General features: G+C 40.1%; 1 protein-coding gene and 1 pseudogene across 1 annotated transcript; both read left to right on the plus strand.

Moving 5' to 3' along the window:
• Positions 1-58387: 58387 nt before the first annotated feature.
• On the plus strand, positions 58388-107909 carry LOC124777567 (dihydrodiol dehydrogenase 3-like). Its single transcript, XM_047253023.1, has 7 exons — positions 58388-58546; positions 68208-68399; positions 74022-74219; positions 74298-74533; positions 90618-90777; positions 90872-90969; positions 107713-107909. The coding sequence occupies exons 1-7, from the start codon at positions 58472-58474 to the stop codon at positions 107753-107755; spliced, it is 1002 nt and encodes a 333-aa protein (XP_047108979.1). The 5' UTR covers positions 58388-58471; the 3' UTR covers positions 107756-107909.
• Positions 107910-129164: 21255 nt separating this feature from the next.
• On the plus strand, positions 129165-129282 carry LOC124778268 (annotated as a pseudogene).
• The last annotated feature ends 14897 nt before the right edge of the window (positions 129283-144179 follow it).

Genomic DNA, 144179 nt, shown 5'->3' on the forward strand with positions numbered 1-144179 from the left:
CAGCTAGAGCAGCACAAATTATTTGCAAAAATATAACAGATAACGAAACACACTATTACTTTCAGGGCTTATTCAAACTGAATGGTCTTTATAACGTTACTATTAATATTCACTGCAGAATCAGTAATTGGACATAGGTTCAGTATTATTGTTCAAACATTTTGCTAGCTGACATAAAATTATAAATGTAGTTCACTGAAAAATTATGAACTGATCACAGGGTAAGTCTCTCTCAACTAAATACTTTTCTATTAAGAATGAAGGTTATATGGAATTCATCAACAGTTACTTCTCACTGTCTTTTGAATAAAGAAATTAATGTTTTCATAGATAGTGGTCTTTCCATTACTTGTTACCTAGCATTAACACAATAGACAAACTGTGGAACCTGCTATACTATCAATATGCACTTCCAATACACAAGAGGGCCAAACACTTAGCAAACGAGTATATAACCTTCCATAAATCCAATTCACGACTTTTACTACAGTAAGACACAATGTTGACAAATTTTCAAGATACTGACTCACCTTCTGCGATTTACAACAGGCAGCAATGTGATCATTTACTAAGCAAAACTTTATAAGCCTCAGTCTTTTAATTTAGGAAAATTATTTTCAGTAAGCATTATTTACTTTAACTCACTCTCTTGCCACATTAACTTTAACTTTCTTTTTACTATGTTCAAGAGGTATTAATTAGCAAAACACTGGTCTTTAATGTTCTTTCAGTAGGGACACTCGGTAATCACTTTAGTTCAAACGGAGAGGAACCTGAGAGGTGTTATGATAGGGAAAAAATTAAGGTAGGTACATAAAGGTAGGGACATCTAATGATGTGGTTTTCGAATGGGAACCGCAAACGTTTGATGACAGGACGACAAGGTAACCGAATCCTCCACCGGAAAACACGTCTGTGTGTTTTACACGGCAATAGTGATATCACATGTGTCATATGATAGGAATCTCTTATCGATGCACTTCATTTGTACGCCTGGTAAGTGAGTGATATATGCCTCTTTGCACGATATAGGTTTTCGTATCAATGTGAATGTGATCATTCCCAAGGAAATTATGAAAACATAGTATTTGTCACATAAGCTGCAACAACTGAAGGCAACAAATTCACAGTCATACAGTTTCTCGGTGCTCTGTCAAAACATGCTTTTAACGTTTTTGAAGATGCGTTCCGTTTTGGAAGTCTTGACTCTTGAATACCTTTGTTGTAACATATTTCACACCCGTTTATTCGTTGTTTACATTTCTGTGAGGCGTCTATGTGGTATCTCGCATGTGGTGTCTCGCCATGTTTCATCACATTTACTTGCGACGGTAACGTATTCTTACCACATGACTCATATTCTGTAACCAATGTTTAGTATGAAGCTGCCAAGACTACAGAAAGAGAACAAACATTTCAGTGACCAGACGGACAGTTCATAGCGTTGTGAAAAATAAATAAATAAATGGCACCAGCGAGTTTTCAGCACGGCTCGCTTGCTTGGCAGCCGAACAGCATGACCGCTTACCAAATGGTTCAAATGGCTCTGAGCACTATGGGACTTAACTTCTGAGGTCATCAGTCCCCTAGAACTTCGAACTACTTAAACCTAACTAACCTAAGGACATCACACACATCCATGGCCGAGGCAGGATTCGAACCTGCGATCGTAGCGGTCGCGCGGTTCCAGACTGAAGCGCCTAGAACCGCTCAGCCACACCGGCCGGCGATCGCTTACCCACGACGCCTTTGCTGTTACAGGCTGTTCTTTATTACACTTCTTGTTCTTGGACAGTACACTATTTTGCTCTTTTTCACAGTTCAGCACACCTTCTTCCCGTTTTCATGCCTGCCTGATCTGTGTACAGTTTTTGACGGACTGTTCACTGGGCCATCTCACCACTAAATCAGAGGAGGGTGCGATGGGGAGTTTCCCTTGTTAGTTGATTCGTTCATATTTCTACTGTCATTTTCTTTATTGAAAATCACTGTTTTTCATTTATGGTTTACTTAACTGATAATTATTTGATCTCAAAGCATGTTTCTGAACGTTGTTGAAACATCTACCACCTTCTGCAACTCTTGTAGAAACAGGCTAAGCGGCGTCACTGCGCGACAGGACTGTGTTTTAATCATTCGACGGAAACGGGAACTGGGAGAAGGACGAAGGTTTATGCTACTGCACTGTGGTGTGTCCCCAAACTACATACAAGTACTACAGATCCGCATCCCTTAGGGCCCATTCACATCAATCATCCCAACATGCTATCTTCGTTGCTCTGTACTATCCAACAGAGAAAAATTACGAACTATGAAAGCTCCATTAACTTCGTCCGATAGAGAACACGATAACCTTTACCACATCTTTCTCCTCCCATATATCGTAAACAAATACCACATGCGTGCTAACATCGAGCACATGTGACCATCCTGTTAAACATCAGGTATTGATCAACTGCACAGACCAGATTAAAGTTTCTTCGCCTGTACTGTAGGAGGATGATCGTATCACGCCTACTATACAGTAAGTCGCAAGATACGCTCCTTGTGACCCTGTCTCGTAGTTTGAAACATTGTTTTTTCTGCTGTAACTAGCTTTGTACATTACCATGCATTTTGTTTTTCTGCCACAACTTCGAGGTCTGTGTCAGGTTCTAAACCGACATTAACAAGTTCTGATCCATGGCCTCTCGCAGAAAACCATTCGTTGCATGGTGTAAATCGTTGTTACTGCTGTTACCATAACACCCCAGTCAGTTACAACGTAAGGAAACTGGAAGGGTTTTCCGCCGTTGTGGAGAGTTTCCAAACTACAGTCCAAAAGTGATTGACGACCTCTACATTTAAACTCATCTGTCACAGTGACGGAATAGCTGATGGCTCTGTGTTCCGTTTCGACTGATTCCTTATATTGCAATCATGTATGCGATCACTGTTTCGGTGCTAGCCATCCCGGGAAGGTGTTACCCCTACACAAAACTCTTTCTCCAACTCAAACAAGCGTTGTCAGTCAATCATTATGTGGTAACCGACAGCATGAAAGTGGATGGATGGGATAGAAAAGACACCGTTGATGTACTCAAATAATCAGCATCACAGTTGCTAGTGAGAACAATTTTAGCAATTTTACAGTAATTTCAACACCGACCAATGATGCGACAGCAATTTTCCCAATTTCAGTATCATAGCTAAACAAACCCTTCTCCACTTTGCGAGTGTCATTGCGAATGGAAATACTCATAGATAACTGTGCAGTACGTCCATTCATTGTTACTTTTCGAACACATACATCATCAAAGTATACCAGACAGCGCTCTACATGTTTCTAACACCTCGATCATAGTGCTAAATTTACGATCTGCCTTAAAGGATACCAGAGTGTTGACGGGTGATCGATTGAGATGGAGCCGTAACGAGCTACGATGTAATGGTAGACTGATGATGCATTCTAGTGAGGGAGAAGGTGCTGCAGGTCAATTTTTCCGCTGTTCTGTCAGGATGCATCAGTCGTGTGACATAGCCTGCATTCGATTCGTATACAACCACGTGTTCTGTATGTGATTTAGAGCACCGTCTACTTTCGATCGTTAACGGCAAACCTGTTGGTCACCAGAGGACTGTGATGAAACGTGACACATTCCTCTAAACGAACTATGATTTACGTGATGTACCCTGTCGCATCTTGGGTGTAAATTCGAGACTTCAGCTTCATAACCAAGATGATTCTAAGTTAGCGATAGGTGAAACTTCGTGGCAGATTAAAATTGTGTGCCGGACCGAGACTCGAACTCGGTACCTTTGCCTTTCGCAGTCAAGTGCTCTACCACATGAGCTACCCAAGCACGACTCACCCTCCGTCCTCACAGCTTTACTTCTGCCAGTACCTTGTCTCGCACCTTCCAAACTTTATAGAAGCTCTCCTGCGAACCTTGCAGAATTAGCACTCCTGAAAGAAAAGATATTGCGAAGACATGACTTAGCCACAGCCTGGGGGAAGTTTCCAGAACGAGATTTTCACTCTGCAGCGGCGTGTGCGCTGATATGAAACTCCCTGGCAGATTAAAACTGTGTGCCGGACCGAGACTCGAACTCAGGACCTTTGTCTTTCGCGGGCAAGTGCTCTACCATTTAGCGATAGGTGTTTGTGAGGCACTGCAGTCCCTGTGTATACATTTGCCTGACAGATATGTTGTTTACAGAGTTAGTGGAGGAATGACGAGTAATTTCACATGTCAGATGCTGTTGCTGCTATGCGTTTATTTGCTTTCTTGTAAGAGGTATTCTCCATTACTAACGATCATTTTATATAGGACTGATGCGGGCATAGTACAATTTCTGAACCATGACTGGATGTGAACAGTGGACGCTATACATCTCTGGAAAGCTATATTGTGCTCGTATCACACAGATCCAATGTTTGAAGGAAGTAGTTTTTTCCTTTTACGATGTGATAAAGTTTATCGTAGAGAAACCGGGAAGAAGGATGTATGACATGCGCTTGAGAGATATTTCTTACATTGGAATATTAACAGTGCTGCATTCCATATGACTGATAGGTCGGAAACTCAAGCGATCTAACATTATAGCCTGCTTTAAGTGCGGAACGTTATAGCCTTAGGAGTGCGTCTGTTTGTATTCTCTCTTACTAATGCCTTCCAGGTACTAATCTTAGACTCTAGAACAATACTTTAAAATTGATAGTGTGGTTGATTTACGTAAATATGCTTCGAACTCCATCTGTCTGGAGCTCCATTATGCATAAAATCACCCGTTTCTTGTTCTTCTAAACTGTCAGCTAATACATCACAACACATTCGAATCTGTTACTATACACTTAAAAGGATTGTTAATCTCCTTGACTTGGGGGCATCTCGAGAAATCTTGTGTACATGGATGGGTGATGACTCGGCAGGCTCCATTCATTCGCAAGACGTGAAATATAACGGTCTACTTGCAATGGTACTGCAGGGCGGGTTTGTAAATGACTGTGTGAGGAGTATTTCAATCTCTAATTTTATCCTAAGACTGCGAGAATGCTCTGGGACTCCCATGAGCATAGAGACAGATCGTAAATTAAGCACTATGCTCGAGGTATAAGAAATATGTAGAGTGCTGTCTGGTATACTTTGATGATGTATGTGCTCGAGAATTAACTATGAATGAAAGTACTACACAGTCATCTATTTACATTCGCAATGATACTCGCAAAGTGGAGAGGGGTTTGTTTGACTATCATACTGAAACTGGGAAAATTGCTGTCGCATCATTAGTCGGTGTTGAAATTACTGTAAAATTGCTAAAACTGTTCGCACTATCAACTGTGATGCTTATTATTTGAGTACATCGATGGCGTCTTTACCATCTGTACACTGGCATGCTGTTGGTTACCACATAATGATTGACTGACATCGCTTGTTTGAGTTGGAGAAAGAGTTTTGTGGAGGAGCAACACCTTCCCGCGATGGCTAGCACCGAAACAGTGATCGTGTACATGACTGCAATATGAGGAATCCGAATAGAAAATCGTAATGTTAGTATCACATCTCTGCTCTAGGTCTTAGCATATACTGATGATTCGCCACATTATCCTGTCTCTTTTGCTTTGGTTTTCCCTTTTTCTCCTTCCCCTCCGCCGTTCCTCCCGCCCCTTCTACGGAAACTTGAGGACACTTATGGCAGATTATCTGTAACCCCCTTAAACGGCCTAATTCGGCTTACGTGAACTATCGAAGGGCGCGTGGGAGCTGCAGTTTAACGTTAACCGGCGACGTCGTCTCTATTACCTGGTAAGGGCAATCATACCGTGACACAAACTTCGTTTTCCCCTTCGGCACATAAGGATTCGTTAGCATAACCCACTGGTCCACATGGTACTTAGGTAACACTGCCTTTTCTGCTTCCCTAAAGCCTTCGTAATCGTTTTTTGTACTTGCCACCAAATAAGTTTCACTCTCCTCGCGAAATCCTTCACTGATGAGATGTCTCCTTGCGGCGGGGCTTTGCAAGACTCAAACGGCGATGGCGTCTTGCGCCCAAAAATTACTTCATATGGGGTTAATCCTGTGCTCTGGTGAACTTTAGAGGTGTATGCAGCGACGACGTAAGCCAGTAGGATGTCCGAATTGTAATGCTGGGAGTTTATGTAAAAACTCAACATTCTCACAATTGTCCTGTGGACTCGTTCCGTGCGACTGTTAGCTTGAGGATGCAGAGCGCTCGTCCGTAATTTTTTAATGCGCAGGAGTCTGCATAGCTGCTGCATTAATTCCGACATAAAATTTGCGCCCTGATCCGTGATAATGGTTGAGGTGACCCAAATTTAAGTATCCACTGGCTGACTATTGCCTGAGCCACCGTCGTGGCTTGGCGGCCCGCTAAAGCCATCATGGAAACGTACCGAAAAAAATCGTTAATACGTAATGATTCAATGTTCGTGCAAGGGATGCTAGGATGACTAGTCCTACCATTTGGAAGGGTTTATCGGCTTCCAGTAACCTCTGCAGTTTAATTTTGTGGTGGTTAAGCTCTGCTCTTTGAGTGCAAGGAACACAATTTTTCACGTAACAGGCCACGTCCTGCCAACGTGTCATCCACCAATAATCCTGCGCTACCCTTGTCTCCATTGCTCTTCGACACGAGTGTCCCGCTAAAATCAAATCATGCGTTTGCCTCAACACATCGTCACGCAAGCCCCGTGGTACTATTAATCGCGGCCCATTCCGCGTTGTGCGATGCAGTATTCCATCCTCCGTGCAAAACTGCTGTTGTTTAGCAAATCGCTGACAGTTCGGGTCAGCACTTTGTGCTGCCCTCCATTCACTTACATCAATGCCTTCACATTACATAGCGCGTACTTTATGGCTGAGTCCGTCTGCGTTAGCTTGCGACCATCCCGGCCGATGTACTACATCATAATCGAAGTTAACAGCTAGGCCCATCTCGACAGTCTACTCGTTGGACCTTTAAGTCCTAAAAGCCACTTAAGTGCTGCGTGACCAGTCACCACTTGAAGTAGTCTACCATAGAGGTAACAATGAAAGTACCCAATTCCAAAAAATTAGTGCGAGCATTTCCTTCTATATAGTGGAATAATTGCGTTCAGCATTATTGGGCTGCCGTGAAGCGTATGAAGTAAGGTGCGTAGTGTACACCTGTCCATGTACTTCATGACTCAAAATAACTCCTGGCGCAAAATTACTCGAATCACAAGAAAGAATAAACGGTTCTTCAAAATCCGGATAGACCAAGACGGGACTAGAGGTCAACAGATCTTTTAACTTCTGGAACGCTGTCTCACACTCAGCTTACCAATGAAATTTCACTCCCTTCCATAACAACTGCGTGCGAGATCTTGCAGTTTCTGCAAATTTCGGAACACACCTACAGTAAAAATTCGGGAGCCCCAAATAAGAATGCAATTGCTTTGCAGTGATGGATGTTGAAAATTTTGAATGACCTCAGCTAGCTTTAGATCGGTGCGAATTCCATCCTGTCCTACAATGTGACCCAAATACCGAACTTCTTGCAATACACAATGACATTTCTCTAAACTCAGCGTTAACCGTGCTGCGCGCAAACGGTCAAATACTTCGTGCAACCGTCCCAGATGTTCAGGAATATCCTTTGAACACACAATTATGTCATCTAAGAACACCATGCACTGTTCTGGTTTTAGTCCATGTAACACACTATCCAACAACCACTGAAAAGTTGCCAGCGCTTTTTTTAAGTCCAAAAGGCATGCTGCGAAACTGGAAATGCCCAGTGGGCTATGAGAATGTAGTTTTCGCTCGGTCCTCCGGTATTACTTCCAGCTGATGGTAACCACTACACAAATCCAGTGTTGTAAGATACGGACGCTGACCCAAGTTGTCCAACGTCTCTGTTATATTCAGCGTAGGATACGCAACCGACACCGTTTTCTGGTTGAGGAATTGGTAGTCACTACAGATACAATATGCTTTGTCACGTTCTGGTGATATTTTGCTTCCAGTTACAATGGGAGTAGATCAGAGACTAAACTTATGTTCTATGGTGCCATCTATAAGTTGCTCATCTATAAACTTTCCATAATCGGCTGTAAATGCCTTGGAACTCGATACGGTCGTTTGTAGATGATTGCTTCACTTCCAGTAGGAATTTGGTGCTGATCAAGAGGTGTTGCGGGTAATGGACCTGACGGATTAAATAATTCCACGTTTTCACTCAATAGTTTTTCCATTAATGTTCTATCTTACGCTTCCAGGCGTGCTACCTTATTCCTTAGCGCTGACCAGTCGACAGACCCTGCCGGAATTCTGTAATTTGCTGCCTAAGTGCACCCCCTAACAAATGGAAACTGTCCAGATGCGAGAGAGGAAGGTTATCTTAGTGTACTTTATTTATTTTGGTCGGGAAACAGACTCAAGTATCGATCCTAATTACGTAGTCAATCACAAAGATCGGTCCTAATTACAAAGCTACGGAAGGAAGGCTTAAAATCGCAAGATACCACAAAAACTGACCATACCATACAACTGGTCTTAACCTGCTGGGAAAAAATTTCGCAATACCACTCCAAACTGACACAAATATTGATCCTAATTACGTAATTAATCACAAAGATCGGTCCTAATTACATTACTAAATGCATATCGCTACGCAAGGACAGCAATACTCCGCAAAAACTGATGATACCATACAACTGGTGTCGTCCTGCAGGGAAAAAACTTCGCTATACCACACGAAACCTGCGACAGAAACAGTCAAACTCTACCATAAGCTAAGGGGGAAAAGGCTGGGGAGTAAGGTACAATCTTTATTCTTTTTGGTGCGAAATATGTTTAACTGACTAGATGCTGCTGTTGGACAGAGAGGAGTTTAAAAAGTATATTAACTGCAAGCATATAGCATCTATCGCTGTTTAACATCATAGTGCACTATACACGCCTACTAAAAATCACCCTACAGCCCAGCTAACCGAAGCCAATACACGCTATCACAGCTGATCGAAAAATACGTCACAGTTCTAATTACGCCTCGAACTTGTCGTGAGAAAAACCAGCACTCGTATTGAATGGGTCATAATACAACACATATACTGGGGGAAAATCGTCGTCCTAAAAGACTGCAGTTGAACTTGCATTCTCCTCAACGTACAATCACAAACTGCCGAACATTCACCTACGGGATGGAAGGACTGAGGGAGATACTACACTAGCAGCCTCAAGACATGTGCTGGCCACCGCCCATCTTGCTACGATCCCCATTTGCCAACACAAAAGAGGCATAGTTAACTAGGAGATAAAGGGGTAGCTTTCCCAAATGCCTTTTTGGTCGTCACAGACTAGACAGGTCTCCAAAGCCTCTCGTTCTGGGATGGAAAACACTTTTGTTTAATGGCACGCAGGACGTTCCAGCAGCGACCAGACGAGAGTCACAATCTCATAGAGAACTCACCCGCCGTTCTGCGATTTATTATTTAACATCAACTTGGATCCTATATAAAGCAACTATTAACAAAAAGGGAAAAAAACATTTGCGATGATAATAAATGTTTTCTTTCCACGAAAATAGACAAAGTCCAGTATCATTTAGTTTTATGAGCAAAATCGGTATAGTTTTTTACGTTCAACTGGGAAGCTTAGTCCTTCTGCGAACACCTTTACGTGGAAACTCGAAAAAGAAAATAGAGGAAACTCATGTTTCCACTCGTGAATACTGATGTCGGTAATGTACCAGATTCCTAATCACCCCTATAATTTACAGGGTCAAATAAGGTGTTCCTCATATCTAGAGAACCAGCTGCTAGATGCACACACGACAATCGATGTTCTCTCAACTAGATAAAGACGTGAAATGTGAACATGCAGTCAACAGAACAATTTACATTGGAGGGAATAATGGCCCAGCGCAAACACACGTCCATATTGAATCATCTCAAATTTCCACTTGATCACGAAACCTGTCCAACACATACTAAGTATTACATCGCTATTCGGGCGTCTAGAACCTGCCAAAGGCCACCGGCACTGCACGCCAAGCACGCATAGGGAGATTCATCATCCAAAGAAATCTGTCACATATATATTTGATGGCTATACTTATAATTAAATGTTACCATTACAGTCTCAGTTGAACGACATTCGACAATGAGCCAAGTATCAGAAATACACCCTGCTGACGGCTGTGGCTCTGGAAATAGAAATATCTGTACCATTCTTACGACTTCACATACTCTCCCCTTTCTTATCACAGTATTTCACAGTCATTTCCTTTCCACATGTCAGACCACAAACACGTACTTTATAAGCCTGATGCTCATGGTGAACCTATCATGCATCCCCTACTACTAAGTATAATACTTTGTCAATAACTGATTGCTGGCGATACGAAATAATACTGACCGAAAATCAACGATGGGTGGACATGTCTCATAAGTTTTTCTTGCGAGTGGTACCACTGTGTCTTAGAAAGAGAGGCGTTATCTTCTTACAAACCGTCAGATGTTAGAAAAACACAACCATATTACCATCACAAACGGTCTTTGTTCTACAGGTGCATACAAATATTCATGTTAAAAGCTATACTGGCTTTATAAATCGAGGTATGGCATTACCTCTGAATGAAGTGGTTTTTTTCCAGACAAATACCATGACACTGAATATAGACGGTGATCGCCGGAGTCAATAATATCAGACCAACAGTGCGGTTACACATCGCCGACGGTGCAACCACGTGATAAAATTACCGTATTTAGAAATTGATTCGGCTAAGGAATATGGTATGAAACCGGTATTTGCAACTCCCTCACACCACCGCCGCTAGATATTTCTCCAGTATTTGTAACGCACTCTATCTCAGTGCCATGCCAGAGGTTCAGTGATATATGACTGGTTTATAAGTGATGGTTACACATGTGATCGTTCCGATTTAAGTTGTTGGAACTCGGCAGCAGTCGGAGAAAACTACGTCTACCACCTCCTGCAACCCATGTAGAAACAGGCTAAGCTGTGCTTCGATTCTCTTCTATTCCAGTTTCCCCACAGTCCATGTCTCACTACTATAGAATTCTATGCTCCAAACGTACATTCTCATAAATTTCTTTCCCAAATTAAGGCCAGTGTTTTTTTCTAGTAGATTTCTCTTGGCCAGGAATCCCCTTTTTGCCATTGCTAGTCTGCTTTTGATGTCTGGTCCGTGCGTCATCTGCGACGTCACCATCAATACTGATGTTAAGTTTCTTGCATTTCTTATATCTGCTACTTCTCATGACTTTCGTCTTTCTTCGGTTTACTTTCAGTCCATATTCGGTACTCAGTAGATTGTCCATTCTATTCAGTAGATCCAGTAATCCTTCATCACATTCACTGAGTATAGCTATGTCATCAGCGAATCTTATCACTGATATCCTTTCACTATGAATTTTAATTCTACTCTTGAACCGTTCTCTTATTTCCATCATTGCTTCTTCGATGTACAGGGTGAGTAGTAGGAGCGATGACGACATCCTTGTCTTACACTCTTTTTAACCCGAGCACTTCGGTATTGGTCTTCCACTGTTATTATTCTCTCTTGGTCCTTGTACAAGTTGTATATTACCCTTAGATTACCCCTATTATACTCATAATTTCGAACATCTTGCACCATTTGGCACTGTCGAATGTTTTTTCCAAGTGGACAAATCGCATTAATGTGTCATGATGTTTCTTTAGTGTTGCTTCCATTGTCAACTGCAACGTCAGAACTGCCGTCTTGGTGCCTTTACCTTTCCTAAAGCCAATCTGATCGTCGTCTAGCACATCCTCACTTTTCTTTTCCATTATTCTGTGCGTTATTCTTGTTAGAAACTTGTCTGCGTGAGCTGTTAAGCTGATTGTGCGATAATTCTCGCGTTTTTCAACTCTTATAGTCTTCAGATTTGTGTGGACGATACTTTTTCAAAAGTCAGATGGTATATCAACTGTGTTCATGGGTACCTAAGGTGCGATTCATATTCCATTGTCGGGAAGAGTGCTAATATGCGAGATGTTAAAATTGTCCAGAAACATCTTTAGTAATAAAGCAATCTAAATCATAATAAACAATTAGAAGCAGTGGCGGAAGTTGACTACAAACTGAAAATTTATCTGATCGTAAGACTGGCATCATAATAAAAAATGTTCTTCCGGAAGTATCGAGGAAACGAGCAGTAGGGAGGACCAAACAAGAACCTCCTCAGATTCTAAAAGTCCTCCCATTTTCAGTCTCCATAGCCTCGTAAGAGGGCATAGCAATAGAGCTGCCATGCCAGCAAAATATCTGTAATTCTTGACGTGTGCCACTGCGAGGTGGAGGCTAAGCATCAGAAACAATCGAAAAAAATACAGTTTCGTTTCTGACTTACAGTATAGTTGTGTAGTGCTGTGCTGTCTGGTTTCTTGTAGAACAGAACTATAAATTTCAGAATCTATAGTTCAGCAGTGGGAAGAAGGAAGGAAGATTAGGGTTTAACGTCCCGTCGACATCGAGGTCATTAGCGACGGAGAACAAAAACCGACTGTGTCAAGAATGGGGAAGAAAATCGGCCGCGGTCTGTCAAAGAAACCGTCCCAGTATTTGCCTGGAGCGATGTAGTGATATCACGAAGAACCTTAATCTGGATAGCCGAATGCGGATCTGAACAATCGTCCTGCCGAATGCGTGTCCAGTGTGCAGTGCGCCACCTCATTCCGTTTTAGCAATAGGTAGAGTACAGTAGAGCGTCATCTGGATTCTCGATGAGCACATACCTGCGCGCCAGAGAGACAAACGGTAATAAGTAGCTTTCTTTTCTTCTTTTCTCTGTTTCTCTCGTTTCCTCTTCTCTCCTACTTAATACAATATCTGGTTAAAGATATACAGACGCCCATTAGTGGACATCATTACGGTGTGTGCCCACCCTTCACCTTTATGGTGGCTTGAATCTGCTGGGGACACTTTCAATGATATGTCTGAGTATCTGTAGAGGAATAGAAGCCTATTCTTCTTCAAGAGCCGAAACCAGTCATGTTAGATGCTGGGGTTTGGAATGAAGTCTACCTGACTTATGGTAAAGGTGTAGCATTGGGTTCACATTGAGATTCTGGGCAAGCACGTCCATTTCAAGAATGTTGTTGTCCACAGACCATTGTCTCACAGATGTCGCTTTATGACAGGATGCACTGTCATACTGATACAATTACTATCATCCCGAACTGTTCCTCCACTGAACGCAGTACACAATGCTGTAAAATGTATTCATATCCTTCCATATTTAGCGTTTTCTTGACAGCAACTACAGGACCACACCGGAACCATGGAACACTCCTCTGCAAGAACACCATCTCCCCTGCTCTTCACTGTTGGCAGGTAACGTTTCCAGATATTTGCCAAACCCAAATCATTCCTCCGATTGCCACAGGGTATAAAGTGATTCGTCTTTCAAAATCAATCGTTTCTGATCAACCACTGTCGACTGGCATAGCTCTTTACACCATTTCGAGTGTAGCTTAGCGCTGACTACAGCTGGTTGACCACTGTACCCCGTTCTTTTTAACGCCCTAAGCACAGTCATTGTGCTAGCTGTATCGATAGTAGCACTTTGACTCACGAGTAATTCCTTCATCCTATTTCGTGAGAGTTTTCTTACAACCACCATCTACTGCTAGACAGTCCTTTTCCCCAGTGCATGATATCTGCCTGGTCTTGTTTAACTGTGGCTGTTCTTTCGCATTTCCAATTCACGGTCACATCACCACAGTGTATCTGGGCCGCCTTTGAAAGGCTGAAATGTCCCTGATCGATTTGTTACTCAGGCGACTTCCAACGAGTAGTCCATGTTCAAAGTCTCTGTGCTCTCCTAACTGACCCATTCTGCTGTTACTGCTGCTGTACTGACAACACAATGCTCCCCGCCTCCTTCTCTATCGGTGGTTCAAAAATGGCTCTGGGCACTATGGGACTCAACATCTGAGGTCATCAGTCCCCTGGAACTTAGAACTACTTAAACCCAACTAACCTAAGGACATCACATACATCCATGCCCGAGGCAGGATTCGAACCTGCGACCGTAGCAGTCGCGCGGCTCCGGACTGAAGTGCCTAGAACCGCTCGGCCACCGCGGCCGGCTCTCTATCGGTGGGTCCGCCTCTCGTGACTCTAGTGGTAACTTCCACATTACATAGAGGTGTATTTTTGATCAGCTAGCGTGTACTTGCATTTGTATAACACCATAATGTAAAAATGTATTAGTATGTATTAAACTATACAGGGTGAAAAGTATTTAAACCGACAAACTTTGGGAGATTGTGGGGACATCAAAACAAATATTTTCCCTAATGTCATTTTTTCCTATGAGGATTATTTAAACCGGTGGAGGCCGTATTACGCTCTTCAGTTGTTAGAGGTCGTATTACAACCTTCAGTTGTTAGAGGGCGTATTGCGCTCTTCAGTTGTAGGAAACTGCTGTCCACCAGTGCAGAAGTCCATTGTCTCTGTTTACTAATCGAGCGATACACTTGGAGTGAGTACACTGGTACGGTTGGTGCGTACTACGTAGCGCACCACAACGGACGAGCTGCACAGCCGGTTTATCAACAACAATATCCTAATCGCCGTATCCCGCATCATACGACATTCGCTGCTGTGTACCAATGTCTGCGTGAGGCCGGATCATTTAGAAGATTACCTGGACAGGGTCGCCGTCGCACGGTAAGAACGCTGCAATTTGAGGAGGCTGTCTTGCAGCATGTGCAGCGGGATCCTTCAGTCAGCACTCGTGCAGTTGCACGTAAAATGGGGACGAATCAGACGAGTGTAAGAACAGTCCTTCGAGACCAATTGTTACCTCCATTTCACTTACAGCGTGTCCACAACCTGGAACCAGTTGAGTATCCATCCAGAGCACAGTTTTCGAGTGGTACCAGGAACAGTGTGAAATGAGTCCTACATTTCCATCCTCTGTGTTGTTTACCGATGAAGCAACGTTCGAGCGTGATGGAATCTTCAACATGCACAGTTCGCATGTTTGGAGTGAGGATAACCCGCATGCCACAATTACTAGAGCTCATCAAGTGCGGTTATTCGTTAATGTGTGGGTCGGTGTTGTTGGGGACAGTTTAATTGGGCTGTACCTGCTATCTAGGCCATTACATGGCAGGCACTATTACAATTTTCTCGCTACAGCATTGCCAGAATTGCTGGAAGACATCCAGCTCCTTACAACACAACGCATGTGGTTCCAACATGACGGGGCGCCGCCACATTTCAGTCGTCGTGTGCGTCGATTCGTGGACCGACGGTTCCCAGACACGTGGATTGGCAGAGGTGGCCCTGTACCATGGCCTGCTCGATCCCCAATTTTTTGTGTGGGGAACAATTCAGGACACTTCTGATGTTTTTGCCCGTGTCAGACAGAACATTATCTGGCAGTGTAATCTTTGTTTTCGTGTCAATGGAGACATTTTTGAAAATCTGCTGTAATTGAAATTGGGTTGTGTTAATGTGTTGTCTCTTGGTTATAAAAGATGGAAAAGTGTTTGTTGGTTTAATTAATTTGCCGCCAGAGAAATCTTCCTCTACCGGTTTAAATACTCCTCATAGGAAAAATGACATTAGGGAAAAATATTTGTTTTGATGTCCCCTACAACCTCCGAGAGTTTGTCGGTTTAAATACTTTTCACCCTGTATAAATCTAGAAAGCAGACTAAAATTAAACAGCAAATAAATAAATAAATGTCCTCGTCTGCATCAAGTTAATTCTCTGTTACTAGTACAATTTACTTTTTTTTAATAATCAGTATTGTACTACAGTCAATAATATTTATGTTTCACACAGCTTTCACAGCTTTACTCGTTTTTTATTTTCGAAGATATTTTCAGTTAAGTTATGATGGAGGTGTTAAGTCAAATCTTGAAAATAAATTGCCTACACAAGGCTTCGCAATAACTGTTTATCTTGAGAGATGGCACTCCACTCTCTTACTTTAACAACATTGTCAATCAGATTAATACTCGCATTTCAGGGCATGATCTCGGTGTTGCCCGGTACTACATTTGCTATGTGTGATTGATGACTTTTTCTATGCGAGGAAATTGTGGGCAAAATTGTCTTGTGACGGCATGCGTACCCGTTAAAGAGCTTGCACCCAGGGGGCCATAGCTGAAGCGACTGAGAACAGGGAACAAGATGAATTAGGGGCCATAAACGCTGAGAGCAGCGACCTGGCCGCACAAGTGATTCTGTGAAACAGTGCTCTGTGGTTCTTACCTTCAGAGGGACTTCTGGTCGAAGCACTCTCCTCCTCGGATAGAAGGATGCAGTTCACAAAACATTTCACCTGGGCCAGGCGCCAGCCTGTCAAGGAAGATGGCCAGACGGCTGAAAGTAGGTGAAGAAAGCCATTTAAGAGAGACTGCTGTAAACTGAGCTTTTATGCAGCCAGTGGGGAGGTCATAAATCTCCGTGCATTCTCATGTTAAAGGAGGGAAAGTCGCCAAGTTCTTTTAGTGAGCGTCAAAAACATATATTTCACTGGCACCACTGTTTGGGAAGCTTAATAGCCTTCTTTCAGGAATTGGAAATGGTTGGCCTGGAAAGATTAAATCACTATGTAAATGAGGGACTGTGGTCCCATTTAGGTAGATGTTTTTTGTCTAAACATGGTCATGCTTACCATGAGAACGACGCCTCCCTGGCCTAAAATGTTCTTTTTTCAGACAAGAGGGATTTGGAGTCGATGATTTGTTCCTCTCGAGATATGCAAAATAGAGGCCACCTCCCCAGCGTGGGAATCCCGGTTCTGTGACTGGATTGGCTACCAGGCCAACAGAAGAGTCATGAAGGGAGATTCAATGTGAAGAGGATACTTCGGGCCGGCCGGGGGGTGTCCGAGCGGTTCTAGGCGCTACAGTCTGGAACCGCGTGACCGCTACGGTCGCAGGTTCGAATCCTGCCTCGGGCATGGATGTCTGTGATGTCTTTAGGTTAGTTAGGTTTAAGTAGTTCTAAGATCTAGGGACTGATGACCTTAGAAGTTTAGAGCTCAGAGCCATTTGAACCATTTAGGATACTTCGATTGATTTGTGCAATGTGGATGTGGGGACGGTTTTATTCTGCTAATTCGGCTGCCGTACCGAGTCTTGGTGAAAAATGGTTGTGATTCTTTGGCTTCTTCGTCTTCTGGTCCTTCCCTGGTGGAGAATTTCAGGTCTTTCCGTAGTGGGTGAGACTTGTGGTCTGTATCTTGTGGTGGACTAAGAACTGTACCGACAGTGGAACTGAGTAGCATCTCGGACATGTCGTGTCTCATGGAGGTGAACTTATCCGTCCTGAGTTGGCAGCGTGACGTTTGACAATTCCAATACATACCGTCATGCCTGTGATTCAACTTTTTTTTTTTTTTTTTTTTTTTTTGCCAGTCTAGTGAACGGGTGAACCTCACACCGAAATCTGCTAGGATGTCAGGGCTCTGAAAGGGAAGTTACCCGCTTTCTGATAATCAGAACGCCAGACAACGTAGTTCGCAGTTTTTCGTGGACGCGTCAAAACATTACATCTGCCGCTGCGACCGCTCCTCGCCCTCAGCGCGCCATTTTCTGCTGCCGCCTGAATCAGGGTGAAAGGGTGAAGTCCTGCTGCACTGGCGTATAGTTTTTAAATGATATTCACTGTTCCCTTTCTCGGGTGAACCATAGTTTGTAGTGTAATTGATCGTAGTTTATTCCATGTGAACAGAGTTGGGCCTCACATTGTATTCATGTAGGCAAAAAAAATGGCTCTGAGCACTATGGGACTTAACTTCTGAGGTCATCAGTCCCCTAGAACTTAGAACTACTTAAACCTAACTAACCAAAGGACACCACACACATCCATGCCCGAGGCAGGATTCGAACCTGCGACCGTAGCGGTCGCGCGATTCCAGACTGTAGCGCCTAGAACCGCTCGGCCACCTCGGCCGGCCATGTAGGCAAAGTCAGATTGCGTTATAAAATGGATTAATTCAGGAAAGAATTTGTATAGCTTCCACCCCAATGCATGCTTTGCCTATCAAACACAATTCCTTATCTGATTTTGGTTTTTCATTTTTTGTGTAAGATTTATGAGCTAATTGCAGTTACTGGAGGTTTAAAAACTTATCATTATTTTGTAAACTTAAATACGGCACTGTTCTCATTCTTACTCCCTCTATCATTCACTGTTTTTATTTGATTGTGGGGGCACTGGGTAGCTGCACTCAGACATATATTTAAGATTAAAGTGAGCGATGGCTTGCAGTCTAGGAGCGTCTATAGACCGGGATTCAAGGAGAGCGGGGAATGAAACAAAAAGCAATAGCTTTACGAGTACTGTGAAATGCAAACGAAACACTAAGCAAAATAAAGGTTTTCTGTGAAAATTGCACGTCTTTGACCATCCGTGGAACCAGAATCACATACTTTGCAGTTTCTAATACGGAGTTCCTCTACCTCGCGCGTTGTGTTACGCTTGCACCAACTAGTGGGCACCTACAGGTGTCTGGATTTCCACAGTCACGCCGGCCGGAGTGGCCGAGCGGTTCTAGGCGCTACAATCTGGAACCGCGCGACCGCTACGGTCGCAGGTTCGAATCCTGCCTTGGGCATGGATGTGTGCGATGTCCTTAGGTTGGTTAGGTTTAAGTAGTTCTAAGTTCTAGGGGACTGACGACCTCAGAAGTTAAGTCCCATAGTGCTCAGAGCCATTTCCACAGTCCTTCCAGTTGTCTTCAAAAACGCACTGCGCAGCTCCGTTACATTCTCCTTGGAGTACCCACGAATCATAATTTGCAAGATGCAATGATCAGGCGGTGTTGTTGTTCACGGGTGACTAGTACAAGGAAGATTCTCAATATTTTCCGTCTCAATTACACCTCTGTGGTGCAGCTCAGCAGGCAATTTCCCATGCTGACAACCGTTCTCGCCGTAAAGCGACAATGCGCGCACAGTTTGATTCCGAAAGGACCCTATGGGGCATGTTGACAGAATAAACAGTACACACAAGTCGCATTGTCTCGTTCATGACTGGAGATACAAAGTGCTCTACTGAACTGCACCTGCGCTACACAAGTGGCTGTACAGTGGGTCCGGAAAGTTCTGTGCCCCTGGGTAAAACAGTATATTGTATAATGGAGTGCTGCAGCGGATCTGCACGTGCACCATCGAGCCACACTCATAGATTAATGCGTCTCCGTGTCCTCTTCGACATGTTTGCTTCCTAAGCAATTCTTCCCTATTCATTTCCACCTCTCGAACATGATGAGAATTTTTCTATCAGAAAATCACATCCCTCCTGTATCAACTGCTATACATCGCACATTCACCATAAAATACTTTAAAAAAACCTTAGCAACTTCTGCATGTTTGCGACTGCGTGTAGGCTTATATTATCTCTTGAGCAAGCGTGACATTTGAAAAATTGTCAAAAAACCACGGCGGGCTCCTACTCTCCTCTCCATATCGTTCTCAGACAATTCAGAAACGTTGGTCTAAATCCCTTTATTTCCAAAATGTATTCATGTGGTCATGCATTGTCGACCACGATACAAGTTGAGCTATTCTTTTGCAAACTGATGTCACTGGAGACAGCTCAGCTGATTGAGCATCGGCGGCACATATTCGCTTCGCGTTTTCTTAAGTCAACTTTGTGGCTTGTCTTTGACTGTAGGCTAACTGAAACAAAACCACATTTCTCTATATCAAGGTTTGTTGCTTTCCGAGGTGGAGCCTTACAAGAGCGATCTCTGATCTCCTTCATTATTTCTGTCATTGTTTTCCCGGACTGTGCATGTTAAATCACTCACTTACAATCCACTATTCGCCCCTCAGCAGTGAGACTGTGTCCACACACATCCTCTAGGCTTCACTACCGAAACAATACAATACCGAAACGAAAAACCCAATACCGCGAAAAATACTTTTCGTCGATCTGGAAGCGAAGGTAAAAACAGTTTATTTCGCCAGTTGTGAAGATAAGCCTTAAAAGGTGCGCTTACACCAGTACGCCTTGCGCCAAGTTGCCGTGCGACTACTTGCCGCAGACACAAGCGGAGGCGCGCCTGTAGTTTGTATGCCTTTTCCTCGTCATTTGCGTACTTAGTGTGAGCCCGAACCTCTCGAACTTTACCTTCGTGGTCTTGCCATGATATACTCGCATAAGTAGGAAGCAACATATTGGCTGACTCTTCTAGGAACGTATGCTCTTGGAATTTTAACAGTAATCTACACAATGATGTACAACGCCTCTCTTTTAGCGTCTCCCACCGAGCTGGTTGTGCATCTAGGTGACAATTCCAAGCTTACGAAATGAAACAGTAACGAAACGTGCTGTTTTCGTATCTTCTCTAATTCCTCTATCAGTCCTATCTGGTATGACTTTGTAACCTCCCAACAGTAAAAATAATATGTATAGCATTCACATTTAGTATAACCTACCACAGATAAATTCCGTAACCTACCAATAATAAAATGTGACTAATCTCTCAGTAAAATTGTGGCTCACTTATAACCTTTCAATAATTAACTGTGAATTTAAACTGGTAAATTTTGGCCGTCAGCAGTGCTGCGTCATGGCCCTGAAAATTCATTCTGAATAAATTGAAAAATCTTACCTCAATGAAGTCGCCGGATAATGCGTTTATATCTGCTCCTATAAGAAATTTTTCTGGCACAGCCCAGTGCAATGCTGGCCGCTAGATTTGTCATGTATAAAAAAAGAAACAACTGATTTTTCTTTGCGATAATCGGGATGACCATGGATTGCAGAAATTAGTAAATTCTTTATATTCAAATGAATGATTGTCAAAAAAGTTAATTTTATAAAAAAATTATTATTATAAGATTTTTTAAATTCCTTAGTCATGGACCTCTTACAACTTCTCTGCATAAAACAGCATCGTCCGCGAAAATCCTCGTGGAACGTGTGGCTTTTTTACTAAGCATTTATATGTATCGTCAAAAGTAAAGGCCCTGTAACACTCCCTTGGGACGCGTCACAAGTTACTAATATATGTGAAGATTTCTCTCTGTTAATAACGACGTGCAAGGAACTCTTAAATCTGGTGTGATATTCCGTACCCTCGTATTTTTTTAATTAGGGGGCAGTGTCCAACTGTATCCGGAAGTTAAGGAACGTGGCATAGTGGGCACCGATATCTACTGCTTTCTGGGTCTCATGGACGAACAGAGCGAGCGCGATCTCTCGCGATCATTATTTCCGGAATCCATGTTGATTTATAACAAGAAGATTTGCAGGCTCCAGAAAGGTCATAATATGCGAGCATAAAACTTGTTCCAAAAATCTACAACAGACTGACGTCAGAGATATAGGTATATACAGTAGTTTGTGCTTTAGTTTGATGACCTTTAGTGCAAACGGCAATGGCTTATGCGTTATTGCGGTCATTAGGGACCCTTCGCTCCTCCAGCGACCTATGACAACCAAATCAAGATGGAAATTTCTCCAGAAAATATTCGTCTAATACATTTGCTTATGCTTAAGCATGTTTAGATAGTGGAACATTGTCAGAATGAAGTACAGCAGCAACATAGACTTCTTACTAATCAGTAAAAAGGAGAATACAATAACGAAATACAGATCACTGTTTACATAAATATAGTTAAACATCTAAAAGTAAAGACAGGATATTTAGGATCCAAAATAAGTATTCGTTTGCAATAGTGAAAACGGCACTGAACACAGCATGTCATGGCTAGTATGAGGGCTATTTGGAAGTAAGAAATGGTCACGAAATGGAAACCACAGTGAGAATGTTGGGCAGTGTCTCTAGTATGCCTGCTGAAAAAATGGTTCAAATGGCTCAGAGCACTATTGGACTTAACATCTGAGGTCATCAGTCCCCTAGAACTTAGAACTACTTAAACCTAACTAACCTAAGGACATCACACACATCCATGCCCGAGGCAGGATTCGAACCTGCGACCGTAGCAGTGCACAGTTCCAGACTGAAGCGCCTAGAACGACTCGGCCACACCGGCCGGCATGCCTATAGACAGCATCACATTGCTCCTCTCAGTTTTGAGTGCACAGTGAGTGCATACAGATGTCAAGAAAATAATGTCTCCCGCCAAGCATTGGCGCCTTCCGCAAGATTTCGCCTGATTTCATGCAACCCCACACAACGTAACTGTCGCGCATTTCTTTCTTCATGACAGTTCTCAGCCGCACTCCACAGGACCAGCAAGGACGCTCCTGTAGCATCTTCAGTGGGAAGTCAGAATGAGATTTTCACTCTGCAGCGGAGTGTGCGCTGATATGAAACTTCCTGGCAGATTAAAACTGTGTGCCCGACCGAGACTCGAACTCGGGACCTTTGCCTTTCGCGGGCAAGTGCTCTACCATCTGAGCTACCGAAGCACGACTCACGCCCAGTCCTCACAGCTTTACTTCTGCCAGTATCTCGTCTCCTACCTTCCAAACTTTACAGAAGCTCTCCTGTGAACCTTGCAGAACTAGCACTCCTGAAAGAGCTTCTGTAAACTTTGGAAGGTAGGAGACGAGATACTGGCAGAAGTAAAGCTGTGAGGACCGGGCGTGAGTCATGCTTCGGTAGCTCAGATGGTAGAGCACTTGCCCGCAAAAGGCAAAGGTCCCGAGTTCGAGTCTCGGTCGGGCACACAGTTTTAATCTGCCAGGAAGTTTCCTATCAGCGCACACTCCGCTGCAGAGTGAAAATCTCATTCTGGAAACATCCCACAGGCTGTGGCTAGGCCATGTCTCCTGCGAAACCTTTCAGAGCTTCTGTAAACTTTGGAAGGTAGGAGACGAGATACTGGCAGAAGTAAAGCTGTGAGGACCGGGCGTGAGTCGTGCTTCGGTAGCTCAGATGGTAGAGCACTTGCCCGCGAAAGGCAAAGGTCCCGAGTTCGAGTCTCGGTCGGGCACACAGTTTTAATCTGCCAGGAAGCTTCAGTGGGAAGTGTTTGAGCACCCACCATTCAGCCCAGATCTGGCTGCCTCTGGTTTCCATCTCTGCTCAGATGAACCGCTGGTTATGAAGACAAACTGGCACAGACAACAAGATGGAGTTCAATGTAGAAACTGTCGGGAAGCACAGTAGGCTGCCTTCTATGATGAGGGTATTGGAAAGTTGGTACAACGCTACGACAGAGGCCTAAGTCGTAGCGGCGACTATGTAGAAACTTCGTGTGAAAGTGTAACTAACTGTTGCAAATAAAACAGATTTGATTTTCATTGTGGTTTCCACTTCGCGACCTATCGTTACTTACTTTCCGACTAGCCCTCGTACTTAGTAGGGCCTTTATTCCTCTTTATAATCGATTGCATTTTCCTTTGCATGGGTTTCTCCAAATATTCTGTTGTTTGTACTGTAATTTTACGTCATTCGTTTAGTAGAGCGTTCTTTAGACCATTTCTATTAGGCATCTGTTGATTCCTCATATTTTTGTCGAGTATATTCCACAAATCCTCAATTAGATTAATGTCTTACGATGGTGTCGGCATCCAGAGGGGAGTGTTAAACAACAGGCACAGCCTTGCATCTTGTGTGGAAATCCCAGAAAGGCCCATTTTATTCACACTTTTGGATAGAGATGTTTTTACGATGCTCATATAAACCTTATGGTACATAATTCAATCAATAAAACATACATCCCTCACACCAGTTCCCCCATGCAGCCTGGGACAAGTACTGAACCTCCTCCATGTTTAATTGAGGCTGTTATATTTCTCTCTTCATGTTCACAATTCCTTTTTCTTCATACTGTTACTTGCCCATTTGACTTCGACGGCTTAAATCGACTCTCGTCATTACATACAACTTTCTTCCAGAAATCAAACCCATCAGATCTTTGTTCTCTCGCAAATGCAACTCGCTTCCTTCTGTTGATTTTATTGATGTATAGTCGTCTACAGGTTGATAGGTCTCCATACGTAGCTAAAGCAAATTTTTTACCAACCGAGCTGAAACAGATTTTCCTGTATGCATCTGAACTGCAGCAGAAAGTTATGGAACGCTTAGATTTTGATTTTGCTTGACTTCTCAACGTAGCTGTCTTTTTCGATCTCAGAGAGAACAGCATGAAGACCGCTTCGTGACTGATTTCCGTACGTTTTGTTCTGATTAAATCTGTGTATCATAATATCAAAGTCTCCGATTTCTTTAAAAAATTTACCTTTTCGAAACAACTTGATGCGACGTTTTCGACTCATATTACTTAAATGTCACTCAACGGCTATGAAAATAGAGAGGGAACTATTCGTAACACAACTTTTTAAGGAAAGGAAGAGAAATGTGTGTCAGTGCGGCACCATATCTAGGATCCTGTTTACTAGACGAATACTTATTTGACATCAACTGAACAACGATTTTAAATAACGTGCATTTGATCACATGTTAAGCAACATATGAACCCAAATGTAGGTTTTAATCAAGATAAAGAAGTATAAGAGACAGTCAGATGACAACAGAACACCCGCCTCAATAGGAGCATGGAATGGTTCCATCCAAAAGTAATCACCACATGAGTTAAGAAATTTATCCACTGGGAGACGAGACGATCAGTTCCTGTTTCGAAGAACGCCGTTGGCTGCTGACGGATCCACAACCGTACCACTTCTTGCACTTCCTCGTCGAACTGAAACTGACCGTTCATGTATGTCTTTCTTCACGTCACCAAAGATGTGAAGATCACACGGCGAAGGATCTGGGCTGTATGGAGGATGCTGAAACGTTTCCCATCAAATCGCTGAAGCCTAGCCTTCGCCCAATTGGCGGTGTGGGGACGGGCATTGTCGTGTAACAGAATGGTTCCGTCTGACGTTTTGACTTAATGGCGCGTCGCAATTTGTGCAACGCGTCTTCACGGTGGTGCGCATTGACTGTGGTTCCACGATCAAGGAACTCGACGATCAGAGGGCCCCTGCAGAAGAAGAAATAGGCTATCATTACCTTACCGGAACTTCTGTGAACAACTTTGAATTAGCAAGGGAGGTGTGGGATGTTTCCACTGTTGGCTTTGCCATTTGCTCTCGGGCTGTCGGATAACTGTCGGTCGGAATCATCCTGTTGCGCGATAATGCCCTACCCCACACTGGTAGTCGAGCGAAGGCTACACTTCATCGATTTGGTTTGGAAACGGTGCAACCTCCGTACAGCCCAGATTATTCACAATGTGATCTTACATCTTCGGTGACCTGAAGAAAGACATGCGTGGACGTCGGTTTCAGTTGGACAATGAAGTACACGAGTGGGTGCGGTTATGGATCTGTCAGTGGTCGACCGCTTTCTACGAAACAGGAACTGATCGTCTCGTCTCCCAATGGCGTAAATGTCTTAAAGCCTGTCGTGATTACTTTTGAACGGAAACATTCCATGGTCCCGATGTGGTGGGTCTTCGGTTTGATTTGACTGCCACTCATAGCTATTGATCGTTTCTTAGCTATTTTTTATGTTGTGCTTGTTTTGTTGTATGCGCTGTGGTCGGACGAATACTTTTTGGAGTCACTGTAGGCCTATAGTTTCGTGTGTCTGTTCGACGACCCCTCTTGAAGACGAGAATGACCTCTCCTCTTTTACAATCACTAGGGACGCTTCGTTTCTCCAGCCAATCACGAAAGGTACATGGCCACTCGTACACCCTGTCCGTAGTCATTTTACGTGGTCAAAAGACTACTGAGAAAGAGGTTTCCGCGGAAAAAAAAAAAGCTACGCAATTCATGAGGGTGGTAGCTAGATGACCTTCAGGTAGGTCACGATGACAGTAATTCACGCCCGTGCGAGCGGATAGCGACTTCTGAAACTAATTACATATCGAGTTCCATGCGGCTTTTCGCAGATGATGCTGTAGTATACAGAGAAGTTGCAGCATTAGAAAACTGCAGCGAAATGCAGGAAGATCTGCAGCGGATAGGCACTTGGTGCAGGGAGTGGCAACTGACCCTTAACATAGACAAATGTAATGTATTGCGAATACATAAAAAGAAGGATCCTTTATTGTATGATTATGTAATAGCGGAACAAACACTGGTAGCAGTTACTTCTGTAAAATATCTGGGAGTATGCATACAGAACGATTTGAAGTGGAATGATCATATAAAATTAATTGTTGGTAAGGCGTGTGCCAGGTTGAGATTCATTGGGAGAGCCCTTAGAAAATGTAGTCCATCAACAAAGGAGGTGGCTTACAAAACACTCGTTCGACCTATACTTCAGTATTGCTCATCAGTGTGGGATCCGTACCAGGTCGGGTTGACAGACGAGATAGAGAAGATCCAAAGAAGAGCGGCGCGTTTCGTCACAGGGTTATTTGGTAAGCGTGATAGCATTACGGAGATGTTTAGTGGCAGACTCTGCAAGAGAGGCGCTCTGCATCGCGGTGTAGCTTGCTGTCCAGGTTTCGAGAGGGTGCGTTTCTGGATGAGGTATTGAATATATTGCTCCCCCCTGCTTATACCTCCCGAGGAGATCACGAATGTAAAATTAGAGAGATTCGAGCGCGCACGGAGGCTTTCCGGCAGTCGTTCTTCCCGCGAACCTTACGCGACTGGAACAGGAAAGGGGGGTAATGACAGTGGCAGGTGAAATGCCCTCCGCCACACACCGTTGGGTGGCTTGCGGAATATAATTGTAGATGTAGACTGCAGCGGAGCTCCAACAACCAAGTGGCGCTCGGCTGGCGGCCGCAGGGATGAAGGGGAGGCGGCGGCCGCTGCTGCCACGCCACCACTTTCGCTGCCTGCTCCCCACCCCTCCCCCCATCCCCCTCCCCAATTCCCTTACCAACCAGCCCCTAATTGCATTTGCCAGCGTCAAATTGTCCTGGCGTTTCGGCAAAGGCAGGGCAGGACACGAGCTGACCTGCTCTCTTCCTGATGGAACTCTGAAGCGGGCGAGACGGCAGTGGGGCCAGGGCTTGTCTTCCTTGTTAAGAGAATAATGCGACCCGAGTGCTGGCAAGCGGAGAGCAGCCAGATCCGAACGCCGGAAAAACTGCGCCGACTTCGATAGGCGCTGCTCGGATATCCTCGGGAGTCGCCTCCGAGGAAGGGTCGGTAAGACGCTGGGCGAACTGGCACCGCAGCCGTCGTTCAGGGACTGACAAGGGAACCTCCCCATCGCACCCCCCTCAGATTTAGTTATAAGTTGGCACAGTGGATAGGCCTTGAAAAACTGAACACAGACCAATCGAGAAAACAGGAAGAAGTTGTGTGGAACTATGAAAAAATAAGCAAAATATACAAACTGAGTAGTCCATGCGAAGATAGGCAACATCAAGGATAATCTCGGCTCGGGAGCGCCGTGGTCCCGTGATTAGCGTGAGCAACTGCGGAACGAGAGGTCCTTGGTTCAAGTCTCCCCTCGAGCAAGAAGTTTTTCTTTATTTTCGCAAAGTTATGATCTGTCCATTCGTTCATTGACGTCTCTGTTCACTGTAATAAGTTCAGTGTCTGTGTTTTGCGACCGCACCGCAAAACCGTGCGATTAGTAGTCGAAAGGACGTGCCTCTCCAATGGGAACCGAAAACATTTGATCGCAAGGTCATAGATCAACCGATTCCTCCGCACGAAAACACGTCTGATATATTCTATACGACACTGGTGACGGCATGTGCGTCACATGACAGGAATATGTTGTCGACCCACCTAACTTGTACACTTGGCGAATGGGTAAAAACATTCTTCTACGTTGCCCGATTTAGGTTTTCTTGTGGATGTGATAATTACTCCCAAAAAAGTGATGAAAACATAAGAGTTTGTCACATAAACTGCAACAAATGAATCCAACAGTTTCACAGTCGCTCACTTTTCTCGGTGCTCTGTCAAAACATATGTTTTTAACGTTTTCAAAAATTTCCGTGTGTAGACCGTCAAATCCTGCCTATGTCCAAGCAAATCTGAACATGTCCTGGAATTTTGGAGAGCGAAGTTGATTATGTGTGAGTGCCTGAACTTTGATAATTGTCTGAAAATAAAAGATTAAACTTTTCACTCGAAGGGAGACTTGAACCTAGGACCTCTCGTTCCGCAGCTGCTCACGCTAACCACTTTTTTTCATTTTCATTTTTTTACCACTTTTTCCATCTTTTTTTGTTTTTTTTTCTCTATCCACTTTTTTTATCCATCCTTTTTTTCAGCAATCCAATTTTTATTAACCACTTTTATTTTCTTTTTATTTATTTTTTTAATTTTATATTTATTTATTTGTATTTTTAGGATGGTCAGGGCGTGGTACACGCCGCACTAGCAGTGGGGTCTGTTCACGGCACTGCCAGTGCGTCGAGGCCCAAACCCCTCCCACCCCTTTTTCATGTTCCCTGTTGGGTCATAGCACTAAGTGTGCAGAAATCTTAACACAATATTCCCATTCTCCGACGTAAGAAAGACAAAGAAACCTCTTCTCTGAGTAGAAACTGAACACTGATAAAAAAAAACTTAACAATTCTTCTCGAATCACACAAATACTTTGGAAGCCGAACACGAGTAATTTTGAACAAAATGTTTCGAAAAAAAAAAAGGTTCCGGAAGCAAGGTAATAGTAAATAATAATAAGAAACCAAGTGACTTTTAATTTTCTTCTGTTTGTTCTCGTTCAAGGTGTTGTAGTGTTTCCACATTTTTAACCAACACCCATTCTTTCAAAAATGATCTTCAGCAAGTTGCCGTAGTGCTTCTTGTGGTTGCGATACGTGCTGATTTTTGCATATTCACACTTCATGTAAACGCGGAATTCTATCTCGTTGTCCGACCCAAGTGTGTGGATGACACAACTAACACATTTTCCCAGTAACCAGCTAATGGCGTTGGTTTTTAATTTCGGAAAGTATGTCATGTCTGGTCTCAGGAGGAGCGATGGCGTTATATATTCCGTAGAGGATCTGGTGAGAAAGGCGATTTGTTGCCTGATCCAATTCCAGTTATGCACATTGCCACCACAGGTGAATCTGTGGCTGAGTGTATCCACCAGATTGCATTTTCCACAAAGGTGTGTCTGGTTTAAACCGATCCCATATAGTCTCTCGTTGGTGCTGATGACATTATTAACTGTTTTGTACCATGCGGAAATAGCGTCTGTAGATAGCCCTGCATAGTTGATGTTCCGCCATACAGCTTTCCAGTCACAATTTGGGAATTTCGTTTCAATTTTGTTTCTACCCTCATTTAACTTCCTTTCAAGTATGATGTCGCGCGCTGTGATACGTGTATTGCTTTTGATGTCTTCACTAAGATAACTTGCTTCGAGGAAAAAGTTCCTCACATACTGCAGACGGGCATTAATCCTTCGCATATCAGTCGGTGCTTGCAGGCTATGGGGTGTCACAGCCTCAAAGAGCTTTGCGGTCATACATTGTGGAAGTTCTCTGAGTATATGGAACGTCCGTTTGAGGAACAGAGCAGACGCTTTATTGCGAATATCCACCAAACCGAGGCCCCCGTTTCTGACATCCAGTATAACGGTAGTCGCACCAACCCTGAATATGTCTCCTCGCCATAAATAATTGGTAACAGTGGACATGATCCCTTTCGCTACTAGGTTAGAGGTTGGAAATACCTGCGCAGTGAAATACGCTTTAGACAAAACGCAGGAGTTGATGAATCTGACTTTTTGCACCAGGTCCATAGTTCTATGGATGTTCTCCATTACAGCACCATGAACTTTCCTCCTAGTTTCCGTCCAGTTAAAAGCAGCCATCCGCATCGGACATGCCATTAAGGTTATTCCCAAAGTTTTATGTTTGTTGTCTTGTTTTGCCCATGCCAGTCGAAGGTAATCTAGGCCCCGTAGATTCAATATTTGACTTTTGTTTTCATTTGCTGTTGCTCCCGACGCTAGACAATACCTTTGGATTTCTCTTTCCAGTGTAACTGTTTCCTCCTTATTCCTTATTACAACGCCCACGTCATCAGCATAAGCTCGTATGACAGTTTTCTCACCACTCAATGTTATGCCTGTTAATCTTGCGTGGACAGTGCGGAGGAAGGGCTCTAAAGATACAGAAAATAAAAACATAGATAAGGGACTGCCCTGTGGAACCCCTCGCCTTATCTGTATGGGTTTAGATGTTTGGCCATTGATTGCTATTTTCGCATTTATACCTGTTGCAATATTCCTTAGCATGTTCACAATCTGGGGGTGGAAAGCCATTCTTGACAGCGTCGCAAAGAGGTATCTATGACTAACGCGGTCAAAAGCTTTGTTGAAATCTATGAAGATTGACGCACATTTTATACTTGTCACTGAGGTAATTGCAATGACGTCTCTGTATGCAGATAGACTTTCGAATATCGTTCTGGTCGGAGAACAAGATTGATGATGACTCAATATTTTGTTGGAAAAGGTAGAGAGTCTTTTGTTGATAATATGTGAAATTATTTTGTAATCAGAATTTAGTAGCGAAAGAGGCCTAAAATTGTTTAAGTTGGTTTTGCCTTTACTCTTAGGAATCAGTACTATTTTACTTTCCTTAAACTCTGCAGGGACCGGTTTTCTGTTCAGGACCTCATTTGCCATGGAAGTGATCTTGTCCCCAATTATAGACCAGTAGCGGGCATAAAACTCCACAGGGAGGCCATCAAGTCCCGGAGATTTTTTGAGAGGTGAGTTACGCACTGCCTCATGCACTTCATCTTTAGTAATAGGTGACAGGATGTCAGCGTTGTCTGTTCCCGACAATTGTGGACCTAAAATAGTGAGAAAGTCCTCGAGAGCTGCATCTTCCACTGTGGTAGGGGCATATAAGGTTTCATAGTACCTGTGGACTTCGTCCAATATTTGTTTCTGGCATGTGAGCCTCATACCAGTATGCGTCTGGACTTCATCAATTAAAGTTAGACGTCTGTTTTTAGCATGCCGCACCAAGTGATACAGAGAAGCTGTTTCATCTGCTACAACTGAGGTGGCTTTCGGTTTAATTTTGAGTCCCTCCATCTATTGCCGTTTAATGCTTATTTTTTTAATATCATTCAGACGAATTACGTCATCATGGGCCTGTTGATATAAGTCTATTAAAACTTTATAATAAAACTCCATTGTATTCCTCAACTCCCTGTGCCTCGCTGCACTATACTACATGACAACTTTCCGCAGTCTTGGTTTAGCCCTCCTAGTCCACCAGTCAATGACTGTTGGGTGCTTGTCTACTGTGCGGAGGCACATAGTCCACGCTACTCTTATTTCCTGTTCCAGTTCTTCGTCAGTTAAAACAGAGATATTTAAATTCCATTGGCCTCTGAATCGACGGGTTGGCTGTACACTTAAATTAAAGCAAGTTAAAAGTGTACTGTGATCGCTAAAATACACGGGAATAGTTTCAACGTTTAATAAATAATTTTGCAAATTTGGTGACACGTAAATTCTATCTAGTCTGCTGCGGGAGTGGCTGGTTATATACTGAACCCGACTGACGTCGGGTGCTGAAGTTCCCGCACATCCTTAAGGTGTAGATCACTTACTAACTTTTTTAACTGTGGCGGGTAGTTGAAGTTGGGTTGTTGATCTTTCTGGTTTAAAATACAGTTAAAATCTCCACCTAGTATAAGAGAACACGGATTTTTTCTCAATAAATAAATCAGTTCATCTTGAAAAAACTTCGCACGATCCAATTTGTGGGAATTTCCTGATGGGGCGTAAAGGTTAAGCACTGTCACATCGAAAATTTTTATGCCTATGGCTCTTCCTGATTCTAGTCGTTCGATTTCAGTCACCGGAATGCCTTCCCTTATAAGAATGGCTGTACCGATATTGGCTTCCGTAGAAACATTAACAATTTCAAAAAAGCCTGGGATCCGAAATTCCGTTATCGCAACTTCTTGTAGCAACGCGATATCTGTCCCGGAATCGTACAAGAATTCTTTTAGTGCTGCCAATTTCAAGGGTGACTGTCTTTTATTAATGTTAATAGTAGTAATGCTATAAGCTTGCATCACAGACATACCAGAAGAAGCTATTTGGGATGAGGATCAGTATGATTATAGCAGCAACGTGCTTCCCTACAAGGCACGATCTTTACAAGCAGTGTGCCCATTACATGTACTAACTTCCTAGAAAAATTTGCACTGCTTTCAAACAAAGAGCTTGAGAAGAAAAGTATCCTGAAATCCTGACAATGCATTGCTATAAGTCACTGTAACCATTCTCTTTCTCCTCGTCAGTGTTGGCCGTGATGACTTCATATTTAATATTCTTTTTCTTGATGTATTTCTTCTCTGGTGTGGCTTTCGCTTGATGACGCGTGGCAGCAAGACCCGGTGTCGGTCGCAGCCGCCGGCGGTGGCTGAATGGGGCAACGGCCGTGGCTTGCGAGTCGTCAATATTTGGTTCCGGCGTGGTGTCTGTTGTGTTGTCTTGCTGGCGAGGCGGTGATGTTTGTTTATTTCCTCCTTCGGCGCGGCGTTGCGCTTCGGAGTCAGCAGGTTGTTTACTTGGTACTTCCTTGTACTGTTCGCACTGTATGGGTTGTGCACTTGATGCGGTTATTTCAGCCGTGACCTCAGGCTCAGGGTCACATTTCCGTGAAAGGTCACTGCCAGCTGCGTCACTATCTGTTGGTGGCGGTATAAGTCCTTGTGCGGAAGTGGGAGCCACATCGACCTGCATTCCATCTCCTTTTTCCACTTCCAACAGATCTTCAGGACTGGGCTTCGGCCTCCTGGCAACGGGTGTTTCACAGGAAGAGTCCTCATCAACATTTTTTTCAGTGTTCTCTAGAGAACACTTTTTAGTGGGAATCTCGTTGTCACGGGACGGAATTTCAGCAGTTAATGCAGGTTTTAAAGACGGAAAGTCATTAACATTAAGTGCAACATTTTCAGAGGTAGTAACAGGAACCACGACAGCCGCCGGCTCTGTTGTATTACTGGCTGGCAACAAATCGTTGAGTGTTAATTTCCGGCGTTGCGTAAGGCTATTTGTTAGCACAAAAACACTGCGAGGGCAGTCCTGACGGAGGTGACCAGACTCGTTACATACATGACATGTAGGGGTTTGCCCTGAGTACATAACATGCGCCTTGCGCCCGTCAACAAAGATGTGGGAGGGAATGTTTGCCTTCACTTCCATCTCCACGGAGCGAATGCCGTTAAAGCACTGCAGCTTGAAATGCGAAGCCCACCTTTCGTTGATTATTTGCCTGACAACCCCATACTTTGAAAGGACATCTTTAATTTTCGAGTTGTCTACTTCTATGGGAATATTCAAAACCCTAACATTCCTAATTACAGACTCGGAATTCCGGAGTTTGACAGTACTTTTAGTACCATCACGGTGTATAAATTCCGTTTCATAACCAAATTTTGCCAGAAAGCGGTCTACACTCACGGAATCGTTAAACTTTACAAAAATGCAGTATTCATCAGAGTCTAGTTGCATGGTATGAACAGATTCAGAATGAAGGCCAATTACCTCGGTAATCCAGTCGTGTATTTTAAGTGCAGAGGGCTGTACTCGACGGGTGTACTTGTCGAAGGTGAAAATCACGGTGTTTTTTCTCACGGAGTTTGCCATGGTGTTCTGCAGCGAAGAAATCTCGGACAACGCCGAAATCCCAACGGCACTACGTAGAAAGATGACACGAACGAAGACCAAATGCTCAATTGATAACGCTTAATCCACGTGCAAAACGTCAATAAACGAGCACGAAACACGAAAACACTGGTGTAAGCACTGAACGTTCACGGAGCAAACTTGAGGAGCGTACGACCGCTGCGACAGCTAAAGCCAGACTAACCACGGGACGACGGCGCTCCCGCGTTCAGTTTATCCTTGCACATGGACTACTCAGTTTGTATATTTTGCTTATTTTTTCATAGTTCCACACAACTTCTTCCTGTTTTCTCGATTGATCTGTGTTCAGTTTTTCAAGGCCTATCCACTGTGCCAACTTATAACTAAATCTGAGGGGGGGTGCGATGGGGAGGTTCCCTTGTGAGTCGAAACGACAGTTAATTCGAAGCGAAGGAGTGCGGTTGTTTTGTCTTTTTTTTTACCAGGCAGATAATGGTTAGCATAAAAGTTCTCTCATATTTGCAGCTCTAAGTTTCAAGCAACAGTATTAAGAGCACAGCAGACTAAAAATGTGGCCTATACTGTAAAGTTTGATACAGAGACAGACGAGCAAAAAAATTTTTTTTAAGATGCGCTTTTTTAAGAGAACTGTCAAGGATGGGACCAGTTAAAAGACGCAATGCCAGACAGTGCAAATGAAACCGTTTGCTTGGAGAAAAGGAGAATTAGATTAAATTGTATTTGCTTCTCGTTCCATTAGATCCATACTGTTGGAACCTCCAGGACGTAGAACATTAGAAAAGAAATACACATAACAAATATTTACAAATAAAAACAAATATACTAATGTACCTTCCATGGATATCAAGTGAACTGGTCCTCATGGTGTAAAATAAGTCACAAAATCTTAAACTTTTTCCATTTACAAAGTAACAGCAAACTTGTCACAAAACGTGTAAATGTTCGACAGACTATTGTAGCCTCGCATTCTCAATTAGAAAAACCATTTTACATAATGCTCGGATTATTTGATATTATTAGTAACATATACATATCAGTTGGTTCTGCTAAGAAATTCACCAACGGAGTACAGGAGTAGAAAGGGTTGACCACCACTAAATCCTTTAGGCTCCTGTTTAACTGGAATTCATTGTAACAAAACTGTCTATGGTTAGTAGAATGTTATTTAAAATGTGTTTTCCCTTAACAATGGACAGATTTCTTGACTTGAGTAAGTGCCTTTAAAAATTTATGAATATGTTTTTGTTCTACGAACTGAGCTGTTGATTTGAAAAGAGATATATTTTTAATGATAAATTTCATTAAGGAATAAATATATTGGGGAACAGCTATTAATATTCTTAATTCCCTTAACAGTCCTCTGCAGGATGTTCCTGGGTTCATACCACAAATAGTTTTTATTACTCATTTTTGTGTTTGGAAAACTTTAGCTTGGCTTGATGTGTTTCTGCCCAAAAAATGATTACATATGACATTAGAGAATGAGAGTAAGTGGAATATGTCACCGTATTTATTTTTATATTTTCTATGTCTGACAGCATTTGCATTGCAAATTCAGATTTGTGTAGATGTTTCACCAGTTCTGTGGTATGCTCCTCCGAGATGTATTTATTGTCAAAATGTAATCCCATGAACTTAGCTCTGTCAAATTCTTCTATCTGTTAGCCATGTATTTTATTTCTTTTATTTTATTGCTTATTTAACCAGAACAGATTACGACCTTAAGGCCATGTCTTACATCTGTCCGGGCACTCCACATAGCAAACATCTTACAAAACATTCCCAATAATAGTGATGATAGTAATCATAACTGAGACTAATAACAACAATAATAGTAAAGGGCATTTAGAATTATATAGATTAGCTTAGCACATTTGAGCCCACAATTACTATTATCAGAAATGGAATGGATCAAGGAAGAGGAGAAGATTGAAATGACAAATAAGGGGGAGTGCAGAGACTGAGAAGAGATATAGTAAACATACAGTATGGTAGTATCTATGTTTATTGGCATGTAGCCATGATAATTGTTCATAGGATGGTGTGATATCGTCGAAAAAGTGTACGTGACAAATTTATCACACACACAAGCATTCGCCACCAGTTCCAGCTTGCGTGAACTTTTATGCAAGAATTCTTGGTGAAAGTCATCACCATAGCCTATTACAAAGAGTATTGGTATCCCTACGAGCTTCTTTATAAGCTCGGGAGGAAATACTTTTTTATATTTCTGTAGTGAATGAAGAAATGCTGACACATTCTTACGGATCGCAGTTGTGTGTTTCGTACAGTCTAAGTGATGGTCCAAAATTTCCCCAGAGTTCTTTACAGAAGCAGAAAAGGTTATTTTCGTGCCATTTGAGATTAATGGTGGAAGAGATTCTCTCAACTCAGAGGCGGTGGTGGTGGTGGTGGTTAGTGTTTAACGTCCGTCGACAACGAGGTCATTAGAGACGGAGCGCAAGCTCGGGTTAGGGAAGGAGTGGGAAGGAAATCGGCCGTGCCCTGTCAAAGGAACCATCCCGGCATTTGCCTGAAACGATTTAGGGAAATCACGGAAAACCTAAATCAGGATGGCCGGAGACGGGATTGAACCGTCGTCCTCCCGAATGCGAGTCCAGTGTGCTAACCACTGCGAACTCAGAGGCAATAAGCCTTTTGTGAGCGATTAAGATTGCTTGCGTTTTATTTGGGTTAAGTTTCAAAGCCTTTCTCTGTGTCAATTAAATCGACATTTACTAGGTGGATAGTTGTGCACCAGTTTGTTGGACTTGCATTTACGTGTAACTGTATGTCACCAGCTCATAGGTGATGTTTGAATGGGAGTGAACGGTTGACACATCATTAACATATAATGAGAAGAGTAATTGACTCAATACTGATCCTTATGGGGCCCCTAATGCCACAGCCCTCCGTTGTTCCAAGCATTAGACACTGTTGGCGGTATGTAAGAACTTAATCGAACCACTGTACAACACTTGAGAAAAAATTTTGATTTGTGAGTTCAGCAAGTAGAATGTCAAAGTCGACACTGTCGAAAGTTTTACTGAAATCCAAAAAAACACTTAACAGTCGCCGCTTTTTGTTCACAGCTTGTTTCAGTTCGTCAGTCATTTTTATAAGAGCTGTTGTCGTCCTGTGATTTTGACAGGAACTGAGCTGATATTCATCTAAAAGTTTATTTGATGTTAAACATTTAGTAAACTGTTGGTGAACTATGTACTCTAAATCCTTAAATAATGGTGGTAGAATGTACATGGGCCTGTAGCCAGAAGGCTGTTTGTTAGTTCCTACTTGGGTAATGGTTTTACGATTCCCTGCTTCCTGGCTGTATGGAATACGCTAGAGGCCAGAGAATGATTAAAAGTGTCCGTTTTTTGGGCAGTAGGAGATCGATGTGTAAACTGACCATTTGCGCTGTCATATTATCCTCCCCTGCAGCTTCCAAATGAATTAGCACAATTGATTTCCGGACAATGTTAGGGCTTACCAGCTGCAAAAAAACAGTTTTGTTTCTACCAACCACTGATATTTTAAGGAACTGAATGGTTTCCGCCCTTGCGCGTTGATCAAGTAAAGATTAAGCATGGTAAATTACTCATTTAGACCCTCAATTGGAACTAGAGGTTCAGCTATGAATTTTGGTTTGCCCATTCCTAGACCACATAGATTTTTCCACAGGACGGCAGACCTGTGAAAATTCTCAGCTAGTGGATATACCTGAGCGTTGTATACCTCCCAGATTGACTAACTCGTTTCTGTAGTTGCTTGTAGGTGTGATGATTACATGTACTCATCTGGTAATACTCATCTGCGGCATGGGATTTATTAATCAATTTCAGGTAATTTTGGTCTTCTGAATAAGAAAATAATAATATTTTTATCGATTGACTCTACTTTTTTAGATAAAGTCAATCCATTTATACTGGAAATAAAACTATGAAAAAAAGAGGGCAATATTTTTTAAAACGTTTTAGAGTTATCTGATGGTTTCAAACAAACAAAGTCCTATAAATGACACAAAGAATAATAAAATTAATCATAACAACAAAAGCATATCAATAAGAATTAAGAAAAACGTTTTGTATGAGATTTTCTTCGGTGTTTTTGGTCTGGACAATCTCTCTGCAAGTTCCAGCTGTAGTCTGCTACGAGATGGCGATCCCAAAGGCCTTGGTATTTTCCTCCATAATCTTGATGTCCTGGTGGAACGGTTCCCCTTGTTCTTCGCTGTAATGACTCCAGGAAATTTATCTAAATGATTGTGCAAAAAATGCAATTTGACGCTCATATTAGCTCCTAGTTTTTGGAAATTCCAAAGTTACTGAGATCAGGAAATGATTGGCAAATATATTTGAAGCAATTGGCATTTCTATCCAAAGCTTTAACAAATTGCGTGAGCGAATGATAATTGATAAGTGTTGTCATCATTAGTGAAATCCATACATTCACACTACCAGGGTGGAAATAAACGACTAACAGATAAGAAAGATTACATGTCATCTTCTCGATGTATCCATGAAAATTTAATTTTGAAAGAAAATGTTTGCCAGATCGCTACACTCCTAAGGGCCAGTTGTACAGTCCCCGATTAGCATCCACTTAAGTTCTATTCTCGGAATAGCGTAGACCCAGAAGAAGGCCTCTGCAACTGTGGCCGAAACGGTTTTTCTCCGGCAGCACTAGTTATATACATTTTGACGTGGTACCATACCCAGAAAACTTTTATGTCGACTGACTCCGGCCACGGAAGCCTACGCAATTATATGTTATTTGGTATTAAGTGTGAAAAAGTGCAGTGCCACGCCTCTTCGCATGGCATTCTTCAATCGCACGTCACTATATTTCGCTCTGTGGAATTCAAGCGTTTATGTTTGGCAGCGAAAGTCATCAAGCCTACGTTCAGGACAGTGGAAATTAAAATGTCGTGTGGTGCTTCTCCTGCTCCCAGTCCGCCAGTTTGACATCCTACGCCCCTTAAAAAGAAACTTTCAATTAATACTGGGTGCGATTATTTGTGACCGGGAGAATAAGAACTCTTCAGAAAATTTGCACTCGTTATTGCCTATTAGCTAATAACTTTCTCATTTGTGTGACATGTGCCGACTCCATGGGGCCTGTGGGGGGCCGAGCCCCCTCAAAAATTCGAAAAATTCGTTTGGTGGGGGGCGGAGGCCCCCCCCCCCATAATTTAATAAAATTATTCGTTATATTATGCTTTGTAAAATCACAAAATTATGGTGGAATTTTTTATTTTCCTTGTTTGACGATAGTTACCTTTTAAAATACATCAGTAATGACTTAAACCAAATAATTATTACGGTAGCAAGCAGGTTCACTGAAAACGAGTGGTGTGAATCATGATAGTGTTACGGTGCTGCGGGCACACTTCTGTGGAATGTCCCCGGTGCGTGAACCTTCAGGTAAAACCTGGCGCCGGCGGGCCAGCGCTGCGGCCGCGGCGACATCAAAAGGACTGGAGCAGATGCGCCTGGAACCCTCCGCCTCGAGTCGCCTTAACGCTTCCAGACATGACGACGCCGCAGCTATTTTAAAGCCCACCTGCTGCTGCAGTCATTCAGTGTGGATAGTTTCGTTCAGTACATGCTGCAGACGTGTTTAATGACTTTAGTGTCTGGTCGACATACATACATTAATCCTTGTTCCATAGATCATGAATACGACATTTCGTAATAATGTGGATCGTGTCACTTTAACATAAGTTTTCTTTGCACAAAATAATTATTTAGTTAATTTTTTTACAGTTACTACTTCATATCTAAGAATTCATCTAATGAGTAAAAGGAGTTGTTATTCAGAAATTCTTTTAATTTGCTTTTAAATGTTAGTTGGCTATCTGTCAGACTTTTAATACTATTTGGCAAATGACCAAAGATTTTTGTGGCAGCATAATTCATCCCTTTCTGTGCCAAAGTGAGATTTAATCCAGAATAGTGAATATCATCCTTTCTTCTAGTGTTGTGGCTATGCACTTCGCTGTTATTTTTGAATTGGGATGGGTTATTAACAAAAAATTTCATAAGTGAATATATGTATTGCGAAGGTACTGCGAATATCCCGAGTTCATTAAATAAGTCTCTGCAAGGTGATCTTGGGTGGGCTCCAGCTATTATTTTGATTAACGCTTTTGTGCAATGAATACTTCCTCTCTTAATGACGAATTGCCCCAAAATATGATGCCATATGAAAGTAATGAATGAAAATAGGCATAGTAGGCTAATTTGCTGATATGTTATTCACTAAAATTTGCAATAACCCTAATAGCATAAGTAGCTGAACCTAACCGTTTCAGCAGATCACCGATGTGTTTCTTCCAATTCAATTTGTCATCAATTCACACAACCACAAATTTTGAGTATTCTACCTCAGGAACAGACTTCCATTCATTGTCTATATTTATCAATGGTGTTATGCCATTTACTCTACAGAATTGTATAAACTGTGTTTTCTCAAAATTTAGTGAGAGTGCATTTGCAGAGAACCACTTAATAATTTTCTGAAAGACATTATTTGCAATTTCCTTAGCTGATTCTTGCTTCTTTTATATGATTATATTTTATTCGTTTACTTTAGTCTCGTAGTGTATTGTGAATTAAGTTTGCAATGGATAAATTTGTTACCAAAAAGGCGCGCTTGGAAGCTGATGATACTGCAAGTCAACCTCCAACAATTATTGCGTCGTCAACTGCTTCGTCGTCTTCAGGCGAGAAACGTTCACAGCCGAAACCTGGACAATCCGGTAAGGGAAGATCATTTCAGAAGTCTTGGTTGATCAAATATACATGGCTACAATATGAAGCATCTACCGAAAAAGCTTTTTGCAAAACCTGCAAAGAGGCAGATGCTAAAAACCTATTACAATTTTCTTCAAAAAAAAAAAAAGAAGATGCATTTACTTCGGTAGGGTTTTCTAAGTGTAAAAAGGCTTTGGAAAAGTTCCGTCTTCATGAAAATACGTTTAGGCTACGCATAAAGAAAGTTTCCTAAAACCAAATTCTATCAACAACCGAAGTGTGGCCTCCCAATTGAATGAACAGTTAGATAGTGATATGAAGAAAGCCCGTTTAGTTCTTTAGACAATATTTACTACTGTGCAATATCTATGTCGACAAGGACTAGCAATTACAGGACACGAAGATGTAAACTCAATTTTTTTTCAATTGTTGGAACTCTGAAAGAATGACATACCTGAATTTAAAGATTGGATGGGGCGTTCGGGGTATAGTGGGCGTCGCACGATGTTTAAAATGAGATCATTGATCTACTGGGAAAGTCTGTGTTGAAAAAGGTATTCGCTTCAATAAAGAAGATTGAACATTTTTCTGTTGAACAAAATGACAAAACAAGTGATTCTTCGATTCACGAACAAGTGTCATTTTGTATTCGTACTCTCAATGATTCCTTAATCATCAACGAGGACTTTTTTGGGTTATATGAGACTCCAACACTGAATCACAAACTCTGTTTAGTATTTTAAAAGACGTTTTTGCTCGTCTTGATTTGTCAATGGATAAATTAGGAGGACAGTGCTAAGATGGTGCCTCGAGTATGAGAGGTACTTTCAAAGGACTAAAAAAGTTAGTTTTGGATGTACAACCAAAAGCACGTTATGTGCACTGCACTGCTCACAGTTTAGACTTGGCAGTTGTAGACAGTCTCCGCCATCTTACGTCTATGAGGGATATTATGGCTTTAGCCAAGGACTTGTAAGGGAAGCCAAAAAAAGGATGGGACTTTTCAGAAGCATACGCTGTGATAGCACCAACGAGCAAGCTGGTCTACGACCCCTTTGCCCGACTCGATGGACTATCGAGCTTCTAGTATCTTGAGAATATTGAAAAACTTTGACGAACTTCTAGAGTTTTTTGAAACATTTTATGCAGAGGACAAAACAGAGGCAGGTTACCAATGTGCAGGCTACCTTCAGTCAATGTTATAATTCAAGAATTATTTCATTTTACGTCTTTATTGTCATGCAATGAACCCAGTAGAGGATGTCAATGAAAAAATTTAATGCCTTCATCTAAGTGTTGCTGAACTGGAAAAAATATATGAGGGCTTGATTTGTATATTGAATGGAAGGCGTGACAGTTTTGAACACTTTTGGGAATTGTGTTTAAAAGAAAAACCTTCACAAGTTGTTGATCCTTCGCTTCCTCGGAATCGAAGTATACCAAAGAAGTATGAAAACAACGAAGCCAGCTCACCGCACATTTTCAAAACCCCAAAGCAATAGTACAAAGCTTACATTGAAGTTTGTGAAATGGTGCAATCTTGCATTACTCAGCGGTTTGCTTCATCTTGCGTTACTGAGCGGTTTGCTTCAACTAGACTCACAGAGGTCATTGCAGTTGAACAAGAGTGCTTGCTTTTAGTAAACAGAGGTGAAATAAATTTGGAAAAATCAACTGAGTTTTTCAAAAATGATCTAGACATTGAGAGACTGCACTTACACTTGAATATGTTAGCCGATATCGCTAATAAAAAACAACTGGTCTTAAAAAACATGCGTGATGTAAGAAAATACATCACACAAGAGCCTGCAGTTGGAGAAATGTCATGTGAAGTAGTGAAGAGCATCAAGCTTCTCCAAGTAGTTCCAATCACGACAGCAACAGCAGAACGGCCATTTAGCGCCCTTAGACGTCTGAAGTCATATCTGCGATCAACAATGGGACAGAAGCGCTTCGACATTTGCATCTTTCTAAAGACAACCTAGCCTTAATTTAGGCATTTAGAGCAATATTAAAAATCTTTATAAAATAGAGAATTAAACACATACATAAGGTTAAATTTTCTGTTTCAAAATATTAGTAATAGTTTGGTACTGTATTACTATTACAGTTGTTATTTTCAAATACTTAAATATTTTTTGGGTGTAAGACCCAATTAAAACCCGCTATTTACATTCTTTTTGACTGAAAGTATTAGGCATACTGTATTAACTTGGTAACTGTATTAAAGCATTAACTTTGAGATATTGTTTTTATTTAATGAACCCTGAGCCTTATTCAAAGTAAGCTTAAATTAGCTATTTCACTTATTAATCGAAGTGCTATTACTGTGCGACAGCAATATTTTATGTTTTATTCTTTTAATGATAGTTTAGGATTTATTGAAATATAATTTCAGTCTTTTCAGAGCAATACATTCACTGCTCTGTAATAGTCTATAAGAGTGATTATTACTGTAAATTAAATTAGCTTTATAAGAAAATACCGAGCGTGTTTATGTTTCGTTTCTTTTTTTCAAGGCCAAAAAATGTGTCAGGCTTGTCGAGTTTCCCGGAGTGTCGAGTTATCGAGAGACCAGTTTTCAGGGTTCTAATGTTGATCATATGACTCTAAAGTGCTTAAAAAAACTTTAAAACACTATTTTTCATCTAAAATTTGGAAAATTTCTCGGGACAAGACCCCTGGTATGCCCCCCCCCCCCCCCCCCCCCGCAATATTTTTTATAATATAGGAAACTAAAACCCGTAAAGACAAGAGTTAAGCAAAACAGTATACATTTCTTTAATCCTTAGGTCCTAGCATTTTTTTCTCTCGTTTCTTGCTACAGCTTTGCATGCTTTTCTTTCTGTGAAAGAATCTGTTACCTCATCAAAGTTCGTCAAACGTTTAGCTACATGAAAAATCGGAATGTCGTAGTCTGCTAGTGAAGAAGCTGTTAATACGTATACTACCCAAGACTATTTTGTCACTGAATGCTAAGGTAAAACGAAATAGGCCTTTCTCATATTCCAGTAGTTGTAACACACGCCAAATAAGAAAGACTGTTTTGGCACAAATGGTCATTTTATGTACCTCACTTACATAAATAACACGACAGAATATAATTCACTAAGTACTAAAATCAAATGCCTACTACAAGCAGAAAGTTTTATGTCAGGAAATAGTTTCACATGTCATTCACACACTCCAGTTTCTCAAGCAAGTGATTGAAAAATAGTAGCACGAAATTTTTATTTAAATTTTAAATCGTCGTATTCTTCCATATAATTTGTGTGATGTCGCCGTTTCTTCTCCTTCCTCGTTCTACCAAACAAGAAGGCCCAGAAGAAGGCCGCTGCAACCGTGACCGAAACGTTGGTTTCTCTCCAGCAGCAGTAGTTTTATACATTATAACGGGGTACCATACCCAGGAAACTTTTAACTCAGCAAATAGCATGTCTTACATTTCCTCGAACATATATGCTTTATTCGTCAAACTCTTCAGAAATACGTGCGCTATAAAAACGGTTAAGGATGATCTCCGCCTGAGAAAACATGGTATATAGAGAATATAGGCCAGACATGTCGCCCAGCACAAGAACATTGTGATGAACATCAGTGTCATACACGTCTACCCCATCCGGAGAATTTGGCAATTGCAGAACGCTGTCTGAACACAGGACATCGCATGATTTATGAAAAGACGTAAGTTTTACCCCTGGCATCACCTTTCTCGGATTGAATCATTAAGGAAACAATACATATCCATAGAGCTGATATCTCATCAACAGGGATGCGAGATTTCAATTGAGCACAGCCTGGAACCATGCATTGGCTGCTATTAAATCATGACAATAAAATCAAGATATGCCGATAACAGACCCGTCATAACATTGGTCTATGATGTATTTTTTAGCGAATAACGTCTGGCCGCACTGTTATAGCGTACAGTGCACGCACTGAAGGGCCAGGCTCTCTAAAGGGCATTTGAGTATGGCGCCATCTATCTGCAAATCATTGAGCATGCATTTTTTCCTGCACCTGTGCGTTCTTTGTGCTTTTGTTCTATATACAGGGCCGTCGAAGTGCAGATACCGTCAGTCGTACCTAACCAACAGCAAGGTTCGACCACCTGAAGATGTCGGACAGTTACTCCGAGGAAACATTGTGGAATTTGCACGTCATCCGGCGGCAAACCCGTGAAGACTATTTACAACATATCCGCCGGGGAAGCCTGAACAGTCGCATGATCATAATTCCTGCCTCCCCACGAACTAGTACCCTCTTCTACAATTCCATCAGCCAACTCTTAGTTCATAAATTCTTCCAAAATTGTTGCAGCAGTTGTGAGATTCTGCTCTGCCTCTGATGCCTGGTGCTTTGTTTCCTGTTGCAATCCTGTGTTGTGTTAGTGGCGTAGCACGCAATGGCTCTCGCAGAAGTCCTCCAGTTGTACCCTATCCACTCCCCTCAAAGTTCTCCAATTTCTCACGTAATGCACTCCCAGCAGCAGCCTCTGCCCCTTCACAGCCAGAACCCAGTGTTGCTAATAACATTCCCTTTAACAACAAAACTTCTTCGGCAGCAAAATTATCCACACTGACGGGTACTACTCTGCCTCTAACCCTCTCTTGTATGTGTACAATATTACTTTTCACCAAACAAGACACCACATCCAATATGTTACTACAGCAGCTCGATCATACATAAAATATCAACTGGTAATTCAGGCTCCACATTCATCCATAGCGGCTTTCTGATGCCTCCTGACACCCACTCATGCGAATGAAGCCTTAATGTCATTGCTCGCAGTTTAACTGGACTGTTTTGTACATTAAACATTCTTCATGACAGATCAATATTGACAACAGTTTCGCCTAGTTGGAATGTTTTCCCAGTAAGTTCTACTACACGTCATCAAAAGTCGTTATGGCATGATGTTGATGCAGAAAGTCCAACCCTAGGATCATGCTGTACCCCTCACTTACATGAGACATCGCTTTTACACATATCTTAAATCTGAATGCTTCGAAAAAAAAAAAAACATCATTAACGACCCCAATGGCCATCTATCACTTTCCTCTACCCCACACAAATTACATCATGACTGGTTCCAACCCCTCCTTCCTACTAACTCTCTTAAGGCCACTGCCATATGCACTCCTGTGTGCACCAAAATATTATATCTTTTTACCATCTATAACATAAGCTTACTGTGTGAGACACCCTTTATAGCACATTCTGCCTCTGCATTCGCCTTACTGCATTTACGTCTATGGGAAACTTCTGTCAGTGGCCCTGTGGCTTCCTCAATAGCATACAAGACGCTTTCTTGCATCTGGACCATCTCTGTTGCCACCCTTGTATCCTTGTTGGTGACCTGCTCCTTCCCCACTACCATTTGCACTAAATCACTGGACACCTTTATTAACTCCATCACTCCTTCATGGTTGGTGGGCACTGCCTCTGCATATGACCTGTTCATTCACAATTAAAACACTTGACGTTTGATGCACATACATGTTTTCAATCTCTCATCCCTGCATACCTATCAATTTTCTTGTATCTGGAGCTAACCTAACACCAACAAGGAGACCTTTAGGTGCCCCCGTACACACCCTCCTAGACATCGCTGGTGCCAAACCTCTCAGAAAAGCATTGAGTGCTTCCTTCTTGGCCTCCTGCAGCACCACATTTTTCATGTCTATGTTCTGCGATAACTCACAGGCCTAAACGTTAAACTTCCTAATCCTAGCTATGAAGTCCTCCACTGCTTCATTGTATCTTCTGGACACAGTACTCAACTGCTTCTGAAAAAATTGAACACTATTCTCTTTCCACGTCCATTGTTGCAACCCCTGTCTCAGTTGATCAAAAGTCACTGCTTTATGCAATACTTCTGTGAATCTTATGATCAGCTTCGCTTCCCCAGTCGAACTTAACCTCACAATCTGCAATGACTGGTTATCTGAACAACTCCCTAATTAAGGAAATTACTTGAGATCTTCCACACATGCTACTACAACCTCAGATGCCCTGACAGAGAAGAGAAAAACAAGGTTAGCAATAGCTAGATCCATCCCTAGAACCTGTGATCTCAAAAATTTTATTTTGTGATCTTTCGCCACAAATGCATTATTTACAACCACACTGTCTGCTCTCAGCTGAGCTATTTGATTCACTGACGATGCAAGGGTTCCCACTGGTGACACCTTGTGTCTCTGACTTCGCCTCTGCCTCTGTCTGATTCAGACAAACACAAAGACATAACAAAAATAATATAGATAGAACAGGTAGTCACAGAGTAATCGATCAAACCACTTTTCTTTTTATTTATAAGCCACTTGGACTTCCTACACTGTCTGTTTGTGTGCTCAAACCGATTACATGTAAAGCAGTTCTCTGCTACCAATTCAGCACAAGGGGCAGAGTGCCCAAGCAAATTATATTGAATACAAAACATGGGTACCAAGTACTCATTTCTAAAATTCCCCTTAAATTGCAACAAGTTAGGCGGCTCCTCAGGCTTTGTAAATGTAATCTTCATATAATTACATCTCCTAAGTGCCAGCCTCATAACTATCACCACCAAGATCAAAAACAGTCTCACTCACCCTAATGATAATACTGAGGGCTATGGCTCAGACAATGAGCTGCGGGGAAGAGGGGGGGGGGGGGGGGGAGGCACCAGGAATGGGGAATGTGGAGCCTGAATTACCAGTTGTTATGCTGTGTATGAAAGGGCCACTAGAGGGCAGTGAAATATTAAATACAGGGTGCTGTTTGGTGAAACATATTATCGTATGCATACAGGACAGGGACAAGGGCAAAGTAGTATCTGTCAGTGTGGATGATTTAGCCACAGAAGAAATTAAATTGTTAAACGGAATGTTATTAGCTACAGTGGAGATTCCAGAAAGGAAGACAGCCACCCAAGGGATGCTGATTATGATGAGGCATAGGCTGCTGCTAGGACTGCATTTCATGGGAAACTGAAGTATTTGAGGAGAATGGATAGGATGCAAATGGAAGACCTGTTGCTAGAATTTAAAGATTTGTTTTTTCCTCAAGATCAATTGTGTGCTATGCCAGTAACACAACACAGGATTGCAATTGGAAACAAAGACCCGTGTATCAGAGGCAGAGCAGAATCCCACAATTTCTGCAACAAGTTTTGGAGGAATTTATAAACAAACATTTGGTTGATGGAATTACAGAAGAGAGTACTAGTTCCTGGGGAGGCAGGAATTGTAATTATGCTGAAAAAGTCTATTGACATCTCAAAGAAGAGTCAATTTTGTTGCGATTACTGCCACCTGAATAGTAGGACTGTGACAGATGCCTGCTCATTTTCAAACATTGTGGAGATGATAGATAACATAGAGCAAAGATGGTACTTCTAGACAACAGACATAAGGAGTGAGTACCATCAGTTAGAAGTTGCTGCAAAAGACAGACAGAAAACAGTGTTTTCAACACCTTGGGGACACTACCACTACATTAGGATGCCTTTTGGATTTAAGAATGCATCAACAACATTCCAATGGCTGCTGGATGGCGTTCTGAAGGGTCTGAAACTGCATCAGTATCTCGTGTATCTTGATGATATAATTGTCTCTTTTCAAGGGATATGCACTAGCGCAGACAATGACTGAGAAACATGTTCAAAAGATTACAAGCAGCCCATTTGACACACAGCACAGAGAAATGTCACTTTGCAGTGGAAGAGGTTAGCTATCTGAGCCATATTATTAGTAAGGATGTTAATACAGTCAGTGCAAGAGTTTCTAATACTGCAAACAACCAAGAAATTACAATCTTTTCTCAGTCTCATAAATTACTGTAGAAAATTCTTCAAGGGGTTCTCAGGCATTTCCAGGTGACTTAAGCAGTTGCTAAAGAAGGAATTACATTTGTATGATCAGAAGAATGCCAGAAATGCCAGAAAGTATTCATAAAGTTGAAGAGAGTTTTACATCAAATCTGGTGTGGTGTTTCTAGACTTTCAGAAGGAGTTCTTCAGTATCATGTGAAGGTTGAATCATGCTCTGGGGTGTGTTTTTAACCAGGAGATCAGGGGGCAAGAAAATCCTGTCACCTATGCCTCAAGACAGTTGAACACAGCACAGAAAAATTATTCTACAACAGATAGGGAAATGCTTAGCTTGAAATACAGAGTGATATACTTCTGGAGTTGCCTTTAAGGAAAGTAATTCAAGGTTGTGATGGAGAAGGATACTTGGAAGTGTTTACTTGGTTTGAAGGACGAGGTGGGCTTTCAAACTCAGTTGAGTATGAAGTAGTCCACAAAGCAGGAAGGAAACATGGGAATGCAGATGGGCTTAGCAGGAAAATAGCTATAGTACAGGCACTAGGTCAAGACGTTGGGGAATGACAAACAGTGCAGAACACTGACTGAGGTGTAAACAGCTTGGCAAACAACAACGATTTAGCATGCACAGTAGATCGTTACATAGAGAGATGAAACGGGGGCCAAGCTGAAACTAGAATTGCTACATGAGATGCATGATCACATTTTATTAGCCCATGGGGGACGTCAGGCAATGAATCTGAGAGTGTGAGAAAAGTATTAATGGGAGGAAAGCAAAGGCAATGTCAATCGACATGCCAGGAACTGTGTGGATTGTGCTCAGAGAGGTGATTTGAATCAGAAGCAGTTAGTGTTACAGAGACTGCTGGAAGCAATGGAAATGTTCGGTTTCATTTGGTGGGAGGGGGGGGGGGGGGGGGGGGGGGAGTGTTAAGCCCTTTCAATCAAACACCAACAGGTAACCATTTTGTGCTGACCACTATGTTAGTGAACAGGTGGCTGTTGAAATTTGTGGTGCCAGAGATGATAATAATGGACCAGGGAACAAACTTCATGTCAGACCTGATGAAAGAGTTATGTAAGTAACTAAACGTGAAAAAATTTACCTGCAATGTAATGGAAAAGTGAAATGAGTGCATACACGATTCTGAAGACATTTAGTCATTATGTGAACTCACATAATTCAGACTGGGATGTATTTATGCTTTCCAGTGAATGCACACAACACCAAACTACACAATGTACATGGTTGTCACCATGAAAGGTGGCTTATGGGAAGAAGACGCAATTTGGTATGATTATCCAGAAAGTAGGTATGAAAGGAGAGTCAGTATGGGAGTTTGCTAGAACAGTAATGGAAGTATGAGTGAATACCAATCTATTGGAGAAGCAGGAAGAGGCAGTGAAATGAGGACAGGCATTACCTCAGAGCAAAGCGGGTCAGTGGGGTTTTTGTTGAGCACATTTACCCTGAAGGGAAAACAAAGAACTTTGTAACACAGTACCAGGGTTTGTAAAAAGTAACTGAAGCTACATCAGCAGTAAATGTGAAGCTACAGCTGCCAATGAGGGCAATAATTGTACATTTTGGGTGTCTGTGAACATTTAAGGGTGCACTGGAAGCAATTCTATGAGAGGTATTGGTGGAAGTGAGTGAAGAGACGAAAAAGAAGAAGTTGAAGGATGAGCGTCAAGGGAGAGAGGTCCAGCAACCTCAGGCTCATTACACATTAAGGATTGATATGTAGTGTGTCTTTTGTGGTTATAGAATATTTTTCTTTTATTCATAGTATTGGATATTAATTATTTATGGTAAGTATATGGAGACACGCTGTTCAGAGACAACAGGCTTCTGGGGGGAAGAGGAACTGATATTCATCCATGTCCCCAGGTTGCCATATGAGATGAAGGCTAAAGAACAAGGACGCTAGGTTTGGCAAAGCTGTACCTCTCCACTGGAGGTGGAATGGGGGCACTACAGAGTCATCACCTGGACAGAGGAGTTATGTTTTCCACACAACCAGATGTGGTGTTTTCTGGTGACAGGTGGTTATTAGGTTTAGTGCTTAATGTGTGGAATTTGTGAAATGGAATTAAGAGTTTGGAAAAAGGTTTTACCGCGATGTAGGGTTTGAGGTTTTCAGGCGCTAAACAGCGTGTTGTGCGACGTAGGCAAGTTGAACAAAACAGCACAAATTGCAAGGGGCAAATAAATTGACTGTGGAGTAGCAATCTATGCAGCTCATGAACTTGGAGAAAAGCGTACTGAACAACACAAGCATGCTATGGGAACTGACTAAGGAAGTCTTGGATTATGACAGGTCCTTGGCTATCACTCATAACTGGGATCTGGAAGAAGTATAAGGCCAAATTCAGGGTTCTGGATGCAATACTATTGTTAACAAGGCTACTGCCGACCCTGAGAGATAGTGTCCAGGATTCCAGGGTGGAGTTAATGAATCTGTATGAAGCTATCCATCAAGGGCTACATGAGCAGTTAAGTATTGTCTTTCTGTCAACTGAAATTACAGCTAGTGGTGGAGGCTAACAGCCAGAACTTTCCATTCTACTAACATAGTCCAATGGTGGTTGTAACAAAATATACCACAATACTGTACACATCAGTGAAGGCACCAGCAGCACACAAGCATGCAGGTGTTTAGGTGTATTCTGTGTACACTTATCTGGTGAAGTTAGTGGAAATTTGTGCATGTAAGGGAGAAAGGGGTGCTGCTATTTGCAGAACATGGTGGTGAACATACAATAATGACCAAGAGTGAGCTCTAGCAATACCAGAGCAGAGTACTCACCACATGCCTGACTCGCAAAATTGTGACAGTTAGGAGTACATGCATCACACAACTCTTCAGGCATAAAACAGAAGAAAGTCCTTGCCAAAAATATGTGATCAAACTGGAGTAATATTCAGAATGAGATTTTCACTCTGCAGTGGAGTGTGCGCTGATATGAAACTTCCTGGCAGATTAAAACTGTGTGCCCGACCGAGACTCGAGTAATATTTTCAGAGGTCAGGCTTGATTTGGAGATGTTGTCCAAACAAAACCTTACCTTCCTTAACAACACCTGGTAACCTAACTGGGACCATTCCCTAAGCTCTGCCTGGCTCTCACGTATTTGAAATGATAGACCATGTGGAAGGCTGATCCAGGGCTAATTCCGGTTCCCATAGATTGGATACCATGAGGAAGAGATGAAAGATAAATTTACAGGGTCAGGGATGAAGACAGTAATTTGTGTAGTTGTTAAGAATAGCCAATTTAGGGTTACATATCAGTTTTACAGATTCAGAGTAAAAGTATTACAATAGAGTTCTGGGATGGGATATGAGCCAGGATCCAAATCTTCTCCATAACGAATAGCTGTGCAGTGCTTTGACCCAGTCTTTGTTCGGAAAATTGTTATTCTTTAACAAAACTAAGGAAACGTAGCATGGAAGCACCACAGAGAGTTACATTAACAGTCACAGCTTGGTAGCTGCAAGTGTGGCAACATGTGGGTCACAATAACAGATATGGCAGTGAAATGCACAGTGATTATAGCTGAGATAATTGGTAAATGGTGTAGCACAGCCAAAATGGTGTAGCAAGTGGGATGGTATCATTACACAAGAACACCTCTCTTGTTTTGGCAACACGACTACCGTCAGTTTTTAGTAAAACAAATAGGCACTGGAGGCATGTAAATAAGTCTGGCTTTTAAGTAAGGGATCCTTCATCATTGCCACAATGCCAGAGTAATGCCAGGCAACAAAATGAATTGGTTCCACCAGCAGCATCTGTTCATTGGAAAATGGGCTGCACCTGCAACCTGCACTAAGTCCTTCACAGGACACAGTGTTTCAGCCCTACTGATCTGCCATCTGTACCTGCTGACAGCAACAAAGAGTTCCTAGCAAGATTCGGTGCCAATGCCAGCAATCTTCTGTCTGTTCACAGCCACCTTTGCATTCTACTGCAGTGACATGGGTGTTCTGCCAGGCCACTGGGCCTACATAATGCCAGGGGAAGTGGCGTTGTGCTGCCACCATGGCCATCTGCAGAGCTGAGGAGCTGCCTCATAAGTTAAATGCCATCACAGCACAAAGTAATCCGCTACTGACATCAATGCCCATGACCTACAGGATCTGCATCCTCACCAACATGAGGTTCCAGTCCAGCAGTCTCAAGCGAAAGCTGTGGCCCATTCATCAGTCCAGCCACACTCAGTGAGGAGATGTGTGCCTGCTTCCCTACAAGATGTATGAATAGCAGTAAAGGTCTTTGTAATTGTTAACAGTCTTTGCCCTGGGCCCCACTGCCTGTCACTGCCAGTCACTCATCCCTCAGCATGCCCAGCATGCTACACATAGCACACAGAATCGCCTTTGCAGTTTAACCTAGCTACAGCCCATGAGCTGTGAGCTGGCCAGTACTGACAAGCTAAATGTTCCAGCCGAGTGCTGGCATGTGCCCACTAGACAAAGCAATCCACAGTACATGGCTCTGTATGTAATCCAACAAACATGTAGGATAAAGTAAGGCTTATGACAAAGTGGGTGAGTACCAACAGGACCAACTGAGAACAATGAACACACACAAAAATGACAATATAATGGTCATGTGACACAATGGAAAGCACACTCTGCCACACACTTCACAGTGAGTGGCAAAGTATGGATCTAGATGTTGGGGTGGTCCATACATGTGGAACCATCCTTCTAAAAGAAAAACAGAAATATGAAATCAACAAGCATGATATTGGAGAGCATTTGATATACTCCATCTGCATCTGTTTTGTTTGCACAGCTTTTGGTTTGTCTTCAACAGAGCTTGTTTCATAAAATTTCATGAGGTGTTTCACCATTGCATTGAGAATAATTGACAGTCTGTCTGTGTGGTCTTGGTTGGAATTCTCTGCAATAACATGGGTGACCCTCTTTCTGCTATCAGGATAATCTCATTGTGTTTGTGCTGTTTTAATGCCATCAGCTTTCATGCCATCTGAAAGAATAAACAACAGTCATAAATCAGGAATCAATTAAGCTTTGCTCAAACAAAAGACACAGTTGTTTTTCTTGTACTATTCTCTATAAGTTTTATATGTCATATGACCCACTTCCATTTGAAAATTGAGATTTGCATCCAATATAGCAGCTTCCAAAGTGGCCGCTATGTTGTAACAGAGACTCACAGGTTTTTCCAATCTCTCATCATCTTGAATAATGTGTGTTGTTCATTGACAAATGTTAAAATGGGAATGTAAATATTAAGCTATCAGTGTGAGATAAGCAACAGTTCCTTAATGTAACTGAGTGAGCAGCAGTTTCTTTTCTTTTTTCTCTTTCCGAAGTAATGGTTTCCTTGTTTATTTTACTTCATTTAACTTTGTCTGAGTAAGCACAAATAGAGTGTAAAGGCAGTTAATTGTTAACACAGTTTGTAACAGTTGCTTCAGTTTGCAATTATATAACTTGACTCATTCCATATCAATGACATCTCTTCATGATGGAAACTACAGAGCATGCATTTATTCACACATAATATTACATAAATCTTATAGTAAAGAGAGTCTTTGGGAATGTGGAATGAGCCAAGTTTCACATTAACATGTAGACGTTGCCACTGTAGGCTACTTCTGCAACTTCTCACGCTCATAATCACAGGAATTACTTTATGTAGGTATATGTACATTAGGCAAAACATAGTTACTTTGCCCATAGAAACTCCAACTCCTCTCATATTACTTATAATTCTATGTTAACATTCAATTAACACTTAGAATTAAACAGAAGAAGTGATCCAGACTACGAATTTAATGAAAAAAATTATTGGTTATGGTCACAGGTATTTCAATGTTAATTTTATTTACATTCTCAAGATGGTGGTAACTCAATGATGCTCTTTTGGCAGATGTAGAGTCATTTTTCTCAGATTTTTGTGTTGTAATAAGCATTTTCATTAATATGTTACAAGTCAGCAACAAGACAGCACTTTCTGTTACAACAGTTTGTGTGCAGAGAAATTATTGCAAGATGAAACAGGCAGTAAAAAGTCTCCAGAACCTGGTAATCTAACACAACAGACAGGTCCTCTCAGAACTTGCTGCTAAAAGGACCAGATTGATTGTTCACAAAAAGTAGGCAGTCAACTATTTTTCTCTGGATACAAGTATTTAAGAGAAAAGACTGGGAAAACAGCCACTCTCACTTTTTAGCCAGACTTCTAGGACACAACACATACTCCCATGGTTGATATAGTCTGCTGTCATGCTATAAGAACTTGCAATGAAGGTCCCATGTTGGTAGAAGTTCCCACTGAGTGCTGAATCTACAGTATAACAAAAGCAGTTATGAGAATCAGTTATTTAGATCATTTTGTCATTCACAAGTTGTGATAACTCTTTACAGATTTAACAATGGTGACATGAATGAACTATCACAACTGAGTCTTGATGTCAACCACACTGCCACTCAGGTAATGCCAGAACTTTCTACTGCCATTGTATCATTACCCGTCTATACACCTGTCACTCGCATCAATATATAATGCTTAATTCTCATTTTTCAGTTTCCTGAGCAATGTCACCAGAGTTATCATTAAATTTTTGTTTTATGATTTAATCTTTCCTTGCTATGTCTTCAGTCCTGTTCATATTGTTCAGTGTGCTTTAATTACATGTGTTGAGGACCACAATTTATCTGTTTTATTCAAGTCCAAATACAATTTCATTTGACTAGTCTTTGTGATGTTCCCATTCTGAGCCATAATTTATTTGTAGCTTTAATCATATCAGATGTAGCTGGGCAGGAACAGCTGGATTTATTTCACCCTGTCTGTAGGAAGAGGAATATGATGCTCTCATGTGACAGTTCAAACTGGGGATCCCATTTTTCAAACAGGGGATCTCACTTTTAGCATAACTTAGCCAACATCTGGGGATACTGTAGAATACATACTCTCAGGAGCAGATGGAGCACTTTTACATACTCTGCTGTTGTTTCTTCTTTCTAATACTTGAAACATAGCAATATAGTAACTTCACACACTATCAAGCTTTCTTTATATACCCAAAGTCAAGATGTGTTTAACATAAACATTAATTGTAGGAATTTGCATGCCTGAGTCCCTGTATTCTGAAAATAATAGAAGGAATGGATCACGAAATATTCTTTTCCTTTGTTTTTGAACATTAGGTAATTTTAAATTTTCTGCTTCATCTACCAGCAACCTGTTATAGACCTTTGAACTAGAATGTAAAACTTCATTCTGAGTCCCAGGTAGGGATGCATAGTCTATATGAAAGTTATTTTTCCTTAAACAAAATACTGTCTTGACAATATAGGGTTATTGAACTAAACAGGTCATCTTAAATTCACTCTTGTTATTAATCACTAATACCAATAAGGAGTGCAAGTATTGGCACATAACTGCAAGATTCCCTATCTTCCTGAAAGGCATCTAAAAGTTTTTCAGTTATTAACCATACAAAACATTGCTACTACATACTTATGTAGAGTAAGTAATTTCTTTCTTAGCTGCATTGCCCCAGAAGATTTTGCAGTAGTATACTAATGAGTGAAAGTACCCAAGGAATGCAGCTAAACACAATTAGAGAGATGCAAAGCAGGCAGTGTACACCCATTGATGTCTACTGGATGTAAGCCTGTTCCACTATTTTCCTGGCTGTGTCTGGTATGGATTTTAGGCCCTTGTCAGTATACTTGCGTCATCAGCAAACATCACAGTTTTTTATAAGTGAAGGAATGCATTTAGCATGTTTTTATACAAGAATATAATAGTAGCTTTTGTGGTACTCTGCTTGTTTTGGTCACTAGTGCATACTCAAGAACCTGCAGAGGTCAAAATGTCAAAGAAAAAAAGTGAAGTATTGAGAGGAGCTCTGTATAAAATTCAGAGGAAGTGAAAGTTCACTAGATTAACACAAGACTATATGAGCAGAGTGAAAAATACAGGACCTATCTGCAGGAATTCCAGTTGGATTGTAGCCCAAAGAAAATACACTTAATACTGTAAGACTCTAGAGGGGGTAGCAGGGAGCAGGTAGAGAGAAAGGGCGAGAATCTCGGGAACGGTATTTTGTATCAGTGAGTACAAATGTCCACATTACAGTAATTTTTCCCTCACTCTATTTGCGAGTGGAACAGGAAGGGAAATCACTAGTAGTGGTACAGGGTACCTTGTACCATGCACTGTATGTGGCTTGCAGAGTATCTATGTAGATATAGATGTAGATACCAAAAAGTTTGATACTGGATCCACTCTTGATAACTTCAATGAATAGTTCAGAGACTGTAATTTTGGCCAATGGAACATGCTTACTAAGGGCCCAAACTTAGTCTTGCCACACACAGCTCAGATAATTGCTGGAGAGGCTAGCAAACAATTTAAGTCTTCATCAAACAAGATTCTTTTTAAGCAATTTCAAACAAGCAAAAATGGCCTACTAGTACACATTAAATCAAATACTTTGTGCAAGTAATGTTTTAGAGCAGTTCTTGTCTAGAAAATCAGCAGTCTAGCTAAAATGCTAAAAAATTTATTAAAACAGTCTTGGCCACAATACAATGTTTATTTGCAACAGTAACCAGTTTCAGTCAGAATGTGACCATCTTCAGATCATTTACATTGTGATGATAGGCAGTAGAAGTGGAGCAGCAACTGCTGGGAGCAGCTGATGTTTATGGAACCACTACACTTCCTCAGTTCACTACCACCGCCTACCATCATGGTATAAATGGTCTGAAGATGGTCATATTCTGACCAAACCCAGTTACTATAAAAATAAATATAAATTTTTAAACTTTGTACAAGATTCCTTAGGATGCAGATGGATAATAAGTTAAAATTGAGTCAACACATAGATAAACTAAACAGGAATCTCTGTTTGGAAAGGTTTTCACTTAGGCCTGAAGACCACTAATCTAACATACATCAAGAAATTTTGAATAACTACTAAATGAAGAAAATGGGAAGACCTGCTACTTCAAAAGAAAATTAAAAGAAAGATGAGATTATTGACTTATTTTGCATATTTTCATTCCCTATTTTCTTATAGAAATATCTTCTCCGTAAATTAATCAAGAGCAATGAGAATTTTGTAAATAAATGTAGAGATTCAGAGGTCATTTCAAAGCACTTTGAATTTACTCTTTAATGACTTTTGTTGCTGAAAATAAAAATTAGTTTCAGCTGGACTGTGATCAATACAATCATACCTGACATAAGCAAAGAATTTGGGATTCCCTACTAAACGAAGAAATTGGGAATCCCTACCAATTCAAAAGAAAATTACATACCTCATTAAAACACTCTGCCTACAAATGATCTTATTAACTTGATCTAAGAACTGAAAATTCCTGTTACCCATATAGCAAGTAGCAGTATTCATGATGACTAATAATGTATTGTAAACAGGCCTCTCTTAATACAGATGAAGGTAATGATTTCATTTCCAAGATACCAAAGTAATTAAGGTACCAATGGCAGATAAACAGCAGCTAATTAAAATAACTGAGGAAGCAGCAGCTTTCTTTCATATTTGGTAAGTAGCATTTAGTTGGTATAAGTACAAATAATACTGAGCCTGATAAACAGATAATCTCATGGAGGTAGTGGCTATAGAAATTGTTTTTATTTTTCTTTGAATTTATACAATTTAGGTCTGATCCATAGCTTGTGCAAGACATTTGCATCAAAATATAGGACTGTATCTTACATTAAGTGCTTTTCTAGGTGCACATAAATGTTTAATATATATATTTATATGTGATAGGCGTCTCTGGATATTTTCTGATTTTTATTTGATAAGAAATTTGTTTATTTTGACAACAATTACACAATGGGTGAATATATCAAATCAGTTTATCCTGTAGTTCATCTGGAGAAACAGGTTATTGTAGATAATTTTCTGCTATAAAGTATATTTTGACTCATAAACTTGAAAGTCTATGTATCACTTGTGCACACTGAGTATGTAAATTAATAATGTTTATAATTAGAAAGTGAAAAGTGGGTTTCATCAAACACAGTTGAACTGCCATTGGATATGATATTTAATGTATTTTTTTAAACACTTAAGAATGTTCTTAAGGTGTACAGCCTTTCCCATTTCAGCATCAACACTGGAGTTACGTATTCTGTTACCAGATTCGGAAAAGCATTTATTGCCTGCAGTTATGAAATATTACTTTCAGATATTTTCCCTGGAGCAACATGTAACTGAGGGACATCAAGGGTAGCCTTATCTTCTTCATTACAGCTAATCTGAACAACTTGTGCTATAAAAGGAAACTTTCTTCCAAGGGCAAGTTACATAAGTGGCATATTATCACAGAGTTACTATACGGTGAAGGCTCACTTGTTGTTCTGCTGTGGTGCCTTTGGTAAAGGAGATGTCGGGAAAAGTGAATTTTCTTGAACTGCACAATGGAAGGAAGATGCCTATTATAGGATTGGGCACCTGGGAGGTAAGGATTACAAAACACAAATTTGAAAGAGTAATTGTTCTATCAAAAGAGAAGATCTTTCTTTTTTAAAGATCAGTACAGCTAAAGGTATGTTAAGACAGTCATTTAGATGCTGCTGTTAAATGGTTCATAGCTTTGCAGTTTTATGCATATGCATGCATCAACAGCAATAAAACACCCCAACAGCTGATTCAAAAGCTGTTTTATAGTTAAAGTATTAATTAATAGTTGTAATTACTATGTTTATGTCACTTGAAGTTTCTCAAAATTATTACCTCTATGCAGCCAATCCACCTGAAAGTGATCACTATTGTTTATCCCTATTTTATTTCCAATTATTTTTTCACGCACTCATCAAACTGATTGCTTTTTAAGATATCATACCTACAATTAGTTGCAGAATGAGCTTACTCTGCTAAATTGGAATATTGTGATGACAATAACAACAAATAACTTGCATCTAATAATGGCCTTGCACTTGCATAAATATATTAATAATAAAACAGTCTTACTTAAAAATCATACATTTTTAAGAAATTAACTCTGCACAAAAATATGAGTTGCTTCACACCCAGTGAAAATAAATTAACAATCTTGCTGCTTAAAAGTCATCTATCAGAAAAGATTTCAGTCTAGCACTGTTACATTTTTAAATGATCTGCAAACTGAATTGTATATCTTATTAACCTGTGTAACTTCCAGACTTATACATGATGATTCAGTTAAATCATAATGGTGTAGAATTTTGACCTACCAAAACATTTGTGGGTGTCAACTTCCCTAAAGTGTCCTCCAATACTTTTATAATCCTGCAAAGGAGTTTCATGACCGATTTTTCCATCCTATCTTGCTTGTCACTCTTAGACAGAAACAATTTCCTGGCTTTTCACTATTCCTTAAGTTTTTAAGTGACCTGTAAGTTGTCCAATGTCTTCAGTTTAGTTGCTCTTCCTCTTCTATAGCTATTACTGAAGATGATCGGGTGTGGATCCCAGGTGATGGATAATGGAATTAGTCATGTACCAGAAAAATGTTTGCTGGAAGCATTTATATTTTTATCTATATTCATTCGAAGTATCATAGCTAACTATTGGAGAATAAAATAGCATTAAAACTAAGCATCTGGTAAATGGAAAGGGATTCTAAAACTTACAAGGTAGCTCTAACACAGGATAGTTTTCAGGCCATCTCATGTGGATGTGTTTGCAGCCTGGCCAGTAACATCCAAACCAGCTAAAGACACAAATACGCAAGCTGACCTACTTGCTTTCAATAACAATTCTGACATGGCACAAGAATCTGTGGGTAGAACTGGCAAACCACAGGAAGATGAGTATGGGAAGAAAGAAAGGCAGACCTTCCACTACAAAAGAAAGGAAAAATTGTCTAGAAAAACTGATTTTCCATATTTAGATAGAAGCAACTGAAAGAAACACCATTACCCTCATTTACATGCTCACACAGCTTTATATTTCAGACCAGTGTTCACAGTCATAGTGCTTAGTGAAATACTGATAACTATGAGTAGACACCTCAGTTTTGTATTGTGTAAATCATGACAATGTCAGACTCCATTGCTGTTATAGTTCTTAAATTAACTGCATGATGTGTGTATTTCTCTGTGTATGAGGTTTAATCTTGCATTTTTGTAAGTGTAAATTCATTCAGCCTGTAGCACAGTAGTTACTTATTTGTTTTGTTTTGAAAGCAACTGTCCAGTTGTTTTGTAAGCCAGTCAGTCAGGCTCCAGCTCTCATATGATACACAAGTACAATTACAGAGTGGCAAGCTAAGTGTTTATCTTTCCTGTGTTTTCCTTGTAGTATATTTATTAAATTTTGTTTTTCTCTGTTTAAGAGGATTAATCTCATGTTTTTGTAAGTGTATATTCATTCAGTCTCTAGCGCAATAGTTGCCCACTACGTAGCTTATTAGCACATCAGTGTCCATTGACACATCAGGAGGGTAGCAAGTTACATATCTAGAATTGTCTGTTTTTATAGTTCACTTCTTCAGTTAGTCTTGCTAGGATGGCTTCTATGTGTGCTTACTGTGTGAAGATGAAGGAGGAGCTGGCTGCAGTTTGAAAACAACTGAATGTGCTTTTGACTACAGATAGTCACCTTCAGGCTGCTGCCTTGTGGTGCAGCAGTGGCAGAGAATCTGGTGCATTGCATGGGATACCTCAAGTGTCACTTGTTTTGCCCATGGGCTCTGCTTCCAAGGCACCTCCTAGTGCACCCAACGCCGTGGATCCGCCCTCACAGCAGGGTGAGTGGTGGGTGGCAATATGTTTGTGTCACTCGATGCAGTCGGCCAATGTGGAGACTGGCCACCTGACATCACCTATTCACCCTGTGAGTAGACGTGTGGCAGGGCCTGAGCAGGCACACAGGGGTAGGGGTTTGCTAGTTTTTGGAATCTATAATGTTAGACGCACTATGGAGTCCCATTATGCAGATAGTGTTCAGGGCTGGAAAGAAAGCCAATGTGCACTCAGTATGTCTGCACTCGGTATGTCTGCCAGGGGGCCTCATCTGAGATGTGGAGACAGTCTTGCCTGCGAATATCAAGCGGGCAGGGTGCAGCCATCTGCATTTTGCAGCTCATGAGGGCACTAACGGCACCTGTGGCATGGGTTCTGAGGCAATACTCAGTTCTTACGGGCGGCTAGTGGAGGTAGTGAAGTCTGCTGGCCTCACGCACAGGGTGCAAGCAGAGTTTGCAATTTGTAGCATGCTCCATTAGCTTCATTTTTACACGCTTCTCTGACCTAGATTTTGAGAAGTTCAATGGAGCCATAATGTGGTCTTGAATGTGCAAGAATACCATACAGCTAACATTTCAAGATGCTTCTGTCAGATCTGGTATCCACAAGTAACTGAAGAGGACTGAAAACATTTAGGAGGAAGGATTGCTTCAACTTCAAGAAGACTTTAAAGTGTTCCCTCAAATATTTGTCTGCAAAGTATACCTCTGATGATCATCATTGACTTACCTATCACCAAAAGCTATAAGGAGTCTTCACTGCAGGCTGATTAACACTATTCATTCTTTTAATCAACCAGTTTTGATTGAAAAGAATTGACTGTTTAGTTATGTAGCTATTGCTGTAATGAACAAGTTTGATAAAACAAGCCTGGATGAGGAGTGGATATTCTGTGTGAAATCAGAGCAGATGTTTGAGAGTATGACAGATGAATCAATAATTACACGTCAAGCAGTCTATGATGCCGTCATATAAAGTTTTACTTTTCCCAGTTGAAATAATTTATACAAAAAAGACTCTAAATATCCTGTAGTGACTTTCCTAAACATTTTTACAGCTGAAGAGTATTTTTTTGAACAAATTGACTCTTTAATTTATATCTTATTTTCAGTCCTACTCGAGCTCAGAATAATCCTTAATAAGTGATGCACCAATTCATAAGATAAATCAAATGTGGCCATTAAAAATTAGACAAAAAACCTTGTTCTCCCACACACCAATAATTAGTTCTTTCATTTATATCTTATTTTCAGTCCTACTCGAGCTCAGAATAATCCATAATTAGTGAGACACCAATTCATAAGATAAATCAAATGTGGCCATGAAAAATTAGACAAAAAAACTTGTTCTTCCACACACCAAAAATTAGTTCAAGGAAATAGGGATCATCAACCTGACTATCACAGGGAAAATTTTGATGGAATGAAGTCCCCCCCCCCCCTCTCCCCACTATGCACATACATATCACCATCTTCAATACTCCTGATCTTGAAGCATCTTACACGCCTTTACTGTAGAATATACTAGCTTCAGCTAGTAAAGCTTCACTTCCCTCACTAAAAGAATGGGTGCACTGTCACATTGCCCTTTCTTCATAAGCAAGTACACAGATTGTTGTTTATAATATTGCAGGATAATTCTCTACAATAGCAAACAGCAATTGTTGCACACAAATGATCAATGTTGAACACAATACATATATTTTCTGCAAAAACAAGTATTTTCATCATCAAGATAATTATTTATAAACATAGTGACACCTGTCAATAGACGATATAAGGCACTGTAGATATAAATCACTAGTAGGAAATACTGTTACTATATTTCCTTTTTTTTTAATTTCTGGAGGCCCCAAAAACATTTGACCTCTAAATAGCAGCAACACTTCTGTTGTAATGAAACATCAGTCAAATTGTTAAATTCTTCTACTCACTTGACGTTGAGTTGATGAATCAATGGGTGTTTCCTGAAAGACTGAAACATGCAGTAATACCACCAATGTATGAATGTAGAGATAAGCAGTTGACCTCTGATAATTATAGACTCATCTTTCTCCTTCCAGTTTTCTCAAAAATGTTTGAGAAGGGAGCTTCTAAATATCAAAACCTTAGGTGATAATAACCTTTGACAACAGCTGAAATTGGCTTCTGTAAATACTTCTCTTCAAAGAAAATAATATCTGGTCTCTCAAACTCAGCTATGTTAGACTTAAACATGAAAAATTACCTTTTCCTATTTTCTGTAATCTTATCAAGGCCTTTGATTGAGTAGATTATAAAATGCTGCTTCAAAAATTAATACGGTATGATGTTAAATGCATTCTCCTTAAAAGGATGGAGTCATATCTCAACAGTAAAGAAGGGAGGATTCCATTAAAAATTATTTTAGAGGACTACAACTAAATTTGTGATTAACATGGACGTTGGAAGACTCTTCAAAACCTGTGCTGTTTACTAACAATGTAAGTATACTGATAAAGGGCCCAGACACAGGAGAGACAACCAGAAAAATAATGAAACAAGCTGGCAATTGGTTCACAGTAAACAGCTTAACCCAAAATCTTACAAACTCTAACATTATGCATTAACAAACAAATGAAAATATCTTAAAGGTGACAGAATACACATACACATACTTACATCTGCTCAGCTACGTTGTCACAACTGACTACATTGTGCCAGCACTGCAGCTAAGCAGGGATGAGGGGTTGTGTCAGGTGGAATTCAAAGGGGAGAAAGAAGGCAGGAAGTGAGATAAAGGGTTGGGAAAAGGCACAGTGAATTTGGAGAGAAGAGAGAGCAGAGAAAGAGGGCGACTACAGAGAGGGCAGTATGGGTGCAGAACGTGTAAAGGTGACAGGAAATCCAACTGCATGAGATACAGTGACAATGTTATATGACGCATACTGGTTAATGTGATTTGTGACTGTAGTGTTCTCCAGCATCAGCTCTCAGTTCTATGTGGCTTGAAAACCACACAATTTGTTTACAAAAATGGAGTAGCATAAAATTCCTATGCTAGCTCTATTAAAATGCAAATTTCCTCCATCTTCCATGTGCTAGTCATGTTGCTCTGTCTGTAGCACACTAAATAAAGAATTTGACAACAGCACAAAAAGGATAGGTCCTGCTCACCATACAGTGGAGATGTTGAGTCGCAGACAGACACAACAAAAAGACTGCTAGACAAGTGAAGTTTTGATCAAAGGACCTTCTTCAAAAGAAGACAACACACACATTCACACAAGTGCAACTCACAAATGCGACCACTATCTCTAGCCACCAAGGCCTGACCATGAGCACCTGTGCATGATGGGAGAAGCAATCTGGGTGGTGGCAAGAAGGAAGAGGCTGTGTTGGGGAGGGAGAGAGATTGGAGGGTAGGGATGGGGAATGGGAAAATGCTGTTTGTGGGGGCATACAGGGATGTGGTGGGGACAGGGTATGATAGCTAAGTGCAGAGGGAAGGTTACATGGGTAGGGGAAGGAGGGGGCAAGGGAGCAGAAAAGGAGAGAAGTAAAAAGACTGTGGGTGCATTGGTAGAAGAGAAGGCTGTGTCGTGCTGAAGTGGGAGCAGGGAAGGGGGTAGGTAGGTGAAGGACTGTAACTAATGAATATTGAAGCCAGAAGAGTTACAGGAATGAGGGATATATTGCAGGGAAAGTTCCCACCTGGAAAACTCAGAGAAGCTGGTGCTGGCAGGACGAATTCAGACGGCACAAGCTGTGAAGCTTTCATCAAAATGAAGAATATTTTCTTGGTCAGCATGCACAGCAGCTGTGTGATCCAGCTGTCTCTTAGCCACAGTTTGTAAGTAACCATTCACAGTTTCTCAGTATCCATTCATCTGGACAGATAGCTTGTTGGTTTTCATGCCCATGCAGAACACAAACAGTAGTTGCAGCTTCGCTTGTCGATCACATGACTGCTTTGAAGAGGTAAGTGATGCTTGTGACCAGATTGGTGTAGGTGGTGGTGGGAATCTGAATGGAACAGGTCTTGCATCTAGATCTATTACATGGATATCAGCCATGAGGCAAGGGGTTCGAAGCAGGGGTGAAGTAAGAATCGACGAGGATATTGTGTAGGTTTGGTGGGTGCAGAATACAACTGTGGGAGCCGTGGAGAGGATAAAAGTAGGATATTTCTCATTTCTGGACACAACAAGAAGTAGACAAAATTCTAGTGGAGAATACAATTCAGTTACTGCAGCCTGGGACTTTGGGATGCTGTGGGTGACTGGAGGGAGAAGGCTTGGGATATTTGCTTCTATACAAGGTTGGGAGAATAATTTTGATCTGTAAAGGCTTCTGTGATACTCTTGATATAGTTGAAGAACAACTGCTCATCACTACAGATGCAATGGCCACAGGTGGCTAGGCTGTATGGAAGGGACTTCTTTGTATGGAATAGGTGGCAGCTGTCAAAGTGGAAGTATTGCTGGTGGTTGGTAGGTTTGATATGGACGGAGGCACTAATGTAGCCATCTTTGAGGTAGAAGTCAGTATCGCAGAAGGTAGCTTTTGGGTTGAGGAGGACCAGATAAAGCAAATGTGTTGAGGTTCTGGAGGAATGTGTATAGGTGTCCTCCCCCTCGATTCAGATCGTGAAGATGTCATTAATAAATCTGAACCAGCTAAGTAGTTTGGGATTCTGGGTGGTTGGGAAGGATTCCTTCAGATGTCCCTGAATAGGTTGGCATAGGGTGGAAATATCTATGAACATATTACAAGACCAGAAGTCAAGTTCCATGTCCAGTTTCCAAGGACATCAATTTATAAATGTTTATGAAACTGAACAAACTCACTCCTGCTAGACAGAACACTTACATTTAAATAGTATTGAATATTACACACAATATTTCTATTATTTTTATAAGAAAGAGCCCCACACTTTAAAAAAAATGTGAAAGTGAATAAAATACATTTTGATATAGCAAGGAACAAGCCTGTTACACATTACTTCTCTCAACGTCTCAATCAACTGTGATATACTGAACTTCTGTAACAAATGGCTTGTATTTTATGTTATGAAGTACTGAAGGTTTTAATTAAGAATCTATTACTACCTGATATTTAATCATAATAGAGCCTACCACAAAAAATGGGTTTTTGATGAATCATTGATACCATTGCCTTAAAATGGTATACTTTCAAAACACACAAGTTATGATATAAAAATAATTAACACAAAATTCTTTAACCATGACATTTCCATCATATTACTACAGCAAATTGTACCACCAGTGAGGCATTTTTGAGAGATTCCCAATGTGCTGGTGCTTTGAAGCAGCAGATATTAATAGGATATGAGTTCTAATATAAAACTCATCAAATATGGACTTCAGCTGAAAATAACAAAATCCAATATAGGATCTCCCAAGTTCTGCTTAGAGTGTTCTTGCCTCTAATTGGTTCAATGTTTTGTAGCATGTTGTTGAAATATCACAGAACTTATTTTGTTTTTCATATGCAGCAATGCCTCCTCAATGTGAAATAATTGGAAGTGATGTCAAAAAACTCATACTCATCCCATGTGAGGACAGCCTTAGGGTCATGGGGCAGGTGGGGAGGTAGGTAGCAGGGATTGAGTCCCAGAAGGATTATGGGATAGAAGGATGTGTTGCATTCACGTAATTCAAAGAAGCTGGTGTTGGGAGGTTGGATACAGATGGCATGAGTGATGAAGCAGATATCAGCCATTGAAATTAGGTTTATTATGCTCAATGGCACTTTTTGCTTTGGATGGTTAACCTTGCTCTTTGCTACAGTTTGGGAGTGGCCACTTGAGGTGAAAAGCTGACTTGCAGTCAGGCCCACATAAATTGCTGTGCACAAATTATAGAAGAGTTGGTATGTGATATGATACCTTTCACAATTTGCCTAGCCTCTGGCAGGATACAACATGTCTGTGCTGGGAAAGCAGTAGGATGTCCTGCATAGATGTATTGGGCAAATGGTTGAGAGTAAGTATGGCATAAGGATGGGCTAGGATAGCTTATAGATTGGGTGGGTGGTGAAGTATCATGTTGGGAGCGATGTGAGAGATTAAGTATAGATGACTTATTTCCAAGCACAAAGATAAGTACTCAAAAGTCCTGTTGAATGCTATTGTTAAGTCTAAAGATTTCTTGAATTAACAAAGATTTTCGGCTGCAGCTACTGTCAAGGAACTTGAGCTCATCATATAATGTGAAACAATGGAGTGTGAATCGGCCTCTTTTATTGCCTTAAAATATATATATACAAGCAAAAAATCCATTTACTGTGAATTAACAGTTCATACCTCTGTGCTGAATATAATGAAATTTGTAGAAAAATTCTTTGGTATCAAAGTCAAAAAGTGGTTGGAATAACAGATGACCTTGATAAGAGGTACATCAGAAAAGCATGGGGCTCAGCACTGAAACTGTTATGTACTTCATGCCACCATGCTTCTAACTAGCGGTCACCATCAATTAGCAAGGATGGGCATTACACCTATGGGTACTTGTTAAAAGTGAGAGGTGACTGCCACCCCACCACATGGTCCAGGAGAGGAGTAGTAGACATACGCAGAACAGATAACTCAGTAACATCTCAGTACATCACATCATCTAATGACAGCATCTCAGTTTGCTGCTTCATTTTATAATTTTTCCTACAGTTTACCTTAAGCCCTGTTACATTTTCCATTTTATTTCTTGTGAATAACAATAAGCTCATTATGCCTCTCTCTGTTCAGTAAATACTAATTTTTGTGGAACCTAACTACATGAATTGCATGTAGCAATCTGCATGTGATGTTTACTGTCACATCTCTCCAACTAGTACAGCAGAGGTTTGAGTCAGTTAATGTATACATTTTTGTGTATTTATGAATTTTGTAACTATTTATTTTAGTGTCACTGTCCTGTGAAACATATAAATCTTTTTTATTGTTTCTTAAAAAATAAAAACTTGAGATGAAGAAAGACTATAGTAACTTGTGGATCAGTTATCTAATATTACCTTAAGCCCTGTTACATTTTCCATTTTATTTCTTGTGAATAACAATAAGCTCATTATGTCTCTCTCTGTTCAGTAAATAGTAATTTTTGTGGAACCTAACTACATGAATTGCATGTAGCAATCTGCATGTGATGTTTACTGTCACATCTCTCCAACTAGTACAGCAGAGGTTTGAGTCAGTTAATGTATACATCATGTAAAATCATCCTTCATTAAAGTACATTTTGTTTCAGCTGTGTTACAATCTTTGCACTAAATATGTGCTAGTGCCTGATGTGGAGCAAGGCTTTCATTCAATAACCCATTCTATTTTAAATTCAATGGACATATCTATTTAAAATATCTGCCATGATTTATAATATATACTTCTCGCAAACTTCATAGTGTGATCTTAATTTTCTAGGTTCAAATACTGTCAAAGGATGAAGTTGATGACAAAGAATTAGTCAACGCAATAGATGCTGCACTTGAAATTGGTTATAGACACATTGACACAGCTTACCTTTATTGCACAGAGAAAGCTATTGGAAAAGTTTTGAAGAAATGGACCAGCTCTGGAAAAATTAAGAGAGAGGACTTATTTATTACAACTAAGGTAAGGGAGAAGTTGTGTAAGACATTTTTAAATTTGTGTTGAGTTGTGACATGCAAAGTAGCTCCTTAAAAAATACATGGTATCATTATGAACACATTGTGTGGTATTCCAATAAATACTTACACAAATGAAGGATTTCCTTGACATGATAGATTAACGATGTGCTTCCAGGTGTTCTGTCATGTCGTTATTTCCATTGAATGCACAACAACTCAGCAGAACACCTGTAAGCGTACCATTAATTACATAAAGGGCTGTTCTGAATTTAATTAAACTTTATAGTTTCAAAAACATCAATAACCACTAAATAGATTGCACTATTCACTTGACTACAGTGTGGCTTAGTTTCTAAATTTTCTTGCTTTTCATGCATTTGTAAGAAATGATAGATCCATTACTTGCACATCAAAATACACACTATCACACTTACCACAGACAGTTCAGTGGTGATGATGTCTGAGATATTGTGGTATGTATTGGTTTGTCCCAAGGTGACACAGAGAACCCAGTCATGTTAAAGTTCTGAAAAAGTATGGAAACAGGTGAAATTTCCAGCTAAAGTTGCCACCTTGAGTTGAACTAATAGTGACAAATTTCAGAAAAAGAGCTATAAAATGAAATGAAATTTTTGCATTTCAAATGTGCAATTTAAGTGAAGTGATTATCATTAAAAATCCTATAAGGATAGTTTACTCTCAGTAAAATAATTCCATGCATGAAGTCCAGAGAAAAACTTAGGTAAATAATGAAATGCACAAAGTTTAGAGACAAACTTTGTTCTCCAGAAATGTGTTGTCCAATGTAAGAAACCACAAATAGTGAACTCTTGCCCCTGGTACTATTACTAACTCATTCTCAGGTGGTTATTCACATTCACCAACCTGTCATAGTACGAGTTTAGAGAACATCCCTTCTCTCAGTCATATTTGCCGTGATTCTGAAACACCTTTCAGTTGTAGTGGCTTATGAAACATGACACTTTTGTAGGTTACAGTAGTTTATCTTCTTAGAAATAAAGTTTCTGTGACCTGGCATCTCTTGAAGCACATTACTCATGAGCATTTGTCACACCTCATGAAACCTACATTTTACACTCCAATTAGTTTTGTACATCTTGCTGAACTTGCTTACTTAAAAAAAGTACCAGTTCATATCATTTCCAAAGCATTATTCCTAGTTTATTTAAGAATATTCACATCAGATACTGCCATCAAATTTTTAAATCCTGAATGCTTCCAAAAACCATCAAAATAAAATAACTGCCTCGTACAGTCATGTACAAACATTCAAGAAGTGCTGATAGAGCAGATAAAATTCGTGAAGGTGACTGCTTCCCAGCCCAGTATCTGACAATGCCAACAGGCATCCCAGTTTCACAGTTTCCATTGCAGGTATGATTCACAAATTTTATCTGAATTCTGTGCTGTGGGGAAACAGAATACACTAAAGAGGACCATAGTGCTTAAGCAGTACTTCTTTTGGTGATGGCTAGAAGCTAATTTTTCATTAGGGAAAAGAATTTTTTTATTTCAGGCTATGAATGGCTTAAAAAGACAACTTTCACTTAACTGAGATTACAATCTGGCCTTTATTTTCATTTTTTTCTGAGAAATTTCTTTGTAATCTTGTTTCTTCAGCAGTTTCTGTAAGTTTGCTTGTTGAGTGTCTCTATTTTCATCTCACTCTTCATCTGTTACATTTTCTCTCATTTTCTCTCAATCTATTCATTTTCTTCCATTGCGAATCAAAATATGCTTCTCACTTATCTGCTTCACTTCTCCGCAGTTCTTTCTGTTTCCTTCTTCTTTCAGCACAGGAATGATCTCTGCCCCTTTCACATTTCAGCATCCTCTTAAATCAGATGAAATACATTGTTCACTGCCTTAGGCAGTTTATTTTCACTTAAATTTATTTCACCTTCTATCATTTTCACTTTTACTTGATGCACTCTAATCAGTTTTCAAGAGTATGCGTCTCATATGTATAAACACACACAAACACACACACACACACACACACACACACACACACACACACACACACACACAACACAATACAACACAACACCTGTGAGCAGGAACATATTTCCACCACAACAGGATAATGCAACACTTGAGAACATTGAGAACATTTTCAAACAACATGAAACAGTCTGGAAAATTCTAGAAGATTTTTTAACGTTCCAGAAGGTTCAAAAATGTAACATTTTGGAACATTCAACAACATTCATCAACATTCTCAAAGATTGTGTCTGTAACATTCATGAACATTCTGACCTGCCTCAGCCCCTCTGGCACTCATTTCCTAGCTGTTGCACTGACTTCCCATGTGAAGTCCATTGGCATGATTCCCTATCCAATGCCCTAATCTTTGCCCCAATCCCTACAGTTCCAAAACCTAAACCTTGTCCACGAGTGGAGGATGGAGGGCTACCATACCGTATAATTCCCAAGCAATTTGGTGTGTGTGTGTGGTGACTTACCAAACGAAAGCGCTGGCAGGTCGATAGACACAAACAAACACAAACATACACACAAAATTCAAGCTTTCGCAACAAACTGTTGCCTCATCAGGAAAGAGGGAAGGAGAGGGAAAGACGAAAGGATGTGGGTTTTAAGGGAGAGGGTAAGGAGTCATTCCAATCCCGGGAGTGGAAAGACTTACCTTAGGGGGAAAAAAGGACGGGTATACACTCGCACACACACACACATATCCATCCACACATATACAGACACAAGCAGACGTATTTAAAGACAAAGAGTTTGGGCAGAGATGTCAGTCGAGGTGGAAGTGCAGGCAAATATATAGAGTGAGATCTTTGCCTGCACTTCCGCCTCGACTGACATCTCTGCCCAAACATTTTGTCTTTAAATATGTCTGCTTGTGTCTGTATATGTGTGGATGGATATGTGTGTGTGTGCGAGTGTATACCCGTCCTTTTTTCCCCCTAAGGTAAGTCTTTCCGCTCCCAGGATTGGAATGACTCCTTACCCTCTCCCTTAAAACCCACATCCTTTTGTCTTTCCCTCTCCTTCCCTCTTTCCTGATGAGTCAACAGTTTGTTGCGAAAGCTTGAATTTTGTGTGTATGTTTGTGTTTGTTTGTGTGTCTATCGACCTGCCAGCGCTTTCGTTTGGTAAGTCACATCATCTTTGTTTTTAGATATATTTTTCCCATATACATGGTTATAATAGAGGGAAACATTCCACGTAGGAAATATAGATCTAAAAACAAAGATGATGTGACTTACCAAATGAAAGTGCTGGCAGGTCGACAGACACACAAACAAACACAAACATACACACAAAATTCAAGCTTCCGCAACAAACTGTTGCCTCATCAGGAAAGAGGGAAGGAGAGGGAAAAGACGAAAGGATGTGGGTTTTAAGGGAGAGGGTAAGGAGTCATTCCAATCCCGGGAGTGGAAAGACTTACCTTACGGGGAAAAAAGGACGGTTATACACTCGCACACACACACATATCCATATATATGTGTGGATGGATATGTGTGTGTGTGCGAGTGTATACCCGTCCTTTTTTCCCCCTAAGGTAAGTCTTTCCGCTCCCGGGATTGGAATGACTCCTTACCCTCTCCCTTAAAACCCACATCCTTTCGTCTTTTCCCTCTCCTTCCCTCTTTCCTGATGAGGCAACAGTTTGTTGCGAAAGCTTGAATTTTGTGTGTATCCAACCACACATACACAGACACAAGCAGACATTTGTAAAGTCAAAGAGATTCGGCAGAGATGTCAGTCGAGGCAGAAGTACAGACGCAAAGGTGTTGTTGAAATACAGGTGAGGTATGAGTGGCGGCAACTTGAAATTAGCAGAGGTTGAGGCCTGGCGGATAACGAGAAGAGAGGATATACTGAAGGGAAAGTTCCCATCTCTGGAGTTCTGACAGGTTGGTGTTAGTGGGAAGTATCCAAATAACCCGGACGATGTAACACTGTGCCAAGATGTGCTGGCCGTGCACCAAGGCGTGTTTAGCCACAAGGTGATCCTCATTACCAACAAACACTGTCTGCCTGTGTCCATTCATGCGAGTGGACAGTTTGTTGCTGGTCATTCCCACATAGAAAGCTTCACAGTGTAGGCAGGTCAGTTGGTAAATCACGTGGGTGCTTTCACACGTAGCTCTGTCTTTGATCGTGTACACCTTCCGGGTTACAGGACTGGAGTAGGTGGTGGTGGGAGGGTGCATGGGTCAGGTTGTTGGTGTAATGGTTCAGAGATTCCGGACTGGAGCAGATTCATTTACCACGAAGACCTACGCTGTAGGGAAGGGACCGTTTGATGTGGAATGGGTGGCAGCTGTCATAATGGAGGTACTGTTGCTTGTTGGTGGGTTTGATGTGGACGGACGTGTGAAGCTGGCTATTGGACAGATGGAGGTCAACGTCAAGGAAAGTGGCATGGGATTTGGAGTAGGACCAGGTGAATCTGATGGAACCAAAGGAGTTGAGGTTGGAGAGGAAATTCTGCAGTTCTTCTTCACTGTGAGTCCAGATCATGAAGATGTCATCAATAAATCTGTACCAACTTTGGGTTGGCAGGCCTGGGTAACCACGAAGGCTTCCTCTAAGCGACCCATGAATAGGTTGGTGTACGAGGGGGCCATCCTGGTACCCATGGCTGTTCCCTTTAATTGTTGGTATGTCTGGCCTTCAAAAGTGAAGAAGTTGTGGGTCAGGATGAAGCTGGCTAAGGTAATGAGGAAAGAGGTTTTAGGTAGGGTGGCAGGTAATTGCCGTGAAAGGAAGTGCTCCATCGCAGCGAGGCCCTGGACTTGCGGAATATTTGTGTATAAGGAGGTGGCATCAATGGTTACAAGGATGGTTTCCGGGGGTAACAGACTGGGTAAGGATTCCAGGCGTTCGAGAAAGTGGTTGGTGTCTTTGATGAAGGATGGGAGACTGCATGTAATGGGTTGAAGGTGTTGATCTACGTAGGCAGAGATATGTTCTGTAGCTGGTTACCAAGCCCCACTGAATGTGTGGAGACCCCACTGACACCCCGCACCCCTACCTTCTACCTTCTTCCTAAAATTCACAAACCCAATTATCCCGGCCGCCCCATTGTAGCTGGTTCCCACTAACACCAACCTGTCAGAACTCCGGAGATGGGAACTTTCCCTTCAGTATATCCTCTCTTCTCGTTATTCGTCAGGCCTCAACCTCCGCTAATTTCAAGTTGCCGCCACTCATACCTCACCTGTCTTTCAACAACATCTTTGCCTCTTTACTTCCGCCTCGACTGACATCTCTGTCCAAACTCTTTGCTTTTACAAATGTCTGTTTGTGTCTGTGTATGTGCGGATGGATATGTGTGTGTGTGCGAGTGTATACCTGTCCTTTTTTCCCCCTAAGGTAAGTCTTTCCGCTCCCGGGATTGGAATGACTCCTTACCCTCTCCCTTAAAACCCACATCCTTTTGTCTTTCCCTCTCCTTCCCTCTTTCCTGATGAAGCAACTGTTTGTTGCGAAAGCTTGAATTTTGTGTGTATGTTTGTATTTGTTTGTGTGTCTATCGACCTGCCAGCGCTTTTGTTTGGTAAGTCTCATCATCTTTGTATATATAATTTTCTTCTTGTAATTTGAAATGTTCTGTATTTTGTTCTAGCTACCAAGCTGGGCAATGAAGCCTGAAAAGGTTGAGAAATACCTTAAAGAATCACTGGCAGCATTGCAGTTATCATACGTTGACTTATATCTGCTTCACCATGCTGTTGGCTTAGTTGAAATCGATGGTGACAATGTAGAAGCATATCACAAGTATCCAACACCTGATGTTACAACAGACCACGTTAGTGTATGGAAGGTATGGGTCGCAGTCATTGTTTTACTCCATCAAGCATCTTTTGTGAGATATCTATTTAAATACTCTTTTCATTCCCAGGCTATGGAAGCACAAGTAGATGCTGGAAGGGCATTGTCAATTGGGCTTTCCAACTTTAATGCTCGCCAGGTCAAGCGTATAGTAAATTCAGCTCGCATTAAGCCAGCAAACCTGCAAGTTGAGGCACAACTGTATTGCCAACAGAAAGAACTCGCTGCCTTTTGCAAAGCCTTAGATATCACTGTGTGTGCTTTTGGCCCTATTGGATCACCAGCTCTAAGTACTACTGGTGCAAAGTAAGTTTACACATTTTTATTTACCACAATGTGAAATATTTGCAGTTATGGTGCATGATTCCTGTTCTTGTTCTTTTCTGTTGTCTGAGTTCATCCACTTATCTCCAAGTAAGGTTTTCATGCAAGTTGTATTACTCTTAGCATTAAATCGAACAGTGGAAAGTCCACAATGTAATAACAACAATATGGTAAGGATAGATTGCTACTCACTACACAGAGGATTGAGTTGCACACAGGCACAATGAAAAAGGATGGTAGGAATATTTGGCTTTTGGACAACCTTTATTCAGCTTTGGATAACCTTTATTCAGCTTTGGATATCCTCCATCACATGTATAAAACTCAAACACATTCACATAAGAACAACCCAAACACACATGAACACCAATCCCAATCTTATAATCCTATCTTCTGATAAAGGTTCCACCAGCATGGTTATGAACCACAAAGATTACCAGGCAGACAGACTTAGTCAGCTGTCAGGTACATTCATCTACAACCTCTGTCACATTCCACAAATTTCGCAGGAACTTTGGCCCTTCCCCATATCCTCATATCCATCCCACAAGCACTCCCCTAAGTCTCTCTCCTCACACCCCAGCACTCATCATACTCCTACCTTCTACATGCTTGTTAAAGTGCACAAACCTAAACACACAGGATGCCCCAATGTGGCTGGTTACTGTGCCCCCACAGTTTTGTGACTGGTTTGATGCAACCTGTCACAAATTTCTTTCTGGTCTGTGACATCTTTTCAACTCAGAGTAGCAACTGCAAACTATGTCCTCAGTTATTTGCTGGATGTGTCCCAATCTCTATCTTCCTCTACAGTTTTTATCTTGTACAGCTCCCTCTAGTACCATGGAAGTTATTCCCTGATGTCTTAACAGATGTTTTATTATCCCATCCCTTCTTTTTGTCAGTGTTTTCTATATTATATTCCTTTCCTTGCTGATTCAGCAGAGAACCTCCTCATTCCTTATCTTAACATACACTGATTTTCAACATTCTTCTGTAGCACCACATCTCAGATGCTCATACTGTCTTCTGTTCTGGTTTTCCCACAGTCCATATCTCACTGCCAAACAATGCTGTGCTTCAAACATACATTCTCAGAAATTTCTACCTCAAATTAAGACCCATGTTTGATACTAGTAGACTTCTTTTGGTGATGAATGCTCTTTTTGACAGTGTTAGTCTGTTTTTCATGTCTGCCTTGCTCCATCTATCATGGGTTATTTTGCTGACTATGTAGCAGAATTTCTTAACTTCATTTATTTAGTGATCACTAATTATGATGTTAAGTTTCTCACTGTTCTCGTTTATGCTGCTTCTCATTACTTTCATCTTTATTCAACTTACTCTCATTTCATATTTGTACTCATTAGACTGTCCATTCCATTCAACAGATACCGTAATTCTTCTTTATTTTCACTGAAGATAAGAATGTCATCAGTAAATCTTAACACTGATATCCCACTCTTGAACCATTCTTTTATTTCCATCATTGCTTCTTTCAACACTTAGACTGAACAGAAGGGGCAAAAGACTTTCCTGTTTCACACACTTTCACCCTTTCTGACCTGTGCACCCCATTCTTGGTCTTCCACTCTTATTGTTACCTCTTGGTTCTTGTACGTATTGTATATTACCTAGCTTTCCCTATAGCTTTTCCCCATTTTTCTCAGGATTTTGAAGGTCTTGCATCATTTTACATTACTGGTCTCTTGATTTTTCTTCAGTCTTGCTTCTATTATCAACCACAATGTCAGAACTGCCTCTCTGGTTCTCTTACCACTCCTAAAGCCAAACTGATTGTCATCTAGCAGATCCTCAATTTTCTTTCCCATTCTTCTTCATGTTATTCTTATCAGTAGCTTGGATGTATATGCTGTTAAGCTGATTGTGTAATAATTCTCACACTTGTCTGATTTTTCAATCTTGGGAATTGCGTGGATGATGTTTGATTCTGCAATAATTCTCACACTTGTCAGATTTTTCAATCTTGGGAATTGCGTGGATGATGTTTCTCCAAAAGTCCGATGGTATATCACCAGTCTTATACATTCTGCTCATCAGCATGAATAATTGTTTTGTTGCCACTTTTTATGGAATTTTAACTATCCCTTCTGGTTTATTTCATTTTAAATCTTTGAAAGCTCTTCTAAATTCTGTGTCTAGTACTAGATCCCTTATCTCTTCCCTATTGACTTTTGTTTCTTCATCTATCACGTCGCGAGATAACTCCTCCCCTTCATAGAGGCCCTCAGTGTACTCTTTCCACCTATCCACTTTCTCCTCTGTATTTAACAATGGAATTCCCATTGCACTCTTAATGTTACCACCCTTACTTCTAGTTTTACCGAAGGTTGTTTTCACTTTTCTATATGCTGATTTGGTCCATCTGACAATCACGTCTTCTTTGATTTGTTCATTTTTTTCATGTAGCCATTTCACCTTATTTTGCCTGCACTTTCTGTTTATTTCATATCTTAATGACTTGTATTTCTATATTCCTAAATTTCCCTGAACATTTTAGTACTTCCTTCTTTCTTTGATCAACTGAAGTATTTCTTCCATTACCCATGGCTGCTTTACAGTTATCTTCCTTGACCTATTTTGTCCCTCCAACGTCTATTACCGGCCTTTTTAGAGATATGCATTCCTCTTCAACTGAACTGCCTACTGAGCCATTCATTACCACAGTCTCTGCAGCCTCAGAGAACTTCAAGAACTTCTTTCGTTAGGACTTCCGTGTTCCATTTCTTTGTGCATTGATTATTTCTGACTAACCTCTTAAACTTCAGCCTACTCTTCATCATTACCAAATTGTATTCTGAGTCTGCATTTGTCCCTAGGTACACCTTACAATCCAATGTCGACTTCAGAATCTCTGCCTGACCATGATGTAATCTAACTGAAATCTTCCTGTATCTCCTGGCATTTTCCTAGTATACCTCCTCCTCTTGTGATTCTTGAACAGGGAATTCAATATTACCATCTGAAATCTGTTGCAGAACTTAGTTAGTCTTTTTCCTCTCTCATTCCTACTACCGAGCCCATGTTCTCCTGTAATTTTTTCTTCTACTCCTTCCCCTACAAACACACTCCAATCCCCCATGACTATTAGATTTTCCTCTGCCCTTATGTACTGAATTACTCGTTCAATATCCTCTTGTATTTTCTCTATCTCTTCACTTTCTGCTTGCGATGTCAGCATGTGTACCTGAACTATTATTGTCAGTGTTGGTTTGTTGATTCTGATGAGAACAACCCTGTTACTGAACTGTTTACAGTAGTTTACTCTCTGTCCTACCTTCCTATTCATAATGATCCTACTCCCACTACACCATTTTCTGCTGCTGTTGATATTACCCTACACTCATCTGATCAGAAATCATTGTCTTCTATCTATTTCACTTCACTGATGCCCACTATATCTAGATTAAGCCTTAGGATTTCCCTTTTCAAATTTTTTTTAGCTTCCTTGCCGTGTTCAAACTTCTGACATTCCATGCCCCAGCTAGTAGAATGTTATCCTTTTGTTGGTTATTCAATCGTTTCTCATGATCACACCTCCTTAGCAGTCTCCTCCTATATATAAGCCACCAAACATTTCCTCCATAGATTCTCCACAGTTCCTGTTCCTTGATCATCTCGTAATCCAATCATCACTGTCAATGCCACCTCCATCTTCACTAGTATACCCAATGCCTTGACACTAATGAACACTACCTTTCCCAACATCCAACTGACTCCAGACCTACAACCTCCTTCCACATCACCATGACCAACTACATCCTCACCCACAATTACTACTCCTTGGGAGGTATCATATACAACCAAATCCATTGTACACCAATCGGCATCCCATGGCATGATTGTATGCTAACTGAAATGGGCTATCTACAGAAATCCTTGACAATGACCCAGAATCTCAAACCCCTCATGTGTTTCATATATACTGACGACACCTGTATGATATAGACAGGCAGTGATGATACCCTATCCACATAGTTCCAGAACTTCAGCATTTTCTCCCCCATTCTTTTCACCTAGTCCCCCTCAGCCCAACAAGCCACCTTCCTCGGTGCTGACCTCCACCTCAAGGATGCCCCACCAGTGCTTCTCTACACATCAAATCTGCCAGCCATCAAGTGACTGTCACTCATTCCACACCAAGAAGCACAGCCACCCACGGCCGTTGCATCTTTAGTGATGAGCAGTCCTTGTCCAAATGTACCAAAGGTCTCACTGAGCTTTCACAGACTGAAATTACACTCTCAGACAAGACCAGAAACAGATCTCTCATGCCTTGTCTCCCCAGTTAACTGTCATCCTCCATATAACTACTGCCATGACTCAGTATCACCAAGGACTGGAGCAATTGAAATACATTTTCTGAAAGGGCTTCGATTATCTGTTATTGTACTCTGAAATAATAAATGTCCTTCCCACTATCCTCCCCATCCCTCCCACAGAGCTATTCTGCTGTCCACCCAGTCTATGCAATATCTTTGTCCATCCCTATTTCATCCTTGCTCCAAAACACTTTCTTCATAGCTCACACCGCTGCAAGACCTATTCTTTATGTTCTTCCATTGCCACCTACTCCAGTCCTGTCACAGGCATCTCCTACCGCATCAAAGATAATGCTGCCTGTGAAAGCATCCATGGAATCTACCATCTTAGCTGCAACTGAGTGCTGCATTCTAGAGTAAAGAGCCAAATAAACTGGTGCACCTGCCTAATATCATGTAGGGCTCCCTCGAGCATGCATAAGTCCTGCAGCACAGCATGGCATGGACTCAACTAATGTCTGAAGTAGTGCTGGAGCGAAATGACACCATGAACCCTGCAGGACTGTCCATAAATCCATAAGAGTACGAGGGGTTAGAGATCTCCTCTGAAGAGCACGTTGCAAGGCATCCCAGATATGCTCAATAATGTTCATGTCTGGAGAGTTTGGTGGCCAGCAGAAGTGTTTAAAATCAGACCGATGTTCCTGGAGTGATTCTGTAGCAATTCTAGACATGTGGGGTGTCACACTGTCCTGCTGTAATTTCCCAAGTCCATCATAATGCACAATGGACATGAATAGATGCAGGTGATCAGACAGGATGCTTCCATTCATGTCACCTGACAGAGTCATATCTAGATGTATCAGGGGTCTCCACTCCAATTGCACAAGCTTCACACCATTAGAGAGCCTCCACCACCTTGAACAGTCTCCTGCTGACATGCACAGTCCATGGATATTAACTGAAAACTTTTGTATTGTTTATGTAAACAAAGAACAGAGCCTACACTATATAAATTTTTCATTTATTTACTAACTTTACCACTTTGGCTACTTACTAGAGAGTCAAATGGAACCATGTACTTGCCACCGTTAAATACTGAGAAAAATAAGAAATTCAAATGACAGTTACGCTGCAACATACTGGAGATTCTTTCTAGCTGACAATTTTGATTTGGCTCCAGCAGCGTACCTGAGAGTTATGTACTGATTAATGAAATAAATAGACAGAATGTTTATATCTTTTGAAACTTTATATCGTATTCTCATGTGGTTTAGAGGTTTCTTCCAGTAGCACTACTTATTCCTCTATAATTTTTCCTCCCATACCCATTAAAGTATTTCTTAAATAAAACTGTGAGAGATCTGGAGAAACTGTAAGGTTCCAGACTAGTTACATAATGGCAATACAGATATTTTGAAAGCATATTTTAAACTCCAAAACAAACCCATGGGCAGATGGGGACACGTCATAATTTATTTATTATGAACCGCACATGAAAACTGAAGAGACTGCCAGAGGTGAGAAATTAAGAGGATGGAATGTGGATAAAATAAAAGAACCAGAAACTGCAGAGAATTTCAGATGAAGTATTGGACAATTATTGACTGAAAGAGGGGAAATGAATAGAGTATAAGACAAATGGTTACCTCTGAGAGATGAAATAGTAAATGCAGCAGAGAGTCAAATAAGTAAGAAAATAAGGCTTTGTAAAAATCCTTGGCTATCACTGGAGATAAGGAATTTGGTTGACAAAAGGAGAAAGCATAAAATTTAGTAAATGTAGCAGGCAAAAAGGAATTATATGTCTAAGAATGAGATTGACAGAAAGTGCAAAATGGCTAAGCAGGAATGTCTATGGGACACATACAAGACTGTAGGAGCATGCATAACCAGGGGAAAGATAGATACTGACTATAGGAAAATTAAAAAGACCTTTGGAAAATAGAGAAGTTCCTGAATATCAAGGACTCAGATGGCAAGCCAGTACTAAGCATTGGGAAGGCTGAAATATGCAAGGAATACGAAGAGGAGTTATAAATGCAAAATGCATTTGTAAACAACATTAAAGAAATAGCAAAGAAAATAAATGAAAGTAAGATGGGAGATACAATACAAAGAGAAGAATTTGACAGAGCACTGAAAAACCAAAGTTGAAACAAGGCCACTGGAGTAGATAAGATTCCCACCAAATTATAGAGATGCTTGGAGGAGCCAGAAATGACAAGACTATTCCACCTACAATATTCATTTAAACAGATGGAATACCTGCACACTTTAAGAAGAATGTAATAACTCCAATTACAAAGAAGGACAGTCCTGACTACTATGGACCACCGGTTTAATGAGTCATGGTTCCAAAAACTGACAGGGATTATTTACAGAAGAATGGAAAAACTGTTGAAAGTTGGTTGAAGAAACATTTAAGCATTTGCAAGTTTGTAGAAACATTGTTGTGACTGTATTGACTGGAATACATTCCCTGGAATTCTAGTGGGGATAACATATAGTGAGCAAACGGTTATTTACAACTTTTATAGAATCCACATTGCCATTATAAGAATCAAAAGACATAAAAGAGAAGCCATAGTTGCGAAGGGAGTTGTAACTAATTCACTTTATCAGCTTTGTTGCCCTTGGTAGCTGCTGTTTGTTCTTTTGATCATTGCAACATGCTGAAAACAAACAATGATGGAAGGATAGTTTGAATAATGTGTTGAAGTGTTTTAGACTGCGCCTTCTGAACTGTCCACCTGATTTCATTGCATTACATTAATACTTGTTCCATAGATCAAGAATATGACATCTAGTAATGATATGGAGCATGTCAGTTTAACATAAGATTTCATCTACTGAGTACAACAAGTTGTCATTCAGGAATTCTTTGACTCACACAACAGAGGTACAGCTTAAGTCATCTGATGCATCTCACCTGGGGCAGCCAGATGACAATAGTCAAGAATTTTGTGTGTCCAACCAGTCAGATAAAAATGCAAAAAGTGTGTTTTTCTCGCATATTAATATACAGTCATTAAAAAATAAACTGACAGAAATGGAATGTTGGTTGGAAGAATTAAATTGCTATGTTATGCTAATCAATGAGCACTAGTTAAATCATAGTGAACTTCAATTAAGTGTACCTTATCGATACCAATTAGCCTTAAAGGCCCGTCCACACGCAACGATCTGTCTGCGCAAATGTCTGCGCACATCACATCTGCGCAGACAGATCGTTGCGTGTGAACAGAAGATTTGCACCAACCTGAGGTGTGTGCAAACCTGGAAGTTGGAGTTGGAGGTTTGAGCGAAACCTCTCAAATCTGTCGGTTCAAACCACATCTGCGCAGACAAGTTGGAGCGTGTGGACAGGAGATCGTCGCAAATCTGGCGCGAAACAGCTGTTTGCTCAGTCTAGTGTTTGTATTTGTGTGCACAGGGCATTAAAATGGCTGATACTCGTCAGTGTTCTCGAGAGTTTGTAAGTGAATTCATTGAAATATACAGAAACCACCCATGTTTGTGGAAGATTATAAGTAAAGAATATAGTGACCGAGACAAAAAGACAGCAGCATACAATGCTCCAATTGAAAAATTGCGGGCAGTTGGCGCCTCGGCAAACAGAGAAACGGTAATAAAAAAATAATTTCGTGGCGAACTGGCGAAATTATTTGCGGATGGCTGTCGAAACTTATAATTATCTCTTAAAGCATGTAACCCCTCATATTATGAGAAAAATACTTGTATGAGAAGGGAAATTTCTCCTCATGAACGCCTGGCAGTAACATTAAGATTCCTAGCAACAGGAAGGAGCTACAATGATTTGGAATTTTCATCTGCAATATCGAAACAAGCATTGAGTGAAATAATACCCAACACATGTGAAGCTATTTACGCTTTCCTGAAAGATGAGTTCATGAAGGCAAGTCAAGTAAATTAGTCTGTCAGCGAACTGTTTACCGAAAAGAGTTATCCAAAGTTCAGAAATCTAGAAGATCTGGTGTAGGAGTAGATCAAGTATACCAGCCAACGTTATGGTATTTTGATCTACTTGGCTTTCTTAGTGATCAAGAAACGCCAAGACCAAGCAGGAGTTCAATTGAAGATGAAATTGGAGTGCCAATGTGCGAGGAAATGGAACACGAGGTTATGTAAAACAAAACAGGTTCGCCCTGCAACTCTCGCAGTAAATTTACGTGACAAAACTTCTTTCGCTTTAGCAGCCACTGTCTGCACCATTTTGACCGCTTTCTCTGTTTCCTGCGGTTGGTCTGAATGTTTTTTGCAACACAAGTTGCGAACACAGACCACAACAGAACTTCCTCTATTTCTATTTTTCAAAATAACTGAATTAAATCTTGACGTTTTCGGGGAGCGTAGTCGCTTGCCACTGATATTTCTTTTTTACACCGACAGATGGCGGGCGAGTAGTAGATTGGGGTTTGTGTCGTGTGAACACACCACATTTGCAGCGATCTTTTGCATGTACAGACATCTGCGCCGATGTCTGCGCAGACAGATCGTTGCGTGTGGACCGGGCTTTACTGTAGAAAAAATTTTAAGCATGGTGGTGTTTCAATCTTCATCAAAGAAACAAACAATTTAGAATATGAAGTGATAGATGTAAGTTCTCTATGTATAGAAGCAGTTTTTGAAGTCTCAGCAATAATGATACATTATGTGATCAAAAGTATCCAGACACCCCAAAAACATTATGTTCTTCATACTAGGTGCATTGTGCTGCCACTTACTGCCAGGTACTCCATATCAGCAACCTCAGTAATCATTAGACATTGTGAGAGAGCAGAATGGGGTGCTCTGCAGGACTCATGGACTTCAAATGTGGTCAGGTGACTGGGTGTCACTTGTGTCATACATCCGTATGTGAGATTTCCACACTCCTAAACATCCCTAGCTCCACTGTTTCCGAAGTGATAGTGAAGTGGAAACATAAAGGGACAGGTACAACACAAAAGTGTACAGGCCGGTCTCGTCTGTTGACTGACAGAGACCGCCGACAGTTGAAGAGGGCCGTAATGTATAATAGGCAGACATCTACCCATACCATCACACAGCAATTCTAAATGACATCAAGATCCATTGCAAGTACAATGACAGGCAGGAGCTGAGAAAACTTGGACTTCATCGTCGAGCGGCTGCTCATAAGCCACACATCACACCAGTAAATGCCAAACAAGTCCTTGCTTGATGTAAGGAGCATAAACATTGGATGATTGAACAGTAGAAAAACATTGGATGGAGTTTGTGCACTGTCCCACACATACCACAATACTTAAGCTTATCTAGAAAATCTCATGATTCACACAGTCAAAAGCCTTTGAGAGATCACAAAAAATTCCAGTGTGTAATGTTCAGTTATTCAGAGCATTTAATATTTGGTCAGTGAAAGCATATGTAGTATTTTATGTTTAGAATCCTTTCTGAAATCCAAATTGACATTTTGTTAGTATTTCATTTCTACAAATATGTGAAGCTATGCTTGAGTACATTACTTTTTCCAGAATTTTGGATAAGGCTGCCAGAAGTGAGATTGGGTAGTAGTTGTTAGCATCGGATGTATCCCCCTTTTTACGCAATTGTTTAACGACAGTGTATTTCAGCCTATCTTGAAAAATGACCTGCTTTAGTGATCTACTACATATGTGGGTGTGACTCTTATTTATTTTTTGGGAACAAGCTTTAAGTACTCTGTTGAAAATGCCATCAATTCCAGGTGAGCTTTTACTTTTGTGTGTATTTATTATTTTCACTTGGAGAGGTACATTGAATTTCAATTTTATCAAATTGCATAGGTACTGCCTCTTCCATATACAGCCTTGCTTTTTCTAATGAACAGCTCGATCATATTTTCTCTACAGAACTTAAAAAGTGATTATTAAAAACATTTTCTACTTCTGACATTTTGTTAACTGATAGAAATACAGGCTTACTGTGCTCTCAGTTGCCCTGTTTCCCTCTTAACAATATTCAAAACTTTTTAATTTTATTATCATAGGTGCTAATCTCAGACTTAATTATGTAGTTTTGTACTTTTTAATAACGTTTATTAATACAGTGCAGTAGTTTTTATAATGTTTGACTGTTTCTGGATCATTATTCCTTCTAGCTATAAGATACATTCCCCTTTTCTGTTTACAAGATATCTTTATCCCTTTAGTAAGCCACAATTTTTAGATGCTTACTTACACTTTTATTTCAGTTTTCTTAAGGAAACTGTTTTCAAATGTACTCACAGAGATATCATGAAAGAGGTGAAATTTTAAATTAGCATCAGGTACCCTATGCAGCCCATCTTAGTCTAAGTGTTGAAAGCTTTCCCTAAAATTTGTAATTGTTGACTTATTAATTGCACACACTATTTTGGAGGTTTCTTCATTATAATGTGAAATATGCTCCCTGGAACCTGTCAGTATTAACAATACTAAGTCATGAAATTGTTAGGCGGTGTATGGGGGAAGATGTCTGTGATATAGATCAAGAAAGAGATGAGAAAGACAATTATTTTACAATAGCCAGTGGTCACAGTTCTGCTATTGGAGGCTCATTCAGAAGAAGAACTTCAGGACAGTTGTGATGGGGACCTTTCTGTTTTTGTTTTTGTTTTTCAATAAAATGCATAAAGTTATAGTTAAAATTAAACCTGTTCAGAGTGATGATAAAGAAAAATGTAAATCCCAACACTGAATGTCAATTTTGCAGATTTTCTTTTTGTATGTATCAGGTGCAACTGTTATGTGAAATTTAAACCTTGTAATTTAGTTTTATATGAAAATTTACTAGCTCTAGGGCTTTATAATTTTAATTTGGTTCTCTAAAAATTTGTTTATGTATATTATTTTGAAAAAACTGCACAAAAGTAAATGATTTTGAGTGATAAAAAGTAAAATACTGCAGGTTTTATTTAGTGCAACAAATCAGCAAATATTTAAACATCATTTATATAATTGTAGAATAAAATGTTATCAAACTTAAATTAAAATTTTCATTTGATTTACACCTTAAATCTCAGTTTAAACAGAAGGGTCTCAGAGACCCCATCTCAAGGTATATGTTCAGAAAAGTTAGCCGAGGGTTAATACCATTGTTGAAATAATAACAGTTGATGTTAAGTTCAGGCTTCATGGTTCTTATTAGGATGCAGGTAAAGGAATGTTTCGCACTGCATTTGGTTACAGTTCTTTTTATGCAGTTTAGTGCAGTAGTACCCTCAGTGAAATAAGTAGCAATTGTTTAGTGTGGTTAAAGGAAAGAAAACCTAAGGCTCAAGTTTAGTCACTATTGTGGGTAGCATAATATGTAATTTCACAAGGATAACACTATGTTTTTCAGGTTCATTAATCACAGTCAACAAACTCAAATGCAAATTTACAATGTGAAGTAATTACAAGACACTGACATTCAATTAATAAAAAAACATATGACAAGGGCCTGAGATCCGATTCAAGCAAGAGGGTGTTTTTTTAAATCAAAAAGGCATGAATTTGCAATGCAGATGACCAGCCACACATGGTCAGAAGTATATTCAGGAACACCTGTAAACAAAAAATTCAACAAGTTCATGAACCTATTCAAATGAAAATTTGAGGAGGCATTGCCTAAGATGGTACATTCTGTTGGGGAATATAGTAGAAAGAACTGGGTAATGAAAGGTATCAGAAAATCCTCTGAAACTCTCAAATATCTCAGATCTATTACGTAAATAAGTGTGATCTAGCCTTCTTATAGTTCTTTCTCAGAAATAAATGGACATATGGAAAACTGCTTCAGGAAGCAAAAAGAATCCAAAATGACAAGACCATACAGCAGTAAAGCAACAAAAGCAAAGCTATTTGGTAAATATAAATTAATCGATAAACCCTACGGATCTTGCCAACTTTGTAAACAACCACTTTAGTAGTATAGCAACCAAACTGCAAGAAAAGTTTCCAAAAACACAACACACAGCTACAAATAAGTAAGTACCTTACACAATGCTGGTGGTACCCATCAATGTGTGTGTGTGTGGGAGGGGGGGGGGGGTGGAGGGGGGGGGGGGGAAGTCAGTAGCTTTGTACATACAATGGAGAGTAAAATGACCACAGGTCTAGATGAAGTTCCAATGTGTCCACTAAAAGACGGCATTAGCAGCATAACAGCACCCCTAGCAGTCATTATAAGTGAGTCACTCTCACCAGGTTGCTTCCCTGATTACCTAAAGCATGCAGAATTTCTTCCAGTACATAAAATATGTGATACAGAATATGTAGAGAATTACACACCAGTTTCATGACTCATGACTGTCTTCCTTTCCAAAAATAATAGGAACTATTATGGAAAAGAGACTTATGGATTGTGTAGATAAATATCAACTTCTGTGCAAAGAACAACTTGGCTTCAGATCTGGAAAGGGAACAGAATAAAAGTTAACAAAAGTTGCTTTAGGAGAACAAGTAACTGGCATTTTTCTAGACCTCAGTAAAGGTTTCACACAGTTGATCACAAAATACTTCTAGATAAACATGAAGCAATAGGAATAAGGGGGATGGTAAATAAATGGTTTAGGTCTTCCTAGCAGACAGAGTGCGCCAGACCGAGACTCGAACTCAGGACCTTTGCCTTTCGTGGGCACTTTCCCATAAAAGACAAAGGTCCCAAGTTCAATTCTCAGTCTGGTACACAGTTTTAATCTGCCAGGAAGTTTCATATCAGCACACACTCCACTGCAGAGTGAAAATTTGATTCTGGAAACATCCCCCAGGCTGTGGCTAAGCCATGTCTTAGCAATATCCTTTCTTCCATGTGTACTAGTTCTGCAAGGTTTGCAGAAGAGCTTCTTGAAGTTTGAAAGGTAGGAGACAAGGTACTGGCAGAACTGAAGCTGTGATGATGGGTCGTGAGTCATGCTTGGTAGAGCACTTGCCTGCAAAAGGCCAAAGTCCTGAGTTCGAGCTCGATCTGGCACACAGTGTTAATCTGCCAGGAAGTTTCATATCAGCACACACTCCACTGCAGAATGAATATTTCATTCTAGATTATAATAATACTTAGAAAGTGTATTACTTGTGTAAACATGTACTTTTTAAAATGGAACAATGCCTATTGACATTAACAAACTAAAAGTAGGTTAAATTATAATGTGAGTGGTGTTTATTGCAGGCTTCTAGCGAAAATCATTTACAAGATATTGTATTTTGGAAAGTTTCCATACCGACACTTGTTTGTGCTATTCAACCTGCTTAGTTTCTACGTACAGTGTTGTTACATTTGCTTACAGTGTGCTTGTGTGTTCCTTGAGTGCATTCTGACTTGCGAGTCATTAGTTTGTGACAATCATAAATGGGCTTTACCAATGCAGAAAAATCTGACACGCTTACGGTGTATGGAGAGTGAAGGTGGGATGCAGTTCATTCTTGTACACTGTATGTGGCAAGATATTCCAACAGACATCAGCCACCTCAGTAACTATTTATCAACCTCTTCAACCCGTTATGTGAAAGTGGTAGTGTAACACCCAGACAGCACAACAGAATGAAACAAGTGATGACAGAAGAGGGGGAAATTAATAATCTGGTGCTGTTTCAGTTGATCCACATGTTAGTTCCCATGGAATCACAATGAGTGGCATGAGTCAGGCAACTCTCTCCATCAAGAGTTGCACGGAAATGATTATGAGAATCATGTTAACTTCTGTTCATGGACACTAAGACAGGATACTCCAGATGTATCATGTATCTTTATTAGTTATGAAACCACATTTATCAGTCATGGCCAGATAAACAGACAAAACATGCACTATTGGTCTATTGACAATCCACATTGGCTTCGTTAGGTGGAATTTCAGTGTCCATGAAGTATAAATGTGTGGCGGGATAGTGAACCATTAGCTCAAAGGCTCATTTTTCACAGTTGGAACACTGAACACAAACAAGTATTGCAGCCTCCTAACAGACCATCTTCCACAGATGCTAGAAGATGTTCCTCTGCAGACTAGGAGGAACCTGTGGTACCAACATGATGGCTATCCAACCCGTAGTGCATGAAGTACTACAGCATGTCATCACAAATCCCTTTGTTTCTTGGCCATAGTTTTTGAGTGGCCATTCATGCAGACAGACAGCTTCTTAGTTGTCATACCCACATAGAATGCAGCATAGTGGCTGCATGAATGGCCATTGACAAACTGGCCAAGGAACAAGTGGACCACCCTGTTGCTGAGCAACTTGCCAAACATGACATCCTTCGTTTCAATGACTACTTCACAGCTTTTCTGAATTGCCAGGAAGGAACTTTCCCTGCAATATATTCTACTTTCCCATAACCTCCCTGGCCTCATCCTTTGTTAGTCATTGTCCTCTCCCACCCACCCCCTTCTCTGTTCCCATTCCAGCACTACACAGCCCTCATTCCTCCATCTCACACCAGCCTTTTTACTACTCTCCTTTTCTGCTATCCCCCCACCTTTCTGCTGCCCTCCATCTAATCTCCCGACTGCACATAGCTGCCCTACCCTCTCCACTTCATTCCTGCGTACTCCCCAACAGCACGTCACTGTCCGCCACCCATACGCTACTATCCCTCCCCCTCCCTGCTCCAGCCTCCTCCTTACACCCATACAGTAGCCACTACCATCATGCACTGGTGCTGCTGCTCGCAGTATGACCTCAATTGCCTGAAACTGCAGTCATGTGTGTGTGAGTTGCATTTGCATGAAAGTGCATGCGTGTCTAGTTTTGATGAAGACCTTACTAGCCAAAAGCTATATTTGTGACAGCCTTTTGTTGTGGCTATCTGCAACTCAAAATCTCCACTATATGGTGAGTAGCTTTCTTTTTACATTATTGCTACATTCCATCCTGGATTTTCCACTGTTTGATTTTTGAAACATTAAAAAATTTAATGTTTCTCTATTTTGTTTTTTAATCAGTCTTGAAAATTTCAGGACTGACAGAGTAGATGAACAAACTCCCCACAAATTAAGACCAATGAGATTTCTATGAATGAATGTGAATAATGAACATAAATGAAAACAAAGTACTGTGTGTATGACATATCCTAATGAAGTGACTGTTACAATGTACAGACATGCGATTTGTATGCACTGTGGGCTCTTGGGACCATACATGTGACTTGCTGTAACAGTATAGGAAATTTCTAACATTCACGACAAAAAAGAAAATTTTACCAGCTTTAAAATAATTTAACTTATGATTATTTTGTGATAAAAGCATATTGATTTATGCAGAAATTGTTTTAAAATACATGGTATCATGACTTTTCTATTCCTATCCACACACGATAGAGTATCACTACTCATTAGGAAAAGACAAAACAGAACTGTGAATAAATGCAAATGAACACTCCGAGGACACCACAAAGAAAGAGAAACTAATGATACATTTTAGGATGTAAATATTTGAAAAATTACAAAAACCACATGACTATTAAAAAATCAGATCAATGCATGGGTTACTCATGATGATACTAGACATCAGATGTGAAATGTCCTTGCTAATTTCCTCAGAAACTACTTAGTCCAAGATGTTACCTTTTCACATTGACATTTAGTATTTTTATATTGTGATATTATGACCAGCTTATATACTGTTTAGTTAATACCTAATGCAAGGTTACAATATAATATTGTCTTATTTGGAGTGTTCTGATATTGACAATATGTTATGGAATTTAACGAATTCAACTAAAAAATCAATATTCATAGTGATATGTTTTGGTGACAGTAGTTTTACAAAAAGCAGCCAGGATATAAAATAACACTTATTTTTCAGTGTACCCAATTTGTCACCACTGGCAGATCCTGTTGTGAGTGAAATTGCAAAGAAGTACAATAGAACACCAGCACAGATCCTTCTTCGGCACTTAATTCAACATGGAATTGCTGTAATTCCAAAGAGTTCAAATCCTAAACGCCTAAAAGAAAATTTCCAGGTATGAAAAATATTATAATTATGCATCAATCATTATTTCAAACAATTTCTCATATAGTTATTGTGATGTGATATAAAACTGTTGTTTGTTTCAGGTGCTTGATTTTGAATTGAAAGAAGATGATATAGATAGGCTTGATGCATTAGATAAAGGAGGGAAAGGTCGCATTTTCACTGAAAATGTGATGAAGGGGTTAGTAATTAATAAACCATATTAATAAGAAGTTGATTTACATAACTATATGACTAAAGATTTGAAATTAATGTGTATTTAATAAACAACAGAAGAAAACAGTAAGTGCACTTATCATTGAGAATGCTACTTAATGCCACAATAATTCAGTAATAGTTTGTTCTTTTTTTAGACAGTGTTTTAGTAATCACAATTAATGTTGAAATTACAAAATTCAGGCACTTCTCTCCTTTTTCCTCCAAAACCATTATTAATTATTCCCCAAGTACTGTCATAGCAACATTCTTAGCTTAACTCATTACATTAGCTATGTTCAAATAATTACTGAATGAGCATTTGAAATTATTACACAACAAAGACAATTCAGGTGCTGGCCAAGACAGCATATGTCATCACATTTACATGAGAGAAAAGACAGAGACGCCTGTAATGGATCATCATGTATTGTTACAATACAAAAATGAATGATGATTGGTACCAACAATGGTAATCCCATAACAGCACTTTATCAGCCTTCAGTCACAGTGTAACATGTATAACCGTGACATCACTTTATCAACCTTCAGTCACAGTGTAATATGTGTGACTCCATCTCTCACCTACATAACCCACTGGCCATTTGAGTTTTAATGCTCCATTTTTTCATAAAAGTCTAATATCTCCTTTTGAGACTTCATCTAACTCTATGCACATGATCACATATCTACTTTGGCATATTTGAAAACAAAATTTCATAGATAAATTAATGTTTATCAATGTTCTTTGCTATAAAAGCTATAAAGTTTTAACAAAGTTGGCAGTTTCTTACATTTGTGGGTACAAGTGAATTTCATACTGAAATAACACCCCAAACACCACTTTCAATGAATAATGCTTTATTATAATTAACATATTTACACGAGTTGACCACACAGTTCAATAGTAAACAAGAGACTGCCTGAGTCCTCGGTACCAAGTATATCTTAGCACAGATATTTCACATTACTCGATACATCAACCCAACACAGAACTCTCCCTCAGAGGGTGGAGCACAGAGTAGGAGCAGTTAGAGAAAGGGAACAGGACTTAGGTGGAGGAAAGTGAAGACACGACATAATCTTCTAACCATGCTGGCTGGCACAGAGGTCAACCCACATGGGAGAGTGGGACATGGATAGGCATAGGTTTTGAGGACTGTGGCTGAACACATTGGACATGATGTGTGAGTAGACTGTCCTCGGCCGTGGAAGCTCGAAGACAGCCATCTACAAAGTTAATAGGTAACTGGAAAACTCAGATGAGTATTAGGTTACAATCAGAGTCTCTGAGGGAGTGAGGTGGTGCATGAATAACAAACAAATAGTCTTTATGACATTGCAAGGAAATATCCTCGATGGGGTACGCAGAGACATTTACAGTGAATGTAGCTGTGGCAGCAGAAAGCATGGGAAATGAGAGGAAAGGTATGACCAATTCATTACATGCAACACTATCATTAACACTGCCCTTACGAGGAGGGAGGGTATGGGAGGTGGAGGTGCCTACTGAACACTCACCAATGCAGCTACACTTGTATTGAGCTCTGAGTCCTCGTCATCAGAGGTGTGGCTAGAAAGAACCCACACTGGTTTGAACTGTTGTAGGGAGACTGTTTGTGGTTTGCCATTTAGCATGATCATCACAGTATTTTCCGATCAACTGAAATCCTGAAGAGGCCCGGAATATGGTAGAGTTAGGGATGGACAAATGGTGTCACCTTGTAACATAATAAAGTCACAGCTTCTAAGGTCTCTGTGGAGAAAAATTTGCTGGCATTTGTGTGCGTGGGGTTGTGGTGTGCACATGCACACAATGTGAGAGCAAACTTCCTTGACTGAAGAGGGCAGTACCTCTTCAACAGTAGTATTAAGAGTCTCAACAAATTCAGCAGGTAGTACGAGGGGATTTCTACAAGTGAGGCTTTCAAATTGTTTTTATAGACTGTGCATATGCCCAATAGAACCCACAGAAGTGTGTCGGATCATGAGCCCGAGTGACATATTAAAGCTTATTTCAGCATTCAGTGCCAGCGTTTGATCACTCTGTTACTTTGTGGATGATAAAGCTGTTGTACAAAATTACTTGGCACCACACAGAGTGCACAAGCAGTCAAAGAGCTGATGGCCCTGATCTGTGTTCACACAGGTACGAGCAGCCCTTAGCGGCTCGCCATCTTATCTTATTTACAACTTTTCATGACGTCGCCTTTCCAGCTTAGATTTTTTTTAGAATGTGACTTGTAAGTACTGCATCTCTTTCCAGTTTATTAATGTCTTATATACATATTATGTTTTAGAACAGCAGTTTAATTCTGAAGACGACACTCATAGTAGTGTCGAAACCTGGTCAATTTTGACTTAATATTTGTGACCGAGGGCTTATTTGTTCTAACATAATTCTGACATGGTCACTGAACCTTAGCAGCTATGTTCAAAGTTTTAATCTGGCATTTGTTAAGAAGAGTGGGGTATATAATTTTGGCACCCCACTATCTGCTCTGTGACAATGGGAATGGCAGTGATATTATGTGTCCTGATTTTCTCTCACTGTCAGTTCTCCTAGAGACTTCAGACTTCCATGACTTCACCCTTCAGAGGCTCTTTCCTGCTGGTTCAGCACCTTGATATGTATTGTTGAGTTGTACCCTGAACACCTGCTTTGTCACTAGTATGATGCTATCTCATGGCTTCCATGACATTATGATTTGCTTGCAGACTTGGCCACTTGGTCATTCCCCCATGCTGCAAAAGCTTCCGTGTCTGCCGCAACTCACTCAACATTTCCCCATAGCCGGCAATCTATTGGTCATTGACATAGACGGTTCAGCTTCTGGGGGTACCAAGGTAGAACTTTGACAAATTTTTAGTATCTGCCAGGGTACTACCCTGGGGTGTAACAAAATGCATACAAACTGTGAAAAGCTAAAAGAAAAAAAGAAATGCCAGACCACTACAGCATTAATACCTGAAAACTGTAATTGAGATGAAATTAGATGAAGCAATGCAGTGATGGTTCCAGAAGAAGAGAGTAAAAGGGGTTCTGGTTTAAGGTCTGATGTTAACAGAAAGAGAAAGAGAGTTTAATGAAACTGTGTAGGCTGGAAGAAAATTTAATGCTTCATAAAGATGGCTGACTCATTTAAACAATGTTACAGGATTCAAGAAATTGCTGTTCAGGGAGAGCAACTTAAAGTTAACATACAATTAACAAAGGAGTAGTTGTTGCTATTTGTGAGGGATTCTTCAGTTACATCAAACAAAATAATTTTTCCATGGAACACATTTACAATACTGATGGAACTGGATTGTAATGTAAGGGCATTCCAACATGAAATTTAGCCTCTCAGCCTGAAATGCATGCTACTCGAAAAAATAAGAGTGAACAAAGGCTTATTGCTCTTTACTGTGCAAATTCAAACTGAATTGATTTGTTATTGATACATAAAAAATACCTACATTCAGCTTTACTTCACTTGCGTCAGAAAGGAGTCTCAATGGACGGTACTATTTTCAGAGTCTGGTTCCATTGTTTGTTTGTTCCTGCTGTGCATATGTATTTGGAGAGGAAAGGTTTACCTGAAAGAGCTATTCTTTTACTGGATAATGCACCTTGTCATCCTGCAGAAGATGTAGGCTACTGGTTTACAACAGTGGAGTGAAGTGCCTTCCACCTTTCCTTACATCAGTCATACAGCCAAAGGGCCATGGTGTGAAAAAAGCCATGAAACAACATAATCAATCAAATCTCATGAAACATATTGTGCAAGAAGATTCAGACATACTTAGTTTGTGGAAATCCCTGATTGTGCTTGATGGAATCCATAATATTTGTAAGGCTTGTGTCAATATGATGATGACAACCATAGCACACTACTCAAAGAAAATTGCAACAGCCTTTCCTCCGTTAAAAATTACTTTAAGGCTATAGTAGTGAGGAATGTGATACTGCTACCTGTCTGACCAATCTTGTAAACAAATTTCTGGTGGTGAAGCTATAGATGACAATGGTTAAATAGTGATGCCTAGGGACCAGTATTTGTGCAGCTGAGTGATGAGCCATGGATATGGTGAAAAAAGAGTGTGAAGACAAGGCAATCGAGGAACACGTTATCACACACACTGAGGTACGGAAATTCAGTGACCTGTTACTAGAGTATGCAAAACAAGATTTGTTTGACTATACTGATGTTGTGACTCCATGGTAAACAACAACCATCTTCTAGTAAATTAAATCAAAAACTGAGACTGAAAAATTTGGTGATTGTTACCCCAACATAAATTCAAAGCAAGTGGTCTGAAATAGAGCGTGGTGTAATTTTGCAATTGAATTTTCAGTTTCCAACACATAATATGTAAGTAATGCAGTGGGCTTTCACAAGTAGCGTGTAGCACATTTTGTAAATACAGTAAATTGCAGTTTTCAGTAAAAAGGTATGTTTTGGATTACCTGTATTTCTCAGTTATCTGTGTAGTCTTGGATCCAATTTACATTCGACCAATTACTTTCCATAACCATTCCTTGTCTCAGTCATAATTATGACTTTTCTTTGCATTGTATTCCTCTGAAGGCATTCCATAAATACTTTCTTAGACTTTCATTCATGTTGCACTGCTTTTAACTTTAAACATTTCTATTAAAACACCCTCACCTCCAGACTTGCATACCTCAAAGGTCTTCATACACTTTACTGGACACCAGTATTGGAATTCTGTTATTTTCATTGTTAACTACCTATGTTTCCAATACATCTCTTGAACTTCACAAACATTTTAAAAAATCTTTGAATTTTTGCAAAACTTTTTCTGTGTTGTTACCTATAGTGCCATCTGCCGCCCAACATAAGATTCTGTTGGGTCTTCTTCATAGTCTCATTATTTTCAGTTGAAACACTTACCAGATTTAAATGATAGCTTCTCACACCCTCTGAAAGACATTTTATAGTTTCATTGAATGTAGCATATTCTGTTAAGTTACTATTATCATTTGACTGAAACAGTTGTCTTCTGTTTAATAACTGCCTTGTTTTATTTGAGATTATCTTTTATTTAGCTTTTCTTCACATCTGAAACATCTTTTGCTGTTTGCATAAGCACCTGTATTATAAACTGACTTTGTATGTACAAAATGTCTGTATAATTTCAATTTTTCTGAGACACTATACTTGTTACTTATTTAAAGTGGTGCACCTGCCTAGTCTTAAATAAATTCTCATAATTTGTTTTTCAGCCTTCCTGTCTGATGAGTTCGTTTCTTTCAAGATTAATATCTAGCTTTACTCTTCATCTTATGAGCCTGCAGTTGGAACTTTACCAACCTTTTTTAATGCCTCTTAAGTCCCATAGATTTTCATCTTCACCGATGTTCCTGTGGTTACTATTAGATGCTTTTAACAAATAGTAATGATTTAACACAACACTGTCAAGTTTACTTTTTATTCACTTTTATTATTATTATACACAGTATAAACAGTTTGCTTGTAATGGATTATATAGCTTTAACAACAAAGATTGGTAAACTCCATAAGCTTTGAATGGTCCAACAAAACTTTACAAGTGGTAAAGACTAACAAAGGTACTTCATTGACTGACAATAGGTGATGACTGACTCATTCTTATGTTAAGAAGTGAGTAGGTCAGATATTACAAAAATGTTAAAATACAAGGCTATTACATTCCAAGTGTTAACATAAGGTTTAGAAGAAGTAAAAAAGTATATAAACACATTCGGCAGTAAATTACTTATGTTTAACCATAAATTGTATCCTATTAAACTGGTATAAATAATGGTTCTGTTTAATGGGGTGGAAGTTTTGGTGCACACAGGACTCTACAAAAGCCCACCAAAAATTCTCTGGAAAGTCAAATTTTCTAATTGATATACTTCACAAACTAAATTAAATTATTCTAGGAAAGTTACACATTTTTGGAATCAGAAAAACTGAAGTAACAAAACTATCAGAGTAATTTTGACATCATTACATTTTAAAATTTGAAAATTCTGAAATACAATAATTTTGAATAGGAGTAACATTTGAGTCACACGTTTTTCATAAAAGATAAGACATTCTTTAGAAAGACAGAAATGAACACTTTCAAACAATGTAGGCCAATCGTAAAACAAACAGCTATTAGGGGGGTTCCATTTTGTAGTACTCACGGTGTACAAAGCTCTTAATTCACGAATATTTCTTGAAATAAAACGTTTTCATACAAACTAATTATGTTGTTACTGACAACGAGCAACATTATGAGCTACTACTTATGGAAATGCCAGTCTTTTTGTGTAAGTGTGACAGACTTTGATTTGGCTTACGACCATGGCAGTAAAATGTTTTTGTTTATAATATTTATTTTATTTTTTATTTATTTATTATCATCCCAATGATCACATTTGTGATATAGGATTTGTCAGGGTACATTTTAACAACTATATAATATCTTTACAAAATTTTTATCTGTGCTGAATTCATGTGAATCTATCTTATGTCTAATACAATATACAACTAATAAGTGTTTTTATAACATAATTTCTTATGTGCTTGACAGACATATTCACTGATGTAATTTCATTTGTCACATTAACTTAAACATATATTCTTATACAGTTGCACATAGATATTCACTTATGCTGCAATAACATTTGCCAAGCATGTGGTTCTTTACAACAGTTTTAAATTTATCCTCATTTTCCAGCTCTTTGATATGTTTTGGTAGTGCATTAAAAAGTTTGATGCCTTGATTACATACATGTTTCTGACTTCGGGTCCTTGTTACAGCTTGTATGTGGAGATCTTTACATTGCCATGTGTCGTAATTATGGTAGTCTGTATTGGTTTTCATTTTGTCCTGATTTCTTTTGGTCACCAACAGACATTTCAGAATGTATAATGATGGAATTGTTAAAATTTTCAATGCTTTAAAAAGGGGCCTACAATGTGTTTGAGGTGGGCTCTGGGTCATTATCCGAATAGCGCGTTTTTGTAATTTGAAAATCTCATTTAGACGACAATTTGTTTTTCCCCAGAATACTATCCCATAGGATGCAATGGACTGAAAATAGCCAAAATATACTAATCTGGTACAGTCATTACTACAAACTCTTGAAATTATTGTAAGTACAAAACATGCTGAATTTAGTTTTAGTGCTAAGTTCACCACATGGTCCTTCCAGTTAATCTTCTTATCAATGTGCATACCCAGGAATTTTGCACACTGTACTCTTTCAAGTTGTTTTCCCTCCATGGTGGGATTTAGGTTGTCATGTTCACTTATTTTTCCATATTGTACACAATTAGTTTTTTTGCATTCAGTGTTAGCATGTTAGCACTAAACCATTTTTGTATATCTTGTAGGACATGGTCCACAGTACTGTGCAATGACTGCTTCATATCACTAACTATTAAACTAGTATCATCAGCAAATAACATGATTCTAGCTTTTCTCTCTGACACCTGAATATCATTAATGTAAATGAGGAACAGCAAGGGGCCTAATACACTTCCTTGGGGTATTCCTACTGTGACCTCCCTTGGATCTGATCTTAGTTTAATTTTTTGATTAATATTTAGTGCTGTAATTTCAACCACCTGCCTCCTCTTTTCCAGATAAGACTCAAAACACTATTTTACTGGTCCTGTGGTACCTATAGCTTCAAGCTTTTCCAAAGGTATGCTGCGGTCAACATTGTCAAAGGCTTTTGACAAATCTAGATCTATCCCAACTACACTTTCTTCCTCTTCCAATTTAGTGATTATTTCTTTTGTGTATTCCAGTACAGCTGTTTCGGTACTTCTCCCAGCTTGAAATCCATGCTTATTAGTGTTTATCAGATTGTGGATATTAAGATAATGTGTGACTCTATATTTCATTGGTATCTCTAAAACCTTAGAGAAAGTTGGGAGAAGTGAGACAGGTCTGTAGTTTTCTATTTTAAGCTTATCACCCTTTTTCAACAGGGGAACGACTTTAGAAATTTTCAGTTTCTGTGGAAACACACCCTCAGCCATTGACAAGTTTGCTATGTACGCCAATGGTTTTGCTATTAGATTACCTGTTTTCTTTACAAGTATTATTGGCACCTCATCTACTCCAGCTGACATCTTGGACTTGAGACTTTTAATCACTTTTAAAACTTCCTTTTCGTTTGTTGGAACTGCCATCATACTGCTGGTTGCCTTGAGTGCTTCCATCTTAATCTGCTCTCCAAAATTCCTGCTTAATGTCTGGGGTACATTTAAAAAGTAATTATTTATATAATTAGGCATGGCATATTTATCTACCATTTTATTCTCCTCATCTTTTAGAATAATTTCCTTGTCTTTGATAGGTACCCCGGTTTCTTTTCTCACAATTTCCCATGCTATTTTAGTTTTATTTCTGGACTGTTTTATTTCCATATCATTACTTAATAACTTTGCATTTGCAATTACTCCCGATATATTTTCCTATACCTTTTTACATATTCTATAAAATCAGTATCTGTACACTCCCTCAACTCTGAATTCAGTTTTTTCATGCTTTCTTAATGCCAAGAGTCATCCAAGAACTTGACTTTATGTGTCCAGTAGACTTGATTCTGGTCAGTTTCTTTGGAAAACTCATTGCAAAGTTCATCATATAAATCGATGCAAATACAGTATATACCTCATCTGTACTTGTCTGTTTCATAACATCTAACCAATTTTCATTTTCTAAGATACTTATGAACTGATGACAGCAGTCCACAGAGAAGTTTCTTTTGTAAATATTATTTACACCTTTATCTTCCTTTGACCTTAAAGGGATTTCAATGGTGAGAGCATTATGGTCAGACAATCCTAAATCTATGTCAGTTGCTGACATATTTGAGAAAATGTTATCTATGAGGCTATTGGAGGCATTTGTTATTCTAGTTGAATTGTTTATGTGTGGTGACATGTTGAAACTCTTTAATATGTCCAAAAATTGTCTCTTTTGTCAACTTTCAACTAGAAGATTAATATTGAAATCACCATAAAGAATAATCACAGTTTCTTTTTTTGTAAAAAGTATTTAGCAACAATTCTAATTTATCAAAAAAGACTTCTATGTTTCAACATGGTGACCTATACACTGTTATGACTATGTCTTTTTTCATCAGGCCATATAGCTGGACAGCATCTGCTTCAAAAAACTTTTCAATACTTAAGTTCTCTGCTTCACATCTCTTTTTGAATTCTAACTCTTGTCTAAGGTAAATACTGACTCCACCACTTTTTGCAATTTTCCTACTATAATGATTTGCCAATTTAAATACTACTAATTTCATGGTCCTTACACCAATGTTCAGTAATACACAAGACATCAGGTTGGGTGTTACTTACTGCTATTTCAAGTTCACAATATTTGTACTTGAGGCACTGCACATTTAGAGTCATAATCTTTAGAACAGGGGAGTGAGCACCGATGGCATTTCTCCTTTTGTTTAACACTGTTAACTTGGAGTTTTCATTAAGGCCGGATACCAAAAATCCTGTTGTACCACAGGTTTCTTGTTTCTGTTGCTTTTCCTACTTGAAGTGGATGATGCTGATTGATTGTTTATACTAGATGTGGCAGCTGATGACATTTTAATATTCACTACTGCAGATGTTGACGTTTTTAGTGTTTCAGCAATTGTTGCTCTTGTTAAGGTTTTCATTTCTTCTGCTTCTGCCCTCATTTGGAGTGGGATTTTAGGGAACTTTTCTATTGATATACAGCTTATTTCTTCTAGTATCTTTTCACTCATCATCTTTTTTCCATAATAGTTCCTGTGCTGTCCATGCCTCGTGAAATGATTTCTCACTGAGCTGTTTGCATCCACAAATGCTGCAAATTTAAAAGCACAGCAGATCTTCCTAAATTTATTATTTGTTGACTTTATTTCTATGTTTACACATGATTCCTCGATTAGATCATGTCTATGTGGCACACTTACAACGAGAACCTTTAAATTTAGATCTGACAACTTTTTTAGAGTTGTTTGAAGTGCCCTTGTTGCTAGTTGGCTTTCATTTTTGCATATGTCATTTGCTCCACCTATTAGCACACAGCATGTTCCAGTCTTAACTAAGTTTTCACAATTATTTACTATTTCATTAAGGGAAGCACCAGGTTTGACAGTGCCTGTTACTCTAAATTGGGACTGCCGATCATTTATTATTTGTGCCACACCCTTTGCATGACTATCACCTAATACACAGACTTGATATTTGTTGTTCTCCAGGTGCCCTCGTTCTGTCAGTTTTATAGTACACATTGAAGAAACATTTCTCTCATTAGAACACACAGATGATCTAGATTCAGTTTCACTTGTCTTATTTTTTGAGTTCACATTTTGTCCTGTCGTATCTTTATTACCAGTTTTTCTTTGCACTCTATTTACTGATGATTTCATACCATCAGAAAGATTTTGTCCACTACGAGCAGAAGTTTTGTTTGAAACGAAAATTGCCGGTATGTTTTCATTACACTCGTTTTTTAAATCCTCATATTTCCGTTGCTTTATCAGTTCCTCTAACTTATTTAAATAATGATTTGCAAGCACAAGGTCCTGCTGAAGATGCAGTAACACTTTCTTCTATGCAGTTATTGTGTCTTGACAAAGCTACCGTCAGTAGATCGCAGCATTCCATGCCACAGTCACATTTCGCGTCCCATTCTTCCGTTCCCGCAACACACTTTGCATGAATCCATTTTTGCGAGACTGCACATAACCTGATACCTTTTGTGATGCAGTTATTGCACTTAATACAATTTATACTCAATATGTAGCCGTTTACCGTGGAACTATTTACACACACTTCTATACGCGACACCATCTTTCCGATAAAAAATTTCTCTTTTGGTGTAACAGTGTGTCACATAGGCTATTTCTATGACTGTCTTCATTCTCATTTACATGACATGTCATTTGTGAGAAGTCACGAGTATTTCTTATTATAAACAATATATAAACGTTAGTAACATGACTGATATTGGTATTAATTGGTTGGCAAATACCATGGCCCGGCTGTTCCAACATCCCTTCTGGCATACATCTCACTCACCTTATACAGCCACATCGCTCATCAGCTATATGTCATTCAACTTAGCCTTTGTTTTCCCTGATCTATTTCTGCATGGAAAACCTATGGCTTGTAGCATTATGTGCAGAAAATGTATCAGAAAAGACAGAAAATGTCTATTTATGCTAGGGGTGGTATGATAATGAATGGAGGAACTCCATCTCACTGTGTTTCATGATAACTTTAAGTTCTAACACAGTTTGGGATCATTACACCCCATACATTTTTTTCTATTCCTTGATAAAACATGGTCAATTATTTGCTCTTGGAAACTCAATTTTGTATTTGTTTCTCCACTGGAGGAGTGTGCTGAAGATAAAATAGGTTCTTACATTTTAGTAAATACTACTAATGTGTAACATCTGTTATTTCTGGTATCATAGCCAATGTTTCCAACAGAAGAGTTGTTCTTTATTTTTGTTCTATCTTTGCATAACATAGTCTGGTGTTTGCTGTCGTGATGCTTTCTGTAATTTTTATTTTTTATTTTATTTCACTTGTCTGGTTCCATAGGGCCAAATTGAGGAGCAAATCTCCAAGGTCATGGAATGTGTCATTAAATGAAATTACAATATAAAAGTAATAACATATAAAATCAATTGTTTATGAACACTAAAAAGACAAGGTATAAGTTTAAGTAAACGCAATCAATAATATAACATAGGAGCAGCTTAATTTTTCAAGAAACTCCTCAACAGAATAAAAGTGATCCAAGTTGAGTTTGAAAGCGCACAGATTACTGCTAACATTTTTGAATTCTTGTAGTAGCTTACTGGAAATGGATGCAGCAGTATACTGCACTCCTTTCTGCACTAGAGTCAAGGAATTGTGATCCAAATACAGATTGGATCTCTGCCTAGTATTAACTGAGTGAAAGCTGCTAGTTCTTGGGAATAAGCTGATATTATTAATAAGAAACGACAGTAAAGAGGCCATTGGCAGAATACCCAGACCAGTGATCAGGGGTCGACAAGAGATTTGCAAACTTACACCACTTATTGCCTGAACTGCATGTTTCTGAGCCAAAAATAACCTTTGAGAATGGGAAGAGTTACCCCAAAAAATATAGTACCATATGACAGAAGTGAATGAAAATACACAAAGCAGACTAATTTTCGTGTCAAATGATCACTTACTTCCGATACCATATGAATAGTAAAAATGGCAGCGTTAAATCTTTGAACAAGCTCCTGAACATGGGCTTTCCATGACAGTTTACTATCTATCTGAACACTTAGATATTTGAACTGTTCAGTTTCTCTAATCATATGTCCATTCTGTGAAATTAAAATGTTAGGTTTTGTTGAACCGTGTGTTACATACTGCAAAAACTGAGTCTTAGTGTGATTTAGTATTAGTTTATTTTCTACAAGCCATGAAATGATGTCATGAACTGCACTATTTGAAACAGAGCCAATGTTGTACACAACATCCGTTACTATCAGGTTAGTGTCATCAGCAAACAGATATATTTTAGAATCACCTGTAATACCACAGGGCATATCATTCATATAAATAAGGAACAGGATGGCCCCAGCACTGATCCCTTGGGCACCTCCCATTTGACCGTGCCCCACTCAGACCCCACATCACAGCCGTTCTCAAAACTGTGAATAATGACCTTTTGCTGTCTGTTGTTAAAGTAAGAGGTGAACCAAGTGAGGGCTACTCCTCATATTCCATAATGGTCAAACTACTGCAGCAATATTTTGTGATCAACACAATCAAATGCCTTAGTTAAATCAAAAAAATGTGCCTAGGATTCGAAACCTTTTGTTTAATCTATCCAGAGAAAAGAGAATATAGCAATTCCAGTTGTTAAACCACTTCTAAAGCCAAACTGTACATTTGATAGCAAATTATGTGATATAAAATGATCATTTCCTTACATGCAAAGCCTTTTCTATAACTTTAGCAAACAATGATGGCATAGAAATAGGTCTACAATTATCTACATTATCCCCTCTCCCTTTTTATAAAGTGGCTTTACTACCGAGTACTTTAATCGTCCAGCAAACTGACCATTCTTATAGGAAAATTACGAAATTGGCTAAATACACGGCTAACATGTGCAATGCAGTACTTTAATATTCTGCTAGGCACTGCATCATATCCACGAAAGTCCTTGGTGTTCAATGATTTAATTACTAACTCAATCTCCCCCTTGCCAGTATTACAAAGGGGTATTTCAGACATCAATCTCAGAAAGACATTTTCCAAGAGAGTTATATGATCCCCTGTAGAAACTAAGATTTTATTTAATTCACCAGTAATGCTCAAAAAATTATTGTTAAATACTGTACATATAACTGATTAATCAGTAACAGAAATATTTTCACTACGAACTGACTTTATATTGTCAACCTTGTGCTGTTCACCAGACACTTTCTGCACAATTTACCATATTGTTTTAATTTTATCCTGTGAATTAGCTATTCTATTTGCATACCAAATATTCTATGTCTTCCTAATAACATTTTTAAACACCTTGCAATACTGTTTGTAATGGGCTACTGTAGCTTGATTGTGACTTCTTCTAACATTTTGATATAATTCCCACTTTGTTCTACTTGAAATCCTTATCCCACTTGTCGGCCACTCAGACTGCCTTTTACTGCTAGTACCTCATTTAGAACATTCTAATGGAAAGCAACTCTCAATGAGCATGAGAAATGTGTTCAGGAAAGCGTTATATTTGTCATCTATGTTATTGGCACTATAAACATCCTGCCACTCTTGTTCCTTAAAGACGTTTGAAAAACTCTCTACTGCCATTGGATTAGCTTTCCTACATAGTTTGTAATTATATAAAACATTTGTTTGAGTATAAAGGCCTTTTAGTGTTAAAATTTGTAAATCATGGTCTGAAAGGCCATTCATTCTTTTACAAACAGAATACCATATAGTAATGAAGAATGAATAAAAATATTGTCTATGGCTGTGCTACTGTTCCCCTGCACACTGGTTGGAAAAAAAACACAATCCGCATCAGATCATATGAGTTTAGGAGATATACCAACATCCTTTTTCTTGCACAGTCACATATAAAATTACTACCGATGTCACCACTAATTTTTGGTACTTCCTATAATGTGAACCAAGAACCTCTCTAGTTTGAGCACAAATTCCCTGAAGTCAGAGTTAGCGTACCTATAAACAACAACAATTGGACATTTACTTTCACTAAATTCAACTGCCCCTGTGCAACATTAAAATACCCGTTCAGTGCAGTGCCGTGCCGTGATACGCCTATGGACTCAAATGGAATACTGTATTTTATGTACATGGTGACTCCCCCACTCCACAAAGAACTTCTTGGAAAACAGCCAGCTAATCTGCATCCTGGTACAAGAAGCCCCTGAATTGTCAAATTATTTATGTGATGCTCCGACATATAAAAAATGTCAGAATCAACGTCTATAAGCAATTCACTAACTTTATCTCTAATACCTCTTATATTTTGATGAAATATGCTAATTCCTTCTCTACTTGGTTATCTGATCTCCTCTGAAAGTGGTTCCTTTGTTAGAGGGACTTCCTTTAAACACGTATACATATCAGCTGACTTCAATCAAAAAGGTGCAGCTCTAACACCAAATACTACAGGAATTTTCCCATGAGTGATCCCACGCCCACTCACTACACTATCATCTACAAGTTTTGTCACCTATTGAGGTGCAGGCCGTGCCTAGTGAATCCCGACCTGCTGATATACTCAACTGACACTAATGCAATGTAAGCCATGCCCTCCACCATCAATGCCATCTCCAGCCCCATGTTAACTTGCCTAACAGCAGCATTAAGATGAGGCCGATCATGACACTGTAACATTAATGCCATCAGTTTGAGTAGCTGTCTTTGCCAGGTCACCAACTACATCATATTCTCTGTTCCTATCAAGACTATTCCTAGCTCCACCCATAATCACTACCTGATCCTCTTTCGTAAAATTCCTGCATAACTCCCCTACATTAACAGTCCCCTGAAACAACCCTGCACTAGGCTTTACAATGCTTGTGAGCTGGTACTTATTCCCCATCACTTTCTGCAACTGAAGGCCCACACGTCTACCACGCGGACTACCAAGCAGCAGAGCCCTCCTCTTTCTGTTAGAATTTGCAACTGCCTTAGCTTCCTAACTGCTGAAGACTGCTGCAGGTTTCCTACACCTACATTTACAAGAGGCTCCTCTCCACTCACCTCCGACAGTCCGCAGCTTGTGGTCTCGTTCTTGCTTCCTGAGCACGGGGACCTGGGTTCGATTCCCAGTGGGGTCAGGGATTTTCACCTGCCTCGAGATGACTGGGTGTTTGTGGTCTCCTCATCATTTCGTCATCATTCCTGAAAGTGGCAAGATTCGACAGAGTAAAGTTTGGGAATTTGTCCAGGCACTGATAACCACGCAGTTGAGCACCCCACGAACCAAACATCATCACAAACCAAACATCATCTCACCTCCGACAGTTGGTCAAATCTATTGCATATACCCAAAGTACAACTGTCTGAATATCTCCTCCTCCTAGCTGCCTTCTTACCAACTGCCAGTTCCCATTCCCCAGCACCCTTCACCCTCCTCAACCTTTCTAGTTCCTTCTTTGCGTCATGCAACTGCACCTGAAGTGCACAGATCTTATGCTCCTGGTCCTCTACCAACTTATTGCTACTATAAATTCTGCATTCTGAGGAGAGGATCTCACTAGGATACCCACTGGCTTCCCCACTGCATTGCCCCAAAGAAAATACGTTGAACAAGTCCCCACACCGTAACCCACTACTCACAAGCCTACGACAAAGCTTGCACTTCTCACTCATGATAAAATATTAACAGTTACTGAAAAAAAATAAATGTTTATGTTACCTAGGTTCAATTATAACAGCAGAACTATTTAAAGAACTAGTAATTAAGGTCTCCCACCTCCTCACGAAAATGTGATAAGTTTTTTGCATGGACTTGTATAAATTCCATGGTATATATTGTCTTTATTTATGCACTTCTTACTATTCTATTTGAGATTCCTTCAAAATCTGCCATAATTTATCCCATTAAACATGTGAACTGTATGACAGACTGTGATTCAAACCAAAATCTCTGTTTCTGTGTACAATTTTCTACCAGATGCGCCACCTCAGCTTGATAATGGATTCACTGGAAGCTTCAGTTTATTAAAAAGAGATAGTTTTTCAGCCCATCCATGGGATATATGATCAGAAGTAAATCTGACCATTCCTAGCATATCTCAATATAAAACTAGTTTACCAGATCGTTACAAGAGAGCATTTTATGTTATTTGAAGCAACAAGGTATAAGTAGCTATAGACTGAATGTGAACTGATTGCAGCAGGGTCAGATGAACTAGATGCAACATTATAGCCTATGAAAACTTAATAGTATTCATTGTGATCAGGGACACAGTTATACTTATCCCTAAGATTTTCACTTGGTAATCTGTTTCACTAAGTCATTCAGTTACATTTATTTATTTATTTCACAACTGTACTTCTGAGCAGTTTTTATGTTCATCTTGTGTTGCTACCATGTATTTATGTCTTATAATATTTACACATACTTACCTACAAGTTGATGTTTACAGGCTAGTGTTTAATTAGTTTATCTAATGAATCATTAGATTAATTACATTGTTCTTTTTTTATTTTGACAGGTATGTCGGGCATCCAGAAAATCCATTTGTTGACAGATACTAGCCGCTCATTTCAGTGGAGAAATCTTCATTGCTTCCAACTCTGTTGGGTATAAAAGTCAACTGTTGTATTTTGTTCCATTTCTTAACAATAAGTTGTGAAATGTAAAATAATGCATACCATGAAGCGTGAAACATTAAATGTGGTCATGATTGGACATCTTTCTTAATACCCTATGGTGGCAATAATGAGATATGTTGTTCTGCTACATGCAGCATATCCATGAGGATATGCAGTGCTCATATCTCAAAGTACTCAGTTTTTTTACATGACTTTGCAACAGAGATCAGTTTACTCAAAAGAACAACAACTAGATAAAGTATCAAAGTTTACAATTGGAGCTGTATCCCAGTAGCAGCTCAACAGCAAAAAACAAATTATTCATTATATTCAACTTTACCGAAAACAGCCAGGGCTGTTTTAAGGAATTTCAAAGCCCCCTGTGAACTCTGATTTTCAGATCACCTACTATGTTTTTAGAATGTTTTTTTATTGCACTTTGTATGATTTTAATATTGTTGTGATATATATCTGCGGGTGTGCATGTCCTAATTTTTTTTCTAGAATGTAATTTTGTTTATACTTTGTATGATTTTCATGATTATATATGATTATCATAAATTACATCTCTCTCTCTCTCTCATATGTGTACAGCTCAAATAGTTTTATAGTTTTGATGAAGTGATGAACTGGGGTTTCTTTTAATCTATGTACAAAAAGGCCAGCAGTTTATGAAGTACTAGCTCACCCACTAATTCGCTTGGGCTTGTGAGTAAAACCACATTTTAATTCAATGATTTTTTTATATGGACTATCACCTGTTAAGCTCAAGTTTTAAGAATACCGGACAGTGGAGGTTCCATAACATCTGTGTTGAAGGTGACTGGTCCATAAATACCAGGGGAAACCTTGAAAAAATTATCAGTTTTCTAAACAGTGTAACTCAAAGAATACGATTTTTTAACCTAACTCAAAGAATACGATTTTTTAACCTAACTCAAATAATACGATTTTTTAACCTAACTGTGAAATAAACCATGCTAATTATTTATGTTCATCATAGGTACACACTACACAAAATTCAAACAAAGTAGATTTATTTTTTTCCTGTAAGTTCTTTACAGTATTATCCTTAACACAATCTATTGACAAGGTGGTGTTGTCGTAAATTGTGGTACAAAACATTTTTAAGTATGATTATAAAAAAATTTGGGAATGACTTCAGAGTTCTTCTTCAAAAAAAGCATTTTTTTTAACACTTAAGTCACTAGAGTAGCCTACTCTATAGTTAAGCATGTTTTAAGACAGTACCATACAAAATCTCAGCTCTCTATCTTTAATAGTTTTTGTCACAGTGTACCAGAAAATGAAATAATTTAACGTTTGGGAAATTCAAGTTACAATTAAAACTTGCTTTTCTATTAAACTTACATGCCACTAATGCATACCAGGTCCATATTCATCTTGTTTCCTGTGCTGTTCTTCTACACTTCTCTTTTTCACACTTCTTCTTCTCATTCTTGCTTCTTTGGTGGCTTCCAACACTGATTTTTCTGCTTCAGAGAGTCTCCTTTGGTCAATGGCTGTTAGAGGTCTACGCATATTTAATACACCAGTCACTCCCATCAGTTCCATAACATCAAGCCTTGACACTGCACCATCACTAAAACATAGAACAGCATCTAGCACACGCATTTTCAAAGTATTTAGTCCTACTACTACAGTTTTTGGTACCCATTCCCATATACAATTGTTGAAACTTTCATTTGGATTTTGAGTACTACCATATAAACATTTCTCTAACAATCTTGTGTCGCTAAGATCGATATATATATATATATATACACACAAAATTCTAGCTTTCGCAACCAATGGTTGCCTCGTCAGGAAAGAGGGAAGGAGAAGGAAAGACAAAAGGATATGGGTTTCAAGGGAGAGGGTAAGGAGTCATTCCAATCCCGGGAGTGGAAAGACTTACCTTAGGGGGAAAAAAGGACAGGTATACACTCGCACACACACACACATATCCATCCACACATACACAGACACAAGCAGACATTTGTAAAGGCAAAGAGTTTGGGCAGAGATGTCAGTCGGGGCGGATGTACAGAGGCAAAGATGAAGTTGAAAGACAGGTGAGGTATGAGCGGCGGCAAATTGAAATTAGAAATTAGCGGAGATTGAGGCCTGGCGGATAGCGAGAAGAAAGGATATGCTGAAGGGCAAGTTCCCATCTCCGGAGTTCTGACAGGTTGGTGTTAGTGGGAAGTATCCAGATAACCCGGACGGTGTAACACTGTGCCAAGATGTGCTGGCCGTGCACCAAGGCATGTTTAGCCACAGGGTGATCCTCATTACCAACAAACACTGTCTGCCTGTGTCCATTCATGCGAATGGACAGTTTGTTGCTGGTCATTCCCACATAGAACGCTTCACAGTGTAGGCAGGTCAGTTGGTAAATCACGTGGGTGCTTTCACACGTGGCTCTGCCTTTGATCGTGTACACCTTCCGGGTTACAGGACTGGAATAGGTGGTGGTGGGAGGGTGCATGGGACAGGTTTTACACCGGGGGCGGTTACAGGGGTAGGAGCCAGAGGGTAGGGAAGGTGGTTTGGGGATTTCATAGGGATGAACTAAGAGGTTGCGAAGGTTAGGTGAACGGCGGAAAGACACTCTTGGTGGAGTGGGGAGGATTTCATGAAGGATGGATCTCATTTCAGGGCAGGATTTGAGGAAGTCGTATCCCTGCTGGAGAGCCACATTCAGAATCTGATCCAGTCCCGGAAAGTATCCTGTCACAAGTGGGGCACTTTTGGGGTTCTTCTGTGGAAGGTTCCGGGTTTGAGGAGATGAGGATGTGGCTCTGGTTATTTGCTTCTGTACCAGGTCGGGAGGGTAGTTACGGGATGCTAAAGCTGTTTTCAGGTTGTTGGTGTAATGGTTCAAGGATTCCGGACTGGAGCAGATTCGTTTGCCACGAAGACCTAGGCTGTAGGGAAGGGACCGTTTGATGTGGAATGGGTGGCAGCTGTCATAATGGAGGTACTGTTGCTTGTTGGTGGGTTTAATGTGGACGGACGTGTGAAGCTGGCCATTGGACAGGTGGAGGTCAACGTCAAGGAAAGTGGCATGGGATTTGGAGTAGGACCAGGTGAATCTGATGGAACCAAAGGAGTTGAGGTTGGAGAGGAAATTCTGGAGTTCTTCTTCACTGTGAGTCCAGATCACGAAAATGTCATCAATAAATCTGTACCAAACTTCGGGTTGGCAGGCCTGGGTAACCAGGAAGGCTTCCTCTAAGCGACCCATGAATAGGTTGGCATACGAGGGGGCCATCCTGGTACCCATGGCTGTTCCCTTTAATTGTTGGTATGTCCGGCCTTCAAAAGTGAAGAAGTTGTGGGTCAGGATGAAGCTGGCTAAGGTAATGAGGAAAGAGGTTTTAGGTAGGGCGGCAGGTGATCGGCGTGAAAGGAAGTGCTCCATCGCAGCGAGGCCCTGGACATGCGGAATATTTGTGTATAAGGAAGTGGCATCAATGGTTACAAGGATGGTTTCCGGGGGTAACAGACTGGGTAGGGATTCCAGGCGTTTGAGAAAGTGGTTGGTGTCTTTGATGGAGGATGGGAGACTGCATGTAATGGGCTGAAGGTGTTGATCTACGTAGGCAGAGATGCGTTCGGTGGGGGCTTGGTAACCAGCTACAATGGGACGGCCGGGATGATTGGGTTTGTGAATTTTGGGAAGAAGGTAGAAGGTAGGGGTGCGGGGTGTTGGTGGGGTCAGGAGGTTGATGGAGTCGGGTGAAAGGTTTTGTAGGGGGCCTAAGGTTCTGAGGATTCCTTGAAGCTCCGCCTGGACATCAGGAATGGGATTGCCTTGGCAAACTTTGTAAGTAGTGTTGTCTGAAAGCTGACGCAGTCCCTCAGCCACATACTCCTGACGATCAAGTACCACAGTTGTGGAACCCTTGTCCGCCGGAAGAATGACGATGGATCGGTCAGCCTTCAGATCACGGATAGCCTGGGCTTCAGCAGTGGTGATGTTGGGAGTAGGATTAAGGTTTTTTAAGAAGGATTGAGAGGCAAGGCTGGAAGTCAGAAATTCCTGGAAGGTTAGGAGAGGGTGATTTTGAGGAAGAGGAGGTGGGTCCCGCTGTGACGGAGGACGGAACTGTTCCAGGCATGGTTCAATTTGGATAGTGTCTTGGGGAGTTGGATCATTAGGAGTAGGATTAGGATCATTTTTCTTCGTGGCAAAGTGATATTTCCAGCAGAGAGTACGGGTGTAGGACAGTAAATCTTTGACGAGGGCTGTTTGGTTAAATCTGGGAGTGGGGCTGAAGGTGAGGCCTTTGGATAGGACAGAGGTTTCGGATTGGGAGAGAGGTTTGGAGGAAAGGTTAACTACTGAATTGGGGTGTTGTGGTTCCAGATTGCGTTGATTGGAATTTTGAGGTTTTGGAGGGAGTGGAGCTGGAAGTGGGAGATTGAGTAGATGGGAGAGACTGGGTTTGTGTGCAATGAGAGGAGGTTGAGGTTTGCTGGAAAGGTTGTGAAGGGTGAGTGAGTTGCCTTTCCGGAGGTGGGAAACCAGGAGATTGGATAGTTTTTTAAGGTGGAGGGTGGCATGCTGCTCTAATTTGCGGTTGGCCTGTAGGAGGATGCTCTGAACAACAGGTGTGGATGTGGGAGAGGAAAGATTGAGGATTTTTATAAAGGATAGGAGTTGATGGGCGTGTTGATTGGCTGAGTGGATGTGTAGGTGAAGGATTAGGTGGGTGAGGGCAATGGATTGTTTGGTTTGGAACTGGTATAGGGACTGATGGAAAGAAGGGTTGCAGCCAGAGATGGGAACTTTAAGTGTGAGGCCTTTGGGGGTGATGCCAAATGTCAGACAAGCCTGAGAAAATAAAATATGGGAGTGTAATCTGGCTAGGGCGAAGGCATGTTTGCGGAGGGAATGTAAATAAAACTTAATGGGGTCGTTGTGAAAGTGTTGTGAGGGTGACATGGTACTAGAAGGTGGAAAGTGGAACACGAGGCTGAAATGAAAATGAAAATAAATATGAAAAAATCCATTTCCGTTTTTCTCACATCACCGATCATTTTTAGCCGATTTCCATTTCCGTTTTTCTCACATCACCGATCATTTTTAGCCGATTTCCATTTCCGTTTTTCTCACATCACCGATCATTTTTAGCCGATTTCCATTTCCGTTTTTCTCACATCACCGATCATTTTTAGCCGATTTCCATTTCCGTTTTTCTCACATCACCGATCATTTTTAGCCGATTTCCATTTCCGTTTTTCTCACATCACCGATCATTTTTAGCCGATTTCCATTTCCGTTTTTCTCACATCACCGATCATTTTTAGCCGATTTCCATTTCCGTTTTTCTCACATCACCGATCATTTTTAGCCGATTTCCATTTCCGTTTTTCTCACATCACCGATCATTTTTAGCCGATTTCCATTTCCGTTTTTCTCACATCACCGATCATTTTTAGCCGATTTCCATTTCCGTTTTTCTCACATCACCGATCATTTTTAGCCGATTTCCATTTCCGTTTTTCTCACATCACCGATCATTTTTAGCCGATTTCCATTTCCGTTTTTCTCACATCACCGATCATTTTTAGCCGATTTCCATTTCCGTTTTTCTCACATCACCGATCATTTTTAGCCGATTTCCATTTCCGTTTTTCTCACATCACCGATCATTTTTAGCCGATTTCCATTTCCGTTTTTCTCACATCACCGATCATTTTTAGCCGATTTCCATTTCCGTTTTTCTCACATCACCGATCATTTTTAGCCGCTTCCCACAGGTTTTAACGTCATTATTTCTTCATCAAACAATTGTTAGCTTCATTTCCATAATCTGCCACCACCAAACCACTCCTTTTAATACATCCTCACGTAGTTTTTTCGAAATTTTCCCGAATTTCTCCACCCTTTAACGTGTTTTGGCGGCAACACAACCACCTAACCTTTATGCACATCATTATCTACCTACACAAGTTCACCACAGGATCAACATAGCCCAGCCCTAACCAACCCTTTTTCGCCTTTTTTCACACCAGATCTCCATTTGCTTTCTAATTTTACCTTTATCTCTCCCCATACATTTTTTCATATTTATTTTCATTTTCATTTCAGCCTCGTGTTCCACTTTCCACCTTCTAGTACCATGTCACCCTCACAACACCTTCACAACGACCCCATTAAGTTTTATTTACATTCCCTCCGCAAACATGCCTTCGCCCTAGCCAGATTACACTCCCATATTTTATTTTGTCTGACATTTGGCATCACCCCCAAAGGCCTCACACTTAAAGTTCCCATCTCTGGCTGCAACCCTTCTTTCCATCAGTCCCTATACCAGTTCCAAACCAAACAATCCATTGCCCTCACCCACCTAATCCTTCACCTACACATCCACTCAGCCAATCAACACGCCCATCAACTCCTATCCTTTATAAAAATCCTCAATCTTTCCTCTCCCACATCCACACCTGTTGTTCAGAGCATCCTCCTACAGGCCAACCGCAAATTAGAGCAGCATGCCACCCTCCACCTTAAAAAACTATCCAATCTCCTGGTTTCCCACCTCCGGAAAGGCAACTCACTCACCCTTCACAACCTTTCCAGCAAACCTCAACCTCCTCTCATTGCACACAAACCCAGTCTCTCCCATCTACTCAATCTCCCACTTCCAGCTCCACTCCCTCCAAAACCTCAAAATTCCAATCAACGCAATCTGGAACCACAACACCCCAATTCAGTAGTTAACCTTTCCTCCAAACCTCTCTCCCAATCCGAAACCTCTGTCCTATCCAAAGGCCTCACCTTCAGCCCCACTCCCAGATTTAACCAAACAGCCCTCGTCAAAGATTTACTGTCCTACACCCGTACTCTCTGCTGGAAATATCACTTTGCCACGAAGAAAAATGATCCTAATCCTACTCCTAATGATCCAACTCCCCAAGACACTATCCAAATTGAACCATGCCTGGAACAGTTCCGTCCTCCGTCACAGCGGGACCCACCTCCTCTTCCTCAAAATCACCCTCTCCTAACCTTCCAGGAATTTCTGACTTCCAGCCTTGCCTCTCAATCCTTCTTAAAAAACCTTAATCCTACTCCCAACATCACCACTGCTGAAGCCCAGGCTATCCGTGATCTGAAGGCTGACCGATCCATCGTCATTCTTCCGGCGGACAAGGGTTCCACAACTGTGGTACTTGATCGTCAGGAGTATGTGGCTGAGGGACTGCGTCAGCTTTCAGACAACACTACTTACAAAGTTTGCCAAGGCAATCCCATTCCTGATGTCCAGGCGGAGCTTCAAGGAATCCTCAGAACCTTAGGCCCCCTACAAAACCTTTCACCCGACTCCATCAACCTCCTGACCCCACCAACACCCCGCACCCCTACCTTCTACCTTCTTCCCAAAATTCACAAACCCAATCATCCCGGCCGTCCCATTGTAGCTGGTTACCAAGCCCCCACCGAACGCATCTCTGCCTACGTAGATCAACACCTTCAGCCCATTACATGCAGTCTCCCATCCTCCATCAAAGACACCAACCACTTTCTCAAACGCCTGGAATCCCTACCCAGTCTGTTACCCCCGGAAACCATCCTTGTAACCATTGATGCCACTTCCTTATACACAAATATTCCGCATGTCCAGGGCCTCGCTGCGATGGAGCACTTCCTTTCACGCCGATCACCTGCCGCCCTACCTAAAACCTCTTTCCTCATTACCTTAGCCAGCTTCATCCTGACCCACAACTTCTTCACTTTTGAAGGCCGGACATACCAACAATTAAAGGGAACAGCCATGGGTACCAGGATGGCCCCCTCGTATGCCAACCTATTCATGGGTCGCTTAGAGGAAGCCTTCCTGGTTACCCAGGCCTGCCAACCCGAAGTTTGGTACAGATTTATTGATGACATTTTCGTGATCTGGACTCACAGTGAAGAAGAACTCCAGAATTTCCTCTCCAACCTCAACTCCTTTGGTTCCATCAGATTCACCTGGTCCTACTCCAAATCCCATGCCACTTTCCTTGACGTTGACCTCCACCTGTCCAATGGCCAGCTTCACACGTCCGTCCACATTAAACCCACCAACAAGCAACAGTACCTCCATTATGACAGCTGCCACCCATTCCACATCAAACGGTCCCTTCCCTACAGCCTAGGTCTTCGTGGCAAACGAATCTGCTCCAGTCCGGAATCCTTGAACCATTACACCAACAACCTGAAAACAGCTTTAGCATCCCGTAACTACCCTCCCGACCTGGTACAGAAGCAAATAACCAGAGCCACATCCTCATCTCCTCAAACCCGGAACCTTCCACAGAAGAACCCCAAAAGTGCCCCACTTGTGACAGGATACTTTCCGGGACTGGATCAGATTCTGAATGTGGCTCTCCAGCAGGGATACGACTTCCTCAAATCCTGCCCTGAAATGAGATCCATCCTTCATGAAATCCTCCCCACTCCACCAAGAGTGTCTTTCCGCCGTCCACCTAACCTTCGCAACCTCTTAGTTCATCCCTATGAAATCCCCAAACCACCTTCCCTACCCTCTGGCTCCTACCCCTGTAACCGCCCCCGGTGTAAAACCTGTCCCATGCACCCTCCCACCACCACCTATTCCAGACCTGTAACCCGGAAGGTGTACACGATCAAAGGCAGAGCCACGTGTGAAAGCACCCACGTGATTTACCAACTGACCTGCCTACACTGTGAAGCGTTCTATGTGGGAATGACCAGCAACAAACTGTCCATTCGCATGAATGGACACAGGCAGACAGTGTTTGTTGGTAATGAGGATCACCCTGTGGCTAAACATGCCTTGGTGCACGGCCAGCACATCTTGGCACAGTGTTACACCGTCCGGGTTATCTGGATACTTCCCACTAACACCAACCTGTCAGAACTCCGGAGATGGGAACTTGCCCTTCAGCATATCCTTTCTTCTCGCTATCCGCCAGGCCTCAATCTCCGCTAATTTCTAATTTCAATTTGCCGCCGCTCATACCTCACCTGTCTTTCAACTTCATCTTTGCCTCTGTACATCCGCCCCGACTGACATCTCTGCCCAAACTCTTTGCCTTTACAAATGTCTGCTTGTGTCTGTGTATGTGTGGATGGATATGTGTGTGTGTGCGAGTGTATACCTGTCCTTTTTTCCCCCTAAGGTAAGTCTTTCCACTCCCGGGATTGGAATGACTCCTTGCCCTCTCCCTTAAAACCCATATCCTTTTGTCTTTCCTTCTCCTTCCCTCTTTCCTGACGAGGCAACCATTGGTTGCGAAAGCTAGAATTTTGTGTGTATGTTTGTGTTTGTTTGTGTGTCTATCGACCTGCCAACGCTTTTGTTTGGTAAGTTTCATCATCTTTCTTTTTATATATATATATATATAACTTCCAATATAGCAAATGGCAAATAATGTTAATGGTTGTAGGTCTCACCTTGAGCCCTCTGCTAGCCACACCATGAATCACTGCCAGGTGGAGAGAGTGCATGACATGGGTTGTCATTCTGTGGAGGATATATGGAAGGCAGCCCATACTGCCTTTATCATTCCCTCAAGGTCATTTTTATTTTGTCCTATGGCTTGTCCAAAATAATACTGCAACCTGTCTCTTTCCGTAAGTTGACTACATCCACTGATGCACCTGTTGTTGTTGTGGTCTTCAGTCCTGAGACTGGTTTGATGCAGCTCTCCACGCTACTCTATCCTGTGCAAGCTTCTTCATCTCCCAGTACGCACTGCAGCCTACATCCCTCTGAATCTGCTTAGTGTATTCATCTCTTGGTCTCCCTCTATGATTTTTACCCTCCACGCTGCCCTCCAATACTAAATTGGTGATCCCTTGATGCCTCAGAGCATGTCCTACCAACCGATACCTTCTTCTAGTCAAGTTGTGCCACAAACTCCTCTTCTCCCCAGTTCTATTCAATACCTCCTCATTAGTTATGTGATCTACCCATCTAATCTTCAGCATTCTTCTGTAGCACAACATTTTGAAAGCTTCTATTCTCTTCTTGTCCAAACTAGTTATCATCCATGTTTCACTTCCATACATGGCTACACTCCATACAAATACTTTCAGAAACGACTTCCTGACACTTAAATCTATACTCGATGTTAACAAATTTCTCTTCTTCAGAAGCACTTTCCTTGCCATTGCCAGTCTACATTTTATATCCTCTATCCTATCATAAGCTAATTTCTTTCCCTTCAAATTCCTCAATCTTGTACCCAACCTTTTCTGGACATGTCCAACAGATTCCATTTTTTCAGTTTTTGTGTCAGCTTAAGATCTGGATTCACAAACTTTCTGGTACCCTTTTGAGTCTCCATCTCCCAGGTAAGATCTATAAACCACACCATATTTCTCCACTGACCTGTGAAGTATCTTCACAACACCTTCAGATTCCATCCCTTCATTAAAACCACTACCATTAATCAAACATTTATGATTTTCAGTTCCACTAGTACAGCCATGACAGTACTTGGTAATACATTCCACATCAGTGACTTTACCATAGTGCATGTAGGTAGGTGTCACTACACCATTTAGGGAACTATGGCCTTTTCATTGCCAGGATGCATGCAGGGCTGCAGACATACATGTATTGCTGTCATTCGTGTCTACATTTCCCTGTACAGCATTTTTCATACTATCATTTGATACTTCTTTTAAAGTCTGTAGAATAATTTTATTGTGCCTGTCAAACCTTGTAGGGCGAGATAAGTCTGCAAGAGCACATTAAATTTGTGCACTTCTGTACCCTTTGCCCACACACCTCATAGCATAAGCAAGTTTAATATCTGTGTTATCCACTCTCTGTTTAGTTTTACCACAAGTACATTACATTTTTATTAGTCCTTTCGATAATTTGTTGTACAAGGTATACAATATGATATTGAACAAGTCATTGTGATTTACAATAAATGTTTTTAAATCATACAACAATATTTACATTGATTTAGGCTTAAAATTATCACAACTGAAGGTTCAGCTTCCATACATTATATTTAACCCAAGTAATTCAATACTATTCTATACTATAATAACATTTTTGCAATAAATATTTATGGGCAGCAGTTTTAAATTTTGAAGTGTCTTTTAGTGTTTTAATGTTTGTAGGTAGCTTATTGTATAGTCTGTTTCCTGTTTGCAGCGGTCCATTCTCTTTTAGTGTTGTGTGTGCATATTGAACATGTATGTCCTGCTATCTCCTTGTGTTATACATTTGGATACTCTGGTTAGTTGACACGAGATTGTTGCTATTTTCTAAGATTCCTTACAAATATGATTACTTGTAAAATGTACAGACATGGTAGTGGAAGGATACATAGTTTCTTGAGTAAGGGCTTGTACGAGCTTCTTGATGCAGCATTTTTTATGGCTCTTACAATTCTCTTCTGGCATATAAAACAACTTTTGCTATCAGGTGTGTTTACCCAAAAGATTATGGAATATCGCAGTAAGGATTCTGCCTGGGCGAAGTATACATCTCTTAGTGTCTCTTTCGATGTGCAATCAGAAAGTATTTTGATAGTGTAGCAAATGGTATTTAATTTATTTGTAATGTATTTGATATATTAGACCCACCTTAGATCTTCTTGGATCCATATCCCAAGAAATTTTGTAGAGCTTATATTTTTGAGAGTTCTAGTAAACAACTATACATCTGGTGCTAGTGAACATTTCTTTTGCACTGTGTGTAAATGCATTGTAACTGTTTTGTCTGTGTTTATTACTAAGTTGTTCCCAGAAAACCAGTCTGTAATGTGGGTGGTACAATTTTTAATCTCATGTAGTAATTCTTCTTTGGTCCTTCCTTTTATTATCACATTTGTGTCATCTGCAAATTTTATGTAATTATGGCATGGGCTAGTTGGTTCCAAGTCATTTACAAAGAGTACAAACAGAACTGGTCCTAGAATGGAGCCTTGTGGTACACCATACTTGATGCTCTGCTTTTCTGAGCAGTAGGACTTCATCTTGTTCCCTTCTTGGATAGTAAGCTCAACTAATTGCTCTCTGTTTTGGAGATGTAATTTTATCCATTCATAGACCGGGCCCCTAATACCTACAGATTCAAGTTTCTGAAGCAAGATGTTGTGATTGATGACATCGAATGCTTTAGAGAGGTCTAGAAATATGGCTGAGATATGTTCTTTATTCTCTGTTGCATTTAAGGCTTCGTTTAGGAATGCAAAGATAGCTGTTTCAGTAGATTTAGATTTTCGGAATCCCTCTTGAGTATTTGAGAAATAATTATTTTTTCTATGAAACTGATTATTCTTTTATAATAGATTTTTTCAATTATTTTGGAAAAACCAGATAATAGTGAGATTGGCCTGTAGTTTGATACTTCTGTTTGTATCCCTTTCTTGAACAGGGGTTTACTTTTGCTATCTTCAATTTTTCTGGGAACACACCTTCTGATAGACACCAGTTACAGATGTTGACAAGTGGACTGGCTATAAGGGGAGCACATTTCTTCGAGATATAGTCAGGGATTTGTCAGTACCAACAGAAAATTTGGGCTTCAGTTCTTTGATTATAATAAGTATTTCCTTTTCATTGGTAGAGTATAGAAAAATAGATTTGTTATTTATAGTACATCTGGCTTGATGTATAGGAGTACATTGTAAATTTTGATTTATAAGATGTTCAGCTATCTGTGTAAAGTAGGAATTAAATTTATTTGCAATTTTTGTAGGTTCAGTTATCACAGTTGAGTTCTCCATTAGGCAGTTAATGTTATAGAAGTCTATCTGTTCTGCTGCAGTTTCTTTCCTGGCAATATTCCATATGGCTTTCGTCTTATTGGTGGAATTTTTTATGTATGTGTCATTTTCCATTATTTTTGCTTGTTTGAAAACATTTTTGATTATCTTTTTATAGGTTTTGTTACAACAGTCAAATTCTGGTGATGTGAGTTGTTTGTACAATCTGTGCAGTAATCTTTTTCTTTTTCTTGGAGATACCAGAAGACCAGGAGTAATCCATTTATTTTTTGTTTTCCTTGTGTATGTTTTCCTCTGGATTGGAGGGAATCACAGTTCAAAATTGTTAATGAAGTTATTATATTTTCCATCTGTGTGTTCGCAGTTATAAATCTCTTCCCAGCTTTCCTTGCTCAAGTAATGGAGAAAATGATTTACATTTTCATTACTATAGTTTCTATTGGTGGTTGTTAGGCAGTGTTTAAGCTGTAGCTCGGCTTCCATACTCAGAGAGAGTTTATGAGCTATGTGATCCCCAAAGCCTGTGTTTAGTGTTTCTTTTGTATAGTTCATTTCTACATTTACAAAAATCTGATTAATCGTGGTACGTGAAGTCTTTGTGATACAAGTTGCTGTTTCTATGGTATGTTTCATGTTAAAAGTTTGCAAAAGATGCAGTAATTCATTCTTTTCTTTTGTGTCCTTTGTAAAGTCAAAATTAAAATCACCACACAGAATAACTCTTCTGTTTCTTTGTGTTAGTCTGTTAAGTGAATATTCCAAACTTTTTAGGAGAGTATTTACGTCACCAGTTGGAACTCTGTATAAACAAATAACAGTTAGTTTAATGTCTACCATCTCAACTAATGTCTACTATCTCAACCCTATATCTTTTTCCTTCACTATTTCAACATGAAATTTTATATTTACAAAGTTTATATTGAAACTTCCTGGCAGATTAAAACTGTGTGCCGGACTGAGACTCGAACTTGGGACCTTTGCCTTTCACGGGCAAGTCCTCTACCATCTGAGATGCCCAAGCACGACTCACGCCTCATCCTCACAGCTTCACTTCTGCCAGTACCTCATCTCCTACCTTCCAGACTTTACAGAAGCTCTCCTGTGAACCTTGCAGAACTAGCACTCCTGAAAGAAAGGATATTGTGGAGACATGGCTTAGCCACAGCCTGGGGGATGTTCTGCAAGGTTCGCAGGAGAGCTTCTGTAAAGTTTGGAAGGTAGGAGACGAGGTACTGGCAGAAGTGAAGCTGTGAGGACGGGGTGTGAGTCGTGCTTGGGTAGCTCAGATGGTAGAGCACTTGCCCGCAAAAGGTAAAGGTCCCGAGTTCATGTCTCAGTCTGGCACATAGTTTTAATCTGCCAGGAAGTTTCATATCAGCGCACACTCTGTCGCAGAGTGAAAATCTCATTCTGGAAAGTTTATATTATTTCTTTTGAATATACAACTGCCACCATGTTTAAGAATTTTTCTACAGAAATAACCACCTAGCACAAAGTTAGTTAAGGACACAATATGTAACTTGTCCTCATCAAGCCAATGATCTGTGAGACAGAATAATGAGGTAGTTTTTAATTTGTTTTCTAATAGGATTTGGATTTCACTTGTTTTACTAGCCAGTGATTGCACAGTTTGGTGAAAAAGAATCAAGTTCATATTCTAGTGTTTTACCTGTGAGTTTTTATTTTGTGTCCCCACAGAAAATCCTGGCTGTGAGGCGGCGGTCTAGATTTCATCTGATACCGGTACATCATTTCTGGTGTTTTTTGAATTTTCTTTCCAGGGAGATGTTTTACAATGGGAATTTAACATTTCTCTGGAATATATTTGCATGCATGTATAACCATATTCGCTTAAATCACAAAAATTATAAACAGTTCTTCATTTTGATGCACAACCTCTTCTACCACATATCTCCTCAACTAACTTCACACCACTACTGCCACATCCCTTACACTGCAAAGCTTTATTTATTAGTGCAAACAGAGCAGAGAGTTCAACAATGACACAACCTGAATCAATAGTTGGCCTCTCTATACTGCCAGCACTAATACTGCTAAGCCTATTGTCCAAATATTTCAGTTTTGTCTCCGAAGTACTTGGAGGTGTTGAAGTTGATCACGTTGTATTTCAGTATTAGCAGAGTTAATCCGTTTCGTAATTTCTTCCATTGCTTTCAAGTGGAATAAGAAACTCACACACACAATTACTTCGCTATAAACAAAATATTCGCGCCAAACTATAGCAAACAATCACTAAACTCTATGCATAAACGAAAGACTAGCAACTGTAAAGCTTTCGCAGGGGCTATAAAGTCATAATGAGAAGCAAAACTTTATTTTTAACAGAGCTGACTGTGTGCCATGGGGACGTCGTGGTGCGTAAAGTCAATTTTAAATGGCTCTGAGCACTATGGGACTTAACTTCTAAGGTCATCAGTCCCCTAGAACTTAGAACTACTTAAACCTAACTAACGTAAGGACATCACACACATCCATGCCCGAAGCAGAATTCGAACCTGCGCCCGTAGCGGTCGCGCGGTTCCAGACTGTAGCGCCTAGAACATCTCGGCCACCATGGTCGGCAAAGTCAATTATAAATTCCTCTATTTTTGGTACATACGGTGGTCCATTTTCCTGGAAGTAAACTTTTTCTCGTTCAGAAAACTACATAGAATTTTTTAAGACAAAAATTAAAAAATTGATTTTTTTTACTTTAACTTCCTTTTTTTCAATGCGATAGCGTTGCTGCCCTGGATGAATTCAGTTTGGCTTAGCAGTGTTCAGCATGACCATTTATGTATTAAAAGTGCACAAAAATACCGGAAACTTAACTAAAAAAAGAAAAATATGCACCAGAAGTATAGGAATACGCACTTAAAATGAACAAACCTGAACGTAAAACTAAAGGACCGTCCTCACGCAACGAGCTGTCTGCGCAAATATCTGCGCACATCACATCTGCGCAGGCAGTCGTTGCGTGTGGACAGAAAATTTGCACCAACTTGAGGTGTGTGCAAACCTGGAAGTTGGAGTTGGAAGTTTGAGCGAAACCTCTCAAATCTGTGGGTTCAAACCACATCTGCGCAGACAAGTTGGAGCGTGTGGACGGGAGATCGCCGCAAATCTGGCGCGAAACAGCTGTTTGCTCAGTCTAGTGTTGGTAATTGTGCGCACAGGGCATTAAAATGGCTGATACTCGTCAGTGTTCTCGAGAGTTTGTAAGTGAATTCGTTGAAATATACAGAAACCACCCATGTTTGTGGAAGATTAAAAGCAAAGAATATAGTGACCGAGACAAAAAGACAGCAGCATACAATGCTCTAATTGAAAAATTGCGGGCAGTTGACGCCTCGGCAAACAGAGAAACGGTAATAAGAAAAATTATTTCGTTGCGAACTGGCGAAATTATTTGCGGATGGATGTCGAAACTTACAATTATCTCTTAAAGCTTGTAACCCCTCATATTATGAGAAAAATACTAGTATGAGAAGGGCAATTTCTCGTCATGAACGGCTGGCGGTAACATTAAGATTCCTAGCTACCCCGTGGTCTAGGGGTAGCTTCTTTGATTCATAATCAAAACGTCTTCGGCCCCTGGTTCGATCCCTGCCACTGCCTAAATTTTGATACATAATCAGCATTGGCGGCCGAAGACTTCCGGCATAAGAAGTCAGCCTCATTCTGCCAACGGCCTTGTCAAAGAGGGCGAAGCTGCTTACAAGAATAATATACAGAAGAAAATTGAGAATGTGCTAGGTGACGATCAGTTTGGCTTTAGGAAAAGTAAAGGGACGAGAGAGGCAATTCTGACGTTACAGCTAATAGTGGAAGCAAGGCTAAAGAAAAATCAAGACACTTTCATAGGATTTGTCGACCTGGAAAAAGCATTTGGCATTATAAAATGGTGCAAGCTGTTCGAGATTCTGAAAAAAGTAGGGGTAAGCTATAGGGAGAGACGGGTCATATACAATATGTACAACAACCAAGAGGGAATAATAAGAGTGGACGATCAAGAACGAAGTGCTCGTATTAAGAAGGGTGTAAGACAAGGCTGTAGCCTTTCGCCCCTACTCTTCAATCTGTACATCGAGGAAGCAATTTTGGAAGTAAAAGAAAGGTTCAGGAGTGGAATTAAAATACAAGGTGAAAGGATATCAATGATACAATTCGCTGATGACATTGCTATCCTGAGTGAAATTGAAGAAGAATTAAATGGTCTGCTGAACGGAATGAACAGTCTAATGAGTACACAGTATGGTTTGAGAGTAAATTGGAGAAAGACGAAGATGAGAAGTTGTAGAAATGAGAACAGCGAGAAACTTAACATCAGGATTGATGGTCACGAAGTCAATGAAGTTAAGGAATTCTGCTACCTTGGCAGTAAAATAACCAATGATGGACGGAGCAAGGAGGACATCAAGAGCAGGCTCGCTATGGCAAAAAAGGCATTTCTAGCCAAGAGAAGTCTACTAATATCAAATACCGGCCTTAATTTGAGGAAGAAGTTTCTGAGGATGTACGTCTGGAGTACAGCATTGTATGGTAGTGAAACATGGACTGTGGGAAAACCGGAACAGAAGAGAATCGAAGCATTTGAGATGTGGTGCTATAGACGAATGTTGAAAGTTAGGTGGACTGATAAGGTAAGGAATGAGGAGGTTCTACGCAGAATCGGAGAGGAAAGGAATATGTGGAAAACACTGATAAGGAGAAGGGACAGGATGATAGGACATCTTCTAAGACATGAGGGAATGACTTCCATGGTACTAGATGGAGCTGTAGAGGGCAAAAACTGTAGAGGAAGACAGAGACTGGAATACGTCAAGCAAATAATTGAGGATGTAGATTGCAAGTGCTACTCTGAGATGAAGAGGTTAGCACAGGAAAGGAATTCGTGGCGGGCCACATCAAACCAGTCAGTAGACTGATGACCAAAAAAAAAACCAACAGGAAGGAGTAAAATAATACCCAATACATGTGAAGCTATTTACGCTTTCCTGAAGGATGAGTTCATGAAGGCAAGTCAAGTACAGTAAGTCTGTCAGCGAACTGTTTACCGAAAAGAGTTATCCAAAGTTCAGAAATCTAGAAGATCTGGTGTAGGAGTAGATCCAGTATACCAGCCAACGTTATGGTATTTTGATCTGCTTGGCTTTCTTAGTGATCAAGAAAAGCCAAGACCAAGTAGGAATACAATTGAAGATGAAATTGGGGTATCAATGTGCGAGTAAATGGAACACGAGGTAATGTAAAACAAAACAGGTTCGCCCTGCAACTCTCGCAGTAAATTTACGTGAGAAAACTGCTTCGCTTTAGCAGCCACCGTCTGCACCATTTTGACCGCTTTCTCTGTTTCCTGCGGTTGGTCTGAATGTTTTTTGCAACACAAGTTGCGAACACAGACCACAACAGAACTTCCTCCATTTCTATATTTCAAAATAACTGAATTAAATTTTGACGTTTACGAGGAGAGTAGTCGCTTGCCACTGATATTTCTTTTCTACGCCGACAGATAGCGGGCGAGAAGTAGAATGGGGTTTGTGTCGTGTGAACACACCACATTTGCAGCGGTCTTTTGCATGTACAGACAACTGCGCCGATGTCTGCGCAGACAGATCGTTGCGTGTGCACCGGCCTCAACATGATATAGAGCTGTAAAAGTAGAATCTGACAATTAATTACGCGTTTGTAATGTTACGGTAATACTAAGTTAATTCTGAAATGATTTTAGTTGTGACTGTTATAGCAAATTACTAATATTTTTCAAATCTTCAGAAAGACTTTCCTTACATCTTTCAAAATAGTTTTTACGTTTCGAAAATTTGAAAAACATTTCGAAATTCTGTTTTGGTGGTCCTTTCACCGTTGACCACACGTTAGTGAAGTTTCACAATGGTTCCGAGCATAGCTCGGCTGACCAGGTAATACCTTTTACATGCACTGCTATAATTTTGCTAAATTAGGGATGTAGTTCAATCGATTGTGTCTGTTCTCCACATCTAGTGAACATGCGATCTATCTTTCATCTGCTATTATGGCAAAACCCTCTTAGATGCTCATTGAAGACCTCAGATAGCTTTTAACGATCTATACGTTGAAAAAGCTATGTTCTGCAGAGGCAACACGCACTGCCAATCACAACAATGTTGTTAACGTAGTTGTTACATTTGGAGAAACAACTTTCAAGTTCTTTTCTAAGATGTACTGAAGCACCGTAAACTTGGCCAACTTTGGCTCTTTGGGGAAACTTTGTCCCACATACAAGAAAAAGATAAATTAATTTCCTCCAGAGGTTGTGCTGCAGATTCAGGAAATCCAGGTGTTCTATACACTTTGCTAGTATGTATAGTCTCAGTTTAAGTTGGTCACACTTTTTCCAACTATTTTTCATGTTGTAATCATTGTTACTAGGGATTCCCCTCTTTGGTCATGGCAAAGTAGTGCAACAACTTTGCCGGCCGGAGTGGCCGAGCAGTTCTAGGCACAACAGTCTGAAACTGCGAGACAGCTACAGTCGCAGGTTCGAATCCTGCCTCGGGCATGGATGTGTGTGATGTCCTTAGGTTAGTTAGGTTCTAAGTTCTAGGGGACTGATGACCTCAGAAGTTAAGTCCTATAGTGCTCAGAGCCTTTTGAACCATTTGCAACAACTTTCTTGTCTGTGGATCTTAATTTCAATATTAAAATTCAAGGAAGTATCAGTTATTTATGTTATTTAATATAAAATAACATTACCCCTTTAACAACCCTTAATAAAGCTTAATTGCTGCGTCCTTTCTTACAATATTTCAAAATTACACATGGTGTTCCAATGTAAGTTAGCTTGGACAACTTTGTCCGGGGGCAAAGTCACCTAATTTCAATTAAATACACTTACATGAGAATTGTTCTGTACAGTATCCTAAATAAATTGGGCAAAACCCAAATGAAAAAAATTTAAGACTCTGCATATGGATATGTTTCCAAGATTGCTTAAGAAACTAGTGACAGAAAGCAAAGAAGAAAACATGATATCAGGTTTTAGAAGTTCTGGCATTCCTTTGATGCAAATTCAGTCCTGACAAGGCTGCGTGGTGTTGTAAGGTCTCCGAATGTTGAATGTGTCAGTGAAGCATCTCTTGAAAAGGAAAAAGAATGCAGATTAGAGTTTAATATCTCATCAACAGTGAGGTCATTAGGGACAGTGCAGAAGCACAGATTACCAATGGGAAAGAAATTAGTCATGCCCTTTCCAAAGGGACCATCCTAGCCTGGAGCATTTTAGGGAAATCATGGAAAACCTCACTCAGTATTTCTTGAATTTGTAATTAGTTAAAGTGCAGCGGCTACACCCATTGTAAGAATAAAAAAGAAATTGATGAATCACTGCTGCAGACTTGGAAGTGTAAATGCTTGACTCCTTTGTAAATGAGAAGAAGAGGAAGATGGGAAGACCATGAAAAAATTACTACTGTAGCAACTCCTCCAGTGAAGAGTCTGACTATACTGTTGATGGTTTTACAAGTGATGACCTGGACTGTGGGCAGGAGGACTGTGACATTAATTACAACCCCACTGCAAAAAAGGACAAATCATGGAAAGAAGACCTGACAGAAAATGACTACATTGCAGTCATTTATAATGGATAATTCTACACAGGCAAAATTGTTGGTTTTGCCATTGAAGATGGAATCAAGAAAGTGTGAGAAATGTCCATGAAGAAAAATATGATGTTTTAGAAGGCCAGGAGAAGGGAAAGAAACTATAATCACCTATGATTTTTTAGGTAGACAGATGAGAATAAATGAGGCCAGACCAATCAGGAAAGGGTGTTACTCCATTTTAAAACTAGCTAACCTCATACTTTTCTGATCTTATAAATATAAAGGTCAAACTAAAAGGCCTCCCACCTTTCAAAAATCAATTAAAAACAAACAAAAAAGTGAGAAAATAATTTTCTTTGTGAACAAAAAATAGTATGCCACTTTACATTAGATGCTTTTCAAAATTGTATCAAGTAAATGGCGTCCTCCATTGTCGGCACATCGACAAAGCCTTCCTGGACGTTTTACACAGTTCTTCGCGTCATTTCCAGTGGATGGCAGCCATTTCCTGGGTAATTCCTCCTTAAGTGGCTGCAAAGTTGTGGGGCAATGTTTGCACACTTGAGCGTCGAAGTGTCCCCCAAATAAAACATTAGAAAGTGATCAGCTGGGTGACTTTGGGGATCAGGCGATGTCTCGTCGTGGAGAGGAGAGACTTCTAGGATAATAACTCTCAAAATTTGTAGAGAATGCCGAGAAGTGTAAGTTGTGACTCTGTCTTGTTGGAACCAGACTTCTCCGATTTCATGGTCCCCAACAAAGTGGTTCAACTTAGGTCAGAGGAACCTCTCTATCATGTGACAGAGGTAATTTTAGTTAAAACAATTATCGTTACAACATCTTCAAAAAATACTGACTCCAACACCAATTTCGGCAATGGCGCACCAAACTGACCCATGATGGCTGAGAAGTGGTCGCTCGTGAAGTTCCTGAGAGTTTTCTGTTGCCCAGTAGCAGAAATTTCGTTTTTTTTACAGTATGTGACAAATGGAAATTGGCCTCATCAGAAGAAATCGAAACAGCACCTGGGGAGGTGGGGCAACGGCCTTGCCACAGTGGATACACCGGTTCACGTGAAATCACCGAAGTTAAGCGCTGTCGGGCGTGGTTGGCACTTGGATGGGTGACCATCCTGGTCGCCATGCGCTGTTGCCATTTTTCGGGGTGCACTCAGCCTCGTGATGCCAATTGAGGAGCTACTCGACCGATTAGTAGCAGCTTCGGTCAAGAATACCATCATAACGACCGGGAGAGCGGTGTGCTGACCCCACGCCCCACCTATCCTCCACTGAGGATAACACGGCAGTCGGATGGTCCCCAGTAGGCCACTCGTGGCTTGAAGATGGAGTACCTGGGGAGGTGGGGAGGGGGAGCAGGGGAGGAGGGGGGGTTATGCTCTGAAGGATTTCCATACACACAGCTTTGCGAGTTTCAAAATCTTTGTCACCTAATTCTTGGGTAACCATCATTTTGTATGAGTGCATGTGAAGATCTCTGTGCAGGACGCTACTTACACTCTTATCAGACAATCCCAGGACAGCTGCATGTTTAAGGGAATGCTTGGGAGATTGCTGGACAGATGCTCTCAAATGCTCCACAATTTCGAGCATCATTGCAGTCTGAGATAAGTCAGCAGATTTTCTTTTCAGTGCAGAACGTGGTGCTCTATTGCCTGGCACCCAAACTCGAATAGTATTACTATCAGGAACTCGAATAGTATTACTATCAGGAACAGAATCATGTCGATCAAGTTCGAACCAAATCCGAAATTCTAGCTGAGTGTCGATCACAGAACCACCATACAAATATACTACTCCACAAAAAGAGCATGATGCTCATCTAGCCAAGCCACTGCGTCTGTTGAAAATGGCAGGCAGGGAATACTGCTATCGATCAATACCCTCTCCACATCCGTATCCGCACTACAGCTCACACAGTATCCTCTCCATATACTACAGGGCTTTTTGCTGGACCCTATACTTCCCTTGTTTCTGTACACTCCTACGTATAATATTTTTGTTCAATTTCTTCATGACTTATGTACAATATTGACCAACTGATCAACAAATATTTTCGCAAAACTAAAACTGCAAAAGGGGTAAAGTTGTCCTATAATAGGGCAATATTAGCCCACTTAAGAAAAAACGTTTTTTTCCTAAACAGTACAGATTAATTATGCACTCTGTATCAAAATATACTCAGAAAACCATCACTGTTATAAATATTAACTGCAAAGTATTGTCGATGGTTCAGATTTGCCTCAAGGGAACGGCGGGGAGCTGAGGAAGAATGACAGTGCCTACACATCTAAAAAGATCGAGAGAGGGGGAATGCTTTATGGGTTATCGGTCAATATTGGCCACACACGGCTGTTCTCGCCAGTCAGCAGCTAATGCATAATTAACACAAGAAAGTGACAGGGTTTATGAAGTTACCACTAAATATGACGCTGTATGACATAATACAGTAACAGTAAGTAAAATATGCCATTTTATATATCTTCTTTGTCACAAATTCCAAGAAAATGCTATGGTATATAGTTGCGCAACTGAAATTTATTACAACTAAATCTCCTTTAAACCTCCCATAAAATCATGGTCAGATGTTGATCGTCTCCCTTAAAACTATACTACTGGCCGTTAAAATTGCTACACCACGATGGATGACGTGCTAAGGACGCTAAATTTAACCGACAGGAAGAAGATGCTGCGAAATGCAAATGATTATCTTTTGAGAGCATTCACACAAGATTGGCGCCAGTGGTGACACCTACAACGTGCTGACATGCAGAAAGTTTTCAACCGATTTCTCATACACAAACAGCAGTTGACCGGCGTTGCCTGGTGAAACGTTGTTGTGATGCCTCGTGTAAGGAGGAGAAATGCGTGCCATCACGTTTCCGACTTTGATAAAGGTCTGATTGTAGCTTGTCGCGGTTGCGGTTTATCGCACGGTGACATTGCTGCTCGCGTTGGTCGAGATCCAATGACTGTTACCTTAATATGGAGTCGGTGGGTTCAGGAGGGTAATACGGAACGCCGTGCTGGATCCCAACAGCCCTAGCAGTCGAGATGATGGCTGTTACGGATAGTGCAGCCACGTCTCGATCCCTGAGTCAACAGATGGGGACGTTTGCAAGACAACAACCATCTGCACGAACAGTTCAACAACGTGTAGGCTTTCACGGCCGGCGTCTTCAGTAATTAAAACTTCCGGGCTAAGAGGCCATGGTCCAATAGTAGAAATACTTCTACCTGACGTTTCGTTGCCAGCTGCAGGCAACACCATCTGAGGTGAGTCTACGACTGGCTGCTAGGCCGTGAAGGTCCTGTTTATAAAGAGCGCGTAGAGGGCGCCACCACGCGTCACGTGTTGTCAACAGTCTACAGAAAAGATACACATACCGACCGTTATCTTCATAAGGATTCGAACCATCATCCCAGGCAGAAGAGAGGTATTATCAAGACATTGGTGGACAGGGCTAATAAAATCTGTGAGCCAGCTTATTTGCAAGAGGAACTAAACCACTTGCGAACCGCTTTCCAGAAAAATGGGTACGCTGGCAAGGAGATAGATCGAGCGCTCCATCCCAGAAGAAAAATGTCCGAAAACGTGCAACAACAACAACCATCGGTGGGGAAAGTTTTTCTTCCATTCATCCACAATATTACGGACCGTATCGGGAAAGTGCTGGCCAAGTTCAGAGTTGAAACCAGGGGGGCGAAACTCGTATAGGGATTTCCGGTAACACGACGTTGGTTTGGTCCCAGGCCACTTGGAGCGCTGCAAGTTTAGCAATCAACAGTCTCGTGTTCTTATTGGATGACTTAGTCTTCCATAATTGTTTTGGTATCGTAGCAACGTGATTGTGATTTTTCGTTTAAATTGCAGTGTAAGTATGTTGGTATTATTCTGCTTAATTTGTGGGTGCATTCTTAATATTTGATGGCGTGATGATTCAGTATTTACTTTTTTACTTTTGTTTCATATAGAACACGAGGTTGTATCATCACATTACGTTCTGTGGACTCTTGTATATTTGTTCCTGCAAAGAAAATTTCTGTTGCTCAGTTTACTTAAATGGTAAGTATATTTCCTATTTCTGTTCATATTTCCTTGTATTTCATGGAGAATCCCATGCTAGCAGCTTTTGACTTAGTTGGTATTCAACTTTCCGAATCCTGTAATCGAATAAAATTCTGGCTTTGATTCATCTTCCTTTTTGCCACGAAGTACTCTTAGTGACAGAATAAGTACCATTTATTGTGCCGTTTACTACATACCAAATATGGGACGTGTTACAATTGATATGTAATGCCTTGAGTGTGTTCTATTTCCCGTTTTCGTCAGTAAATATTCTGTACAGTACGTAACACTCTATCCAGGTAAAAAGTGTTTGTTGCTGTTGTATTGACAAAGGTTGTGTTCTCACATAATAAGACATTTGTTTGGAAGTCACACACAGCAGGTCCTTCAAGCAGTTGGACATTTACACGTATTATTGTGGCAATATCCAATGCAGTACAAATCTTCTCGCACTTTAGTGCTCAACACAATGTAATACAGATTTACAGCTGTAACTGTTACTGATAATGTACAGTTGAATTTGGTATCTATCATGGTATCTAGATGCTGAAATATACTGAAATGGTACAATAAGCAGTCTTTCTACTGCCTAATAGCATTGTTTAACGAAGTAGTGTTGAATATAGTGCAACTATGCTCACGCAATTATGAAAAGAGTGATGTGCATACCCATAGTAGAAATGAGAATTTGTTTAGTTTTTTCACTATTTTGTCGCAATACCACATCAGATTACAAGCCATGATAACAGGTATCAATACTTCAGTGCAGGACAGCTGCATTAGACATAAGCTAATACGATTTTTTTATAGTGAAATTAATTTCACATTGAGTTTTCTTTAACATTAATCAATTTAAACCGTACCTGATCTTTTTTTCTCGTTCCTAATTTTTGGTTTGAATAACATTTCAGACACATGAGGATGTATCATACAGGAAGAGAAGAATCGAGTTTGAGATTGAAATACTCGTGCAAGTTTCACGGATGCAGGAGTAGTTATTATGTAAAAACAAATTCCAAGCACAAGAATAAACATTTCTATAAATTTCCAGCTGCATCAAAAAGTGAGACTTTAAAGAAGTGGAAATTGATCTGTAATATAGATGAACGTGTCAACTGTAGTTATTATTATGTGTGTGAGGATCATTTTTATGAAGCAGATTTTGTGAACTTTACTAGACACAGGCTAAATCCTGGTGTTATTCCAAAGCACATGGAATTGGTGTTGTATCACACTCCCCCCACCCATCTGTGTTACACTGGTGGTGGTGGTGGTGGTGGTGGTGGCGGCGGCGGTTTGCACATCGGGTGCAAATATAAGTGTGCACGAGACAGGTCACAATGCAAAATCTACAGTAATTCAACAAAGCAGTCCCCCTTTACAGAGCACAGATGATGGTGAGTACAGCTTTTTATCCTCACCAGTTTATGATGTTGAAAATAGTCCAGGTGTAATGGGATCTGGTGTTTCTAAATATGATTTAACTCCAAGAAAACACAAAATGTATAAACTGCATAGAATTACAGTTCCCAGCATGTGTAAATTGAAAAAAAACAGCTACAGAATGAGAGGAATAAATTGAAAAATCTAAATGAGTTGTATGATGACAGGAAATTTCAGTTAATTGGAGAAGAGTTGAATGATGTGACTAAAACTTTTATTAATAGTCAGTTAAGAAATGCCAATTTGCAGCCCACAGCAGTACAGTGGTCTATACAAGACAAGGCATTTGCTTTATCTATTTATAAGCGTAGTCCCCAGTTGTACATATATTTGGCCACATACTTCTCCCTTCCATCTGTCAGGCTCCTCTAGGGAGTGCTTTCCCACATACCATTTGATACAGGACTTAATCCAGCTTTATTAAACTTTTTAGCAAGGGAAGTAAGTAATATGCATGAAAATGACAAGTATTGTGCTCTACTTTGTGATGAAATGTCTCTGGATGATGGTATGTACTATGATGCACACAAACAGGTAATCTGTGGGTATCAGGACTTGGGTCATTTAGGACATTCACCTGTAGCTGCTAGTCAAGCATTGGTTTTTATGCTGAAAGGCATTCGCAGAACTTGGGAACAAGTTCTAGCATATTACTTTACTGCAACCACTTTCCACTACACCCATTTGAAATCACTCATTGTTCACATCATAAGTGAACTACAAAATATTGGGTTCAAAGTGGTTTGTACTGTATGTGACCAGAATGCAACGAACCAAAAGGCCCTTAAACAACATGTGAAGCAAATTTGTTGAAGCCCAGTATATTTCATTTTGTCATCAATAATCAACCAATTGTTACCATTTATGATGTACCACATCTGCTCAAAACACTAGAAATGCTTTGATAGATAATAAAATTCAATTTGAACCTCACAAAGCAGCAAAGTTTGAGTACATCAGTACAGTGTTCTTTTTGGATAAAAAAAAAACGGTTCAAAACTCTACCCAAATTAAAAGCACAACACTTTAACTTTTCTGATTCCCATGTCAAAATGAAGGTAAAAGTTACTGCTGCACAAATGAGCCATACTGTTGCAGCTGCAATTGAAACATATGTTTCTACTCACACATTACCATCTGAAGCTATACACACAGCTGAGTTTGTGGAAAAGGTAGATAATCTCTTTGATTCACTCAACAGTAATGAGAATATCCCAGGGATGGAAAACAATTTAGGTGCGCTTTATCAGAAAATTCGCCACATTTAGAAATGTGGTATAGCATATTGAGGGAAATAGGCAGCTGGCAAATAATAGATTTAAAAACGGGAAGAAACAAGACTTATATGTTTAGCTTCATAAAAGGTTGGCAGATTACATTACAGTCTATCATTTTCTTGTGGAAGCCCTTGAAAGTGGTTGTCTTTAAGTACATAAATTTAAAGGCGTTCAATCAAGATGCTTTAGAAAATTTCTTTTGTTGTATAAGACAACATGGTATTGCTAATATAAACCCAACTTGTTTTCAGTTTGTACAAGCTCTGAAGACTTGTGTTGTCAATCATATGACTTTGCGTTTCAAAGCCATGAGTGTAAGTAACTGTGAAAATGATGATTACACTACCTTGAGCAGTTTGTGTCACTTTTTGGCAGCTAGTGGTAGGGGTGAACAATTAAGTGAATGTGAGATGAATGACACTGATACACCTGAGAAAATTTATTCTTACTCAGATGGTATCATCAAGTCTGTAGAAGATCAACAAGTCTTAGCCTATGTAGCAGGCTATGTACTAAAAGCTATAGATGTACCAGATGATTGTGAAACATGTAATAACAGTCTCTACTCCTCTGTCATGACTGAAAATCATTTGTTTACCTCATTTAAAGAGAATAATGAGGAACATTCTCATTTGAAATATGCAAGTGAAAGAGTCATGATTTTCCTAAGGGCACTCCATGATCAGCCGTATGAGTATCTAAATAGTCATGGTCACACAACATGACTACATGATAATTAAAAAAAAAAACATTTGTTCTGTCTCATACAACAATTTGTAGTAAACATGACATTGAAGAGACTTCTGAAGACAAGTATTCCATTTATAATATACAAGTATGTGAAAGAAAAGAAATTTACAAACAAGAGGAAATTGTGTATGCAACAACTTAAAAATAAGTTCAAATCATGTTAAAAGACTTTGTATTTCAGTGTTTATTATGTGTACAATGAGAGTAAGCTCCCTATAGATATACAAATGTTGTGTTAAAAGCAGAGAATTACATGTTCTTGTACCAAAATCATGCCTTTGATTTGTTATGACAAACTCTGGTAATTCAGCAGGAGCATAACTTAACATTTTCTAGATGTGATGATGGGACTCTAAAAGTATAATGAATAAAGTGCTATCAAGGGGAATTTGTGTTAATTTTCAGTAGTGTACCAAACAACGTTTTCAAAGAGGAAGTAAATAAATAAAAATGTTAAAAATAAATGTTGTACCAGTGTCTTCTTTCATTATTTAAACATGATGGGTGTTGCCAAAATAACTGCCAAGTTGGGAAAAAAAATGTTACGTGTTGCAGTTCATTTTCTTTGTATGTCTCATTGGCAAAAACATTTTGGCTACATTCATGGAGTGTCTACCTGCTCTGCTCCCAATTTGTTTTTCAGTTGATGTAAAGTAGTATTTTGCGTGTTTCATAAATTTATTTGAACTATGCAGAAGTTCAGTTTCAGATGACTGAATATCCATAAATAACAATCGACAGAAAAAATAAAAAATCGGATTTTGTGGACTTTACAGTACATCCTTGGTTTGTAGCACAGATTTTTTTTGTGTAAATGACCTCTTGGTTATCCTTTAGCTGTGTAGTTATTTATTTGTGTAACCTACTATTCCACTGTCAATCATGCGAGTGGACATAATGTGCTTTAGGATATGTGGAAACCTAAAAATCATTTATATATGCATGCAATGTCAGATGATTTTTTAGTCTAAAGCTCATTTATTTCCACATGATAATGGCAACATGGCCAAAATCGCAATATTGAGTTTTACAGAAAAATTTCACAGTCAAAAGGTGACGTCGTAATTTAAGAAAATTTTCACAATGTAAACTGCAGCTACGAGTAGTTAATGTTTGTTTTTGATTGAGATTTCTTTTATATATTACTTTACATGATGTCAAAAACCTTTATTACTGCACTATGCGGCCCACATTCAAAGATTAAATGAAAAATATTGTCATCTAATTCGCGTATTTAGAAATAAACATAATAGATTTTCGCGCCATATTTTTTCGTATTGAAGTTCACAGCCAGGCCACAAGTAGCGCTGGTGTCGTTCTGTGTTTCCGTATAATAACAGGGTCTTTGCACTTCTACTATATTGGTGTTCTGTGGTTGAAACAATCTTCAGACCCACCAATAAGATTAGTGAATGCTTAAGATCGGCGAAAGATGCACGACACCCATTAGCTACTCCTGGTGTGTATAAAATTCTGTGTAGTTGTGGGAAGGTTTACATTGGAACCACAAAAAGAAGTATCAATACTCGCCTAACTGAACAAAAAAGGAACTGTCGACTGGGACACACGGACAAATCGGCTGTAGCGGAACATGTTTTTGAAACGGGTGACCACGAAATAAAATTTTGTGAGACGAGTGTGCTAGCTAAGACATCGCATTATTATGCACGTATGTATAGAGAGGCTGTAGAGATTTTTAAACACCACAATAATTTTAACAGGAAAGAAGAAGCCTTGAAGTTAGATAAGATATGGCGATCGACTTTGTACCAAAGATGTGACAATTGATTACCTTCGATCGAGAGTAATGACGCCAGCCAGAGATAGTTTTACTGTTGACAACACGTGACGAGTGGTGGCGCCCTCTATGCGCTCTATATAAACAGGACCTCCACGGCCTAGCAGCCAGTCGTAGACTCACCTCAGATGATGTTGCCCACAGCTGGCAACGAAACGTCAGGGAGAAGTATTTCTACTATTGGACCACGGCCTCTTAGCCCGAAAGTTTTAATTACAGAGTTCAACAATGTTTGCAGCAGCATGGACTATCAGCTCAGGAGCGCCTGTGATGGTGTACTCAACGACGAACCTGGGTGCACGAATGGCAAAACGTCACTTTTTCGGATGAATCCAGGTTCTGTTTACAGCATCATAATGGTCGCATCCGTGTTTGCCGACATCGCGGTGATCGCACATTGGAAGTGTGTATTCGTCATCGCCACACTGGCGTATCACCTGGCGTGATGGTATGGGGTGCCATTGGTAACACATCTCGGTCACCTCTTGTTCGCATTTACGGCACTTTGAACAGTGGACGTTACTTTGAACATGTGCTACAGCCTGTGGCTCTACCCTTCATTCGATCCCTGTGAACCTTACATCTCAGCAGGATAATGCACGACCGCATGTTGCAGGTTCTGTACAGGCCTTTCTGGATAGAGAAAATGTCCGACTGCTGCCCTTGCCAGCACATTCTCCAGATCTCTCACTAACTGAAAACGACTGGTCAATGGTGGCCGAGCAACTGGCTCGTCACAATACGCCAGTCACTATTCTTGATGAACTGTGGTATCCCGTTGAAGCTGCATAGGCAGCTGTACCTACACGCCATCCAAGCTCTGTTTGACCCAATGCCCAGGCATATCAAGGCCATTATTACGGCCAGAGGTGGTTGTTCTGGGTACTGATTCCTCAGGATCTATGCACCCAAGTTGCGTGAAAATGTAATCACATGTCAGTTCTAGTATAATATATTTGTCCAATGAATATCCGTTTATCATCTGCATTTCTTCTTGGTGTAGCAATTTTAATGGCCAGTATTATATGATCACCACAACTTAGAAGAATTACAGTTAAGTGGGTCTCTTCCCCTGGAGTGGGTTCGTCCTAACTTTCATAACAAAAGTGGCTTTAAAGTCGGTATTCACGACACATCTATACCGCAGAAGACTGCACCAGCGGCCCGAGCGTATAAGTCTGTAACTGACATTGTCAGAGTTTTCCTATTACATGACACATCTAGTCTGCTTCAGCCGCCCAAGGGTCCATATTCAGAACTGCAGATTCGTTTAAATTGTTGAGTGTGAAAGTTGATATTTTTCTAACGCTTGTACTTACTCATTTTGAAGCTTTGAGAGATCCAGGTTTGTATTTAATAAGCAGATGTTATTATCTTGTGCAGAAAGAAAAAAATTACGTTATGATAATACGAAATTATGTACTGAAGTGTTCTTTGTATGTCTTGTTTATACAAGCAAATTGTTATCTATGTTTATATTTAACAGCATTTTAGACTTGGAGGACGCAATTATCTATGCAGCATTTGCCATGATAGTGTCGAGTTTAGGCGTTAGGAAAATGGCAGAACGATGACATACTGCCAGGAGTAAGAACTGGGTTCGACGCTGGCTGGGAAGAAGGGGTGAAGGCAGGGACACATGCTGCCTTTGAATGAAGGAGTTGAATCAGAAGATCCACAGTAATTTAGGAGCTTCATCAGAATGTATGTGCCTTATTTTGGCAAGCCGCTGTCTATTATAAATGATAGAATTTGCACAAATGACACAGAAATGAGGGAAGCTATTTCACAGTAGTGAGACTGAAAAGATGCAAAACGGCTTCTACAGTCCTCACTGGTCGAGACGGCACAGTTTCTCCGAATTTTGAGGCTATTCTTTCAACATTATGTTTTCTCGAGCGTTGAAATAATACAAAGATGCAATGAACTCAAGCATATGTAGTACCTTCACCAGTTAAGGTTATACACACACATATCGAAAATAAATTATATGTGCATTCATGTAAAACATATAAAGGCAAAATTAAACATTTGTAGACCTACCTCATTATGGCACAGCATATCTAGAGGATCATATAGGCATCTTACCTTGCTGTATGCCTCAATATTTATTTATTTATTTATTTGTCCATATAAATCTCTTTTTAAGTATATATATTGTACACAGGATATTGGACAGAAAACATTTTTTGGCTATTGGATTTTCAAATATCAAACATAAATTTTATAAATTTTTATGACAAATTGGATCTATACAGTTAATAATTACAAATTTTTGAAATACTGTATATTTATAACTTATTTCTACAATTAAAGATACAAATTACATTTTTTCTTGTATAAGATACTGTGAGACTGAATAGTAGCAGTTTTTCGGAAGGTAGGATGTCACAGACTTTTTAAAGCTTTGTAGTTCAGTAAGAGATTTTATATGTCTTGGTAATCTGTTGTAAAGTTTTGTTCCTGCATGATATACACCTTTTTGGCATAATGTGGTGTTACAATGATTGACATGTATGTCACTGTCTGACCTGGTACTGTAATCATGGACACTTTTGTTTTGAGGAAAAAGGTATTCTTTTCTCAGTATGCTTTTTTTGACATGCGTGACTATTTCCAGTATATAAATGCAGGGAAGGGGTAGGATCTTTAGATCTTTAAAGAAAGGTTTGCATGATTTTCTGCTGCTCACTTGTTTCATTATTCTTATAATTGCTTTTGTTTCCTGAAAACTGTTATGGCCTGATGTACATTTCCCCAGAAAATGATACCGTACTTCAGTACTGAATGTACACGAGCAAAGTATACAGCCCTAACTGTTTCTGCACTAGTACTGTTGCAGAGAATTCTTACCACATAGCTCATTTTTGCTATTCCTTTTTTTCGTTCCATTTCTATGATAAGGAGCTAACATTAGATTACAACTTTTCTCAATGGTAACACAAAAAAGAGAGTTTTCATTTGTTTTATTACTGCATCTATTAAAAAAATCTCACCGAAAAATGTGTAGAATATCTCGCACAATAGCAAAAAGAGTCCTCAAAGTCCACATATTTATCATTTGCTGACCACAGATCAAAACAATAACAAGCAGAAAGCCTGCTCAAAATGCTGCATTCTGCTCATGCACAGATCCATAGCAGAACAGAATGTGGTTCCTGTTTCTGCTTGGCGAATAAACAATCTGCTAAATTCACAGCTTCACCCATACTGCTATTAGACAGCAGACTGCCTGCACCTGACTTGTAAAAGTTAAAGGTAAGTGTACATTTGTCTACAAAATTTAACGATTGTTAATAGACACTGTAGAGGGATTACCTATAACTATTGAGATAAAGAATGCATACAGGCTGGAACTGTCGCATGTACACATTTGAATGCTTGTTCCTCAATGTTTGCTAAATGTGGCTGACCTTTGTGAGATAGCGGCTCGTGCAGTGATAATAATTGACAAAGAAAAAAATCGAAAGAGGAGATGTTGGTGGAAACGTAAACTGTTTGCGGAGGGGCCTTGTTTCTGCTGTAATTACTTTAGACTTTGGAAACAGATGACACCATCGCCTTCTGAAATTTCACCCATGTAATCCAAGTGACTTTGAAGAACTGCTTCAGATTTTAAGAGAAAAAATAAAATAAATTTAAAGAAATTATTACAATTTCTCTGAGTTGGGCAGTGATATTGCGTTATCTCGCAAGTGGAGAATCCTGCACCAGACTAATGTACACGTTTAACAACTTGAAGCAAGCTGGGTCACAGATTGCCTGTGAAGTGTGTGAAACTAAGAAATAGTCTCTGCAGGTATTCGTGAACGTATGTATAAAAACTACAGATAAATATTTATGTGAGGGTTGGAACTTAAATAGTGGCAACTACTTATTCACAACCGATAGAAAAGAGTTTACACCTGATACTGTGCGTAAAAGTAGTCACCAGTGTTGTGTACAACCCCTTGCCAGCGATGTGGAAGGCGTAGTATATCGTTAGCAGATCCTCACTATCCATTACGATCACGCGCGATAGGTACACGAGCGGAGGCAGAAGCAGCCTCGACCGAAGTTTTAGAAGCTGGTCCTAGTGTGCAAACTATTCCCGCTTTTGAAAAAAATGACTTGGCTGCAATGATCGAAGAAATAATGGAACGCAAGTTCGAAAGCCAAAAACAGGAAAGATTAGATGAAAAGGCCCGCGAAGAAAAAGAGAAGGCCGAAAGATGGCATAATAAAAATAAGGTCCTTACAAATCTGTGCAACTCAGTAAAAGCAGACATAAATTCAGTAAAAACAGAAATAAATTCAGTAAAAACAGATCTGCAAACGGAGATAAATGACCTAAATACACGGTTAAATTCGGTAAAGGCCGAACTAAAGGCAGACATAACAGCTGATTTAAATACCCTGTTGGGTAATGTCCAAAGCCAAATCAGTAGTCAGATCACGACCATGAGACTAGACATTGACACACAAGTAGAGTCAAAAATAGAGGATATTTCAAAACGGTTAGATAAGAAAATCGAAGCAGCCAAGGGAGAGATAAATTCAAAAGTGATGGAATATCAAAAACAAGCTGCGACCTTTAAAGAAGATTATACAGCAATCTCTGATGAGGTCAAAGGAGTTAAAACCGCAGTAGACATGATCGAGAATGTTGTTGATGATCTTCCCAAACAGATTGAGACTCTTAATGTAGAGGATCAAATAAAGAATACTGTTAAGGCACATGCTGAAGCGTTGTCTGATCACTACCAAGAGTGGATTAAAAACAAAGACGGATTCATAGAAAACAAGGTCAAGAACGAACTCAGGGAAACTGTCAAAAACGTGACCTTTGAAATATTGGCAGCCCCTGGAAAAGCGGGAGACACGGTCATGTCAGAATTAGGCCAGATAAGACGAACGTTAGCTCAAGATTTACCTGAATGGCGTCAACAGATAGTTGATGAAGTCAAGTTGAAAATTCCGCACCTTCCGTGTCAGGAGAGTGGAATAATTCACCACGATGTAATGAACAACAGCAGGTACATTACCGTTCACCATTTGATAACGCCCAAAACTCATAGTTCTATAGAAGCACAATTTAACCAGAGTACCAGCCCACCCACTTTTGTCAGTTTGATGCAGGAGGAAAGCGTGATCAAACATCGTGTTTTTCCGACCTTTCACCCACAGAAAAGAGAAATTCATCCTATAGTGTTCCTCCGAAATTTTTCAGGAATTTTCCCGAATAGCTGGAGTGACCGCCAGCGAATGGTGGCCGAGCGAAAGCGCGTCACAGCGACAGCCAGTACCAACCCCACAACAGTTTCAAAAATAAACACACTACATACTCCAACAGCAAATACAAAAATAAGTACAATAACGGCCAGAGATACAATCCAATATATAATTCGTCACCACCTCAGTACGAAAATGCACATTATAACACACAGCCCCAGCAATATGGAAACACGCAACCGATCAACGGTAATTATCAAAACGATCAGTCTTACGATTCAAATCGTCAGTGGAAAAGAAATAAATGGCATAATCAAGGTGGAGACCAATGTACACCTTTCAGTAACGGTTACAATCAACACAAGCCACAGCAAAATACCTTTCAGCCACAAAATATACAGTTCACGCAACAAGCGAACGGACCTTTGGGAAGTCTGAAGCCTAAACGCCCGCATAATACGCAAATTTATTATGCGCAAGCGAATACGCCAGGACAACAAGATCCATTTCCAACCAAGTTCGTGCCACAAAACCAACACCAGTTCCAGACGGAAGAAACTTTAAGAAATATAAATCAGCAGGAAAGTAAGCGTCGAGCGGAAAATTGAGCCTCCTAGAGGATGCTGCAGGTTTGAATGGGGGCACCCTGCCCCTTAGTCCACACGAAATTAAAGCAATTAGGTATGACAAAGAGACAAACTTACGGGATGATCTAGTAGCAGACACTGAGACGAAAGACAATGATGACGTATGGGACGAACAAGTTCAAGCTTCCATAAGAGTATCAATTGCCAACATACCAGTAACAGCCATTGCAGATACAGGAGCTAATATAAATGTCTTATCTTTATGTTTATTTAAGCAAATATCCTCTGTATGCAAAGTTTTATCACTTCCAATTCAAGGTTGCACTGTATCGGGAGCAATTGGTCCACTAACACAACGTGTAAATCTTCAGACTCAGCTTCAAATCCAGATAGAGTCTATTTCAGTAACGTGCATTTTTCTTATTGTTAAAAACCTATCAGTGCCATGTATCCTGAGTATGGAATTCTTGAGGCAGACGAAAGCTAAAATTGACATCGAGTGTGGAATCTGTACTCTAGTAGCGAGCCATCAACAAGTAACTGTAAATTTGTTAAGAAGTAAGGTGAAGACAAACTTTGGGGTGCTTCAAATAGCAGTACGGCCATGGACTAAAAGACAACAGTACAGTCAGACAGAAGAGGTGACAGATCCTGAAAGTGTTAAGGACGATGAGAATAAAGACCTAATTCCCGGTCAGAATGAATTATACTGTAAAGCTAGTGAGTCCACTGAATTATCCAAACAACAGAAGAATGAGCTTTACAATTTGTTAACAGATTACGTTCAAGTATTTTCTAAGAAACCTGGACTAATAAAAGGCTTTGAATATCGAATGGATGTCCTGCCCCATTCAACCTACTGCAGATCAAGCTATTCCATTCCATATGCGAGACGCGAAG

This window comes from Schistocerca piceifrons, chromosome 2 (genome assembly GCF_021461385.2).
Source record: "Schistocerca piceifrons isolate TAMUIC-IGC-003096 chromosome 2, iqSchPice1.1, whole genome shotgun sequence".
Taxonomy (NCBI): domain Eukaryota; kingdom Metazoa; phylum Arthropoda; class Insecta; order Orthoptera; family Acrididae; genus Schistocerca; species Schistocerca piceifrons.

Coding starts and splice junctions, on each gene's coding strand:
- LOC124777567 (XM_047253023.1), top strand. CDS start 58,472: ATGTCGGGAAAAGTGAATTTTCTTGAACTGCACAATGGAAGGAAGATG. Junction 58,547..68,207: donor TAGGATTGGGCACCTGGGAG/GTAAGGATTACA, acceptor TTAATTTTCTAG/GTTCAAATACTGTCAAAGGA. Junction 74,534..90,617: donor CTAAGTACTACTGGTGCAAA/GTAAGTTTACAC, acceptor CTTATTTTTCAG/TGTACCCAATTTGTCACCAC.